Raw genomic sequence first — 144,179 nt, 5'->3', positions numbered from 1 at the left:
GCATGAGACATGACAGCTGTCATCCAACATATCGGAGGGTTCTCTCTGTGTGAAAGGTAATGGCCGGTAAGGAGAAAATTGGACAGGTTTGCTTTTAGAGTGCATTTGACCTGCCCGAGCTGACGCAACTGACACCGGGGGCCGCTGCTGAGTGACTGCAGCTTAGTGAGAGATGACATGACAAGCACATAGTGCTTTCTGCTGCACATCCCTGGTGTCATAAGTGACCCACTTTCCTCTTCTCTAATTGCAATTCCCTCTTTAAAACTGTATTACTATGCACAAAGGAGGATTCAATATGCACCTACAATCTGCAGCGGCTGCTCACACACGGTGCGAGAGGAATTTGTCTTTGTTGTCAACGGCGTACAGTTTGTTTACTATGTGCAATAGAAAAACCTATATATTTACAGTGCTGTCCTCATATATAAGCAAGTATGTTGCTGTGTACATATATTATGATCACATCCTGGGAGTAAAGTGGCCCACATGGGGGCACAGTCGCAGTAACAGTCACTGTCAGACCTGCTCCTTCTCCACAAATGAGACCACCTGACTCCAGAGAACAAAACTCGTGGTGCATTCAGGCGCCGTCTTTTCTGTGCTATCATTAAAAGTCAACAAATTCCATGTTTACCCATTCAGAGCTGTGACATTTAACCGCAATATAATGACAAATCCATCAATGCATGATCCATTTTATTGTTCCATTCTGTGAATAAATACACATAGATGTCTGTGAGCCAAACAGCCTGGGTTTCCATTATTTAAAACCTCTCTTTTTCATTGGTCTAGTTCAGGTGACAGATGAACACATGCATCCAGATTCCTGGTACATACAATGCGTTTTTATGATGGATCTCCTCCACAATGCTCCATTAAACAACTTATCAATGCACAATGGACTGCGCTGATGCTGGGGACTATACAGTATGTCATATAATTGTAGGAAAGCGAAGGCTGCGTTGCTTTGAAGTCAGACTTTGACTTATTAGTGGGTCCAGACCCTAAATTGGGCCACAATGTGTTTTTCTTTCACACTCTGCTGAAACTGACTCGGATGAAGAAGAAAAAAACAACAAAAGAGTGTGAACACAGGAAAAATGTTATTATTAACAGGTATGAAAGGGAATGCTTTTAATATGAAAAGGCCTTTCAGTCATGCTGTAATTTATGAGTGAATGCTGCATGCTTTCTCCTGGGTCCTAACTGCAGAACCGGGTGCATCAACCAATTGCTAAGTGGCTGGTAGAGAGAAAACCTCCCACACTTCCTGTTTTCCTGCTGGGCCTCACTCACAGGGGGATTCTCCACGAATGAATAATACATCTTCTCCATTTAATTTGGAAAGCAGCAGTAATGAAGCACTTTTGCACAGTATTTCCCCACTCTGGGCTCTCACATGCCATGAGCGCTGTGTGGTTGAATCTGGAGCCGTTAATGGACTGTGGTAAACTGGTGTAAGGAGGGAAAAAAAGCTAGAGACACACATGATATTCATATTTTAAAAGGGGGTGCAAATTGACTGATTTATTTAAGCAAATTAGCTCTGAGTGGCAGCAGCCCGAAGATCAGAGAAGTGATCTTGTGACTTAAAGATCGCAGGCTTGAATCCAATCAGTGGGGGGAAAAGAGACTCAGCCCAAATTTGTAGTTACTGAAAAGCTTTTTGATTTGCGGTGCTGTGGGGACAACTCCGCTGGCACCCACAAATTTGTGTTGATTTCCAGCCCGAAGTGAGATATCAGTCTTATTCTGAAGTTTCTATTGATAGCATTTTTTTTTTTTTTTTTAATTTCATTCTGTAATATTATCACTGAATGAAAATGACTGTGTGAAATGGAAGATGAGAAAGTCGGAGAGTTTTATCTGCAGCTCTGCAGCTCTGTGCAGATGTTGAGTCTGTTTTAGCTCATTGCATTGGTTTAATAGGACATTTACTGGATGATTTAGTCATTAACAGTCTCTTCAGCTAATTTCAGCTGTAATAAAGTGGCTGTACGTCACCTTGACCGCAGACACATTTAGTTCCAGACCACGGATGTCTTATAACACTAATAATACATCCATGTTCCAGACATGTGAGTCACCCCCTCCAGTAATTTGAATGGACGGTGTTTATGATGGAGACAGCCAGCTGAACTCAGTTCAAGAGGCTTATTCACAACACGAGTGAGCGAGAAGTCCAGGACTTGTGTAGTTTTAGCTGAGGAGTGGAGCAGAAGGTGGTGGAGGCTTGAGGCTTGACTGGGGCGGACGGAGAGAAAAGCAGGCAAAGCAGGTTGGCAGCAGCTGAATAGGAGACGGTCAACAGAGATCGGAGTCAGAAGTGAAGGTGAATTAGCAGGTAAGTACATCACTCTAGAAAGAACTTGACCCCACTGGGTTAAAAACAAACTGGCGACGCCGGCTGGAGAGAAGAGCCGGTCTATATACAGCTGGAGGTAATTGCTGATGAACCACAGGTGTGTAAAGTTGAATGCTGCAACATGCCTCACCTGTTCACACACAGCCGTAGTCCAAACAGTTAGAAAACCAAATGATCTGCCAAAGCTTTTAACAAAAGTATAGTTACTAATGATAAATTGCAATCAACTAGGATGGATGTGATCAACATGACTGTACAGGTCGATTTTAAAGGGATAGTTCAACATTTTGGCAAATGGGCCCATTGCCATCATCCCTATGGTCATAGCAGTAGGTTTGTTACCTTTAATTGTCGGTGCAAGCTATTTTTAGAACGGCGGAGCAGAGCCGTGAGCTGCTCAGAGCTACGCTATGGAGGCTCATGGGATTTCTTGGTTTCCCTCATCAAACTCATCAAATACACAATCCAACAACTCCAAAACGCTCTGGTGGACAAGTTGTGACCTGCACATTCACCACGCTATGAGATAATAACAGAACGTTACCAGACAGAGTTGTTCTAGAGGGAAATTCATGCAAAACCGCTGATGCGTGTTCCCGTCGGGGACAGTTTTTCAACAAGCAGTCTCTGCATTTGCCTCGAAACCAACTCCGCCTCGTAACGTTCTGTTATTATCTCATAGCGTGGTGAATGTGCAGGTCACAACTTTTCCACCAGAGCATTTTGGAGTTGTATATTTGATGAGTTTGATGAAATCCCATGAGCCTCCGTAACGTAGCTCTGAGCAGCTCACGTCTCTGCTCCGCCGTTCTAAAAATAGCTTGCACCGACAATTAAAGGTAACGAACCTACTGCTAAAACTATAGGGATTAGATGGGCCAATTTGCCAAAATGTTGAACTATCCCTTTAAGTTGTTTTGTGTAAATCAAAGTCTGTTCCTCCAACAATATTTTATTGGTTTGTTTTTAACATTGTATTACAAGTGTATGTGTCCTTTATCTTATTTGTAGCTACACTCCTCAGCTTTAAGGGATGGGCTCTCATAAATGTGCATAAAATGTCCATGTTTATTTATTCACTCATCATTTTAAATATGCGTGAGCAAATAAATAAACTAAACCAGCAAAGCCACCGTGATAAACTTTGAGTTATGTTTTATATGAGACTACCTTCACCCTCTACATTCTGATTTATTGATACACTTGAACATATAACAAATAGCTCGATTAAACCAGTTTGTGTAAATCTGCCGGTGCCAGCCTCCTGCACGGTTATCAATGATGCAAATAGCGCGAGGAGCCGGGAGATGTAGTGTGGGAGTGTTGGTGTAATAAAGGGGTATGACCCATTAAACCCTCCAGGCTTGAGTAAAACAGAGTGACACACAGTCCCTCTGTAATTTTACCATAAAAGAGTCAGCCGTTCTCAGATGTAAATTTACTGAGGAGGTCGTAACGTTTTACAGCTGCTATACTCTGTAAAAGATGTGATCACATTTTGCTCAGAGCTGCAGTGATTATGATACTTTTTTACCACAGGCAAGTCTTAATCTCACCATGATCATTTTTAATCACTCTTAAAATTACAATTATTGACCTTGTGCAGGTTATAAAGAAGCAGAGGGTTTCCTGCTGTAACACTTCTTGTTGCTGATCAGTTTGCTTCTGGAGTTGCAGCTCTCAGGGCCACCATAGTTGTTTCTGAGAGGAGGAGGAAGAGTATGGAAGTATCTGTCGTTCTGTCCTCGATTTAAATAATGGTGAAGAATAATAAGACTGCCGTCTGTGCAGAGGCAGATGGCATCCTGTTTGCTATGTAATCCCCCCCCACAAGTCGCTCACAGAGCATCAGGAGCATGTGGCCTTTCTCAGTCTAGACTACTTTATCACTTAGCTTATTTACAGATCGAGGAATCAATCTGTTGGTGGAAAAAAAACGAAAAAACAACCAAAGCGAAAACAGAAAATCGAAGATATGAAAGTCCTTGTTTTCATCTCTCTCTGTGTTATTTAGTGGGATGTTTCCTCCGCAGACAGCGCTGCTGCCTTCTCTTTGGAAATGAGCAGTCACACTATAGAAGGAGCTTAATTAGGGAATGACTGTCTTATATTTACTATTAATTGACAAGCCATACCTATAGAGAGCATGCAGGCAGGCACCTCATACAAAACCGGTTGAGATGTGGGGAAAAGACTTCTTTTTTTCGGAGGCTGTGGAGGAAAAAACATGAAATAAATGGCTTGAAATTGGAAATCTAACGCGATTTGAGATGCTAAGAGAGAACATCTCTCTTCTGATGCTTGATAGACTGGATGAGCCGGGGAGGGGAAAATGCATTTCTCTCCCTGTATGCTCATATATGTGTGTGTGTATGCATGTGTGTGTGTGTTTGAGAGAATCACAGCAGGTGTGATTTTCAGAATTAAAGGAAAGAACCAACATGCAGAAATTATGATTGTTACACTTGAGCTCGCCTACATTCTGCGCTTCAAACATGTAATCTTCCTCCTACACCGCCAGTGAAGAACAGCAGAAATTCACAGATCACTCAGATCTGTTGTGACACCTAATATGAGTGGCGTTTAGCTGTTATCACTGAGCATTCCTCAACCTCCGCTCTAATAGAAACTCCACTTAGCTTTCGCCTGTGAGAGGAATATTTGAGATTCTAGGGATGTATGCATGAAAGGGAATAGAAATGATGTCTAATGTATATGAATGGGAGCCATGGCGTTCAGGTATTTCACGCTGAATGCCCTGACAGAGGCTCAAGTGAATAAGTTGTCATCTTGCATTGAAATTCATATTGTATCCCTGGCTGGAGCTGAGCCCATTTTCTCCACTGTGCTCTCGCCATGAGCCGTACAATAGTTAGGGAGACGTCTAATGAGGCAGGAGAGAAAAAATATTAAGAGAAAAATCCTTAAAACTCAAGAGTTGGCATATTGAATGGCCAATGTGGATGAGAAAAAGCCCTCTGTCGGATGGAGCGTTTGGAGCCGGTGGGTGGGCGAGAACAAAACGCAGGGAGAAGAAAAGATTGAGTGAGTGACTGAGATGGGCTGTGACAGTGTCAGCTTTGGTCTGGTCAGGCTGCACGGAGGATGAGTGGATAGGAGGGCAAGCTAGGAGAAGAAAGGCAGCAGGAGGAGGGAGAGGAGGAGGAGGAGGAGGGGTGGTTGAAGGACGCCGTCAGAACGGGAGGATGGAGACGATGGTTTACGGCTGGTTCACATCTTGATCCGGAAAATCTGTGCAGGACAACCCGACCGCTCGCCACCGCCACCGCCACGTGCTCTGCAGGACCTTCCCTCTTGTACAAAGCAGCTCCCCAGATTTTAGCCTTTGATCCACTGACACCACAGTTTGACCTTTGGGTCCCCGCGAGGAGATCCCCCCCCACACCTCCCCATCTGGTAGTTTTTTTTTACATTCAGCTGCTGAAAACCAATTTGCAAAGTTGGTGAATGGTACAAGATTGTTTTTTTTGTGTGTGTGTCCTATGAGAATTTTATGTACTTCAGTTAATGGCCTTCAATTTATTCCCTCTGTAAGTGCTATTGAAGCCCGAGCGTATTCAGGTTTTCATTTCAGCTTCACATTAAAGCTTCTGATTCCAGCGGCGGCTGCTGCCTCCTGCTAATCAGGGAGTAATCACCTGCAGGTTTTTGTTGGAATGAAAATAAATAAATAAATAAATAATAAACTTAGCAGATTCTTGGGGATTCACCAGCATTTAGCCAAGAACCGCCACTCAACCTTAAAGGGATAGTTCAACATTTTGGCAAATTGGCCCATTGCCATAATCCCTAAAGTTTTAGCAGTATAGGTTTGTTACCTTTAATTGTCGGTGCAAGCTATTTTTAGAACGGTGGAGCAGAGCCGCGAGCTGCTCAGAGCTACGCTACGGAGGCTCATGATTTCTTGGTTTCCCTCATCAAACTCATCAAATACACAATCCAACAACTCCACAACACTCTGGTGGACAAGTTGTGACCTGCACATTCACCACGCTATGAGATAATAACAGAACGTTACCAGACAGAGTTGTTTTAGAGGTAAATTCATGCAAAACTGCTTATGCGCGTTGCCTTCAGGGAGAATTTTTCAGCAAGCAGTCTCTGTATTTACCTCGAAAACAACTCTGTCTCGTAACGTTGTGTTATTATCTCATAGCGTGGTGAATGTGCAGGTCACAACTTGTCCACCAGAGCGTTTTGGAGTTGTTGGATTGTGTATTTGATGAGTTTGATGAGGGAAACCAAGAAATCCCATTAGCCTCCATAGTGTAGCTCTGAGCAGCTCGCTGCTCCGCTCGGCTGTTCTAAAAATAGCTTGCACCGACAATTAAAGGTAACAAACCTACTGCTAAAACTATAGGGATTATGGCAATGGGCCAATTTGCCAAAATGTTGAACTATCCCTTTAATGCATTTATCTTCTAACTTTAACCCCAGACTGGCCTCCTCCTCCTCCTCCTCCTCCTGAAGACAGCTAAATACGCTCATTTTGTAGCATGGCTGCGTTCGCCAGCCCTCTGATTTCCTTGTTCAATTATCCCGGGCAACTTCCTCAGCCCTCTGATTTCCCCTCTTTCTAATCCACTCATGTTTATTTGTACCCTGTGATGTGAAACATGTCTTTATTGATAATCCTGCCTACAAACCAAGCTGTGCTAATGAAATGTAGATACACCATACAAGCACAGGGGATGAAAGCGAAACGTACACACACACACACACACACACACACACACACACACACACACACACACACACACACACACACACACACACACACACACACACACACACACACACACACACATGCACACCAAATCTGCAGATACTGTAATTTTAATCTCCACTTGACATTAACTCCTGCATTTTATCAAACAGCTGTTTGCAGGCAAAGATCAACTTCCTGTGCATCACTAATTAAATGGAATTACAAACTATTCCCCCACACACATGAAATATAATCTCAACGCTGTTTTGTTTGAAGTCTACCAGCTCATTTTAAATTGTTTCAAAGCAGCAGCAGCAGCAGCAGCAGCAGCAGCAGCAGCAGCAGCAGTGTTCGTGGTGTTGTAGCCGGGTGGATTTCTGCTCTGGTGTCACTATTTTTTTGTGTGTGTTATCATCAGCAACACACACTCAGGCTGTCATCAGCTCTGACTGCACACTGCCCCCTAGTGGAGAAACACTGGACTGTCAGGCCTGACTCTGCAGTTTGTTGTCAAAGTTTAATCGAGAGGTCGTAATGAGGACGAGTTGAGCTGAAGGAAATGAAATGTTGTGTTTCAACGTCATAAATCCACTCTACAGGTGTTTTCTGAAGATATTCATACAAACTATTGGAAGTCTTAGGAGATGAGATGCAAAAATGGTTAAATTATTATCTACCTTAGTGCAGCAGTAACAATAGACAAACAACGGACTGGACAAACAAGTGCAGGAGAACAGAACACAAAACAGATAAACATCCAGACACCAGCGAAAAACCAGCAGCTAACTACACAAATATAAAGTTAATCAAACAAACACAGCCACTGTAGAGCATATTGTTTGTTAGAGTTGGTTTTACACTGGACAAACTCAGGAGGTTTGCAAATGTAAATGTTTGTGAATTATAACATGCTTAGGAAGGTGTGTATATAAGCGATCAGGAGGAGTGGGAGTGAAGGCAAACACTCAACATATAAGACAAAAATACTCAACAAAGTGTTGTGTTAAAAAAGAAAAACTTATTTGCACTTTCTCCCTCAAAGTAGAAACAAAACCAGGATCAAACCTGTGTGCACATCACGCTGGACCACATGGCCACTTAACGACCTGTGATGGTGAAAACAGTCAGAGTGAAGCTCAAACATCCAACTGAAGCAAACAATAAGCCAAATATATACAGAGCTGAAGGCTACAGACTGATGAGCTGCTGATTTTCACTCTGACTGGATATATTTAAAGTTTAACGACACCTACACCCAAACAAAACCACTCTCAACTCTAAAAGGGACAAATTATAATCAAGAAGTCTATGTTTTTTTTTTTTTTTTAATAATAAGGTTTGATCTCTTCTTTCAATTGATATTCACTGATCTGAGTATATACTTTAAAGGGATAGTTCAACATTTTGTCAAATTGGCCCATTGCCATCCCTATAGTCATAGCAGGTTCGTTAATTGTCAGTGCAAGCTGTTTTTAGAACGGCGGAGCAGAGCCGCGAGCTGCTCAGAGCTACGCTGCGGAGGCTCATGGGATTTCTTGGTTTCCCTCATCAAACTCATCAAATACACAATCCAACAACTCCAAAACGCTCTGGTGGACAAGTTGTGACCTGCACATTCACCACGCTATGAGATAATAACACAACGTTACCAGACGGAGTTGTTTTAGAGGTAAATTCATGCAAAACTGCTGATGTGTGTTGCCTTCAGGGACAGTTTTTCATGAAGCAGTCTTTGCATTTCTCTCTAAAACAACTCTGTCTGGTAACGTTCTGTTATTATCTCGACTCATAGCGTGGTGAATGTGCAGGTCACAACTTGTCCACCAGAACGTTGTGGAGTTGTTGGATTGTGTATTTGATGAGTTTGATGAGGGAAACCAGGAAATCCCACTAGCCTCTGTAGCGTAGCTCTGAGCAGCTCACGGCTCTGCTCCACCGTTTTAAAAACAGCTTGCACCGACAATTAAAGGTAACGAACCTACTGCTATGACTATAGGCATTATAGCAATGGGCCAATTTGACAAAATGTTGAGCTATCCCTTTAACATCTCAGTCTTATATATAGGTGTTAACCTGCTGTGATATTATAATAATAATACCTCCCGCCCTGAGGTGAAGCTGGACTCAGACCTACAGGTGGATGCTGCATGGGACAGGCTTTTTTTTTTTTTTTTTAAAGATACTGTGGAAGCAGCAGGAAGTGAGAGCTTAACTTTCAGGTGAGAGTTGTAGCAGCAGCTTCAGGAGTGTGAGCAGAGTGCTGACAGCTTAAGTACTCCGCCCTAATGAAATGGGTGCACTGGATGTATCTTGCAGAGAGAGAGGGAGAGAGAGAGAAAGTGTGCCATGTGTGTGAGCGGACCCGAGATGACTGCCTGCACCAGCTCGCAGGCTTTGTTTTATTCATAAGGTCGGTCACTGATGTTGGCTGATAAGGTCTGGCTCACAGTCGGTGTCCCAGTTCATCCCAGGGGTGTTGGAAAGGGGGGTGGGGGGGTGAGGTCGGGGCTTTGTGCCACCCGGGCCGAGTTATTCCAGGCCAAAAAAGTGGGAAAATATTTTGTTATCTATCTTTAAGGAGCTGGTTTTGGAGCAGGAAAGAGCCAAACTGTTGCCACACAGTTGGATGCACACTGAAGGAATGACTGCGAAGCTGCTGCTCCACCTTCATTAAACCATTATCTTATATCCTGGTCTCACCCATCATTAGCTTCTCTCTGGCAGAAGGTTCATTAGGTTTTGTAAAAAAGAAGAAAAAGTGCTCCCACTAAAAGTCGTCACATTGTCTTTACCTCACCTTCAGGAAAATATTATTTCTGCACTAAGATGTAGTGTTATCAGTTCTGCTGGCACCAAGGTTACTGAGAAGGAATTAAAACCAGATGTATCTTCAACAGATGATTGCATTGACTTTATATTATTATTTATTGATCAGAGGGATGAAAAAATGAACAGAACAAGTGTTAAAAAGTAACCAGTTGGATTTTATAATGTTGTTTCAGATGGATTCCCTGTTAAATTTTTTCATTTAGCCTTTCTATTATGCACTTTAATTTTTATAGTCGTGCCTTTAATTTATTTAGGATAGGTATTTAAAGTAATATGATTTTGACTTTTTTTGCCCTGTTTTGGACCAGGTTATTAAAAAAAGACATGGAAATGGAATCACTACACGCATTATGTATGTAACAATTATCTGTGTTATGTGCTAATAAAAAGTAGAATTTTTTTTTTTTAAAGTCACATTTCCTTTACTTTTTAAAACTTTTAGCAAAACATTTTCACACAAACTTCCTCTTATCAGGTCGATTTCCTCCCCAGCACACTGACACTCAGAGACCACAGCGCCCTCTGCTGCTCCCACCGTGGAGCCGCTCACCTGAGTCACCACTGTGTTTTTCAGCTGGCAGGTGTTTTCATCCAGCTGGTGCTGAGTTTGTGTGTTGTTTCCCATGAGAGCTTCACAACCCTCCACATCATTCTTCACTTTAAATCCCCCTGTGCCTTGTTTTTTTTTTTTTTTTGGGAAACGTGTTATGTCCTTGATTGCAGAACACATGAGTTTCAAAGAATACGCCTTAGGTAATACTAGAAATTAGTTTTATTTTTTAATACAGGAAAAAAAGAGAGAGAAGATCAAAGCAATCGATGCTGGCAACAAGGCTGAGTTTTTATGTTTTTTTATTTTCCAAAAAAGAAAGAAAGAAAAAAACAACAACACCGCTTTAATTTTTTGATTTGGTTGCCAACACAAAAAACAGAGGTTTAAGAGGCTTTTATGAGGCCAGGAGGAGGAGGAGGAGGGAAGTCTGGTTTCACAGGGAGACGCAGTCAGAGGTACAACAGATGTTCACGAGATACGGGGAAAACATCGGTGATTTGTTGTGTCTGGATGTTTCCATTTTTGTTCTTATCATCATTTCCTGTTTTCTGCACGCCAACATCTCCGCATACATCCGGGGCGGTTTTATAATACTCGGTGTCGTCTCCTGCCTTTTCCGTTGTCCTCACTGTCTCCGAAAAAATCTGACATTTTTGGTTCAATGTGAGATTAAACTGCTTCGACTTTGATTTTTCTTTGCTCCATTTTTTGCTTGTTTTGTTTCTATGAGATGAATCATACCTTGAAGTGCAAAGAAGAAGAAGAAAAAAAAAAAATCCTCGTTCTGGGTTCCTCCTACTCCTCGGGAACAAAAGCTCAGTTAGAGGTCATGATCAGGCAGTAAATGCACTTTGAGAGTCATTTACACTGTGAACGTGTCAAAACAACAGGTCGAGTCTGGCTGCTCAAGGTCACGCTGTGACATTTCAAGTGGTGTGATTTAGATAAATCGCAGCCTTTGATGCAGATGAGTAGGTTTTAACTGTCCTCTTCAGCTGCACTCTTTAATCTGCCACATTTTCCTTTCCACTCTTCAATTTGACAAACAGGATTTGAACTGAAGCCTCCCACACACAGTAAACAGTCAACAGTGAGCTGCAAGTGGCTGAGGGAGATATTTACCACTCTATGTGTTCGCCACCTCACGCAATTTGAAACAGCAGCTGCCAGTAACGGGCTCCTCTGCCGCCGCCATCGAAGGTAAACAAGGGTCTGTTTGTCCTGCCTGTTGGAGAGCGAGCAGATGCAGCTATAGCAGCGGTCCAGCTCAGACCGTGGGCGTGGGCGTGGGCGTGACCTCACTTGGCCATGTAGGCGGCCACCTCCTTCTCCAGGCTCTGGGCGAAGCGGTGGTTGAGGAAGAGGAGCTGGCCGTGAGGAAGCAGGCGGCTGAGCACGGCGTCGATGCGGCTGCTCCTCAGCAGGACCTGGAGGGAGGGGGAGGAGGGAGGAGGAGGAGAGGTGTGGTTAGAGACCACCCCCATGCAGACTCGTTAATGATCCAAGTTAGTTACAGGTCCTAATAAAATCTATACAGCTGCCATCTTCTTTCATTACTGTTGCCCTGTGGGTTTATTGTGGTTTCCATAACATGTAATGAGCTGCTACTGTTGAGATTTGACTTAAAGGAGACATATTATATGCTCCCTTTTCCACAAATTGAAATAGTTCCCTGCTGTCTGTGACATGCTTCAGTCAAAATACCCCAAGGATCAAACATCACAGCTCTTTTCATCTGCTCAAAACAGCCCTGTTCAGAACGGCTGCTTTCAGTGCCTGTCCCTTTAAATGCAAATGAGCAACTGCTCATCCCACCCCTTCTACCGGTACTATTACTCACAGGTATAGTTGGTATTATGCAAATTCGAAAAACTAATGACATCATTGGATGACAACTGAAAGAACAGCTCATAAAACTACATGGATTTTTTGGGGGGCCAGAAGGCAAGACACACACCCAAATATACAAAAAAAGAAGTAATATTTCCATAATATGTCCCCTTTAATATAACTGACATCAGTCTAATTAGGCCTTTGAACATGTGCAGACACTGGTCTACAAACACTGTGGGTTCCTTTGAATACTGTGTCATTATACACTGACCAGCCAGAACATTAAAGAGGAACTATGCAGGATTTTTACCTCAACTGTGCTACATGTATTTGCCTTAATTAAACAGCTTCAGAGTAATTGTGATGGTTAGACAAATGACTTGTAACTTGTTCCAGGGAGAATGGAGGCTCTCTGCCTTCCACCTAGCGTCTCTTGGCTGAAAACCAACCTTGTAAGATCAGAGCCTCCGACCCGGTGTCCCAGCTCTCGTCTCTGCGGCACCGTGACACAAACGTATCACGCCCCGTAACCCGTAATCTCTTGTTTAACAGATGAGACTACAGAAATACACACATTGTAACACGTATATGATAAATAACGATATCCACCACTCCATGGATTGATTTCTCGCCGGCTTTGTTGGAAACAAATGCACATGGCCAGGAGGAGGGTTAGAGACACAGAGGAGAAGAGACCGGACTTGCATAGTTCCCCTTTAAGACAAGTGAGAAGTGACTGTTTTAAGAGTTGAGAGTCATTTAATTGAAGCTTATTTTGAAGTTTCAGGGTTTTCTTCCACAGTGTCTTAAGCCGGTTTGATGTTACAGCTGATGACCTGTTGGAATCAGTTGATGAAATGTCACCACAACTGAGGAACATGTTCCCACCCTAGTTAACAGAGGATTTATTGGGGACTATTTTCTGCAGCGGATTAGAACAAATCCATTGTTCTATAGCGAGTATTTAGAGCAGCAGGACCCAGGCTGATTCATCACTATAACTCCAACTCCGAATAAAGTTGGAGCCTGGACCCACAGGACCCAAAACTTCAACTTTTCAATGGATCTTTTCAAATGCAAACTCATTAAGAGTCATGATGTTAATATTTCATGTTTGATTTTGTAAACCTGAAACAACTGTTTGTTGTTTTACCAAGGTCAGAAATAATCTTTCCTGCTGTTTTCAGATGTTTTCCTCTACATTGTGCTCATACTAATACATATTCCTGACCTGGTTTAGGCTGTGGGGCCTTGGAACAAGTTAATCCAACCATGAAAACATGACAACATGTTTGAGATTTAATCATAATAAACTCCAGCGCATTGATGGTAACGGTTTCACCCACTGCAGCTCACTGATGTGTTTTTAATGCTCACACTGAGTGAGACGTATCAGGCACCGAGTCAGTGTTAGCTCTGATCTTTTCACAGGATTTGTTGAATATCAGCACATTAATCCTTTAAAACCAAAATAAAAAAACAGTTTCCCAAACACAGTAAACTCCCCGATTAGAAATCTTTTCCCTCTAATCCCCGCCTCACAGAGCGGCCGGCAGTAAATCGACACAATCGCCAGCTTGTTAAATTCAACTACAAACACTGGCTGCGAAAGAGAGGAGTGACAGTGGACTGACCTTATTCTTCAGCCAATATAGTGAAACCAGGGAGAATTCATTTGGAGCCTTTATTTCTCATGTGTCAGCTAATCAACAGCCTGAAGGTCTCCAAAGGTCTCAAACTTCTACACTTTAGGTTTTAAAACCGCAGCTCTCCTGCTCCACCCGGAAACAATCACCGTCACTTCCTCATTAGTTCTTATCGAGCCTCGACGGCCAGCGGTGAGAGAGAGACACATGAATAATGAATCAGCAGCTGCTGAAGACGACCACAGCTGTCTCGTCTTGTCACGTTGTTCCTCAATTGTGTTTTTTTTTTGTTTTTTGCAACTGATCAGCTGCAGAGAAAACAATTGGGTTCCTGTTTACTCCGCTCAGTGTACACGATCGCTCAGGTGTGTGTGAGCGTTCAGGTTTAATAGTCTGAATGGAGATCGTTTCAGATACAGAGGTGGAATGATGGAGCTGGATGGAGATGGTTTTAAATTGAAAAGGGCATTTTAAAATGAAAACATAGGATGGCAGACGACTGAGTCTGGTTCTGCTTGTGGTTTCTGCCTCTGCGACTTTATTTATTATACTAGGAAGTCAATCCTGCTGCTGTTTACCTACATGTTTACACACCAGTGCTGCTATTTACCTGTATGTCAAAGGCGCTGTTTACATATCAGCACTGTCTAACACACACATGGCTCTAGCTTTCATTTCACTTTTAGCTTCAGCTTGTTTTCATTTATTTGAATACACTGCTCTTCTCTATTTATTCTATTCTATTGTTTTTATTTTGAGAAAAGCCTAACCAATTTCCATTGTACAGTGGGCATTAGGACAATAAAGAGCTTCTTCTTAGTGGGATCTGTTGGGTCTCTGTGAACACCGTTACAAAAATAACGTCTACATTTTCTCTTTTTGTAAATTGCCTTGAGATAACTTTATTGTTACTGGCACTGAATAGGATAGAATAGAACTGAATAAAATACAATAGAATATCTTGCACGACAAAATTAAAATGCCAAACCAATCATTAAAATCATATAAAACTACAAAGGAGCATAAAAAACAGCTAAAATAAATAGTGTTCAAATACATTTTTAAAGACACTTTACATCAGGCGCTGGTACTTGGACTGCCTTTTAGTTTTATGTTTTGTTTTTGTGTTGCTCCTCCCTGCACAGTAATTGTGTGTCTGTATTGTCTCAGTGTCATTTTATGTCTCAGGTTTTTCCTTTGTATTTTAGATTATGGTCTGTGTCTGTTGTGAATGATATGTCGGGACTATAGATGGAAATGAGCAGTTATAGCTCAATCTGGTGCAACTATCTCCTCATTTCTTGTAAATGATTCATGTTATTGCACACTGTCCCTTATAAATTAAAGGAGCATTATCGCAAATCCAAATTCTTAATTCGGCCACTAGATGGAGCCAGGCGGAGCTTATCAGATATAAACAAGTGGGCAGCTGTCAGAGAGAGAGAGAGCAGCCTCGTTTAGTCCCCCCCCCCCCGCCCCCCCCCCCCGCCCCCCCTCCTCCTCCTCCTCCTCCTCCTCCCTCCTCCCCCCTCCTCCTCCCTCACCAGGCTGAATGAACGTGCAATCGCGGGAAAAAGAAAACTCGCTAGTGGAAGCGGCAGCTCTACGTCGCGCACAACCACAACAACGACAACAACAACAGCAACTGCAACTTCCTCCTCCTTAATAACGCTGAGAGGACAGCTGAAGAAAGACACGGGACGTGGAGACAAAGTGTTCTACCGAGCGATTCAGTGACTGTAAGCAGCCTGACACTGCTACATTACTATTTACTGTTGCATTTTTCCGGTTCGGAGGTCGGATTTGCGAGTTCCGAGTGCAATTGAACGCAGCAAGCGCCGGGCCGGCTTGGATCATAACAAAGACAAATTCTGCATTTGCCCCACGGACACTATACTGTTGGCGATTTTTTTTGTAAATTTAGTTATGGCTCCCCCCGACCCATCTTTTGCATATTTCAGCTTATTTTATGCTATTACTGCTGTATTTGCGATAATGCTCCTTTAAATAAACAATACAAAAATAATAAGAAAAAACCTTGATTTGACACTAACTAGACCATTTTTTGTAAGTCTCAGTCCAGTTGTGACATCAAAACCACCACAAGACTGAAAATGTCTTCACATTTCAAAGTTAAGCGTAAAGGTAGTATGCGGGCCATAAATAACCTCTCTATCTCTTATAAGAGCTTGTTTTCAAATCTAACACTGCCCCACCCCTCATCTCTGTTTGGGCTGTGGTTTGCTCACCTGGTCCATGCAGTGTCGGGCCAGGTTGCGGAGCGTCCCCTCGGCCAGCAGCAGGTTCTCGTGGGGCTCACACACCAGCGTGAAGCCCAGGTGCTGGACGCCCAGCCACAGAGCGCTCAGCTCCGTGGAGAAGGGCTCGCCGGCCCGGAGACGCACCACTCCGCTGGACGCCTCCTGCAGAGCCAGGGCCTCCTCGCCCGGCAACGTCTCCACCAGCACCCGGCCCGAAGCCTCCCGGGACAGGGAGACGGCGCTCCTCACCTGCCTGGGTCACAGGGGGGAGGGGGGACAGTACATGTCATCAGTGGAGGGTTAAAGATTTCAGATTATTAATGTTTCCTGTTGTGTTATTATGCAGCATTAGGATTGGTATTTGTTTATAGGCCTACATGAAGTGTCAAACAGCAGAACAGAATTGTCTTCCTCCGATGGTGATAATCAGCAGTTGCAGAAAGCTACACAAACACCCTGTGAGAGATTCTCTTCAGTTTCTGAAAACAAACGAGACGGATGCAGAGATGATTGACAGCCTCTGTCGGCCTCTCTGATGCACTTTTACATTGTGTGTGTGTGTAGCCTACTGTCGGAGAATTAGCAGAGAGAAGACTGGATGCATCATATTAGAGCAGAAAACTAGAGGATGCTGCTCAAACAGAGCTCATTTACTCAGTCTGGAGACAAAATAAAAAATCCAAATTAAAACATGTTTGTTATCCTGTCAACAGCCAGACATGGACTAGGTAACATTATGTAGGAAGACACTGCTTCTCCATCCCACTTTATTTATCAGTGATGTTGATCTTATGGTCACAGCATCTTTTAATTGAGCTTTATCTGACATTTTAAGCCCATATGTGTGGGCTCTTTATAATCCCCATGGTCTGTGTTAATATGATTTATGCAGGTTATTTATAATATCATGTATCAGGATAAAGCAACACTGCAATATAAAGAAGTGTTTCCATCATTTAGCTGCAGGAAGAAAACACTACACATAATGATGGTGTCTATCTTTCCTGTCTTTCACAGCATGTGGAGGATGTTCATGCATCTGTGTGATCTCTGCAGTGACCAGATTTAATAGAAATCCTCATTAAAACACAAAGGAACCTAAAACTTGAATCTCAAACCATGTTTGTAGCCTAGTGCAGGGGTCATTTCTGCAAACAGCTTTCTTTGCACACACGTCATTAACCTGACACCTACAGACATAAACAAACAACTGACTGTCTGTCACCTCGCCACCACCGACAGCTTCTCCTTCTGCAGCAGCCTCCTCTCCTCCGGGCTCAGCTCCCCGTGCTGCTCGGTCAGGACCGCCGCTTCATCCGGACCGAAGACCCGGGAGTAGAGGAGCCGGCTCTCCCCGGGGGACAGGCCGCTGACCGGACACACGGTGTGGATCAGGAAGCACCGAACCATGTTGGACGACACTGATCTGTCACTAACACCCAACAACACTCAACATGTTCATGTATTTTCACTGTTTTCTCACTTACTTCCGCGTTGATCAGGTGATCTGTCTCGGCCACCGTTGCTTTGCGTTTTATCAACCAGCAGATGGCGCTCCTTCTATATTATTCATAGACTGTAAGATATTATTACCGGTATATTAGTCACATAGGCCTATGTAAAGTATCTATATTACGTCCAAGTAATAGGGAAATGTTGATGATTATGATTATCCAAAAATACTGCTGATCATTTTCTTGATTGACTAATCTATCACATAATATGTAAACAATGTCATAAAGTAATGAAACAAGTTCAAATCATTAAAAAAAAAAAAAATCAGATGAATGATGAAATAAAAACACATTAGAGCCCAAATTGGCAAATTAAAATGTCTTGTCTTATTTGAGTAACAATCAGTAAACTGAATATAACCTACTGCATATATTTGCATTGACACTTTTTTTTTAATCTTTAAGTTTCAGCAACACACTTCCCACTATTCTTTTGTTTGTTTTGTGAATCATTTTACCAAACTTCATTCTGATGTCTTTGTGGACATGGACTATGCATTGGGCTCCAAAATAAATGTACAGGTTTAAAAATAGTCACAATGCCCCCTTCTCAAAAGCTGCGGTTTAATTGCTTATCTATTACAATACATTCATTTTGGATTGAGTTTGGTTGATTTATTAAGTATACAACTATTTTGCATATTCAAGTGAGTCAGATTGACCTCAAGTGAACTGGATGGAGCTGAAACACCAAGTGCAGTAAAAGTTTGAGAGAGTTCAGAGCAGCGGTGGATGAAAACTGGGCAGAGAGACAGAAGGCGGCTGCAGAGAAGCTGACATCAGAGATCAGGGTGTTTCTGGGTCTCAGCAGACAAACAGAGGCAGCTGTTAATCCAACAGCTGCTGCTGGTCACGCTTCTTTACTCTGAGAGGCCCTGCTCTCTCTATGTGTGTGTGTGTGTGTGTGTGTGTGTGTGTGTGTGTAGAAGCTGCAGTGACGGAGGGAAAATAAAGAAAGAAACATTCACCCCGCTTTGTTAACATTCACTCTGCTGTCCCCTTAACCTCTGCGCCCCCTGCCCCTCTCAGACCCACTGAGACTGAGAGACAGTGTAACAAGAGCCCAGGATGAGGCGGCTGCAGCCGTTTGAGGGGATTTCATCTTTATTTCTGGATGAAAACTTCCTTTCTTGTCGTCTTGTTGACATTCTGTCCGTTGCGGCCTTACAGCTGTAACAGCTGGATGAAAGCAGCAGCTCATGTGGCTTGGAAATGTTGGTCTGGTCGGTCCACCATGGCTGGTCCTGAATGAAAGATCTCAAAGACTTCTTTACAAACTGCATCCAAATGACTTATTCCTCCTGCACCGCCGTGAGATGCACATTTCTGAATCTGGGTGAAAATTCTTGCCAGTTATTGGACACTTTGATACATGCATTTTAACAAAAAGTGAATTTTAAGATTAAATTTCATTCAATATTTTGTCTTATGACCAAATCCTTTCAAAACCATCTTCTTGATTTGAGATTAATGTTGCAAAATAAATCCAACAAAAGTCAGTTTAGTAGTTGTTCTGGAGCCCAGTATGTAGTCACACAGTATGTTTGAACTGTAGTTGTTAAACTGTAGATGTCTCTGTTGACCTCTGGTGATGCGATCAAAAGCTCCACAACAGCTGCCGACAGTCACTAACCTTAACCTATATATTCACTAGATGACTGATGTATTTTTCAGACTCTCAGACTCTATTTAATAAAACACAGCTCATTCAGTATTCAGCCAGACCCCTGCAGTGAGGAGTGGACTTGTTGAAACAGCACAATTCACAGAACAGACACTGAGGGGAACTGAACTGATACTGCAATCTTGTTGCTGCAGAAATTGAAGGACAAACCTTTTCATCTTGGGAACATAAACACACAAATGACCAAGAAATGAACAAGAGATGAGCTTTAAAAGACTTTTCTAGCACCACAGCTCCTAGATGGAACCTGCAGTTCTGACGTTTCATTTTGTCTGGTCCAAAGACGACCAAACAAAGCTTGTTGTGTGACTTATGTTGCACAGTTTACCAAAAGAAGGCCAGAACCTCTTTATATCTAGATCAATATCGTCACTATTTTTTTATTCCTCCTGTTTTGGTTCCAGGTCACTGCAGACTGATATGAGCGGCTGAAATGACTCCAACTTCAGTCAAGTGGAGTAAATACAGATTTAAAATGAGGTTGGCTGCAGTTTCGGATCTAATCCTGGTTTGATTTATGTAGGAAACCTCTGCAGGTATTTGGCCTAGTTGCATGGAGCTTTTCATCACATCAGGTGTGGAGGAGAGGTATTTCTAACACCCACACTGTGTGTAATTATTAGCCCAGTCATTACTCTTCAGTAATAAAGGAGTGGAGCTCTGCAGGTAATAATTAGCCCAGAACCGTTTGGGGATTCAATGTGAAAATGAAGCCAGATTTTAGTCATTTTCTCCGCAGCGGCTACGTCACGAGGATCTGATGTTCAGCTTCGAGGTTTCAACTTTCGAAGCAACAAGAGCCGAGCAAATAACATGCAGCTGTTTGTGTCATATTCACCACAAGAAAAGTCTGAGCAGGTTTCAGTATTACTGAGCTGTGAGTCACAGCTCCCAGTGTTAAGAAACCAGCTGAATAAGAACAACAACAGGATGTGGGTGAAGGGCGATCAGCCGGTCCGGACCAATGGTGTCGAGGCCCGCGATGTTTGAAATAAAGGAAGCCGAAGACGACGACCTGTGACACCGGCCCAAAAATATCTTTAGAGTCTGCTCTGTATTGTCTGCAGAGGGAAATGAAAACATCCTCCATGCACACGACATGTCTGCAGAGAGGACGAGCACGAAGCTGAAACATCAGCAAGAGAAGAGAAGAAAAACCTTCAGTTTTTTCATTCAAGAGGGAAGTTCACCTCACTGAGCCACCACCACCTCCACCCTTCCTTTGAAACAAGTGTCTCCACACCCTCGGCAAGTAGCTGTGGGACCTTGTTTTACAGGCGGGGTTGTCAGTTTACTGTCAGTGTCAACAAGTCGCAACACACAGAGGTTTAAAGGTGACACCCAGGCTGCAGCTTTGATCGCAGTGAACCGGCAGCCCTGTGTGTGTGTGTGTGTGTGTGTGTGTGTGTGTAGGAGCCCGGGGTCAGGGTGTTAAACAGGACAAGGCTGCAGTGAAGAGGAGGTGGATTCACAAAGGGGAGATGGTGATATGCAAAGGGGTGGGGTAGTTTTTAGAGCCACTCTGCAGGGTGCTGGGCTGGCACAGACCTGTCTGTGATCACCAACACACTGACACCACAGAGTGTAAGGCAGCTCTGCTTTATATGATATGACAGGAGGATTTGAATCAGAGCAATGATGATGCAACTGAGGTCAATAGATTCTCTTGAGGACATGTCATCGGTAACACTTTATTAATAAGTTCACACTATTAAGCATTAGTTAAACATTAAATACTGAATTCATCATTTATAACACATGAATACTCATTAGTATTCACCAGACATGGTGAAGCAGCATTTAGTTGTTATGCTGCACACAACTGGAACAAACACCAGCAGAACTGAAATCAGCCCCAACTTTAAGCACTTTTAAATCCAGGTTATAAACATTTCTCTTTTCATGTGCTTATAGCTGGCCTCTTTTTAAGAACTTTAAACTTAATCTATTTTCTTTTATTCTTTATAATAAAGCACATTGAGTTGCCTTGTTATTAAATGTGCTGTATAAATAAAGATGCCTTGCCAGTATGTAGTATATAAACACAGTTAAACATGTTCTCGTCATTGCACTGACTGTATTTATAATGTACATATGCATTATAAATGAAGAATTCAGTATTTATTAATGCTTAATAGTGTGTACTGATTATAAAGTGTTACCCATGTCATCTTTACATACTTTGTATCCCTATATTTAATACTTAGAACTAGTAAACACACAATTACAGTAACAGACTACAAGGTAGATAAAAAGCATTTGTCAACAGTTACAACTTCTTCTATGACAACATGATTTATACTGTAACATTATATATCTGTTGACAAATGCATTATTAAATGCTAATATCTGCCTAAACTACTACTAAGAAATACATGTGACTGATCTGACCTGGAAAATTGAAAGTAAGGCAGCTCTATAACTACTTCAAAAACCTAAAGTAATTTGACTTTTTTGTGTAGAAAATACATCAGACATTAGTTATTATTCAAAGCAGAGTGTTTTTACTTTAGTTTTACCAACTTTAAATCAGAGGTTTAAGCAAAACTAACTAAACAAGCAAATAACTCATTAAGACTATTTATTTCCTGGAAAGCTGTCACTGTAACATTTCAAGAGTCTCTCAGTTAATTTTGTTGGAACTCTTTTACCTCCAGTTTCTAATTGGATGGATCCAGTTGTGAAAGAAAACAAGAGCTGGCCTGGTTTCCTTTTCTTTCTGGGGGCCTGCCAGGGACTCATCTACATTTTAAAACCAACTGTTGAAGTGGAAAAAAGGAAGGTGGTATTGAAAAGCTGTTGCAAGTGTTGCATTAGGTATGCCTCATCTGAAAGTGTGAGGAGGCCCCTTAAAAACCTCGGCCACTGCTTCATTAACCGTCTTGTTCAAAGGTCTGCAGCTCAGTCATGAATAGTGGAGAACCATTGACAAGTACATGTAAAGATCACTGGGACAAAAATCTGGTTTCCTGACGTTTCCTTTTTCTCTTTTTCTTTCCTAAACTATGTTCACACTCTTTACTTTTCTGCCAACACGGATCCTTTTCCTTTTCCAGGGTTTAGGGGAAAGAATTAAAGCATCTTCGGTTGAGTTGCTCAAGACGACCAACAGACAGACGCTCGCCTCAGCTCAGCTCAGCTTGAAACTGTTGGCGATAAATTCAGTTTTCAGACCCTCAGTCAGAGGAATGCAAACAAAGGCTCACGCTCTCTCTTCCCACAGCCACATGGCCGCTGGGAAACTGCCCCGTTTCAAACTTTGGTGAAGTGCCAGGAGGGAGGGAGGGAGGGAGGGGGCAGAGCTTCTATAACTTCCACTCCGTCACGTGTTTACAGCACATGGAGGCTCGGATTTTTTTTTTTCTCCCTCCTGCAACAGAACTGTTAACCTCCTGTCAGGACATGTCAGGCTGCCAGGCGCCGCCTCCACTCCACACACATGCAGGAATGTGTGAGTGTGTGAGTGTGTGTGTGTGTGGGCACGTGCTGCAGCAGGGAGGCCACTCCCAAAGACCGCTGCAGAGGGAAAATTTGAAAAAACAGGAACTGCTGCATGTGTGCGGGAAAAACGTGCCGAGACCAAACAAACCTTGCAGATACTACAGATGTGTTGTTCTGACAGTTCAAGTCCAGTTTGTTTTGACTGAACTCAGCACATCAGGAAACCCGTCGCCAAGGTTCCCACACGGTAATCTGGAATCATTTACAAAAAACCTGGAAGCGCCACAAGACTGAAAATGTGAACTAATCGATTCAAATGGCTCAATTGTGTTGCCCCAAAACAGAGAAGTGGTCACAGGTTCTTGCCAGATTAAGTTTTGCATAGGAAATAAAACTGTCAAACATTGTTTCAGCTCAATTAAACAGAGATTTGAAGTATTTACAAATCACTGAAAATTAGCCTGAGGACTGTAGTCAACCCACGTCAAAACAAAACATGTTTCGAGTCTGACTCATCCGATACAGACACAGAACGTGACAGTGTAATCGTCGCGCGCTAAAGAGACTGGTTTTACTGGATTTAGAAACGTGACGAGGAACTCACACAGAACCTAGAAACCTACTTCGTGCCTCTGATGTGGAGATCAAACCCAACTTTAGAGCCTGATGTCAAACCTCAACACTTTGTACCAACTATCTGAGTTTCCAAGGTTTCAGATAAGACTTTGCCAGGTTTTACTTTACTATTTATAAACTTGTTGCTGCTGATAGAAACAGGGCTGAGCTTCTAATCTGAATAATTCTCTTTAATTCAAAACGTAAAATTCAATTTGTTAGTTATTTGACCAGACAAGCTTCACCTTTAAAAAGTTATTTAGCCAATATTGAATTAGTATTTTATTTAGGCAAAGTGCTCACACACGTTTGTGTTGACAGTTGAGAAGCTTTACTTCTTTTTGTAAAAACTACAAAGTTATACCATCAACAAAAACCTTGGGTGTATCTGAACAGACTCAGTCCTGCACAAGAAAACATTCACAGCACAACAGTTACATTCTCACAATCAAAAAACTTCAATACTGTACATTTGAACGCACTTGCATCTTTATTTCAGCAGCTCCCCCATGAGCCTGCACCAAAATATTCAACCCGCCCCAGTCGTTATAAACTGACATCGTGTAGCTCTGCAGAGTGGAAGACATTTTTATCTCTGAACATTAAGGGACTGAAAGCAAAACAAACGTTGTTTTTCCTCAAGATTAAAAATCCTCACACACTTGCTGACCTGCAGCATCAGAAAAAATCTCACTGCAAAGTTAACAGGTAGCTTGTTTGCTTTGGTTTCTTCTAAAAATAAAAAATAAAAGAACAGCCCAAATATTGCAACTGATCAAGAAATAAAAAATGTCTCTGCATTCATTTTACACCTTTACAAGTTGTCATTAAAACATCCAATTTACATTTCGGGGGGATGCCTAGAAAAAGGCATGCTTTCAACAAATCACTGTCTGAACGGGGACCAACAAAAATTCATTAAAACGAAATATAAAAAGCCGTATCAAAAACAAAAAGCACCTCACCAATTCAGGTTTTTAAATTAAGTGCTTAAATAAGATGGAACAACAAACAAATGAAAAATAACAATAAAAAAATTAAAAAAGAAAACAAAAAAAATCCAGTGAGGAGACTGAAAGACAAACTTCAGACTTGGCGGCGTGGTTCGGTGGCTGTTTGGAAATCTGGCAGTGATTTGTGCTCGCTCACGCCAGCGCAATGACAAAAAGGTAAAAGGGGCAGTAGGTCCGAGTGGTTTTTAAAACGATCACAGAAACAAATCTGTTGACTGCGCCTCAGCGACGTGTTCGTCATTTCTGGTCTTTCCCTCTTTAGATTTGCATAAATAACTAACTTTGCTATAAGTTTAAATGAAACTTTCGGGGACTTCAGGAAATCCCTTTTTCTGTTGGCGTAATCCCAATAACTTAGTTCCTCATCGGGTCGGGGTCGAGGCCTCAGTCTGTCCGAGGGGGAGGAGGAGGAGGAGGGGGAGGAGGCAGTGTGTTTCAGAGGCAGTTTTAGTTATGGAGGACGAGGTGGAGGAGGCGCTCAGAGCTTCTTCAGCAGGCTGTACATGTGCCTCTTGCTGCGCTCCCCAGCCCAGGTGCGACTCTTGAGGCGAAACTTCCTGAGGTCCTCCTTGAAGTCCTCGTCGAGCATGCGCCGGTAGGCCTGAGGTTCACATTGTGACTGCACAGGAAGAAGACACACGTTTAGAGCACTGAGGAGCTGAAGAGGGCTTTGTTCAATGACACTTAGCAGCTTTTCTGATTTTTAAAAGACCCAGATGACTTTAAAGCTCGGAGAGGATAATTTTTTTTGTTTTATTTTTTTAAATTAATCTCACTCTAGTTTAAAGCTTCAAATGTACGTTCAAGCTTAAGTCTCTAGGGATAGTTCAACATTTTGGCAAATTGGCCCATTAGTCATAGCAGTAGGTTTGTTACCTTTAATTGTCGGTGCAAGCTGTTTTAGAACGGCGGAGTAGAGCCGTGAGCTGCTCAGAGCTACGCTACGGAGGCTCATTATGGGATTTCTTGGTTTCCCTCATCAAACTCATCAAATACACAATCCAACAACTCCAAAACGCTCTGGTGGACAAGTTGTGACCTGCACATTCACCACGCTATGAGATAATAACACAACGTTACCAGACAGAGTTGTTTTAGAGGGAAATACAGAGACTGCTTGCTGAAAAACTGTCCCTGAAGGCAGCGCGCATCAGCGGTTTTGCATGAATTTACCTCTAAAACAACTTCTAAAACATTCACAACAGTGTGGTGAATGTGCAGGTTACAACTTGTCCACCAGAGCGTTTTGGAGTTGTTGGATTGTGTATTTGATGAGTTTGAAGAGGGAAACCAAGAAATCCCATGAGCCTCCGTAGCGTAGCTCTGAGCCCTAACCCTAACCCTTATCAATGTTTGCTCCAACAATTACTTCACCATAGACTGTATGTTTCCTGAGCAGCTACTGAGTGAACCTTGTGATTTGTCGACAACTAACCTGAAAGTGAGGGAAGAACTCTTTGTATCCGTCCTTGAGGATGTAGAGCTCGGGGTAGTGGAGCTTGGGGTATTCGTTGAGGGCGCGGTCTCGCTCCCGGACGAAGCGGCACATGCGGGGGCCGCGCTCCGACGAGAACTCGCAGTGGAAGATGATGATGACTCGTTTGTCCGGGCAGGACGGGACGATGGGGGTCTTGAGGAGGAAGTCCTCCACCTGCTCCTCCTGGTGCAGGTTCAGAGCTCCCTGAGACCACAACCAATCACACCAAACAGGTTAGCCCATCGCTAAATATTTGATGCATCACTTCAGTAGTTTTGAGCTTTTATTTTCTGTTTATTCAACTATTCTATAAATCTTGATAAAATTCTTCAAGTGTTAGTTGCGGCTCTGATTCTTTTATGTTTGCAGACGTCAACTCACCTTGATGTGTCCTCCCTCAAACTCGTAGGGGTAGCGGCAGTCGATGACAATGACTCGTTCAACTAGATGGTTGAACTGGTCGGTCAGAGCTGCCACCATCTGAAGAGCACAGACGAAAAAACACACTTTAAAATGATGTACGACTTCAGCAGTAAACGAAAAAACTGAGAATTTGTTGTCAGAGAAAAAGAAAAAAGAGCAGCCGAGCGTCTCTACTCACCACTTCTGGGTTAATGTACTTGAGGTCTTGATGTTTACCCTCCACTGTCGGCAACACAAACGGCTGGAAGACAAAAAAAAGAAAAGAAAAAAAGGTTAGATTAGATTAAATGGGTCATTGCACAGTATTTATCCAGCAGAGATAAAAGAGACACGGCTGTGAGTTCCTGCAGTCCTCCTCACCTTGGTGAAATCTCCTATCAGCTCGTTGGATGCGTCCTCACTGTCCAGCAGCTTCTCGATGTCGGTCTGACAGAAGGACTTGGACCTCTGCAGCACGGAGGAGCTCTGGGGAGGACGAGGAGGAGGAAGGGAGAGACTTCAGGAGGCAGTCGAGGAGAAAATGAGGTAATTCGATATCGTCTACGAGGAGCCGGGGACAATGGCCCCGGGGCTCGGGGGTTGTTTCAGGAGCGATTTCTCTGTTCTCACTCGGGAGTTAGCAGATGGTCGGTGGAGGCTGGTTTTTAAAGCTGCTGATTTGTTTTAACATCTACATTTAGTTTCAAGAGTTTTCTGTCTCTAGCAGTTCATCCTCTGTTAGAAGAGTGTTTCGAGCCAATAGTTAGGATAAGAGCTCCAGTTAACTGTACTGATGTTTACAGGCAGGATTAACTTTCCTCTGAACAAACTTCAGCTCGGTTTCATTCAATAAAATCAGGCAGAGTAGTGAAGACTCACCATCCGTGGAGACTCTGGGTTTTGCTCGAGGGTGGTGGGCTGCGTTCCTGCCAGGCTGCGCCGTCTCTTCACCCTGACCGGCGTGTTTTCATCTCTGGGGCAGTCGGGGCGCTTCGCACAGGGACGGGACACCGGGCTGGGCATGGAAGGGGAGCGGAAGAGGCTCCGAGGCCGACAGCGAATCACAGGCTGGAGGAGGAGGAGGCGGCATGTGTCAGTATAGAGTTGAATACAATCAAATATCGGCAGTGTCCATTATCGGCTCCTACGATTCAGCTTTTGTTGTTTGTAGGTGAACTTACCGAGTCTTCTCCTGTGGTGTCGGACACCAGCGGGGCGGTGAGCAGGCTGGCCATCCCCATCGGCATCCCACAGTTGTTCTGGAGAAGACAGAGAGGTGTTGTTGCATGAATATTTAGAAACAGTGCTGACATTTGCTCTTTAATAAAAAAAGAAGTGTGGAGGAGGAACTCAGAGTTTGTAACGAGAGACCTTACCTCCATGTTGTCGTCCAGGATCTCCAGGAAGCCGTCGTCGTCGTCTTCGTTAGAGGTGAGGGAGGAACGCCTCAGGAACATGGGGCTGGAGTCGTGGAAGTCCAGATGCTGGATAGGAGGAGGTGAGGAAAACTGGAGGAAAAAAACAAAAAAAACACAAGAGTTTGAATCATCTAGAGCCAGGACTTAACGTTCACACACACACACACACACCACGACAGGCTTGATTCAGAGGGTGACGTACCATGAGGGCTGGGGCCGAGCTGGGGCGACGGGCAAACGCGTCTTTTGATTGTCCACAGTTGAAAGAGCGTACGCGACACTTCGCCACCGGCATGGCTGGTTTCTTGAATTCAAAGCCCTCCTTAGAAATGAAAAAAGGCAACATTTTTTATATTAATTAATGTTCAACATGTTTCAGAAAGCATTACCAACACTTAGCTGTCTTGACTGGCTACTCAAACACAATATTTCTGCAGACATTTGTGTTCCGTTAGTGACAAAATTCTATAAATTAAAGGCCCCATGCTGTGCACTTTTCTCTGGGTTTATTTACCTGCTGATATCCCTAACAAGATGTATCATTGGTTTTGAGTACCTGTGATCTGCTTAACATCGTCTATATTGCCCCTTTCTGTTGCCTCTTTCTGGAGTTCTAACAGGCACAGGTCATTTGGCCAATCAGAAGAGAGAATGAGAACCTCTCCTCTGATTGGCTGACTGTTTTAGAGTGGCATGTGGTCGGGCCAATCACAGGCAAGTAACTGAAACCTAAGCTGCATTCATAGAAATTGAAAAATAACAACTGGTCACGGTGGGCGGAGTTACCTTGTGTGTGACATCACAGAAAGGAGGAAGTGCTATCTGCTCGTCTCAAATAGAATGTTCCTACAAATGGGCGGTGTGTGTTTCTCCGTTTATGACCAGTTTGATGCATGGGACAGTATATATGTGGCCCAGAGACCTCCCCAAGCACGAAAAAATAACCAAAATCACATTTTTCATGCCATGGGGCCTTTAAGCAAATATTTTAAAAGTCAAATGATGCTTTATTATTAACGTGTATTGAAGCTTCTGTATCCAACCAGGAAAAAAGCCAATTAAACATTCTGTGTTCTACCAAAGAAAGCGCAGCGCTCACCTCTGGCATGTTCTCTTTGTTGTCCTGTTGAGAGGAGGAGGAGGCGGCGTTCATCTGGGAGGGTTGTTGGCCGAATATTCCGTAGCGGTGGGAGTCGTCCTGTCCCTTGAGAGACGGACTGAAACCCAGGAGCTGGGGCTGAGGGGGGAGAGGAGAGGGAGACAGTCAGCAGAGGTTCAGCAACTAGAAACAGGCACTTCTGTGATGATTCATACTGTTAAATTAAAGACTTTGGGGTCTTTTCTTCCAGATCAGGCAGAAGTTTTAATGTTTTTACATGAAATTTTTAGTTTTTTCCCCTTTTTGCAAAGTCTTTCTTTTTTATAATTCAAACTGAATTAGAACAGAAACAGCAGGCCCAATCTTGCAGCATCTGACAGCACTGAACATTAGCCAGAGACTAAACCAATTTAAAAAAAAGCACAGAGCTGTAAACACAAAAAAGAAAATCTGCTTACTGGCAATGAGTTGATTCTTCGAATTGGCATCCTGCTGTAATTGATAGAAAGGAGATGGAGCGATCAATACAAATCAGATCAACTGTTACGTTTGTGTAGTATAATCCTCCCTAGAGAGCAATAAGATCAAATAGGTAGAGAGGCAATAACGGCCAAACACCGGTTAATGATTTTAGAGTATTGACGGTGAAGCAACTTACTCTCGGCTCGACTGGTGAATGTCCTTTCCAAAACTGTAACTGGAAGATGAGAAAAAGTTCAGAATTGGTTGGAAATTTGTGTGAATATGCAACAGATTTTTAAAAAGATAGCGCTGTTATTCAAAAGAAAAAGGGAAAGTATCATGTCTTTGTAATGAAAAAACCCACGGCAGCGCGGAGCTGAAAGGCTTTAATTGCCAGTGGAGACGTTGTGCCGCCTTGAAACTACAAAAAAACCTGCGGCTCTATTGAGAAACCAGGAGGAACGGTTGGACGGGAGGAAGTCGGCTGAATGCATGGACGTAAGAGGTGGACTCTGCACTGGAGTTATGCCCACCTGTATGCTAAGTAAGTCGAGTGGAGGGCTCAGTGTGCAGCACAAGGACAGGAGAGGAGGGGGGGGGGGGGGGGGGCAGGGGAAGGGATGCAGAGATCAGCTAATCTACCATATGCCTGCTAGAGCCGGCGCTGCCAACCCCTTTTTCTTGCAAGGGCCCTTTGTTTGCCGAGGGGGGGGAGCGTGTCCCATTCAATGCAGACGAGAAGAGGGTGGGGGTGTGGGGGTGGGGGGCAGTTCTCTGGGGGTGCCCTCATTTCAATAGACGTGATGCTGAAAAAAAAAAAAAAAAAAAAACCTCCTGCCCCCTTTTTTCCTATTGAAATAACAGTGTATAGGAAGAGTGTGCCAAAACCCAGAGGGGGTGGGCTATCATTAAAACACCAAGCGTGGGTCACGTCCTCCCCCAACCTGCCTGCTAGGACAACTCCTAGCAACCAAACAGCTGTAAAAAGGAGGTGAATGGTGAATGAGATCTTGGAGTACCAAATGCTGCTGTAAAGGAACTCGCACAGAAGGCCGCAGCAGATGTCTGCAGGGACTCACCCAACGGAGAGCTAAGAGAAGAGAAGGGCCACCCAAGATTAGGCAGCTGAGGATGTGCTGACAAAACTGATAAAGATAAATACTGAGCACAACTGGTGTGGCCAGTTTGTATTTTGTCTCGCCTGTAGGAGCTGATACAACTTAGTTTAACAAAACTAACCAATACAAATAGTCAAAAAACTGCTAAATTCCAGACGTGTTCTTTTCACTTTACTTCAAAAAACACAAAGAAAGTTAAGCCGGCGTGTCTTGATGGCTAATCTTCTTAGCAAAAAAAACTGAGTGAAGCTGCAATCTTAAAGCCAACGGTAAAACAATAATCCTATAGATGAGAAATGGGTGCTGGGCTCAGCTGAAGCCAAGCACAGGGCGGCGGTGGAGGTGGGGGTGCATGAGGAGGGGGCAGCAGAGGTGGGGGGTGGGGTGGGGGGTAGAGGGGGTACAGCTCACAGGCTGATTGATTAGAGAAGACATGAAGAGGACAGTGCAACTTACGCATCATCCAAATCAGCATCCATGGGACTCGGGAGATCCATGCCAAGGCCTGAGGGAAGATAATTGTGTCATAGGTCAATGCATGCACCAAGTGGTTCAGCACAGGACGGGACACACGCATCATCACAAACCAGCTGATTACCAGTGGAGAATAAATGTAGCTGGTGAATTTTGTAGATTAAAACAGTTGAATTTTAATTTAAAGTGCATGAAAATAAATAAGGCTGCAAAGGAATAGTATCTTCCTTTGTCCAAGCAACAGCCCAAAAGACAAAGATATTCTATTAACTAATAATTAGGTTATAAAAACAGCACCTAAAATAGATTTTCATTTAAAAAACGATCTAACAAAGCAACCATTGACAATTCTCGTCATCTCATGACCACATTTCACGTTAAGGTGCATTACTGAGATCAGATCATCAGGCCCTCAGGCAGCGGTTGTAATGGCATCAATTAACACAGACAATGGGTTTGCAGGGAAACTCACCAGCATCAGATGAGACGTCAGAGGCAAAGGAGGGAACCTTCTCGAGGGGGGCATGCTTTCTCCTTTTCGGGGTATCACATTGACTGTGTGGGAAAAAAAGACATAGAAGAGGAAAAACTGTTTGTATATGAACATTAAAAACACAAAACTCTGCATGTTTTGTTTAGGTTAAGGGCTGCGATAAATGCAAAGTGTGGTACCAATAGGGTTGCACACGGCAGCAGCAGGTAGAAGAAACAACACGCAAAACTGTGATAAATTATAATAATAAAGATGATGATAATACCTGCCGAGTCCACCCCAATTGTTCAAGTCCAGGGCCAAATTGGTGACGGGAGACAGGACACCCGCGGGTCCGGAGGAGAACAGGTCCCGGCAGTGCGGGGTCTTGGAGCTCAGCTCGGGCAGGGTGAAGGAGGAAAGCCCGGGGATCCCGTCGGGCCTCCTCTTTGCAGCGGCATTACCGGGACTGGCGCTGCCGAAAACATGAACGGGCTCCATCTTTTTGTTGTCCAATGTGCGTAAAATCCCGCGGTGGTTATTGCTTTTTGTTTAAATTTCGGGTCGGGCAGTGCCAATTGGTTAGCAAGACGGTCCAAACTTCGAGCTAACAAGGGAGCTAACCAGTTAGCGAGGAACAATTTCTTTTTTTAAGAAGACATTTCCGAACCGTGCGACGTGAAACTCCGTCTGGGAAGTGACTCGGTGGCTCCGTGGGGAGTTAAACTTTAGCTCAGTCCTGCTAAGTTAGTAAAACCACATAGTTGTTGTTTGTGGCAGAGAGCAGCGGCGCAGCGTACTCCCTCTGTGACAGCCCCTGGTTTCTGAGAAAAAGACACTGGAGCTGCTTGTATTTATGTTCAAAATACTTTTGCTGCAGCGCCAAACTGGCAGCCAATCAGCGTCCGCCTCGATTCCCTCGACCAATCAGAGGGCGCGCTGCTGCCCTCCCCTGCTGCTCGCTGCTGTGTCGTCGCCGGATGAGGGAGAAGAAGAAGCAGGATGTGACACAATCCTTTAAAATTTTTCATCTTTCCCCTTCTCACATATCTTTTGTTCTCACCCCCTCCACTGTGGGCTGAAAGGCTGAAACCCTCGCCAGCGAATGCACGAAATATGAACCTCTTTTTCAGCCATTTTGGTTTGGTTTCAAATTCGCAGAATAACAATTAAAGGCTTCTGATGCAGAACATTTGGAAAATGCTTCTTTTTTTTCTAATTAAAACACTCCTCACATGCAACATGTCTGGTCTGTGCTTGCAAGCCTGTGTTCAAGTCTAGCTACAAACAAAGACACAATGTATCTAAGCTGAGGTCCCACTCATCACTCAATTGTTACATCTTCTTACTTTTGATCTCTGCTTTTCAACATGTAGTTTTAGTTTAGACATGTTTGCCCAATATTTGTAAGTTTAGTTTGTAGCCTATATAGGATGTGTTTAAATGTGGACATGAACTGCATATTTACCATGTTTATTTGTAAATTTATCTCAAATTGCTTCTAGAGAGAGATTAATAAAATAATAATTACAGTGAATATAGAAATATTCAGATACAAATGGGTGGATAAAGTTGTCAGCACATTTGCTCAAGTAACTGTTTATGTTGTAGAAACAGAAGCCCTGCACTGAAAATCAAAAGTAAAAGTGTCTAAAGCAGAAAAAAAAAGTATTGTGTGTCATGACTGTAGCATTAGATCATCATAGTGGGGCCAGCGCAAATAGTGTTTTCTTAATTTCATCAATTGATAATTTAGTTTGTAAAAACCCAGGAAATAATGAGAGAATACTTTTCACAAAGACCTAACATGAAACTTCAGTTGAAGCTGAAGAAAGGGATTTCATATCTGCTTACTGGGTTATGTAACCTCTACCAAAGTATCATAGTCGACTTTTCATATAAGTAGCCTATAGTAGGCTATAGTGTTTGGAGTTGTAAGTAAGAAGCACATAGCTACTTCAAATTTGTGCTCAAGTTACAGTAGTGCAGTGTAGCCTACTTACCATTTGAGGTAGGCCTAGTGCTCTAATTTAAAAAGTATAGCTTACTAAAGTGTAAAATACTCCATTAAGAGTCCTTACTGAAGCATAAGTACAGTAGTAGTAAATCTAATAGATTTAAAGTGTCTTTGTGTCATTGCAACATCTTGGTAAAGCACATTGTGACCTGACCGTGTGCATGCAAACCTGTAATGGCTGCCAGCCTCATACGCCTCCCACACACCAAGTGACTCAGACAAAAGACACGATTTTTCCTGATGTAATGAATACTTCCCCTTTGCTGTTTCTCTCCCTTTCCCACCAGCGCGCACACTTTCGTTGTGTGTCTGGTTGTGCAACATGCTCCCATTTGGGTATAATAAAGATTATCTTACCTTCTCCCCTACCTACCTTCTTAAATCATGTCAAACGTAAAATCTTTACAAGCTGTAAAAAGCAATATAAACTCAGGAAGAAAATAGTTAAACATCATAAACCGAGAGGATGGTTGTTTCAGAGAGTGTCTAGATTAGTAGGTGAGTGATTTGCATTTGTGAGTGTGTGTATAGTTGGTGAGGGAGATCGTGTCTTTTAAAGTGGTTTCAGTAATGTCTCCCCTCATTAAACATGACTTCCTGCCTCATCGATGAGTAAAACTGAAACTTGCCGATAAGTTTCAGTAACCATTTCAAAGTCAATTAAAACAATCTTGTGTCCATTTTTAAAATGTGTAAATAGAAACCAGATTACATCTCTGAGCTATGGTTCATTGAGGAAGTGTAACCCACAGGGGTTTGCAATTGTTTAGTTTATGTTTTTAGTTTTTACTTGGGCCTGTCATTGCTGGTTTGGACACTGCCCATCTCTCTTACAGCTTGGTTCAGATCCTGAAACCTGTAAAATCTTGAATTGTAGTGTCAGAAGTGTTTTCTTTGGTCAAGTCAAACAAAAAAACACACACACCTGTCTTCAACTAGTTCAACCAGACCGCTGAGGCAGTCCAGCCCACAAAACCAGGCAGATGTAAACAGTAAAAACACCTCAGGATTATGCCTGGAGGTTTCCTGGACATTTTATGTTAGTTTGTGGCTCTGCGACTTCTCAACTCAGGACCTCTTCTCCCATCAGAGGTCCTAGTTTCTCATGCACACTCCTCCTAAGGTGTGCATGCGTGTGCAGCTCAGATAAGGTATCAGGCAGCGCCCGCTCTGGCACAACAGCTCTGTTTGCTCTCATGCATCTTTCAGTATTGTTTTTAGCAAACCTGAGCGGGCCGTGAGCGGGGAGGTGCACTGACCTTTGGCTTGTGGAATAACCACCGTTCAGTTCTGTCTTTGTTCAGGTAAAGTATCTGCATGATTGGCATCACAGATGTAAATAAGGTTTAATGAACTTCCTTGGAGAGGTAAGAGCACGGGCCGGTGACTCCGGGCTCCACACCCCACATCTGAAAAGAAGAGACAAAAGGTGGGGAGAGGGAGAGGGAGAGAGGGGAGCAAATCCCTCTGAATAAAACCTCCTCCAACCTCCCGACACCTTCTGTTCCCACCAAACCTGCACTGACTCCCCGCTGACAACTGCTTTTCGTTTTTTTTTTTCTACACAGGCTCACACCGAGAGACGCATTAACGACAAGGGAGCGGGATTTACAGTCTGCTCCGGAGAAGACTCCACATCACAACAGCTCCGTCCTCGCTGCAGTTCAACATGCTCCCATGATCATTAGTGTTAGTTACTGTCCTATAAATGTAGGGGGAACAACGTCCTTCCAGTCATTTGACCCTCATGGCTTCACATGATAATTCAATTAGTTAACCATGCAAGCAAACCATGCTGATGTTTTGTTTTGACACATATGAGGTTTTGAATAGTAGAGTGAAATCAACCTTTTACACTTTCTTAAGTGCTGCTGTAAAAAAGTTATCTGTGGATAAATTGAATTACTACAGTGAATCTTATCTGTATTTATCTCTCACTGTGACTTGCTTAAACAAACACTGTGTAGTTATCTGAGGGAAGTTGTGGAAACCTGTAATTAGGGCACTCATATAAATGATTCTTCCTCACTGATGGTTTCAACGAATGGTTTATAGGCTATTATATTGTGTTTTTGCCTTTTTATTGTTATGTGGTGCTGGGACAAACACATTTCCCTCCTCGGGGGATCAAAAAAAGTTAATTCAATTCAATTCAATTCAAACACTCAACAGTCTGTGCTGTTTTCAAACCATACATTTACAGTTGTTGTATAGGGTGTAACTGCAAGGATGGGGGATGTTTGTTTACACACACACACACACACACACACACACACACACACACACACACACACACACACACACACACACACACACACACACACACACACACACACACACACACACACACACACACACACACACACACACAGTTGCTCAGCAGTAAAGTCTTGTAGCTCCGTTCTCAGGGTGACCTTTGTGAAAGATGGAATTTGTCAACAGGAGCTGCAGCTGTTTGTAAAAAAATGGCCTCTGAATGTGACAAATCAGGCACCAAGAGATGATTCAGTGTCTCACTCCAGTTTTATTCTTGGTGTCAGTGTAGAAAATATCTGAAGATGAATGTAGGCAATCATCTGACTCTGACTCTCCATGCACTGAGACCAAAACAAATTAAATTCTCCTCAGATAAATCAATGTGTAATCGCTGTACAAAGATCCTCAACTACAAGTCGAGTCCTGGGTTGAAAATAGCGCAGAAACACAAATTAAAAGCACAAAAAACAAGCAGTGGTATTGAATTATCAGAAGTAAGCTCTAATTATTCTGCTGTACATTGTGTTTTTTAATTATTACTGATGCAATATGAATTTAAATATTGTAGCTGGTTGAGAAGAAGGAGCTATAACCAGGGCTGTTGCTAGGAATTCTGGGGCCCCTGAAAGAAGACTAAAGTGGGCCCGGGACTTTTCCACTTTTTTTCTTAGACTACGCATGTATTATCATTTTTTATTTAGCCTACTTTGTTTTGATGCTAATGCAGCATTACTATGAGTATAGTCAGGGTCTTATGCAGAATAATTCAGTCATACAAGGATTAGACTGTTTTTTTGTGGGCCCCACTGGGCGCTGTGCCCCTAGAATTATCATCACCTTTCTTCCCTATACAACAGCCCTGAATATAACTTCTTAATAGTCTGCTGAGCAGCTTCATATAAAATAATAATAATAATAATAATAATCATATTTTAGATGTTGGACATAAAATCATAATCAAACAAGTTTTATACTTCTCAGACACTCAAACTCTACCTGAAATGTATCACGGGATAATATGTAAACAGGCATGCAATAGAAATACGTAGGAGTTTGAGTGAATGTGCGTCCCAGTGCTGGGTTAGGGAGGGATCTTCTTACCACAACACTGGACAATTGACAGCCCTACAACTTCAGTGCAGGGTACTAACGGTTGATGACCAGCTAGATTGGACACTTAACTCAAGAATTTGCATTTGTCTCATCTGCATTAACATTAACACTAGTTCAAACAGGTCATTAGCACAGCAGCAGCAGCAGCAGTAGCAGCTACATTACAGAGCTCCCAGACTGTCACATGCACACAGGAGACACCACAAACGGATGACACCACCATCACGCTCTGCCTCATTAACATCTCACACTGTTGCTCGCAAGAAAAATGACTTCATTCTGCAGCAGTGTGTGATGATAGGCTGTGTTTTCCCCGTGGCGTGATCACAGAGGTTTATGTCTCAGTCCGTGTGAGATAAACCACTTCATCAGCGGCCTGTTGGAGTTTCTCATGTCAGATTTGTTACGGTTTGTGCAGGATGTTTATCTTGAATTTCTCATGTAGTCTCTCTCCTGTTGAGCTCAGCATAAACAAATCCTCAACTTTGATCGCTTTGCCACACAACAATCAAAGTTAGGCCCAATAAAAGTAGCATTGATTCAAGCCCTTTAACCCCTCGTAGCTTAACGTGATTCTTAGGTAAAGATTAAATAGATATTGGCCTATAAAGCACCTTCAATCACAGATAAGTGTTGAATGATCCCAACGATACAAAACTAACAAGTTTCTCATTACTTTACAGTGATGGTGCAAATCGGCCTTTGGTTTGATACACACACATACACACATGAAACATTTCATGTGTGTGAAATTGAAATTTCATTTCAATTCAAAGCTCCGTCTGATTGGAACAATCTCCCATGCCAGCTTAGGTCTATTACTTCTCTTCATGGTTTCAAAGCATCACTTCTAATCCATTTGCAAACTCCCTGTTCTTGTTTCTGATTTTATTTTTCATTTATTTATTCAGATTTTTTTTATTCTTTAATTTATTTTGTTGTTCTAGTCTTATTCTTATTTCTCATTCATTTCCCTGTTCATATCTCTGTTGCTTCTTAGATTTTTATCGTATAAACTGTAATTTTTGTGACTTTTCCCATTTGTAAGCACGGATATCACTAAATTGACTACTAAATTGATATCTGGCCGTTTGTGGATTAGCTGGGGTTAGGAGAGCCTCTGTGTGTCTGTGTGTTTAAGTCCTGTAATGTGTTTCACTGTATTTCTTTTTTCTTTACTTGACTTTGTATTATTGTATCATTTTGCGGAAGGAAGGACCCCCTCAAAAATGAGATGATTCATCTGGGCTATCCTGAATGAATACATTCAAAAATTCAAATTCAAACACAACAGATCTGCATCAGCTGAGCTTGCAAATGCTTATCTGAAAACACCAAACCAAAACAAAAAAACACTCTTATCTGAAAAGTCTTCTGGCAGGAAACCACAAACCCCGAGATAGCATTAGCTTTCTCCCTCTCTTTGCTGAGCACCTTTTCTCCTGTATGCTAAGCTAACAGCTGCTAGCTGTGCCTTCATATTTACTGTACAAACATGGGTGTGTTATCAGTTTTCTCATCTGCCCATTGGCAAGAAGCTAGATAACTGCTTTCCTCCCTCTAAATGTCAAACAGCTCTTTTCAGCTCACGCAGAACTTTGCTCTGTTATTAGCTGGAATTCCTTCTCTCAGCGTTTCTGGTTTCCCTCCCTCAACTCAGATAACAGGGTTTTCCAGATAAGCATTTGTAAGTTGATCCAATGCAGATTTTGTTGTCAAAACATTTTGTTTCTTGTCTACATAATGAACTAAAAGAGGATTTGGGGCCACGACTTTAAAGCGATGACACTTCTAATGAAGGGATTATCTTTTTTAAAAAGTCTTCTGACATTGCTTTGTTTTAATCAAGAACATGAGTTTCATTCCTTCAGCTGAAAACACAGATGACACCAGCTGATGTGTCACGGATGTTCTGCTCTCTACTCCACCGAGGAATGACGGGTATGTGTTTGCATGGAGACGGTCAGTCAGCCGCTGACCCCCCCTCCACCTCCCGGGTCTTCATCCATTACCATTGTTCCCTCTTTTTTGTCTCCACTAGTGTCAATGCAGACTCTCCCTTGGTAAGGGTCATCCCTCCACTGGTCAGCAGCAACCAGCACCACCACCACCCCCACACACCTCCAGGCTCAGGTCAGGTCGGGCTGAACATCTGCTCATGGAGGAGGCCCGGCAGCCGGCAGATGGACGACTACGCAGCGGCGGCGGAGCTAGGGCTCGAGCCTCCAGCCAGGAATTCTGGAGGGAAAGAGAGACAAAAGATGAGGAGGGGACGAAGACGGGAGGCTGAAGAGGGAGTGTGAGGGGGTTAAAGAAAGGAAGAAGGAGGAGGAGGAGGAGGTTTATAGAGTGAAGTGACACATCCTGACAGGGATCTGAGTGTATCTTAAAAGAAGAAAGGAACCACAGATCAATATTCAGAAACATCATTTTAGGCTTTTTCCAAAAACTCGCTTTATAAAAGATGATGATGATGAAAGGGAAAGCAAATGATAACTGCTGATCTTTAATGGAAAGTATTACATTTTTATTTATAACACGCTTTTACAAGTGCTCAAAGACGCTTACATTATGTTTTAAGCTGAATAAAATTGTTCTATTTACATTTCCTTTATCACATTTAAATTGTGGACTATCTTCATTTTGATTTTGTGATGTATTATTTGTTCACCCCCCAACACCCACTGGCCTGTTGGCCCCATTGCTTCTGATAAGGGAGTTAATCATACAAGTAAAGTTTATCATTATTTTATGAACAATACAAACTCAAATAAAGAAATCACAGAAAAACACAATAGAAACAATATAGATATAAAAAAACGTAATAGGAAATTCATTATATTTACAAATTAAATGTGTGATATGAAATAGAAATATCTGTGTCTTTTGAGCCAAATCTGTAATTTTTCACAACAAAACAATAAAACTTTCCTGATTTTACGCTTGTTTTCAATTTAAAATGTCAGAAAATTGATTGTTTAATTCATTGATGATCAGATATTTCACTTTATATTGACACCACAGCAACAGATTGTTTCAGTTGTTAGTGAGAAAACATCAGTGTTTCAAAGACGTGACCATCTCCTCTCAAATGTACATGTGTGGTCAGACCTCCGCCCGTCACTGTGTGCTGTGAATTTACAAATGTGAGGCAGAGAGGGGCTTGGTGCATTTGTGTAGAGCAGCCTGTTAAGTGTCTGTCTGATGATTCCCGCTCCAACTGAAAAACAGCCTCACTGGGAGAATTTGTGTTTGAATACACTCAGCAGCAGTTTAAAGCCTTTAATTAGCTGATCTTAATCTATGCAGCCTGTGTGTGTGCAGCTCACACTCTGATCACCACCATCAGCTATAGATACAGTTTTATGAGCAGGAGCTCCTCATAGTGCTCAAGTCAACGATCTTTGACTTCTCCTTTAATAACTAATGAGTTTGAGTATATTTGATAGAAAATAAGGGTGATACACACATAAAATAAGTCACAACTCCCCCATTTGTGTGCATTAAAAAAGCAGCTTATAAACTGTCTTTTTCTTGTCTTTTCTTTGATTGTGGTAAAAGCACAACAGCAGAAGTTTAGCAAGGAACCAATGGAACAAGAAAAGCAGAACAAACCAATCACAGACATCAGATATGCAAATATATGCAAAAAAAAAAAAAAAGATAAGGCCCAAGAAGAAAAGAAGAAACTCTGCTGGGCTTTGTGGAAGAATTTACCTAACAAATATATTATGGTAACCACAACCCAGCATTAAAACTCCTTTACTCTGTTATTCTGACTGTAACACACTGTAATTTAATTATAAGCAGCTATGAGGACGTTTTTATGTTTAATTACTTACTGATCATAACTCCTCTTGGTAACTGCTGCCTAGTTAATGAATGATTTATATTACACTATATCATAACTGAAAGCACATTAGAAAAATGAACAAGCAGCAAGATGGTGTGTGTCATAAACCGCTTGAATACAATGCAGTCAGAGATGGGTTTATGCTCCTGACGTCTCACTCTGTTATACCTGCCTGCTTTTCTTATGCAAATGATTTTTCGTGTCTCCATCTTGTTAATGAACTCATAGAAAAGAGCGACATCCTGCCTGTAAATAAGCCCCCGTGGTAGTGAGAGAGCCCTTTTGTTTGACTGCTAATGTGAGTGATGGGCACGCGTGTGTGCATGTGTCTGTGTGTGTGTGCGTGTGTGTGTATGCATGTTGCGTACATCTTGAATATTGTATGGAAAGCAGTTGGCAGCAGTTGGGCTGGTCCATCTGTCAGCGGCAGAGCTGGGGCCTCATTTCTAAAGGATCAGACAGAGAGTTATTAATCATGGATGAGGTCAGGGATTAAAAGTTAATAAGTTCAACAAGTATCAAAGGTATAACGTTATTAAATGTTCATAAACTCAACAATTAGCTGCCCTTCATTATAATGTCCCAAATGATTGATGCTTTATTAATAGTGGATTGACAGGTTTTCTTTTTAAAAATGCCATTCATCTCTGCAGGGGTTAAACTTCCTGTTCAGGTATAATTTCATTGTTTAAGAGCTGCCACCAATTTGTTGGTGTGCAGCAGTGGAGCGTTTGAGGTCAGAGAACAGCTCCTCTGGGTGTTTTGACTGCACACATTTCCTGAGTTATAGTTACCATGAAAATGTGACCTCATTATTTAATATTTCACAGCAAAGATCACGGCACGCACCCTGCTTCAAATACTGTACAAACCCCACATCCTCTGAGGTAGCACAGCACAGCGTTGAGTAAAAACCCTCTGACAAGTCAAAATGTTTGCCGTCTTTTCAACTCAAAGTGGAAACTCAAAAGTATGCAGTCATTAAACATGAATGTATTGTGTTGAATGTGTTGTGGTATGCATGTGTTTCCTGCTAAATAAATGAAGTCAAAATCAAAACCAGATTTTCCTACTTGCCCTGGAGGAACAGCGTTGACAAAAGTAACATATTCTCTCCACAGAGGGATCTTTCTTCACTCTGTTGTTTATACCTGTGAGGCTCAGGTTGGGAAAACGTTCGCACACTCATCAGTCCTGTTAATTAAAGTAATAATTTAAAGGTGAAATTAGAAATTTCCTCATGATAAATTCACACAACAAACACATCCACAAGGCAGCATGTGACAGCTGCATCACAGCCTTGTCTGATCAATCACTTATAGTACGACGCCACCTGTTGGTTATTTGTGGGACTGTAGGTTTGGAGCAACCAAACATGGGACTACAAAAATACTGGACTACAAACATGGTGGCTGCTCTGCCATTTTTTCCCTCCTTTAGACACAAGAGCTCCAGTCCAGAGAAGTCGTAGAGAGACATGCAGCTTAATTTTAATTTATACAAACAATGTTACCACTGGACTCACCCACATTGTGTGTGTGTATGATCATCAATGACACATTTGTAACAACATAAATGTTATAAAATACGTTGTAGTTGCCCAACATATCTGGTTATGATCCAGTAGTTATCAGCCATTTACTTCCATGTCTATTTGTTGATTATACAGGATCAATAAATAGAAAACGCACAACTACAATAATGTAAGACTCATAGAAATAACTGTGCTGTTTGCTGAAACACACTTTACGTATGAAATGCTGTTAGTTTACACCAGTTTGGACTCACAGGACTTAACCTTTTGAGATTAGATGTTTTATTATTATTATTATAAAAAGCTAAGCCACAGGTCTCTATAGTTGTGAAGTGTGAAGGAGTTGCATCAGTTTATAAAGCAGCTCTAAAGTCAGATCAGTGTCTGCTCCACGTGCAGCTCCTGTATGTATGTCAGCCTGACGACACACTGACCCACATACCGTCTACAGTAATGGAGTGACTCATGACAACGTGACTCATAATGTGTGGTTTGTTTATCACCACAGTAACACCTCAGTGATCTGTTGTTATAAAGTGTGAAGTCCTAAACCTAAACCTAAACCTAAACCTGAACCTGAACCTGACAGACGAGGTTAAGTTTATTAAAGTCACATTTGAATCAGAACTTGTGGCAAATTAATAAAATTAAGTCGATGGCTTCTTGTGAATTTAGACCTCTATGTGAATTATTGATTATGAGATTATGAGTTTGTTTTAAAGCTGCAGTAAAAGTCTGTCTGTGTGAAATAGTGTCTCCTGCTTGTTATTGGTTTGTTCTCTGGCGCCATCGTGTGGAGGGATCAGGAATGACACTGTGATGAGGTTACAACTGCTTTTAAAGTAACATTGCGGAGTTTTTCGGCCTTAAAATTATGTTTCCGGACTCATTGCAATGGTAGAAAAATGGTTAATAGGATGAATGGTGCTGCCGCTGCAGCCTGAGCGGGGTCGCGGCGGCTGAAACTGCACTATGTAACTTCCCTGCACGGGTACGAATCACCTCCCCCCCTCCCCTCTGCGTCGAGGGAGAGACGTGGTGGGTAAAAGCGAAACTTACGGTTCCCCTCCGGTCGTCGTCGCTGTCGTCAACCGTTTCATAATTTTTATTTTCTCTCAGTTTAGTTGGAGAAACATTTTGGGGGTTCTGCATTTTATTTCAGACAGATTTGATTTTGACCTCACCATGAACCATTCAAGGGGTTTAAAGGTCATCTAAAAAAACTGAACCAGTTTTGTTTTTGTTCTCTACAAAAAACTTATGCAATCACATGAATTACACTTTTGAGTTCACACTTTAAAAAGACACAATGTTCTCATGTTAAAGCAGAACTATGCAGGATTTCGGCTGTAATTATTGTGGCTCAGAGTCACTGTGATGGTTGAGTGACCTGTTATGAGGTGAATGGGGTCTGACCAATGCGCTCACCCCCCCCACTGGCTGAAAACCGCACTTGCAAGATCAGTCCTCCGTCTCGGTGTCCCAAATCTCATCAATGGATAGAACTATCGCGAGAAACTGCCTTACGGCAGTACGAGATAAGAACGCAGATGACGTCATGCATGTCATGAATCGTGATTGGTTTGAGTTCGGAAAGTCGGAGGAAACCATGGAAACATGAAATGTTTAGAAGTTCGGCTTGTGGCTAACACGGAGCTAATGCTAACACAGACACACACACACACCATGGATCTTTTATAAGATAATGTAATACATCATGACACACACACACACCTTCGCGTTTTGGAACCTTTATTCATGTGTGTGTATGTCTGTGTCTTTGTGTCTTTGTCTGTGTGTGGCCGTATTAGCGTTAGCTCCGTATTAGCGTTAGCGCCGTGTTAGCGTTAGCTCCGTGTTAGCATTAGCTCCGTGTTAGCAGGGCTTAGCAAACCGCTCTCTACCTTCAGCAGTAAACACAAGCACGTGTAGGGAGGGGGTGGAGGAGGTGGTGGCGGCGAGTTTTTTTTTTTTACGACAGTGACATGTGCCTCCTAGAACTGTGGGGGAGCCCCGGAGAGGGAAAAAAAGAGAAACCAACGAAGGAGCGAGCTATTTCCGGCCGAGTTGCATAGTTCTGCTTTAAAGCAATACTTACCTTTCTGGAACTTTTGCACATTTCTTTGTCTAAGTTAAAATGCTATTAATAATCTGATGATACATTAAAATGTAAGAGAAACCCAACAGGGTTAAAAACTCATCATTTTTTAATTATCATATAATTCTGAGAAAAGTCTGACCAATAATATTATTCGGTCCGATTAATAAGATTTGAAGAGCGACCGAACCTACTTAATATGTAATCACTTTGCGCACCCCTCTCCTCCTCTCCCCCCTCCCGACCAGGAAGCAGTGTTGCCAACTTGGCGACTTTGTCGCTAAATCTGGCGACTTTCCAACCCCTCTTGGTGACTTTTTTTGTCAAAAGCGACTAGCGACAAATCTAGCGACTTTTTCCCGTGATATTACAAACGTTTCTGGACCTGAAATCACGTTATCACAGCTGTTTTCAACGAGCAGCGGCGCTGCCGCGGGCACTCACAGGTATTCAGCCTACACACAGTAGTGTCACGGAGCTGCCTCCGCTGCATTCAGAGACGCACTGCTCCACGCCACAGACATGAAGAGCGCCGCTGGCCGCTGGCCGCCGGCGCACCCCCCCCCCCCCCCCCCCCCGCTGAGATAATGACGTCATTTAGCGACTTTTAGCGACTTTTACGACAGCCAATAGCGACTTTGCTTACTGAGGAGTTGGCAACACTGCCAGGAAGAACGCTTATTGACAGAGCAGAGTAGCAGGACACAGAGAGCAGAGGAGACTAGAGTCACAACACACTAGAAAGAAGGTTTTTGGAAATAAATAGTTTTTTAAAAGACCAATAACTGCAGCCGCAGCTGGTCGCAGAGTTTCATGTCTGATATTGTAACGTTGATAGTGAGCAGCCCCGAGTGATACGTAAACACAGGAAGTCACATGTCTATAAAGCATCCAGTGCTAACGGCTAGGGGGCTAGGCTACTGTTAGCTCTGTGCTAACGGCTAGGCTACTGTTAGCTCCCTTAGCTCTGTGAGTTCTCAGCGGTCCGGACCCGGTTGAACTCCGGACCGGCGCGGCTCGACTCTGCTCGGTCTGGATTTATTTTCGGCCTGAACCAGCGCATCAGGTGGCGCTGGTCCGGCCGCCAGCCCGGCTCGTTGAGAACTGTAATCTGTAACAATCACTTCCCCTGCGTCTCCAGTAGCAGTAGGCTAACAACAGTTTATTATAAAACTCATCAGTCATCATCACTGAGTCCGTTTATACGGGTTAAAACTCCGGTGTTGTGTTTGTTTGTGTTGTTCCCGTTTCACTCGCGTTCCTGTTCTGTTTACCGTTGCCATGCCAACGCATGCAGCAGGGAGGGAGGGGGCTCGTGGAGATGCAGCAGGAGCGAGAGGTGGGTGGGACTTGTGAGGGAGGTGGAGCTGTTGATTTTCAAATGTTTGTGCTGTGCTGAGTGAAATGCCAGATCGGTAAGTATTGCTTTAAAGCAGTACTAAAGAACTTTCAGTTTTGGTTGAGTTTGGCGGCGCCAGTGGCCCAAAGCGGTAGTGTTTTTCCTGAAGGAAGACTCCATTTCCCATGAGCACTAGCGCGTAGCGCCGTTAACATCCTGATCTCCCAGTGCATGGAAATTAACAGAAGACGTCCAAACTAAGTTTCTGTTACCAGCGGATCATTTCTCAGTAAAGTGCCGCATTGCCTGCTCCCTCCTCGTCGTGACTCGCAAAAGTGAAAGTGAAACTTAAGTGAGAGCCGGTTTCCCACCATGCTCCTCAAAGCTGCTTAGTGCCAGTGAAGGAGATACAGACCCCCTCAGGCCATGACAGAGGTGTCATTCGATGTCGATGTACCATCACAAAAGTTATGAAAATATTATATGAAGGTTGAAAAGTTCGGGTGATTCTTACCCATGCAGGGAAGTTACATAGTGCAGTTTCAGCCGACGCGACCCCGCTCAGGCTGCAGCGGCAGCACCATTCATCCTATTAACCATTTTTCTACCATTGCAATGAGTCTGGAAACATTATTTTAAGGCCGAAAAACTCCGCAATGTTACTTTAAATTGGTTTGACTGATGAGTTTTTGACAACCAATCGCCAGCTTTTGTTTTCTTCCCTATCCCATCTTTAACAGTTTGCTGTACATTTGATTTGCCACAACAGGAAATGCAGGGGTGCAATTAGGTCCAGGTTTGCTTTTGTTTTTAAATACATATTTTCACTTTCACAGTTACTGATATATTTTTCTAGTTCCTTCTTTGTTTAAAAAAAAAAAATCCCTAGAGTTATTGTTTTAGTCATCTCTGGATTAAGAAGTGGTTACAACCTGTATAAAAAAAAGAGTAAGTGGTGCATGTTCAGGTTTCTCACTCTCTTTAATCTGTCTCTACCTCGTTCGTCCACCAGATGTCACCACACGTCCAGCAGACAGAGGTGCAGCCTACCTGAGCATCTCTCTGAGTGTGTGTGGTCCTGTTTGAAGTGCTCAGTCTGCTCTTGTAAAAACACTAAATTAGCCACTGTGGCCCCCCTCACTCTTTGCATAAGTTAAAAGAAGGGAAGTGAGGTGTAATGTGCCTTGAGGTGGGCTGTCTGCACTAATTATTGCTCCCAGCTCTCAAGAGTCCATCGCAGCCACAAAGTCAGAATATCTGTCTTTGTTTGGGCTTTTCTCCAAGGAGACGGCTGCTTTGATCTGCTGCTTCAGCCTCTGGTTGTCTTCTGCACAGTTCAAAGTGACACGGACGCCAACAATAGATACGACGACCAAGGTGGGACGACTGTAAAGCTCGTCACTGCTGAGAGGAGTGCAGCACGCTAACACACTGTTCATCTATGGAAAAAATAAATAAATAAAATAAATAAACTGTTCATCTGGAAAAAAATAATCACAATGAAAGAGGAGGAAAATTCATCAATGTCACCACACAGCTGATAAGGTTGATAAACACTTTCCTCCTGGTTGAGTAATGTTTCCGAAAACCTGTCGTGACCAACGTGTAATTAAATATTTAAAAAAGGTTTGTTTTTAAAGAAAATAAATACTAAATTGATCCCAGAGATTTCAAATAACAAAGACATAAACTATTCAGTTTCAATTTGTGTTAAACACATATATAATATACATAGTATGTATATCTACATCTATTCACATGCAGGCTGGGACAATTCATATCTACCGTAACACCACAAAAAGCATAGCATTTCATTTTATATCCAACGGACCAGTACATCTACACTACTTTGTGTGAACTCAAAAGTGTCCTGGCTATTAGCCCACGGTCCTACATGTCCACTTTCAGGGTTCTTATAGATTATATAGCAAATCCAAATAGTCGTCGAACCAGTTATCCATGTTCAAGCAATTTGGTTTTCTTACTTTCCAATTGTTTAGTAGCATCCTTTTCACCGTGAGGCATGCCAATCTGAACAGGCGCTGTATCACACCAGAGTCCACTCAATTTACCCTATACGTCCCAATATGCACAGTATGGGGCACATTGGTAGATCTATACACAAAATAGACTTCAAGAAATGTACGACATTACACCGTAAGCTCTTTACATCTGGGCCACAGCAGGTGCACTAATGTGCCAGTCCCACAGCCATGCCAACACACATCAGACTGATCACAATTCATTTTCTTACTGTCATTTGGAGTTACATAGGCTCTAAACAACTGTAGCCTATAACTTTTCTCACACTATTTGATAGATAGTTAGAACACTGTAAAATTCTGTAGCGCGCTATAGTCCTACATCTTTCTCCCACTGTAACTAAGTAGTTGATCAAATGTCTTCATTACTGTCGGACAAATGTCTTTACCTTTGATTGCCTCCCTCAGTTCCTTGTCAACAGCATCTTTATATATATATATATATATATTTTTTTTTTTTTTAAGTTAATGAGCCTTGAGCCTTTTCTGCAAATGAAAACACATATCTCACTGGTCTGACCTTTCGGTAACACACTATACAGCGCAAACAGTACACACTATTAAGCATTATTTAAGCATTAAATACTGAATTCATAATTTATAACACATGAATACTCACTAGTATGTAGTTTATAAACAGTAAAAAATGTTTTACTCATCATTGATAAGCACTAACTGTGTTTATAAACTACATACTAATGAGTATCCATGTGTTATAAATGAAGAATTCAGTATTTATTAATGGTTAACTAATGCCTAATAGTGTGTACTTATTACAAAGTGTTAGCGACCTTTCTAAATCAGCTGTCTATTTTCAAGACAAATACACACTGTTTTTGTTTTGTTGTTGTTTGTTGATGGTCATTATACATTATACACTGCATGTTGCCCATAAAGTTGGCATAAAATATATATTTTTAACTCTTCCCCTGAATGATTGTGACAGTGTGATTTATTCTTGATAGAGTGTATATCTTCTTAAAATTGTATCGATCAATCTCTTCCAAACATATCACTGTGAAAATTAAACCACAATTAACCATTATAATAGGAATAATATAAAGAGGGTGTGTCTGAAAACAAAATGATTCAGACTTTACGGGCAACTGTGTTTATTTATATGCTTATACTGTGCTATTAAATATTAATTGAAGTTTCACACAAAACACACTGCAGACAGGTTCACAGCTGGAAACCAAAACAGCTCTAAGTCAGAAAAATGTTACTAAAGCCACAATTTCCATTCTGCAAAAGTCACTCACTGTGTCCATCTCTATTTAATCTCACCTAAAAGACAAGATTTTTTTCTTTCTCTTTTCTAAAATTACACTGTTGATGCTTCAAATATCTCTCACCACCTGCCCCTCGACAGCTCGGCAGGTGTCACCATGGCAGCAAAGCAACTGATCATTTCAGCAATTCCTTTTTTTTTTTTTGCATTTTAAACATCACAATTCTTTAAAATGTGGAAATAAATCACATCTTGTCAGTTGAAACTACTAATAAGTCGTAGTTTTCATTATTGCAATTGATCTGCTGCAGCAATATTTAGAGTTTTAAAGCGTTGTGCCTCTAAAATAAAAACTGAATCATGCTGCAGGACATAAAGACAGAAACTACTAATGACAAATACAAACGCCAATACTTCTCTTTAGCTGCACATCCCACCCAGCTCTTTCACAAACGACACAAAAAAGACCGGAAGTTAAAGGGATAGTTCACCCAAAATTCAAATTTCACTCATTATCTACTCACCCTCATGTCAACTAAGAGCTGTGAGCATTTTCAGAGTCCTCCGTGCCTTCTCTGAGTTACGGGGGGGGGGGGGGGGGGGCAGTATTTGTCCATATAATGGTTGTGAATGGATACCAACTTTCTTCTTCCAAAAAGACACACCACTTTCTCATGTCGAGGCTTCAATACAAGAGGGACATTACAGGCGAGCAGTATGGAGGTATTTGGATGTTTTTTGGTGTGTCTTTTTGGACAAAGAAAGTTGGAGGACTCTGAAAATTCTCACAGCTCTTAGTCGACATGAGGGTGAGTAGATAATGAGTGAAATTTGAATTTTGGGTGAACTATCCCTTTAAAGTCACAACTTTCTTCACTTCATGTCTGACCGACAACATCCATGAAACCAAACCAGAGTGAGGCTGAGAGCAGCAGTCATATAGGCTGAATATGCAGGTTTGTCATCATTTTCCTATAAAAAGGCCTGAGGGGGCGAGTGTGGGGGGTCGAGGAAGTGTGGCAGTAATATAAGCAAACAGAGAATGTGAAGAGAGGAAATGGCCTGTCCTAATAATCACAGCCCAGGAGCAGCAGAGCATTCAGCTCACTAGCTCTCTCTCTCTCTCTCTCCTTTCAATGCAGCAGAGCCCCGCAAGCAGCAGCGCTTTATGGACAAGCCCTGACACCCACAGGAAGTGTAAACAGAGGTCAAGTGTTAAAGTCCAACCCGCCAATTCTCACCTCCATTAAAGCCGGGGGAGCCTCCACAGAGAAGTCAAAGCACCTGGGAAGTGTCTCCTTTAAAACGCTGCAGTGATTGGTTTCATAAAGCAGCTTTATGTGAAATGTCTACATGACGGCTGCGTTTAATGCATCAATAAAAAAACAATCTACTGCTGCAATACCTGGACCACAGGGGTGTAAAGAAATAGATATCTACTTCTACAGAGAATTAAAGATGAAACTGTCCAGAGCTGAGTTTGACTTTTTCTGACAGTTTATCAGCAGCTGAGTTTGACAGCGACCATGATCAACTCATGCATTACTAAGCTTCTGAACCAGCACATCTAAAGCTTGTTAATACTTTACGCCTTGTCTGTGCAAAAGGGAAAGTGGTGGTTCAGTTTTCTGCTCCATATTTCCAGACGGAGGGGAGTGAAATCGCAGCCTGAACTGTATTTCTTAAACTCTATAACTGTTCTTTTAACAGGTGACGTTTTGACCCAGGAGGCAAAAAGGGTTGAACGTTTCCTCATCAGTTTGAGAGCAACCGTCCACTGTTCTCTTCATATTTGTTTCCAGCATCTGACTTATAGACTGGATTTGATGAATGATTCTCTGTCTTCGGAGAGACACCATCCCTCTGGATCAAAACAAACTGGAATAGACATATTTGGCTCATGTCTGTCCATAGTAGCAGCTCTGTGATGTGTAATACAGCACCTCTATCATTTCATTTCATTCCCTTCTCCATCTAAAGCCACAACTCCTATTGGTGCACATGACTGAAAATAATATCTGATAGTAAAAGTTTGCAGTGCAGTTCTTCAACAGTTTTGATTTAGTAATAGTGGAGTCAGAGTGAGTATATTAAGAGATAACGAGCCAAAGTCACACAGACACAAACACAGTGGAGATGTAGAGGACATATTAGACCTGTAGTCTGATCTGCTGTGTAGAAAACACCAGAGTCACGGCCACAAGTCTGAACCAAGTCTGTGCTGCAGTGACATGAGGATCCTAAAATATCTGCACTGACAAAACCGAGAGACTTAGAGCTTATAAACAGTGAATCATATGTTAAAATTCTCAAAAACACCTCAAAACGCAAAGTGTCCCACAGGACGGTGCAAATCAAAAGATTAAAATGCAGTCACTGTTCAGTGTGTTCTGCCCAGTGGTGGACAGTAATGGAGTAAATTTACTTGAGTACTGTACTTAAGTATACATATCCAGAGGATTTGTACTTTACTTGAGTATTAGATTTCTTTGGTACTTATTACTCTTACTTGAATACATTTCCAAGACAAATATTTTTACTTTTACTCGAGTTAATTTCTAGAAAGACTGAAAAGTACTCGTTACTTTCAGGTCTGCTCTTTTTTTTTTCTAAAATACTATGAACACAAGCTGTGTTTGTCAAAGAAGGAAACCCTAACTCTAACCCCTAAAAGCAGCACATCAGTGCAGGTGGTTTCAAAGAGTTAATTCTCAGAAACAAGAGTTAAAAGCTCCTTAAATTCATTTAGAAAAAAATATAGTAATTCACTGATGTGAAAAATAAGAAATTTACTCTTACTCTTACTTTTACTTAAAGTAAATTTAAAAGCATGTACTTTTGGATACTTAAGTACCTTTAAAAGCAAGTACTTTTTTACTCTTACTTCTGCCTGCACTGCACTGATGCTTCTCTTTATTATATCACTAATAGAGTCAGCCTGATATGTACTCAATTTCAAAATCCATCGATTAATAGTTTGACCAATAAAACATCACTAAATAACAACGGCTATTTTTTGACTAAACCTCTGGAGGCTGGAATCGACTGTTTCACTTTTCTTTCTTGAAAAACAACAGTAATTGTGAAAATCAGAGATTATGATTCTGGCCTTTCCAGCAGGTCGGGCTCTCTGCAGCCCGGTGCTGCGTAGTGTCAGACAGGTCGAATACACACACACACACTCTGTTCCCAGGGCAGGACGGTCATGTCAGTCCACAGATACCGTTCAGGAGGAAAGTTAATCCCTCATTAAGTTGTTAATGACATGGACGCTCATTTCTGTGAATGGATGGATGGAGGACTCTCTCTCTCCCTCTCTGGGCCTTAAGTGGCCACTCGGAGCAGCTCGTACAGTAGCTCTTCACAGCACTGGGTGTCGATGCTAATGGCTGCAACACATGTAAATGAAAAACACACACAATCTGCATAGTGACTTGCAAAAAAGATGCAGTTTTCAGTTTGCTGGAATTAGTCGGGTTATTTCACAGTTTAACCTCGGAGCTGGTCGTGTCGATCGATGGAATTTCCTGACTAATGGGGTTTTTGTTCTCGGGACAGTGACAGAAGAGAAAACTGAAAGTCTCACTTCTGTCTCCACTGACAGTTACAAGTTTATAGAACAAAAATTAAAGACACAATGAAAGTAGATAAGAGGAGTCTACACAGCTTCTCTCACAGCTTAATTTGTTATTACTTGGCCTCAATTATGTAAAAACACCACTAAGGCTTCAACTGCAGAGGGTTCAAATGCCTAATTATTATAATGAGGAGCATTAAAAGACTTGAATGACATGCACCTGGACCATAAAGACATGTCCCGTCCACATATGGACTTGTTTGGACAAGATCTGAGAGCTGCGTTTGACAGTCATCACTACATCACTGTGATGTTTTCTTTGAAAATGACACAATTATGTAAAACTGATCTGAAACCTAAAATTCTGCTTATAAAGAACATTATTATAAACAATGTCTATAGCTCAGCACGTATGCTTGCTTTCTTTTTGATAATTTACTAGAGTCCTGGAAAATGAAACAATGAAAATGTGATTGATATAGTGCAGGTGCTACAATCAAATATCTGAATTTCCCTTATACGACATTACATTTCGTTTCATGTTTCACATTTTGTTTCCCTGTGTATTATGTGTCAAAACATTGTTATGGACACAAAAATGGATGTTGGGTGCATGAATTAAAAATCATGCAACGATGTTTGTCACTTTCACGCCAAAACAAGTTAGAGAAACTAATTTTCTGATGGTACCTCCAGAGGTTCTTATAAATTATTCATTATCAAACTCCTATATGAATTTTTTTTAATGAGATTTGGCTCAATCATGTGACTTTCTGTCAGGTTGTCACTGATTGTACAGATGTACAGATGTATAGATAGATAGATGTATAGATAGATAGATGTATAGATAGATAGATAGATAGATAGATAGATAGATAGATAGATAGATAGATAGATAGATAGATAGATAGATAGATAGATAGATAGATAGATAGATAGATAGATAGATAGATAGATAGATAGATAGATAGATAGATAGATAGATAGATAGATAGATAGATACACCTGAATAAATCAATACAACTGACCGTGTGCTCCAGTGTCCTCCCTCTGTTTTCAATAGATAGATACAGTATACTTTGTTGATCCCAAGCTGGGAAATTACAGTAAAACATCTCAAGATAAACCTTTTCTACTAACAGCAGAGTTTTAAAACTATACTGGTGATACATTTCAGTGATTTTCCTATTTCTACTTTTTTTTTTTTTATTAATAAAGTGACTGAGCCAGACAAAGAAAAGTAATGGAAGTCTTGGGAGGTAAATGTGCATTTCCATTGTAATATTTAATCGGCAAGAAATGCATCTAAAAGCTGAATATATTTTGCACATTGTTTGCACATTTGTTCTTTGGAGCAACTAAACTTCAGCTCAATCTGACTCTGATGCTGCTGACTGAAGACACAGCTACACATGTATCTCTCCACAGCAGAGCCTGGATGTGTATTGGAGCCAGACGGAGCGTACCTGCCCCGTTGCTGGACTCCCATTCATAGTCAAGGTGAGGGCCAAGGCCCAACCAGGTCCCGGTAAATGACCCTCAGTCCCAGCAGCGAGGTGACAGAGGGCAGGCCGCTCTGGATCGTTCTGTAAATGGCTTCATAAACTCATTAGCGATGGATGTGGCGTGGACAGGAAAGGCCCAGATTACAGTGCCTGTTAAATGTGTCGGGCAGGTGAGAAAACGATCCCCTTTCACCTCAATAATAATAATGATGACGGTGTTTCTCCATGCTTTTGTCTCATTCAATCATGTGTGAACTGAGCTACAAGGTGAGACAGCACAGAGCACAAGAGTTTCTCTCCCTATTTCTGTAGCTCTCATTCCACTGTTACTGGTCACATCTCCTCATATTTATAGCAGTTACAGTTCAGAGGTCAGAATTTTAATCTCTCCTCATGAAAAATGACCTTTTATAGAAGTATTAAGGCCCATGAATGTTGACTCTGCCATATATCAGAGAACAGGCTTTTATTTGTAAGTTCGAGGTTTTATAAATTATGAAAACTGATTTAGTGACACTACATCCAGGATGAACTGTTGATATTTCACTTTCCTCACTGATACTCTATCTCATTTTTTCAGAGGCTGAACGGTAAATAGGTCAAAGAAAAACTGCCTTTTTTTGTTTGTTTTAACCTTGTGGAATACAATTAAACTTGGCCACTGGATATTCAGATATATTTGAAAAAAAGTGCACAGATAAACTTTTGTAAAAGAAGAAAAAAAAAACACAAGTACAGTTTTACTTTGAGATTTCTCCTCTGTGATACAGTCATTATTAAAACCCCTGTCACATGTTCTGAAGATGATGCTCCATCATTGGCTGAGTAATTTATCACAGGGCATTAAATTACTTCTGTTTAGTGTGTGGAAAGTGGAAAGTGGAAAGTGGAAAGGTGGATGTTTTATGTGATAAATACTGAATAGTTTGGTCCTATTTTGGTTGATTTTCAAACTGCAGTGCAGAAAGTTGCTTTGATAAAAAATGGAAAATGGACACCTGCATGTATCAGTGCACATGAAGCCAACTGATGGCACTTCTACCAGTAATGAAATAAACACTATAGCCTCCTGAACATGTTGCAATGCAGACCTGCAGATACTGACTGAATGAATGAGTCCTGATGATGAGGAGTTTCAAGCTTTTGGAGCGAGAGGCTCATTTGGGAAGGATGGCCCATACAGAGCTATTAGAGAGAGCTGGCCCTCAGCTCTCTTTCTCCTCTCAGGCCATGACTATGAAAAGAGGACTCTCTGGGACAATGGTCCGTGTATTCCTTGTCTGGCTCCAATACACAAGCAGGACATGCTGCCTTCTCATTAGAGGACACAGAGGTGCAGCTTCTGCAGGTTTCACTCATCAGATGTGCAGAAGGAACAGTGAACAACAAAAACAAGAAGAAGATTTAACTCCACTCTCTATAAAATGTCCAAATGACAATGTCCAACACCAGCAAATATATGCATAAGACAAACTGGAGCAGTGTTTATTTCATCCAACACTATATTGGAGCATCATGTTCAGTTATAAACTATATAAACTTTAATTATTCGACCTAAAAACGAATCTTTGACTTGATTATTCACTGTTTAATAGAGACTTCAAGAGTGAATGTGAATGAAACGAGCTTTTCTGCAGGGCACGACAGTAAACACCGGTCCTGGGGTGGGTGGTCCGGTCGTGGAGGCATCAGAAGACGCATCCGTATTGTTCAGAGCGAGTCGAGAAAGTCTGTGTTTGCCCTCTTCATTAGACATTCAAGTGTCAGCGAAGGAGAATAAATAAAACGCACCGAGGTCAAAGGGAGCGAGCGGTTCTCCCTCGGTGTTTAAATGTGTTTTAACAGTTACTTAAGGCTCTGGAGTCGCTCTCTGCCACTTCCAAATGATGGAAATGAGCCTGGAAAGTTTGCAGAGCTGGCAATAATCCAAGTTGAAAGAGAGACTGTCTTTGTCCTCGGGTTGTGTAAGAAAGTAAATCACTTCCTTCAAAGAGGCCGCGCTGCTCTTCATCTCCAAAACCTCCGAGAGAACAAGTGGTTTAATTCTCGGAGGATATTTGTTCCCTGTGCAACTTCTATCTCACAATAAAGGTCTCTTTTCAAAGTGAATGTCCTAATGAGACTGTGTGGCTTTTTTTGTATTTAAACACAATAAATAAATCCAGGCTCTGGATTTAAGGCTTTAGAGCAACTTGGATTGTTTTAGGGATTCAACCTTTTCCCAGTCAGAGAAGTCACTTTCAAAAGAGAGACGGGGACGGGATCAACCTGTGGATTAACACACTGAGTGAGTGAGATTAGTGCAGTTGCAGTTTGGTATAAAAACCTCAGCAGCAGCACCCTCTCTGTCGCAGCACCTGAGCCGCTGAATTTGACGCCTCCATTACGCGGCGCAGTTATTCCAATTTGAAGAGCGACACCGCTGCTGTTAAAAGACACACTCTGAGAAAAGAGCTCATTGATTCTGTACAGGAAAAAGATGATGGACTGTTTACACACAGGGAGGTGTTTCTGAGACAGATAGAAAAAACAGCCTGGAGGAGAAGGCTGAGAAAAAAAAAATCAAAATCGAGAGTAGATCAAATTAATTAAAGCAGCACAGTAGATTCTCTGTAAATCTACAACTTTAAGTCGGCGTCCAATTGTGAAGCGACTTGTTCCGCTGCTTAAAGCATCTGTCGGGGCAGCCGGGACTTAAAAGGCTCCAAAATAAGATGATTTGGTAACATCAAGGCTTTCCCAGCGGTAATGATTACATTTGGACTTAAGATCCATGCAAGAATTTGTAGCCCAGTAAATCTCCCCACTTCCCTGCCCCCACCGCTCTTCAAAAGCCTTGTCATTCAAAGGGTGAGGATGTTTGACAATCCCAGCTTGTACTACTCCACCAATTAATTGGATACGTTGTCGGGATGTTCGTTTCTCTCATCTGCTACTTAGAAAGACAAAGGATCGATGGGGGGCTGTTGACACCTCTGCGTCCGGGCGGGGTATAAATGAGGAGCCGGAGCGGTGTAGCTCATACACTCTCTGGCTGCACTTGGAGCAACAACTCGTTTTCTACAAAGACCCTCGAGATCTTATATTTTTTTCTTCTACTTTTCTTTAAGAACAACATCTGGCAGAATGCAGGTGCCGAACAGACCCGTCGGAGCTTATGGATACTCTGTGCGTAATTACGCACCAGCGTCGCTGTTCCCGCACTACCAAGGGAGCCAGTGCGCGTCTTCGACCAAACCTCCCAGTGGGAAATCTTTCACCATCGACGCTTTGCTCGCCAAACCGGAGGACGCGACCGGCGGCCGGACCAGTCCCTCTCATTGCGGAGTGAAATATCAGCCAGCGGCCGCGGTTCTGCCTCTCAGCGGACACGTGGGTTTACCCATGGCACCGGCACCTTACGTCTACTCACCAAACATGTTGCACTCGGCTGTTCACTCCCAGCCCGGCTACTCCATCTACTGCTGCCCGCCTTTCACCTATCAGTCTACGTGTCGTGGAGCTTTTTACGCACAAGGTAAATTGAGTTTTTCTTCAGATTTAATTGAACCAACAAAGCGAAACTGTCAAAGAATGAAAAACCTTTACGTGACAGTGTGATTGACAGTTTTCTTTCTCTCTCTCTCTCTGTTCCACAGCTTCAATGTCCAAAGTCAACGCAGGTCTGCACTCGTTCAAGAGCAAAGGTGGGAAGTCCAAGCGGATGCGCACCAGCTTCACCAGCGAGCAGCTGTCCCGGCTGGAGAAGGAGTTTGCCCGGCAGCAGTACATGGTCGGCTCGGAGAGGTTCCTCCTGGCCTCCGCCCTGCAGCTCACAGAGGCTCAGGTGTGTATTTCATAGACTGCAAATCTACTTTTGGACATTTAAAGTGTATCCTCAGACGCACAGATGTAGACACGTGTGCAATGTTTCTAATGTGCATCTTATTTCCTGTCTCCAGGTCAAAGTCTGGTTCCAGAACCGACGCATCAAGTGGCGCAAACAGAGTCTGGAGCAGCAGCAGGCCAAACTGGCCAAACTGGGTCTGGCTGCTCCGCCGAAAAGTCCCGGATCTCAGGGACACGGAGATGAAGGCGACGAGGATGAGGAGTTCTCCGACTCAGACGTGGACATCGACGTGTCCGATGACTCCACCGACCACTGCTAACCCTCCAACACTGGACTTTTATAAAACAAAACAAAAAACAAACAGAGACTCTTTGTGTAAATAACAGCTGAGAAAGGAGGCGTCTGTCTCCAACTATGAATATTTAATAGATGTATAGTTATATATTTAATTTTCTACATTTATTGCTCTTTGTGCAGAGGCCACTTCACGTGTTCATTGTTTGTATATTTGAATGAAATATTCAGAAATATATTTTATGACACTACCTGCAACCTTGTCCTGCTTGTTCCTTTGTATTCAGACACTGGGAGTCAGAGTTTAATAGAGTTTGAGAGATAAAATATGACATCTTCTGTAGAAAAGTCTAATAATTTTTCAGTCATTTTAAGAACTGAACGCACAACACAGGTTCAGGCTGTTTCTGTATTGTGGTGATCTGTGTGCATGGGTTTAGATGCTACACCTGTTGTTCTGCTATTGTCAATCAAATCTGATCAGGAAACACACACACACAGTCCTGGAGCAGACAGAGCAGCTCAGTTTCTGGGTGAAACTCCCATAAAAGTGCTGGGCTTAAAGTGCTTATTATTATTATTTTACTTTGAGAAGATATGTTGATGTTTGAGTGATTTAAACAGATAAAACTCAAAGCATGGATACAGATCCATGTTAAATCCTATCAGTATATCTTTATGAGAAGACCGGTCTCCAGACAATGAGATCCATGTTCACTTTTGCAGCCTCGATTTAACTTTCTCTGTCTTAATATTTCCCTGAGTGTGAGTTAATCTCCACATTAGTTCCAGAAAGTGACTTGGCTCAAAGAGAAAGCTGCCTCCTCCTCCTCCTCCTCTCTAATGTATCTGGGTACAATCATCACTGTGGCCCTGTGACCTCTGCTTATTGCTGCTCCATCTGTGGCCGCTTTAGAGACGCTGCAGACATTTCCTCCCAGGTTTGATCTAACCTTAAGTCTGGGACTGACTCGGGTTCCCCTCTGGTTTAAGCTAAGCAAATAAATAACCCGCTCGGAGGGGATTAGCTGGGATATCTGTAACCCGGGGTGGTAGGGGTCAGTCTGTCTCTGGGCCATGAGAGCATGAGTCTCACTGTTTAATCTGTTTAAACGGTCAATACGCCCGTTCTCAATGGACAGGTCTCCCACATGCCCACCCACCGCCGGCAGGTGTCCTGTCTCTGCTCTATTCAAACTCCTCGTCCTCCCTCTCCAGGCGGAAAGGGACTCACGCTGTCCGCTGAAGCCTGCCTGGCAGACATGAGGGATGAAACGGAGGAGAAGACGGAGTGGAGAGAGGATTGGGATGGAGCAAATGAGTCCATCAGAGCATCTAATTGGGGTGGTGAAGCTGAAAGTCCTGTCGCTCGTATTAAACAATGAGGGCTGATGGGAACATGGACTGTGGGATTCTGTGTCTTTAACTATCAAACACTCAAGACGTGAATTTTGTGTTTGTAAATGTATCTCATCATACTTTATGAGAGCAAGATTTAAGAGGAGAGATTATACTCAAGAGGGTAAGAAAGATTTCTTATATCTAAGATGTTTCTTGTCCATTTTCCTATTAAATCCACTGTAAATGAACCAAAAGGTATTTGGACTCAACCAATTACAGCACAATTTACCCCCTAAAAACACAAGAAACAAGTTGGAGTTACAACTAAATTAAGTTAAGTTTCACCAAAAGGATGAAACTTTACTTAAAACAATTTAGCCTGGGCCTAATTAAATGTGTTTTTCCCTCTTGGGTTGTTTGTTTGAAGATATTTTGGCTTTAAAAATAACATCAAATTGATACTTTGACATGAGTGAAGGTTTTCTTCTATCTGATTATTTATCGACTCGATAATATCGACTATTATCGACACTTTCCAGCTTCAATTATCAACTATTTTCAGTTTTAATCAACTGATTTTTTTCCACAAAAGCATGAAATTCTTATGTTTTTAGAAGAGAACAGCTTAATTTACACTAAATATACAGCAGCTATGTAGTTATTATATAAAGATATATTTCAGAATAAGAGTCTCTGTCTATGAACATCCCTCAGCTCAGTCAGTTCACATCATCAAAGAAGTTAAACAGCAGAAAGACTAAAGTTGGTCACATTGATGCCTAATGGAACATTTACAGGTTTGTTCTTCTTTTGCATTAAAGTGCAGCAGCTCATCAAACACATGAACCCACTGCTGTAACGTCTCTGCTGCCAGACTCAGCTCTGCAGCAAACGGACGAGGAGCCTCAGAGCTTCACAGCAGAGGACGGCGGCTGGTGACAGTATCAAAGGGAAGAAGTTTAATAAACAGTAACAGAGCTGATCTCCTCCTCTGTCTCTTGTCCGCCGCCCCCCTCCCTCCCTCCCTCCCTCCCTCACTGCTCGCCTGATTAGGGCTGAAGCGTCACTGAGGGAGCAGAATTTGTGTAAAAACCCCAGAGAGCCGTTTCTGATGTGATCAGCTGGGAATCTGAGCTCCCTCCTCCTCCTCCTCTCCCTCCTCTCCTCTCTCCACAGTCCAACGTAATCCCATTGAGGGACAGAAAGAAGCAGCCAGAGGCCTGATGGGAAAACCTGCAGAGTCCTGGGGGTGCGGGGGGGAGGCGGGGGTCAGCGGGCTCATCGTCCCAATTAGCACAGGGCACCTTAGCGGCTGGACGCAGGCCAGAGCCGGTTCAGGTTCTTAAGACGCTCCCCAGGCTCCGGACCGAAGCCTCTTATGAACAGACAACTGTTACATCTTCATTTGTCTGCTGGACTGTTGGATCTTAATCAACTCGTCCTGGTAACAGAGACAATAGAGTTTTTATTCCAGTTAGACAATGTTGTGTCTCTACCGGCTCATTAAAAAAAAGATAAAACAACGTCTGAGTTGAAGTTTTCAGATGTTTTATGAGAGAGATCTGAGATTAGAAGTGTTGGTCTGACACAACAACACTCAGAGACGTCACAGCAGTTTTCTAACACTACATAAATATTACTGGTGATGGAAATCTTGTTCAGTCTCTCTTTGATCTCAGATAGATAGATAGTCTGGTCTGAGCAGGCCGTCCTGCTGAAAGGTCAGCTTGGATACAATTTCAGAAATGATGTAGAAACTGAAACTCACCAGCTGTTGATGTGCAGTTAGGTCATACTGGGCATACGCTCTCTTTCTAGTGTGGAAATGACCAAAATCTGTACAATGTCAAACTCAAAACAACCTAAATATGGAGGATTAGTATGTATTTGGTCAGAAATTTCAAACTCAAGAAGGAAGAAATTGAAAAAAGGAGACCCAAACCCATTTCTATTTTTCAATATTAATTGTGCTCAAGCTGCAAGTTTCATTATCAGTGCTTCATTTTTTGATTTTCTTATGGGAATAAATAGCAGAAATCAGTGAAACACACCAGCTTGGACATATAACTTGAAACGCTTGTTTTGTCTGACCAACATTTTACAACTATAGATATTACTTTTTACAAATCCAAACACAAAGTCACTGGGTGTTTAGTTTTTTCTTGAAAAACAGTTCACGCTGTCCTCGACGGGAATTACAGCTCTTTAAATGTTAAACTTCATCTCTCTGCTGATGAATCCATCAGTTGTTGCTGATGCTCAACACTTGATTTACTGTTAGTTATATTTACTATTACTGTTACAGGAGGATTCCTCAGTGTCTCTGCATCGTTCAGTGTCCTCTCCCTAAATGTAAATGTTCCTGTGGTCATATGACTGAGCTCAGCTCTCAGCCCCTCAGATTGTAATGCAGCTCCGAGGAGAAGGTGTGAAAGTTCTCATGGAGAGCAATAACCTGCAGCTCCAAAGGGGGAAACACTGCACTTCATTTGACCATCGCGTGTTTTAGGGTCGGCGATTGTAAAATAAAAATAATAAAAAACCTTCCTTTGCATTTTATTTGCAGAGTCGAGGGCCATTCTACTCCATCTAATAGTCATTAGCTTTCATTACAAGCGTTTGAAGTGGGAGCGGGCCTTTGTCTCGTCGTGAAAAGGCCGCATTTGAGACGCACAATGACTTCTGACACGGGCACTGACGAGACCAGAGCAGCCGCAGCAGTGACGCGGCTCGTCCTGAGGGGTTTGGAGAAGACGCTCGTTTTCTCTCAGGAAGTAGCAGTTCCTGTTCACATTCAGGGACAGAGACGGAACAACACGAGGGATTTAGAGAGAGAGAGAAAAAAAAGCCCAAATATGAAGCAGCGCGGGAAGACCAGACTCCAGGAATCCGCTGCTTCTCCGATTACGCACATCCAGTTGCGCGTCTTTTACGCACGATGATTGTGTCTTACAATACATCCCTGCAAAATCAATTAAGCTACTTTTACGTATCTAAAGTACGTTTTTGTCTTGTCAATGATAACTAGGTTTACCACAAATATGGGAAATTGCAGTATTTGGAATCTGTATTTCTACCATCGTATAAAAAATGTAAGAAACTGACTCTGATAAACCAGTTGATACGGTTCAACTATATCTTTTCTGAGTGGGAGCTCCTGTACTTTTCTCCAGGCCTTGTTAAATGCGGGGTGTTTGTTTATGCTGAGCAGGGCAGGCCGGTGGTACAGGTGGCTAAACGACCCCACTTCTCATGCAGGTGGCACAAACGCAGCGACGTGCTACTTTTCCCATCTCGTTATAATGGGGTGAAATTTTCCAAGTATTTAAGTGGAATAGATTAGCTGAACACACAAAGCTAATGCGAAACAAAATGGCCAATTAGTTTATTAATGAACGCGCGGGAGGTGCGGGAGGAACTCACGAGCTCCTCAAGCAGCTGGAGGTGGTCGGACGGTTTTAATCAACATCATGGAGACGGATCAGCTGGGAGAAGACTGGAGAGATGATAATGACAGAAATGAAGCCTGACACCAGAAATTAACACAGAGTATAGCCCATAATAATCCCATTTAAATATTTTAAGTATTTTATTCTAGGATAATTGGTGGCGAGTTATTACTGACTAATATGCTGTTATATTTCGGGATAAAATGGAATTGAGGTGCATTTAGGCTTTTGATTATGTATTTTAGTGAATGGAAATGTATATAGATGGTCTCCTTTGACAATGGTGTTTATTTATAAGCATGAAAATATAAAGAGAATCAAACAGTAATTTATGTGGAGCTTAATCTGAATATTTACATCTGTTAGAGTCGTAACGATTTATAATTGACACAATAATGAGATTGAATATGGGATTTATCACCTACTAAGTGAAGTGAATATTGTGTCCTCTTTAGACAAGATTTGTAGGAAAATTGAAATAGTTGCATAACATTACATTACACATTGGTTGGGTTGGGTTAATTGAGGTTGATTATTCTCCTCTGGCTTCCTTTGACCTCTGCAGGAGACAAAGCTGCTCTGCCTCATGTGAACCACTGGGTGGCAGCATTGGCCTAAAAACATTAACCGCAACTGAATCATCAGGTTGGGTGGAAAAGTGGATGTTTTGACTTTTACAGGTGAAATGACACATGAAGAATCACACTGCAGTGGGTTTTCAGGGGCCTCTACTGCTGCATACAAAGTTCATTACAGAACAAGATCACAAAAGTGAGTGTAAAACCAAAGATTTAGCACAGCTGCTACTTTATGAGGTCACTGAGAACATTTTTGGGACATATCGAGGAAAAAAAAAATTAAAAATGAAGAAACTATTTAACCTTTATGAATAAATATTTGCTAACACAACAACTCCAGATGTGTTTTTATATAATCTACTGGAGATTAAATGTGTCTCGCAGGATGTAAAATCACTGTAAACTCACGACCAGAGCCCATGTGTAAATATTTTAGTCCTGTATAAACTTTCTCCATTAACATTGACCAATGAGCAGAGAGAGTCTAGTCCAGCAGAGGGCAGCACTCATCCTACACTGTGTCTCTTCTGAACCAGTTCAATCTGACCCCAAAAGAAACATTATGGACATTTTTAAACTGAACATTAACAAATAGAAGAGTGAATGTGAGTGTGTGTTCATATTATTGTGCTAAAAATATTTCATACAAAGCTGTGTGTGAACAGTTTCAATTTTGTTTGGAGATTTGTCCATTTAAGGTTTTACATGAGCACAGGTCAGTCATTTAGCTATAACACTTTATATCCATATTCCCCCCCCCCCCTGTATTATTGGACAAAAGTAAGAAAAAATGTAACGTTTCGGCAGATTGTCAAACTTAACTAAAACCCTGTGTCTTTTAATTGTTTTATTCACTTATTTGCCCTGCGATGACTAATTAATTTTAACATAACATGTTGTCTGTTTATGCAAAACTGTGCTGTGGAAAAACATAATAGCCTCTTCTCCATGTCACTCATCACCAGAGATCAACACTAAACTTTATGAATCAGTGATCTAAGCCCGTTTCAAACTAACTTTTTTTTGTTATCGTAATTGTTCACTGCATGATTTTAATGTAGTTGTTAGGATCTTTTCCCCTCTGACTTAACATGAATAACTTCAACAACCTGGGAAATATTTAAACCAAGTTAATTCAAAGTTTTTAGTGTCTCTATGATTAAACGCTAAATAACTAAATAAAGATGAAGTGTTTCCTGAACTCACCGTCCTTCATCATGTTTTGTTAACTATTCTCTCTCTTGTTTACTTTATTGGACAATGTGTAACCAGAGTTACAACTGAACCCGCAGCAAAACAAAACCATTATTAATATATAATCTGATCACATCTATCTATCCATCTATGACATCCATGTGAATGAACACAATATAAAACATAATCACTCCATTTCTGTTCAATTGGTGCGTTCAAGGGCATTAAACCACATGTAGACTATATCTACACATCAAGGTCACTACTCAGGAAATCTCACTAATATCAAACTATTAAATAAAGTAGAATTAAACATTTGACCAGAGACATGTTGTCCACTGAGGACAGACTCCTCCGCAGCCTCGGGGGGAAACCACCTCCACCTCCAGCAGCTGCAGCAGGTTGTCTACGGAACAACGGTGGACTGCTCCGCTTTGTTTTTGTTAATGCACAGCGGTTTGATCATCTATTAACCAGCGGCGATCAGGGTCAGTGCGTAAAGGCGCACAGAGCTGCTCCACCGTTAAACCCGCTCAGCCCTCCACTTCCACTTCCAGTTCCTCCTGCTGCGGCGCTCTCAGGTTAAAGAGGAGGTTTAAATAGAAAATCCTGCCACAAAGACTTTATTTCCACACAAACATTGTCCAATAGTTTAGAATTGTTTTTCATTATTGTGCTCTTTCTAATCTAAATCACTTCTATACAATTTATGGTCACTATGGGATTTATAGAGTAGTTTTAATATAATAGTTTGGAAAAGAAAATTCAGTTTAAATGAAAAGATGTGTATCCTGAAGCACAATAACTTCACTGTGCTTTATTTTTTTGGGGGGGAGAATCCTTTTAATTCTGTTGTAATAACCGACGTAAAGACGCGTTTTAATGGAGCCGAGGTGATTTATTGGCCTGTGGCTCCTGTGAGTCACGCAGCAGAGGAAGTGTGTGTTTCCAGAGAAGCTGCTTTATGGACTCAGTCAGAGCTCGGAGCCTCCCAGAGAACAAATGTAGATGTTTATCAGTCCACACGGTCCTTCACTGATGACCGAGCTCAAACCAAACCAAAACACACACTCAGACACACACATACATACACTGTGTCAGCAGCAGCAGCGCGCTCTGGACTCGGAGACATTTCACAGAGGAACCAAGCAGGCGCCGTCTTTAGGAGCCTTTAGCTCTAAACGCCTAATCAACCACTTGTTTTACCTCATAATTTCCATCGGTAATGATTTTCTAATGCAACCTCCGAGCAAAACGAGCGTTTTAGGAGGTGAATGATCAACCTGGTTAGTGGTTAGTGGTGCAGCATGGTCATGGAGGCAGAGCGCCGGGGGACGAGCCGCCTCTGCAGGACCACAAACACTCAGTCTGTCGCCTACCTGCTGCTAAACTTGTTCATAATCCGATTCTACTAAAACTCTGTCAAATGATTCTCTTCATACCAGTGAAACGATGCGTCCTTACTTCTGTTTTTCCAACATGTTGCGCTTTAAATCCTGAAATTATAGAAAAGTATCTAAAAAAAGAAGAAGAGTGAAATGGTCTCAGGTTTTAGCTCCAGTGATGAGGAGAGTAAAAACTAATAGAGCTTATATGACTAAATGAATATGCACATATATGCACTTAGAAGATATTTTGATGACTGGATCTCTGGTGACATTCATTTACACTTGGTTACAAACGGCGTTTAATATAATGTTCAATGTTAAACAACAAAAGCTCAACGAACGACCACATTATACATATTATTATCATTATAATAATAATAATAATTATTATTATTAGCTTGCTTATCACAAAAAAGACGAATAAAAATTCCAATGCTGTCCACATTCCTTCTTTTCTAGTCAAATAGCGACAGAGACATTATGTCCGACAAACCTATACATAATAAGAATTTCTAACTACGGTGCTGAGGAGACATCGTAAATATTATTAATAAAAAAGAAAATCTGACCTGACGCAGCTTTAGCTTGATATAAATTAAATGCTAAAATGTGTCGAACAACACTAATAAATAAAACATGAAAAAAACGATTCATTTATAGACTGAAATAACAGGAATTAAAGAGAAAAAGAGAGAAAAATAAATAAAAAGATCTTCGCTCTGCTCGTGTTTCAGTCCATTCACTCAGGCCTACAGCTCCACATACTGCTTCCAGTTTTTAAAAAAAAAAAGGAAAAGAAAGAAAAAAAACGTGTTATGGTTGTATAATGATGATGAAAAGGCTCTAAACTGTTGTTAAAGCTCTTGGGAAAACATCAGGTTTAGTTGAGGGTGAAAAACTCCACTTGTCTCCACTTGAGTCATGGCTTTAATTTCTTGTCACACAGACTTTTTGAGATCCTGACACTGCAGGAGGAAAAGCAGCGAGTCTGCTCTGAAACAAGAGGAACTTTCTCACCCCCACCGGCAGATTGTTTCCCCCTTTAGAAACAGCAGATATTAAGGCTGAATGGGACACACAATGACCCATTAATTGGAGCACACATGTTTTCCCAGCGTGTCTCTGTAACTAAGCTGGCCCCGGTCTTGTGTGATCTATGAAGCAAAAGGTACTTGAGGAGAGACCTATTGGCAGGTGCTCTGGTCCAATCAGCGCGCTCCGTGCGCAGCGTCAGGCTGCATGGAAGCTCGGAGGCGCGTTTACTCGGTGCGCACTTGTGCACAGAAACCCTCTGCGTGCGCACGGAAAGGACTCCATGGATCGGGCCAATTTGCAGCACTGTTGAGTTTGTGTGCACGAAAAAAAAAAAAAAAAAAAAATCCTCCACACGCCCTCCATCTTTGATCACCATGCATCTCTGAGAGGGGGCTAGATCTTTCTCCAGCAAGAGGAAGGAAAGGAAAAACCACCGATTACTTTTCTTTTTTTTTCTTTCCCTTTCGCCGGTTTCTTTCTTTCTTTCTTTCCCGAGATGATGTTTTCCTCTGCGGGGAAGCGCTGCTTCACCATAGAGTCTCTGGTGGCCAAGGAGAACCCTCTGACAGCCGAGGAGCCCATCCGCCCCACGGCTTTAAGTTACTCCAACCCGACGACAGATGTCTTAATGAACGGTTACCAGTCCGCGCCGGCTCGGTCCCTGTACCAGAGCCCGGACCTGGTCTTCCCGGAGACCGTCAACCACCCCTCCCTCACCGTGGCTCCGCACCAGCTCGGAGGCTCACACCTACAGCATCCGCACTTCTTCGGGACGCAACACCGAGACCCGCTCAACTTCTACCCCTGGGTGCTACGGAACCGGTTTTTCGGACACAGATTTCAAGGTATGTGATGTGGAGATATGAGGAAAAAACACAGAGGACATATTCATTCCTGGATGAATGAATGAATGAATGAATGCATAAATATGAAACATAAATGTAGAGCTTTACTGTTTGGTGCAATCCAGATTTCACTTGTGGTGAAGTTGCTTCAAGTTATTGACAAGTAGATGATTATTGGACATGATATTCTCACCAGGATATGATTGTCCATATTGTGAATAATCCTCCAGTTAAACAGTAACTCGCAGCCACAGTCAGTGTAAACCACAGGGCCGTGGAGCGTGGAGCTGCTCTCATGTTTCCACTCTCATTCGCCCTGCAGCTCCTCTCACAGAGCCACAGTCAGGAGGAGATAAGCTCTGAGCACAGATTTTTTTTTTTTTTACTACCCCATACATAAGAAAACTGGCCCTGGGTTAGAATAAAATCGTGCACAAAAACATCCAGACTATAGAGGCAAAACAGATAACAGCCACGATAATAACTTCACTGTAGACAAATACAAATCTGAAGAAGATCCAGCAGCCTGCAGTGATTTATCTCCTGCCTCATGAATGTTATATGACCTGTTATAAACTGCACTTTTAATTTTTAATTGTGTATTATTGCATTTCTAAAGTCATGCACAGAAAATATATTTTTAAATAATAAAGACAGGTTGATGCATGCAAATTAAAATATAAGATAATTAATTAATATCCAATAATAAGACCTGGTAGATTATTAGGGTGCACAAATGAAATAAAGGTGATTTTAAACAATAAGATAGAGCTAATAAAATATATGCAAATTAAAAATAACCATTGTTACTATAGTTTCCAAATCACAGTCAGTCGCCTCCTGCTTTGTGCAGAAGCAGCGACGTCCTCCTGGAATATTTTACCCTGAAATAAACCTCCGTTTTCAGCTTCACCTGCTGCGAAAAACACCGTGAAACAGATCAGAGTGAAAATTAATTCTCTGTCAGTTCATTATTAGGCGCCATGAAAAATTCTCGCTCAGTCAGAAACACTTCATCATCTGGATGTATCCTATTGCTAAAGTGCAGGGTTGTAATATAGCAGCTGTAAAGAATTATAGAAGAATTTAGATAAATAAATATGTCATATTTATATCTAATTTATGTTTGGTTGTTAGGTATTTGGACACTTTTAGGATTAATAGTAATCACAAAGGTTATAGTCACAGAAAATAAAATGTTGATAATTTTTCAGTTTTTATTAAATTCGCCCTTTTTAAAATATGTTTTTATTTTTTTATTCCAGATAAATGATAGTCTTACATTTTGTCTGTCTGCGCAGCGCCATGTTCAAATGGGCCCAAACCAGTGAGCGTAATGACAGACAACTAAAATCACGAGTTTGTATTATAATAAATACAAATCAACAGAAAATGAATATTTGATGGAAACACGTTGGTCGCTTTGTTATTATTGAGTTTAGCCATTAAAATAAAATAAAATAAAATAGGAATTAGACAGAAAATGTTTCTATTGGCAAATATTCACCAGCAACATACCTGTTTAGTTTATGTTTTATTGTTATACAAAATAAAATACTTTATAGGCGAATAATAAATAAATGATTAAAAAAAAATATGGACGATTTTAATTTCTTTTGACCTCAGCTTTACATTAACAGCCACAGCCTGATGTGGTCATTCTCATAGACTGAGAGCGGCTCCATTAACACTGTTCACACTGTTTCTGATTAGTCACCCTGTTCTCACACACTGACACGCAGCGTGTGTGTAGTCTACTACTCTATATAATAACCTGCACTGTCCAGACCTCGGCCGGTGTGTTAACATGGTTACCTGACTGACTGACTCCTCCCTGCTCCTCTGAATCCGGCCTCAGGTAACGACGTGTCCCAGGACAGTCTGCTGCTCCACGGCCCCTTCGCCAGGAAACCCAAGCGCATCCGGACGGCCTTCTCCCCGTCGCAGCTGCTGCGCCTGGAGAGAGCCTTCGAGAAGAACCACTACGTGGTGGGAGCCGAGAGGAAGCAGCTGGCCAACAGCCTCAGTCTGTCTGAAACACAGGCGAGTCACCACCTTAGTCTCATTTTAACTTTAACTGAATGAGCCTTACAACACTAATAATGTCTCATAATTAACATTTAATAAGGGAAACCAAGCGTCTGAATATTATATTTATTTATTTATTTCAAAGCCACAGTATTGAGGTTAGAAATGTTAAGAGCAAAAATAAAAGGATAACAACAATAATAATTACAATAAAAACAATTAATATCATAATAATATATATAATCAATTAGAAAAAGTAAAAAAAAAAAAAAAAGGAAGCTTAATTTACAGTATAGCAATTAAGTATAATTATTAATTTAATAGGTAGCTATAGTAGTTTAAGAAAAGCTTATTACGGGTCACGTATAAGTCCTTTGAAATACAGTTTAATTGATATTTACAATAAGGAATGATCTTAATATCATATATAATGGTCTACTACTATAATAGTAAAATGAAAATGTTTTATTTAAATTGGGTATATGAAAATAGTGAAGTATTTTATAATAACATGCAGTGTAGCCAGTTTGCAGACTCTTCCTTTCTCCATCCACAGGAGACATCCAGTGACTTAAAGAGCCTCTTAAATGTGTTTTTTTATGCTATAGGATAAAGAAGAGTAAATATTATTGATGCTGAACTTTAATGAGTCCACACTATCTGAGTCTCAATTAGGCCTAATAGGCAATAAATACAGAGAGGCAGAGTCAGCAGTATGTGGATGAACGCTGCCTGCAACTTTGAGTTTTGTGTCAGTCAATAGGAGGCTTGCAATTAAGCAGCAATTATGCATTATGCTAATTATAACAACAGTGAACTGAATGTTAATTAACTCACATTAAGTTTATTTGGTCTTGTGCTGCACTAACAAGAAGGCAAAAGCATTGAGCAGCACAGATGATGGATATAGTTATAGTTAAATCCACAGAGAGCTGACTGTTATTAATGAAAATAGAGTGAGCACTTAAAATATCTCCATCAACAGTGAGAGATCACAAGTGACCAGGGCTGTGAAGCGGTCACTATCAGAGCAGAATGTCACTTTAAACAGGTGGGAAATGCAAAAACATGGATCAATAAAATGTTGCATATTAGTTGAGAAACTACCTTCACATGGGAATGAAATACTGCTGCAGCCTGTGTGTGATGTTCTACTAGAACATAAAGATAAAGTGTATATAGGAGGAAGCTCAGAGCTCCTGCTGCTATTTAAAAAAAACATGGATCCATGACCACACACACACACACACACAGCTGAGCTCCAAGGTCACAGCAGCAGCAACAGAAACCAAAGAGGAAACTGGAAATCTGTCTGGACTGGACTCCAAAAAGAAGTGGCCATTTAAGATTTCAATATAGTTTAATATAACAATTGAATTAATTTTACACAAAAGACAGAGTAAAGGGTAAGAGAGGAAATAGATCCATTAAAGCTGACAGTGGTTTTAAAGTGGGTGTATATACAAATAATTTGAGACTAAATAAGAACTATAATATAGTGTAGCAGTGGTTTTTAATCGGACTCTGAGTCTGTCATACCAACACACACGTTAGTTAGGTTGTTATGGAGGGAAACTCACAGGTCTGACTCAAACAAATAGGTGGTTATTTGGGGAGTTTTTGTTAATTTAATGCTTTTAAATATGAATATTTATTGCTTTTATCTGTTTTAAATCGTTGTTTTGATTATTATTGATCTGAAACATTTGAACTCAGATTATCATTTTTTCATTTTATAAGCCAAACAATTCATCATGTAATGTAATAACCAACACATGGGGTCCTTATAGAACCAAAATTGAATATATCACTCACTGAGCGTCTCCTCCACTGTGTCGCCATCATTAAAGCCGTGTGTTCCTCCCTCCGTGCAGGTGAAGGTGTGGTTCCAGAACCGGAGGACCAAGTACAAGCGGCAGAAGCTGGAGGAGGAGGGTCCGGACAGCCCGCAGAAGAAGAAGGGGAACCACCACATCAACAGATGGCGCATCGCCACCAAGCAGTCCAGCTCCGAGGACATTGACGTCACCTCCGAGGACTAAAAGAAAAAAAGAAAAAAAAGAAAAATGATAAACACAACCTCTGTCCGACTCCCTGACAGCGCTGCGTCCGCTGCTTCTGACGCACCAGAGGACCAACAACACTATTTATTATGTAATATTATTAAGTATAATTAGACGCACTAGAGGCACGCACACACACACATACACACACATGGACGAAATATGTGATCACCACACATCTCTTCATCGAGGTGCTACACTCAGTGACACTGGGAGAAGGAGAAAAACACAGCATCTTATTTAATGGCATCCATCCTGAGTGACTGAGGAGGAGGAGGAGGAGGAAGGATGCCTCCATCTTTATTGATCTTTGGTGTGTGACAACCAAAGATGAAGAGAAACAACATCAACCTCAACCATAGTGTTTGGTTTTTTCTTATTATGATTTTTTTTTTTTTTTTAATTGTACATAGGCCTGGTGTAAAAGGTTGTTTCTGAAAGAGGTTATTTGTTCCATTAAAGCTGTTTTTACCACCTGCTCAGGTCATTAACACCTCATTGCTCAATCCACCCCCCACTCCCCCACTCCCCCACCCCACTTTCCCACTCCGCCACCTGTGCACCGTGTTCACTTCTACACGTCTTCTTCCTCAACGACGACAAGGAGGAGGAGGAGGAGGAGGAAGAGGAGGAGGAGGAGGTGTTGTGGAGAAGGAGCTGGAACAAAGCAGGACATGAAATCTATCAGCGTCATTTGATTTTCCAAACTTTTGTGACTCATGGTGATGAAGATGCTCAGAGCAGCAGAGGCGATCGATTCACGGGCAGCTGTGCGTGACCGTGGGACAGTCAGAGAGAGAGAGAGAGAGAGAGAGAGAGAGATTGAGACCTCTGGTGTCAGGGGCGAGTTGTGCCCAAAAGAAGCCGCGAATCAGGATCACATCTCCATTTGTGTACAAAAAAAAAAAGTCTGCAAACGTATAGCTATAGCTACAGCCTACTGAAACATACTTTTCAAGCAGAACGTGTAAAAGATGTTTTAGAAATAAAAACAAAAACTATTTCTCTGATGGGAAATGTATAATGTTTCTATATGATTCAGCTGCTCTTTTCTTTTTCTTCCTCCAAGCATCTCCATCCATTCATTGTGCAGCTGCAGGCATCACTCATGAATCCTCGGGTGAAGGTTGCATGAGCAGACCGGGGTGAAACCTGCACATACTCAGGCCTCATGCTGCATGTGAGGCGGTCAACAGTTCATGCAAAGAGGATTTTTAAAAAAAAATTCCCGCAGGTTGTTTCATGATGTAAACTAGAGTCCTTTAAAGAAAAAAAAAAGAAGAATAGTAGCTATCTGCAAAAACTCAAAATCTTTCCAAGAATATTTGTCTTATTTCTTGTCAAAATGTCTCATTTCTAGTCAAAACTAATCTCTTTTCACTTAAAATAAGCCTCATCAACTAAAAATTAACTTGTTTTTAGATAATTTTCATTTGTTTCAAACAAATTTTCACTTGAAATAAGTAGAAAAATCTGCCAGTGAAAGCAGGTTTTTTATGCTTGTAATAAGAAAGAAAAACTTGCTCCACTATCAGATTTTTCTACTTATTTCAAGTAAAACTATGCTTGAAATAAGTAAAAAGTGTCTAAAAACAAGCTACTTTTTTAATGTGACGAGTCTTATTTTAAGTATAATGAGACTTGTTTTCACTAGAAATTACATTTTTGACTAGAAATAAGACAAATATTCTTGGTAAGATTTTGAGTTTTTGCAGGGAAATGAAACATCTGGAGGGGAAGTTTAGGAAGAGTCAGGAATGTCGCAGGACAGCTGCACAGGTGTGTGTGTGTGTGTGTTACGTATCAGCCGGTGAGTCCCATCCACAGGCTCCGAGCTCTAGAGGAGAAAAAAGAAGAAAAAAAAGAGGGAAAGTATAGTCAACACTGTGCGGCCCCCTCCTCCACCAATCATCTGTCAGGAGAAACGGAAGGAATCTCCTCGTGAGCCCTGACGTCTGTGACCCCTGATGTTTTTGTGAGTCAAGAGGCGGAGAGAGAGTCAAACACGCTGCAGTGGTCTCACCTTCTTTTCTTTTTTTTCCAAACAAAGGGAGCACAATGTATAGGTACGTCAGACATCTGCATCTGAGGGGCCACGGGCCTTGTTTTGAGTTCCCAGGACATCCTATACTCAGCGCAGGTGCAAATATATATAGGCTCTAACAGAGATTCAGCATTCCTTATTGTCCAAATAAACACCATCAAAGGTTGGATAGACTCTCATCAGTAGCTACAGCAGCTCCACAGGCAGGTGTGGCCCCCAGTCACAGAGCTGCGACTCTCAGCTGTCTGCTAGGAAAACTATTAATTGGGGAAAGAAGGAAAAAAAAAAAAATCAAGCTCGTCTCCCTAAACACCGCGTCTCCTGTCGCCTGAGTCAGCAGAGAGAGGAGGGATGAGGATGATGATGAGGATGAGCAGGAATCCAAAGTGAAAAACAAAGCGTCTCAGCGGAGGAGCAGAGCCGAGAGGAGGAGGAGGAGGAGGAGGAGGAGGAGCAGACAGGATCCCGCTGCTGCAGCAGAGGTGTCGGAAAACTCAAGTGAAGCACGACGACCCGCTTTTCTCAGCATTGTTCCACTGCGTGTTTTTTTTCTTCTTTCTGTGGGACGTCTGACTGCAAAAAAGAAAGAAAGAAAGAAAAACTCCTACTATATAAATCTGCAGTAACACGACACGATCACATGTGTTTTATTGTTGTCTTATGTCAGGTGATAAATCATGCAGCGCAGTCACAGTTGTCACGTTGGATCAGTTTCAGTCGCGCAGCAGCAGCATAACACACATGAAGTACATAATAGATACAAGACTAATTACTGAAAGACTCTTTTTAAATTATTTTGGAAATGACTGACAAAACAGTTGCATCCTGCTCATTAGTGGAATTAACTAAGTGGAGATATCTGCCTACAATTCACACTCTATGTGATACACAGAGATTTAATTTCCCAAAATGTAAAAGTTGAACCTTCTTATTATCCCATTATGTCCATAGTTAAACTGTTGAAATGTGGTTTTTACACTTAAAGGGATAGTAGCATTTTTTTTTAAAAGTGGGGTTGTATGATCTACAAATAGCCCCCAAGTACTTTAATTGCAGTAGAAGACTCTCTGCACTCCTCCCGTTAGCAACGCCAGCCCATAGCCCTGCCCAGAGATTTACAACATATAGTGTTGTGAACAGACCCAAAGAAACAGCCTACTTTCGCGGCCTAAAAGAGGTTTTACCTGAAAAAAATGACACAGTTCCATTGTTCGCTATAATATAATTTTTTCCAGTCCTTCGAAGTCCTGCAGGAAATTATATTAGGCCGCTGTTCACAACACTGTATGTTGTAAATCTCTGGGCAGGGCTATGGGCTGGCGTTGCTAACGGGAGGAGTGCAGAGAGTCTTCTACTGCAATGAAAGTACTTAGGGGCTATTTGTAGATCATACAACCCCACTTAAAAAAAAAAATGCTACTATCCCTTTAAAATGTCCAAAAAGACTGTCAGTTGATGCTGATGAGAAGCAAGTTAAATCAGATTTAGGTCACGGTTTTGCAGTGGTGTATTTGTTTGTGTTGGTCTCACCTGATTTATGTGCCACAACTTACACCCTGCAACCCCCCCCCCCCCCCCCCCCCCTCCTCTGATCTGCATGTGGCTTCTTGTCGAATTAGGCCTCATCGCTGCAGCCTACCGTGCTGCGTTCCCCCAGCAACCGTGCACAAACACACTAATCACACAGATCATGACAGGAGATAATAGTCTGAAGACAGAGAGTTTATATAAATCAAGTGCAGATACAAAGACAAAGAAAAAGAAAAAAAAAAGAGCAGCAGTTTTTCAAATAGGAAACATTTCAGGAGCAAAAAAAAAAAGGTATATAAGACTTCTGTGTAGCCAAATTACACATTTCAAAGAGTTAAATTCACTTTTGCTGAGTTGGAGGTGAATCTGCAGGAGCCTCCAGATCCTAGTGAGACCAAGCCAAAGCAAATAACTGGGGATTTTGAATAATGGTCTTTTCAATACCAGCTTTTGTGGTAGCAAAAAAAAAAAAAAAAACCCAAACAAACTGACTGTCACATTTTAATTGGATGAATTCACCGCAGATACGGATCTGTTTTGAAAATTAATACAGTCCCTCAGTTCAGAGTTTACTCTGCTATCTGTCTCCTGATTCCCAAAGTTTGCATAGTGATACTTTTTGCAGAGTTATCTGCCGTTACCTGATACCTGGCTGGAAATGTTTTACTACAACAACTTGGCTTCGGTTTCTGCAGCGATTAAACCTGAGTTTCCGCCCAACGTAGAGTCAGAGTATTTTCTGACTTTCTTCAAACTTTAAACTTCTTTCTCGTGTAGTTCTGTAAGTTTTATCTTCTAAAAACATGTGCGTTAAAGAGAAAAAGTCACATTTTGATTGAACAAGTCACAGTTACATTAAGAACAGAGTGGCCTGTGCCACAGAGCTGCAGAGACAGTCAAGTGCTTCATATTAAAAGATTTGCTTCACAGTATTTGCAGACACAGTATCGACCAATATGTTTTCTTCAGGGCCGATACCGATACTGATTATTAGTACTGATATAGAACCGATATAGAACCGATATAAAAATTAAGGAGAGCATATATGGGATTAGATTCTTTTTTTGTACACTGTGAAAATCTGTGATGAAAAGACTTTCAGCTTTTAATTTATCCAATTTGTGATCCAGTATGGCATTCATGTCAGAACCGATTATCATGAATTGATAGTCAGAGAGTTCAGCCAATATAAATAAAAACATTATCATATGAATTAGGTGCATATAGGTTGATAAATGCAGGTTTTTGTAGAATAACACAAACCGTGCTTCAGTGGGACATTGTTACACACCCAAGAGTGGTGACTTCAGGCAGAGAGGCGTCTGCATCAGAGCTAAAGGAGCACGTTTTAAAATACATTTTAGCGTTTATCATTGAAAAAAGCAGCCGATCTATTTCTAATTCGCAGTCTAACCCCATTGTGATCCACCTGTTTAGTGTTTACCATTACTGTGAAGGAGGAGAAGAGGAACCTAAGCTTACTTAGCCTCTCCAATATGAGCGATAACGTAGCAGACTCCGTGTTAAAAGGTGAATCTGACGTTCACTTTCCCATATCACAATATGTCATCGTGTTATTTCTTAATTAACAACCACTGCCTTGGTGTAAACAACATGTATTCCCAACATGAACCTCCCCGTCCTCTGTAAACATATGCTAAATCCTCTGAGGCCGGTGCAGCCAATTTTTTTTTTCTTTTTCTCTTTTACCATAATTCATTGTGTGGCAGCTTGAACGTCGCCGAGGAGCAGCAGCAGGTCGCATCTTCACGTCCTATAGGGGGACGGGGGGGGATCACTCAGTCACAGGCCTTTATTGTATGTCAGAGTCTTGCAATCTGTTGCCATGGCGATCTCCGGCTCTAACCGATCCACGCTGATCTGTGGGAATCAAAGCAAGAACAGGAAGGTCAGCGGTGCACGTGTGGATATTTGGCGCGAGCCGTCAGATGTATAACAAGTTTACATCCTGTACGTGAGCGTGCTGCGTTGCACCGCCTTTAATCGTCCACACGAGCCGCTACTTAAAGATCCGAAGTGCGTTTCATTTGTAACTAAATAATTCTTAAAGGCTTTAAATGTTCTGTATTTACTGCTAATGTGCAAAAAGCCAATTTGGCAGATTAAAGTCTAATTTGAGGTTTGCATCTCCTAATATTTGAACCAGAGACAGATGGCTGTTGGAGTTGGAGGCTGAATCCTAATCAGACATCTTGGTAGGTGTGAAATGGGGAAGTGGGACAAATTGAGTAGGCGGGGGGTCCAGGGGAGCGGGGCATTCATGTTGCTTTTTGGGGAGTTTTTTTTCTCTTTTTTTTCATCTGCTATGCTTGCGAAAGTGCAAAAAAAAGGGACTTGTGAGAGAAAAACAGGCCTCGGTGTGGAGCGGGAGGCAGCTTTTCACAGGACTGTTGGCGGCACATATGTCTGAAGTTTGTTGCCATATGGCTGTGTGAGCTATTTCCAGTGGTAATTAAATCCTAAACATTTTAAAGCCAGAGCCGGTTGGCTTGTGTCAGCGGAGTCATTTGGCAGAGAGAAGAAGGAGACAAAGAGAGAGAGAGATGGAGTGGAAAAACAACAACATCATGGCCACCACAGCCATTTAAAGGGATAGTTCACCCAAAATTCAAATTTCACCCATCATCTACTCACCCTCATGTCGACTAAGGGCTGGGAGAATTTTCAGAGTCCTCCGTGCCTTCTCGGAGTTACGGGGGGGTCCGCGCAGCAGTATTTGTCCATATAATGGTTGTGAATGGGACTCACTTTTCTTTGTCCAAAAAGACACACCAAAAAACATCCAAATACCTCCATAGTGCTCGTCTGTAATGTCCCTCTTGTATTGAAGCCCCGACATGAGAAATTGTTCTGCCGGTCAGTGCAAATCACGCGAGATTTGCACTGACACAGGAAGAGCAGTGAACTGAGACACTGGGAGCTTCCGCTACAAACAAGCTTAAAACATAGACTTATTTAATTTTTTTCAGAACAATTTCTCATGTTGGGGCTTCAAAAGAGGGACATAACGAGCACTATGGAGGTATTTGGATGTTTGTTGGTGTGTCTTTTTGGACGAAGAAAAGTGAGCTCCGTTCACAACCATTATAGGGACAAATACTGCTGCGCGGACCCCTCCGTAACTCAGAGAAGGCACGGAGGACTCTGAAATTTGAATTTTGGGTGAACTATCCCTTTAATGAAGTAGAAGAACCATGCATGAGCGAGCCAATGAGGCTAAAGTTAGATCACGGCCTGCTGCAGCCTGGATGGCTTCAGCGACTGGAGGCGAGAGAGAGAAGGCAGATCATAACAGAGCAGGTTCTGTCTCAGAGGGCTACGCCTCATTAGCAGAGAGCCTCCGTGAAGTCAATGGGAAACGTAGAGGGAGGTCAGGAGACCCCGGTCATCAACATCAGTCACTGACACAGAGTCGCAGCAGATCTGAGCCGAGCTGTCTGCATGCAGAGACAAAAAGGAAAAAGAAAAGAAGGAGCTCCTGGGATCGGCACAGAGGACAAGAGTGACATGATTGCATGGTCTTTGTGGCGCACAACTGATTGTTGGGAGATCTTTGTCATCGCGCCAAAAATGAAAGAACCTGGTGTGCTTCATCTCGGAAGTCAGATTGTTAACACCGGTGATCAGGAGCTGCCAGTGATTGTAAAAAAAAAATTATCAGTCAAGTCATGTGTGGAGAATTTAATCTTGTCTAGCTCCAAGGAAGACGCTGTGTCTCACGTCTCAGCCATGAGATCGGTAGATGGAGGAAGTGGTTTCCTTCAAAATAAAAGTTTCCAAAACAGGGAGAGGTAGATTTCATTTCTCATGAACTGTGATGTATGAATTCTGCAAGAGCAGCATCCTATTTTACTGTCTGCTTTGCTTACTTAATTACATTTCTAATTTGTCTCTGTATTATGCAAAGTAGCCTAATGATCTTGTCTCTACACCATGATTGGTTGTAAATGTAACAGTTGCAAGGGGGTAGGTTCCTCACAAGCCTTGGCTTCTTACCTATCCTTTTCATATGCATGTCTGTCATTCATACGAAATAAAACAATCAATCAATCTATGTTTGCTTGAATATTTTTTTAACCAGGGTTCATTTTGAAATATGGTTTCCAGTACAACCTCCAGTCTCTGTCATGTCAAGGAAGCATGAGCAGACACAGTGATACACAAACTGAACATCGATAATAGAAACCCCAGAGTGCAGCTGGTTGTTGCAGTGCAGAAGCCTCAGAACAGAAACTAGAGAATGACGTCCTGTTGCGTCTGTGAGGAGGACAGATGTGTTCTGTACCTGTGACATCTGGGGGAAGAGGCTGATGGCCAGAGGCAGAGCCAGGCCGAAGGCAGCCAGACACACCAGGCTGTGGACGGGCAGGACGAGCCTCCGCCGGCTCTGAAGGAGAGGCAGCCTGGTGGAGGAGGAGACACAAAAAAAAGGTGTGTTCAAGTCAAAAAAACAAAAACGTTCACCCAAAACTCACTCATCACATTTCAGAGATGGAGGAGTTAAAGAATTCAATGCACTTCCCTAGACCAATCATCACGGCAAACTACTGTCTCCTGGACTCTGAAGCCTTCAGGAGATAAAAGCTCATTTTGTTAAATGATAAAATTTGAAACAATACCAAAGACAAGTTCAACATATTTGTCAAAAACAATTTTAAATGTTGCCAAATAAGGTCACAGTCGCTGGTGGAAATGATCTTTCTGATAATTGAGGCAGAGTATTCAGACTATTTAAGGATAAAATGTAGAAACATCAAAGCTCCTCGACAGGAAAACGACATTAACAGAGAAATAAAATAAAAAGTCAGGTAGGGTTACAGTAGGGTCTCTGCCTGGAGATGATTTTACAGAAATAAAAATAACTGCACACACACTAACATTCAGGGCGGAGCAGGTTTTGTCTTTAGCGCCGTGTCTTCACAGCCCACTTACTCTCTGAAATGAGGTGGATTAGTGTTTAATTATGTCGTGGGACTGACACATTCCTGGGAAGTGGAGAGATCAAAGTTTTTTTTTTATTACAAATGTGAGAATATTAGAAAACACATATTAACCCTATTGCATGACACATATTATTGGATTTTAGGTGGTTGTAGTTCTCTATGGGTTCTTTAAAGGATAAACATGTGCAAGTGAATGTCACATTAACACAATGAAGCCTGTTCAGAGTTCAATATCTTTCTTTGCTGCACTCATCATAAACATAAAAGGAGGTTTGCATCCATTATCAGTCATAGTCATAGTCTAGTTTATTGTTATTTGGTTTTATCCTTCCACCTATTGCAGTAGCTGTGTAGTCTCTGTTTGATTAGGCAGATTTATTTTTTAAAGGGCTTTTTACATGGCTCCTCCATCTCCAGAAATACATTTCTCCTCCCTCCTCGCTGCCCTTCGTAGGATAATCCCCTCTTCAGTGTGTGGGACAGCGAACTCAGCAGGAGCTTGAGAAAGAGCCGCTCCATCGCTCCTCCACCAGCGACGCCTCTCCCCCTAACGAGGAGAGCTACTGCCTAATGAGGGAGCTCATTAACACATATGGCTGCCATGGTTTAATTAGGCTACACACACACACAAATGTGCAGATACACATTTTTAGGGAACTGGATTACAAAGAGAAAAGTAGAGTTGTGAGGTATGTGAGATGCAGAAGGAAGATTTGGGCTCATGTGGAAGTCTGAAAACCTTCAGATCAGGTGGAAAACTTCATTTTATCTCAAATTAATGATAGTTTCCATGCAACAACACTGCTGTGCTGCATTCACTGACTCTTGGATAACCTGACTGGTGGTCGTGCTCTGGCTGTGTCTGTCACTGTGAATAAACCAGTTCACAGTGAAAAAACACCATCATCATCCAGTAAAAGTAGCTTCAATTCTACTGAAATATACACTCCTACACTAACAGACAGGTGTGTGAAGGGGGTAGGGGGGGGGGGGGTTCAACATGAAAACAGAACAGAACAGGATTTAATTGTGTATTTTTTTAGCAGCTTTAGCTTTTCTTTGCATTATGGACACACTGATGTAGGGCTGCAACTAACGATTATTTTCATTATCGATTAACCTGTCGATTATTTAAATGATTAATCGATCAGTTGTGTGGTCAATAAAATGTTAAAAAATGTCAATCAGTGTTTCCTAAACCACAAGACGACGTCCTCAAATGTCTTGTTTTGTCCACAAACCAAAGAGAGACTCAGTTTATTGTCATAAAGGAACAAAGAAACCAGAAATATTCACATTTAAGAAGCTGAAATCAGAGAATTTTGACTTTTCTTCTTAAAAAAACTACCTAAACCGATTATTGGATTATTGAAATAGTTGACGATTGATTTAATTATTGTTCGACTAATCGATTAATTGTTGCAGCTCTACAGTGATGTGCAGCAGGTTTAATCCAAAACAGATTTCCCTAATAAAGTATCCTACATTTATTCTAAGTCAAAAGGCTAAAATAAAGGCTAGTGCATTAGCAGCAGAGAAAAGCTGTTGTTTTAATACTGTAGCTGATCTAGAGAAGATGACCTCTTCTTCAGTTGTTAATAGATGTTGCAACAGGACGTTGAAGAGATACTTAAGTGAACAGGAGGAAACCGTTACTGTCACAAACACAGTAACTATGACACAAGATGATAAACATGTCTCCTCCTGCCACTTATATAGATCAATATGACGGACGACCTCTAACTAACTTACAACTCTAAAATCCTTCTTCCATTTTCTGCACGATTGCAGTGTTAAGAATTTATTTTGTGTCTCATTTTCATCATGGACTCGCAGCTAATTGTGTTTTTTGTCAGTTAGAAAACGTTAACGTGCTGAGTCCATCTGACAAGTTCGGTGTAGTTGACGAGTGAAACGTTGAGACTGTCTGACTCTGCACAATAAACAATGTTTCACCTCATGTGTGTAAAGTTTTTTCAGCTGCGCCGCTTTATGAGTCTTTATGCAAAGCTACGCTAACGTCCACTGACCTCATGTTAATATAAATACGTACTGTATGGTCGATGTATATGCAAATAACAAAAAAAGAGGTTACACTGTTAATCTCATCTACGCAAATTTCTCAACAAAACAAAACAAAACAACCCCGAATCGTTGTTTTCAGTCCAATTGTGAGGTGAGAAGCCGCTGTCACTGCACTAAAGCAGCTCTCAGCGGTGTCATCCATCATTGGGGGGCCGCCCAGGGACCCATCTCTGTCCCCTTGTTCTCGCTCCATTGAGAGCCAGTGAAGGCGAGCTGACATGGAGGATAGCTGAGCTGCTTACTCGCCTGCATCTCCAGCCAACCCGACCTCCTCCTCCTCCTCCTCCTCTACCTCGCTCTCCCTCGCTTCCCCATGCAGCGTTCACTCATCCAGCTGCCAGGAATCCCAAACACACCTGGGCAGCTGTGGCTTGGCTGCCTGAGCCCGCCCGCCCGCCCGCTCGGAGCAGTCAGGACAAGTGCTGTTAATATGGAGCCGCATTCCTGGGCGCACCGCAGGCACAGTCAGGCCATCGATCACGGGACGTCCGCATAAACACGTTGCATCATTAAGGCGTCATTACAGTCATATCACACAGTGGTGGAGCTGGTTCAGTGACTGTGTGGGCTTATCAAACTATAGCAGCTCTCAGCACAAAGCAGACTGAGACGATGTTGAGATATTTATAATTTTGACTCAAATTTAGGACCAACTTTATTATTTATTTCTTAATTGTCATTTAATTAGGAGTCATTTGCATTTGTGAATTAATCTGACTTTTATAATAGCTGAACACCAAAAAGGTTTAGTGCCTTTATTGCTGCAATTAAAGCCATAATTAGCTTTTTAAAATGGAAAAAACAAAACAAACTACTTTATAGCAGTGATAATGACAGCAGTAAGGCTGAAATCATTTATTGTTGCTGTTGCAAACAATGCAGGCCGGGTCTCTTTCTCCTCCGGGGGAACATCATGTGTTGGATCGTATGCAGTTAAAGCAAAATCAGAATTTGAAAGAGACAAATGTTTGAATGCGCAATGGATAATGGAGCTACCTATAGAAACATCAACTCCATCAATAGGTTCAAGTTAAACATTTTGGCAAATTCACCTATTGCCATATTCCCTATAGAAGTAGGTTCACCTTTAATTGTCGGTGCAAGCTGTTTTTAGATCGGCGGGGCAGAGACGTGAGCTGCTCAACTAACGCAACAGAGCTGCACGGTACTTTCGCCTTTCCCTCATCAACCTCATCAAATACACAATCCAACAACTCCACAACGCTCTGGTGGACAAGTTGTGACCTGCACATTCACCACGCTATGAAATAATCATGTACCATTATGAGACAGAGTTGTTTTCGAGGCAAATGTGTAGCCGGAACTACATTACAGACACGGCTGCTGGGCGGAGTGATTTCAAAAACGCAAGTAAGTGTTTGCTTCATGTGTCGTCATGTTACATTCGTTATTATTTCATAGCGTGGTGAATGTGCAGGTCACAACTTCTTCACCAGAGCGTTTTGGAGTTGTTGGATTGTATATTTGATGAGTTTTGAGGGAAAGTACCGTTTCGTGAGCAGCTCACGTCTCTGCCCCGCCGATCTAGAAACAGCTTGCCCCGACAATTAAAGGGATAGTTCACCCTAGAATGATATTTCGCTCATTATCTACTCACCCTCATGTTGACTAAGGGCTGGAAGAATTATCAGAGTCCACCGTCCCTTCTCTGAGTTACAGGGGGTCTCGGCGTAGCAGTGAATTTCAATGCAACGGTTGCAAAGGGACACCGGAGCTCTTCGTAAAAAAACACACACAAAAAAACATCCAAATACCTCCATGATGCTCGTATGTAATGTCCGTCTTGTGCTGAAGCCCCAAATTGCGTAATTGTCCCGAAAAAAAATTAAATAAGTCTATATTTTAAGCTTGTTTGTAGCGGAAGCTTCTCGTCTTCTTCTTCTTCTCCTCTTCCTGGTCCGTCCAAATATCGCGTGATTTGCGCCGGCGTCAGTGCGGTTACTGCGAATCACGCGAGATTTGGACGGACCAGGAAGAGGAGAAGAAGAAGAAGACGAGAAGCTTCCGCTACAAACAAGCTTAAAATATAGACTTATTTAATTTTTTTCGGGACAATTACGCAATTTGGGGCTTCAGCACAAGACGGACATTACATACGAGCATCATGGAGGTATTTGGATGTTTTTTTGTGTGTGTTTTTTTACGAAGAGCTCCGGTGTCCCTTTGCAACCGTTGCATTGAAATTCACTGCTACGCCGAGACCCCCTGTAACTAAGAGAAGGGACGGTGGACTCTGATAATTCTTCCAGCCCTTAGTCAACATGAGGGTGAGTAGATAATGAGCGAAATATCATTCTAGGGTGAACTATCCCTTTAAAGGTAACAAACCTACTCCTAAAACCAAAATGTTGAACTATCCCTTACCTCAGGAGCCTGAGAGCCAACTGTCTGCACGACAAACACATGATATTTTAAATTAAAGAAAGTTGGTTTTGACTTTACTAATCTGGATTTTCTTCTGTCTAATATCGTTTGATTTACAGTTTGAATCCTGATGTTGTTTCTCTCTAAAGTCTGTGTGATGAGGAGTTTCTTACTTTTCCAGTGCAGCCATGACCATGGGCGGGAGCAGCAGGATGGGCATGGGCAGCACCACTCTGGTCAGGGCCGTGTCCAGAAGAGCCTGTGATAGACAAAAATCACAAAATGACTGAATGTTAAAGACAGCACATGATATATTTACAGCACGGTGAAACCAACATACATGCTTGGCAGCTACTCTGGACGTTCCCACCACGTTGCCGTTGTCATCAAGCACATTGATGCCCTGCGACAGCTCCGAGTGTCTCATGAGCACCACGTTACAGACGTTGGCGCTCGCTGTGGAGAGAGAGGTATTGACATATTTTATTATTTCACAAATGAGCATATTGTCTCTTCACCCTCTGGCTCGGGTGCCAAGGAAGGTGTCGGGGCTCTTTGCAGCGAGAGCACGAGGAGAGGAGGTTTAAATGAAGGTTTTAAACTGTAGCATCATGAGTGAGTGCACTGGTAATTTATGGAAGAACAGACGACGCTGAGCTAATTAGAATAATATCAGAACTTCATCAAGTTTCCTGTGATAATGAAATAACTATTCAAAGATCATGACGAAATGTTCTGGCAAAACTGATTAAACAGAACAAACTGTTTTCTCAGGATCATGAAATAATTATTCTGAGAATTAAAACATTTTTAGCGGCGTTGGTGTCGTTGAGACTGAAATATCTACTGGATTCTTTCCTGTCAAGTTTTTCTATCTATCTATCTATCTATCTATCTATCTATCTATCTATCTATCTATCTATCTATCTATCTATCTATCTATCTATCTATCTATCTATCTATCTATCTATCTATCTATCTATCTATCGGTCCAATTTGATGGCTAATTAGAAAGTAGAAACCCATTAAAAACATTTTTTCTTACAGTTCCTCTATTTTAGCTTTCCATTTTGTACCTTCTCTTTATCTTTGCTCTCTGGTCTTCAGTGCTTCTTCAGTGCAAATTTATGAGATTCATGATGGAGATTCCTCACTTCCTGTTATTATTGTCATATTTCTGCTATTTAAAAATATATATTCCTGATTGTTCTGTGTTTAGGGTTGATTAGGTACCGTTATTTTCAATGCTTTTATTCTGAAAATCCCTTTGGTTGCATTGATGGTAGGAAAAGCCCTGTGGATGGATGGATGCACTGACATGTACTATGTGGGTCAAAGGAGATGTTGATGATACCCAAGAAAACGTCTCATCTCATTATAAAAATACGTCTTTTAAGTTAAAATTCATAAAAACTAACCTTACTAATAATACAGAAGAATTTATAACCACTGAAAGACCATCACTGTAACCTAGACAACCAATGAGATGATGCTGTAATGGTTTGTGTGACTTTGACTCGAGTCAACAGTCACAACGCAACAAAAAGGTGAGTGACGGGTCAACAAACAGCCGTGTTGTTGTGATTTATTCACGAGAGCCAAAATGAACACAAATGTATGTTAATGCAGATGATCCTTTCTCCTTGACTCTAATAGGAATAAGAAAAACTCATTTTAGAGAGTTTAGTGGTGGCGCCGCGAGCCTTTTTAATTTAAGACAACAGCGTTCAGAGTTATCTGTGCTAAGGGCTGCAGGGCTGCCGGGTCGCTTTGTGAGGGGAATTCAATTGACTGAGCAAATAGCTCTTTTTACCTACAAGGGATTTTTTTTTTTATTCTGCAGACCAATTAATAAAAGGCACAGATAGTAGGATTTTTGGAAAGGAATAACAAACATACAACAAACAGATCTAAATTTCTTTTAAAAAAAGACCCAACAAACCTATTTGTAATTAAAATAAATTAATAAAAGGCGTCAAAGTAATTAGAAATTTTAATTGAATAATGAAAAGCCAGTGCAGCTAAATGCTGACTATGTGGCTGTAATTTGTAATTATGTGAAATAATTACATTTATGTACATTCTAATTGTCATCTAATAACTGGTGGTACACTGATGGAAATACATCCAAGAACTTTTCGCATAATTACTTCCTAAATATCACAAATAATGACAAATATTTTCAGAAGACGACAAATTAATTGTGCCCATAAATTTCTGCCGGCGACGGTTTTTCCCTCCAGTGAAGGTCTTCATAATCTAATTGAGTGACAGGCCGCTGCTTGATTAGGTTATTACAAATAAATCTAGCCTTAAGTAAGCAAACAAAATCAAGCGGGTGAAAATTCAAACAGCACTTTGCTTTCGCTCGCTTCAATTAGCCATTTTAATTACCTTTTATATAAGGCTACCAAAACAACAACAGCAACAACAATGAACAAACAGAAATCAGGTAAATGAGGCCTTGACATAGACGCCACTTTAGGGGTAATTATCCAATTTGTTTGCGGCAGCAGAGTTATAACGAGCAGCCAATTACCAGGCAAAGGCTGCGCTGTAGAAACCTGTTGATTTAATTAGAAGAACCGCCATGGTAAGGAAGGGGAGGGGTGGAGGGGTGGAGGGGTGGGAGGGGGGCAGGCAAACAATTTAATTATGAGCCAGCAGCCTGGGGCATTCTGGGACACGGGTCTATACCCCTGGGTGTGACTGTGTGTTTGTGAGAGAGTGGCATGAAAATCATCAGCCTTGTGGCTCCACACACAGAGCGGCTGACAGAGCAGAGCGGCTGCAGGACGCCACGGAGACCAGCACCGAGACAAACGGCTCAGGTGAACTGGGCTGCAGGTCTGATCATCACAGAGCAGCTCTGAAGGAAAAACACCACGTTAGGAAGATGAAGAATTACCTAACACCTCTTCGTTGTATTTACAGAGTTATTATAAGAGGGAAAAACAAGGGGGAAACAACATTAAATTCTGATTTATCTATTTTGAACTGACAATCTAGTGGTCAAAGCTCCAGTTTCTTTGTTCATACTTAAAATAAATAATTAAATCCCAAAGTCTTGTCAGCTTCATGTAGTTTTAGCTCATTCTAATCATAGCATGCTAAACATTAGCATGTTCCTCCTCTAAGGAGGTAACTGTTAGTATGATATCAGCTGTAGCCTGTTAGCTGTTTCATTCCAGACCTTGGTATCAAACTACTAAACTAAACTAAAGGGCCACTTACTGGTGTTTTCTGCAGCTTTCATTCAGATTATCTGTCATCATCATAAAATTGTGCAATGCAACTGAATGCAAAGCAAATCAATGAACCTCAGGTTAGAAGAAGAAGAATATATCAAATGTTAGTGTGGTAACAGTAGTGTTTTAATGTCATGACATGATAAATGCCATCATGCTAAATCTGAATGCACAAGGTTACCACGTTTAATCTATTCATATGTTAACATCCCATAGTTTCCATGTCAGCTACAAGCATATTAACATGTTAATAATTTCCCTTAGCATGCTAAAATGGTTTGTGTATCAGTGAAATGATCTGAAAGTAATTAAATTGTGCTTTACTACTTACTTACTATTATTGTGCATATTATTTTTTATACTCGGAGCACTTGAAAGTTTGAACTTTACATTTCGTTGTACTAAGTGTTGTACAATGACAATAAAGCTATTCTGAAATCAAACTTATATTAAAAATAAAATAGTGTATTGACAGACACAGAATCATCCTACTGATTAAACACTGGACCAGATCTACAATGTGAACTCATTTACAGATCAAAGGGCCACGTGAGTCTCAGGTTGATGAGGAGGTTTCTTTTTTTTTAACTCACCCACTGCTGGGAAGGGGACGAACCTCTGCACCAAAAGCCTGGTTGTTGGGCTGAAGCGGTTTGCTCTCTGGATTAACACATTCAACCCCACCTGCAAACCAGACACACATGAGCCCGACTCCAATTTTACAATGGGGGAGAAAAAAAACAAAAAGACAGAAAGATGTGCCTGGAGTGAGTAACGTGTGGGATAAGTATGTGAATAAACTTGATGGTTCAGAGACAAATGAAACCAAAGTGTCAGAAACGGGAGAAAGGTGACATCTCTGTCTTTGTGCATAAAGGATGAAACAAGCAGCTTCTCTGTGTTTCTCCTCTGACGGAGGAGCCATGTGCTCTTTGATAACACACCACCACCACCACCGAGCCGCTGCAGCCGCCGGCTCTCCCCGCCACAGTGGGGGGGCGTCACCAGAGCGGACGTTTAATTGGAGAGCTCCTGGCCCCCTCCCGGCCTGTCGTTCCACCCTCCACACACCCCGAGAGTGTGGTGTGTGTATGTGTGTGTGTGTGTGTGTTTTGTCTTTCTTCTTCTGCTTCTCCTGTGCTTGTTGCCGTTGTCAGAGCAGCAGCAGCCGGATGAGCGCCCAGCGGGATCAGTAATTGGCTCGGTTTGAGCCCCATGTCCACACTAAGGCTTGTGTCAGGCAGGTGTGTGAACATGCATTATACTCTTTTGACATTTGAGTCCTTTGATGATATAAAAAGGTAAGAAACACTCAGCTGATGAGGGTGTTTTGAAAAGTTGTATTTAAAAGTTTATACCGTCAAAATCATTCAAAATATTTGGTTTTTAATTTAAAAATATACATATCTATATGTGGAACAACCTTCAGACCATTAAACTCTGAAGGCAGACTAATATCTATATCTATAAAGTGACTCATGGGTATAAAGGATTAATGAGTGAACTCACAGCGATGGAGACGGCGCTCGTCACTGCTCCGACGTATCCCTGCACGAATTTGGAAACTGGAGCTGGCTGAAGTGAAAGTGAAAATGAGAAAGAAGCGAGAAAACAAAAAGACGACAGTTCAAGCAGCTCAGCAACACACAGACACAGTGTTTGTTGTCATCAGTCGCTTCAGTGCAGATGGTGTTGGTTACCTTGGAGGCGTTACGGTTACTGTAGTTAACGCAGGCGTTGTGACTCTGGTTTAACCACTGGTCAAAGAGACAGAGGAGAGGAAGATGAGTTAGAGCATGTTACTGTCAGTGATTTATTATTGTGTATGATTACAGGTGCTGTTATTTACATTTTCAGTATGTCCTTGTTTATTATAAGGTTTTAGATCAGGGGTGTCAACCAAACTGGCCCGCCAGATGGTCCAATCTGGCCCATGGGATGAATTTGTGTGTGAAAAGACAGAAGAGGCATAATATTGTTGAACTTATTTTTTTAACTGTAAACATCTTAATAATGAACTTGTACTTCTTTGCACTAAAGCAAAGGGACATTTTTTTCTTTATTAATAGGTTATAATGATACTATTTAGACTGGTCCGCCCACTTCACATCAAATTGCGCTGTATGTAACCCCTGAACTAAAATGAGTTTGACACCCCTGTTCTAGATGTTGTATATCTTAGGGAAACATATCTATGATTAAATGAACTTGATATCAGTGACTGAAACCTTAAAATGTTCTAGAAAAAGCAGAAAATTAAGCTCTGAGTTTAGTTGAGATCAATATTTTTATGATAAATGGAAGTATTTTCCCAATTAAAAATCCAAATTGAGTAAATGTATGAAATAAATACACATTTTTCATGGGCGCAACCCAGATACTTAGCTCTGCTGCTCACCCCACAAATGCATGTTCCTTACAAGTGTGGCACCATTTAAAAGGGTAATAAACAGGCTTTCCAACGCTATAAGATTTATTTCCAAGATGCATTGTTACAACAAAGAAATAATCTACCAAACACAAATTTCTTTTTGTGCAAAGTTTATATACATTTTTTACTCATTGTCGAGTGGTTGAAATGTCGATGTTTATGAACTGTTTTGTCTTGTGACACCACTTAGAGATTTCTAATTCTGTTGTTATCGTTGTCACTTTGGCGTCTTCCTGTCGTATTATTGTATTTCTCCACCTGTCACGTCACCTGTTTTCGAGCATCTTGCCAGGATTACTGTTGTAAACTTTGGATTGAAGGCTGGGAAATCTACAGAGATGTTGATTATTGTCTGTCGTCTTTATAAATAAATGAATGAATAAAACAAAAGGAGACGTGTCTTGATGGTATCGTCTCAGTCAGGACGTGGGATGCATTTACCTGCCAGAAGATGGTCGACAGAAGTGTTTGGTTTGGGAGGAGCAGGCCGACAACCTGCACAAAGACAAAAAAAAAACACTTTACACACTCACTACAAAACATAAAAACAAACAAAAACATATGAAAGATCAAAAAGAGAAATGGACAGAACATATTTATGTCAGTGTACGATATGTAAACATTAAATGTGATCTTACCACCGGTGTGCCAAACGGGATAAACCCTGTGTAAAGACAGAGTCAGTGTCATCACTTCCACTGTTTGATTTGAGGTTAATCTGTTGTCAGGTTTCTAAGATCTCATGTTTCTAATCTCTAAATCCTTCTACTTTTATTCTTCAGTGTAGATTTCTATGCTCACATTAGTCTGACATCTACTCTGTATTGGTCCTAACATGTTCATCCCTCTGTTTCTCCTCCCACATTCATCCCCTTTATCCCTTCCTCAGACGCGTCGTAGTCGTCTGCTGAGGAAGGTGAGACTTTGAGGAGGCAAACACAAGTATTTTGGTCCCGACTCAGAGGCCGCGAGAACTTCTCCGTCACCGTGGGAGAGAGATTTTAATCAGCACCCAGCTGAGAGTGACCTTTTCCAGGCCTGAGACAACCTGAAGAGCCCTGGAGAGCTGTGACAGTTCCCAGGGTGAAGGACGCCTCCAATGTTGGACCACATAACATAACAAGACCCCGGATCTCCCACTCCCACTCCCACAGACAAGGGCGTCCAAACCGAGCTATACTGTACCTGACATCCGAAAGGGCATGAGGATCTTCTCCCCCGTGTCAGGGTGGATGATGGCCTGTAATGAGAGCGCAAATGATCTGAATCAAGACGATGATGAGCTCACAATCATTTGGGTTCGTTAAGTTCAAGGGAGTTTTGCTGTGGAGCTAAAAACTGGAAAGGAAACTTTTACATGTTACTGGAAACTAATTATATCATCTATGTGAGGTGAAACTACTGAAGACAAAGTGTCAAATAGACATGGAAAAACAGGTAGTGGCTCCAAGTCCCACTTACGCACATTTGAGAGCTGACACTTGTGCAAAATAATTGATTACTGCGCTTTCTTCTGTTGTAAAATATTATATGATTTGAATTTGAATAGTTTTCTTTTCATTTATGATGCTTCTAATAATTATTTTATGAAGCACTGTCTCTTGAATAACAGTATAGACACTCACTTCACATCAATTCTGTTCATTGGGAATCAATACATCCAATAGTAATTAAGTGACTGATCATATGGTATACGATGCTCCCTCTGCAGATTTTCCTTTGGACATTTTAAAGGGATAGTTCAACATTTTGGCAAATTGGCCCATTGCCATAATCCCTATAGTCATAGCGGTAGGTTCGTTACCTTTAATTGTCGGTGCAAGCTATTTTTAGAACGGCAGAGCAGAGCCGCGAGCTGCTCAGAGCTACGCTACGGAGGCTCATGGGATTTCTTGGTTTCCCTCATCAAACTCATCAAATACACAATCCAACAACTCCAAAACGCTCTGGTGGACAAGTTGTGACCTGCACATTCACCACACTATGAGATAATAACAGAATGTTACCAGACAGAGTTGTTTTAGAGGTAAATTCATGCAAAAACGCTGATGCACGTTGCCTTCAGGGACAGTTTTTCAGCAAGCAGTCTCTGCATTTTCCCTCGAAAACTCTCAGTCTCATAACGGAACGAGTTGTTTAGCTTGCACCACCAAATAAAGGTAACAAACCTACTGCTATGACTATAGTCCCTATGGACCTCTGATTGTGTCCTTAATAAAGTCTTATTATTATTATTATTATTATTATAGGGATTATGGCAATGGGCCAATTTGCCAAAAATGTTGAACTATCCCTTTAACTTTCCTTCTATTAGCGGTGAACGAGGCCCATTGTTCTTCCAGGAAATCCTGACATGTTATTGAGTGATGCTTTTATTTTGACGTCCTGTTGACATGTTAATGTGTTTACCATGTTCACCAACTCATGCTCATGTTTGCTCCAGTCCAGCTGAGGCTCCATCAGCAGTGAGCAGTTTTACAGGTATTAAATCAAACTAATTGAAGCTATTTGATTTTGATCAGTTTATGATGTCAACAAAAGGCAAAGACTCAATATTTATAAAACCTGAGGGGAACATGAATGTTTTAAACCATATAACACGACAGTCCAAACACTGTTGGAATATTTCTTAAAGCAGAAGTAAGCGATCCGGTCGTTTTGGCTAATGCTGCGTTCCAGGCAGGCTTTTGAAACCGTAAATTACAGCTTCAAGTCACAACTTACGATTTTGTAGCGTTCCAGGCAACCCACTCGTGTTTTTCCGACCTGTTTTACCTGTGAAAGTCACTATAACGGCCACTCGTAACTTCTGACCCGTGAACTCGTACCAGATCGAACTGGTACGACTTCACAGGTCGGAAAAACACGAGTTACGAGTTTCCTTGAACGCACCATAACAGTCCTCGTCCCTACGTCGCCACATTCACGGCGTCCCTTGGCTGCACACACAGCCCTGCATGCCGTTCTCTCTCCTCATTGGATAAAAACTGTAGGATACGATAAATGTTTTCTCCTCGGCTCAGAGCAGAGCAGAGGGACTGAGAGACCCGTGTTTCAGTCCAAACACTCTATGTAAGTGATTGCTGTCGGAAGATATAACTATTTAAGACTTATATTAACACAAATATATCACTTACTTCTGCTTTAATACTTAAATTAAACTCACATAATGTCAACCTTATGGTGACGTTTGAGGGAAAGTCAGGAGATCACAGACGACAGAAGGATTTCATCTGCTGGGGATCATCATGTCAACCCATCCAATAATAGTTGAGATAATTCAGTCTGCAAAATCATATTTTATCCATCCATCCATCTAAAGTCCAAGTTTAAACCTCTAGTATTATGATGATTTATTCAGCTTAATTCTCCTGTCACACTGGCGGCATTGTATCTAAACATTAAACATGTATTTCAGATATCTATCTATCTGTTTGCACCTGAATCAGCTGCATAAGCACCGATCAAAGTCTCAGGGCCTGAAGCCTTCAACACGGATGCATTAGAGCTGTCTGAGCTTTTCATCTTTACTCTTCAGGCTTTTTTTTTTTTTTATCCTTAACATGTTTTCTTTTTTTTCTGTGTCGATAAGCGTTTTTCAAAGTCGCATCATACGTGTGCACCAGAGACAAACGACAGAGCGCCGTACTCTCCTTTCCTCTCCTCTGCTACCAGATGAGATAAGATAATGACGGATAGAAATCTCTGGCGAGGAACAGAAGGCGTCCGGCTTCTTCCTGATGCTTCTATGCAGAGTCGTAAACTAAAGCATCATGTATGAGGGCACTATCATGTCTCAGTGAGGAAACATGGCCCCACACAGCAGATACACACATCCATAACACTGAGGATCTACTAACATGACATTAACCGCTTTAAAAACGCCATTCAGATTCCTGCTGGATTAACATCTATGTGTCCTGCTCTTGTTGGATTTGATTTGATTGACTAAACCCAACGACTTCTTCCCATCTGTGTCACAAATATAAATCTGTTGTCATGGTTCTTTCTATATTATTGAACATCATTCTCTGACAGGCTCGTGCCTTCAGTTCAGTGATGATCTCTCCGAGCTGTCTGCTAATTGGCACATGAGTTAAAACCACTCGCCTGCTTCGGTTGTACTTGTTACTTCCCCATTAAAGCCGTTTTTTCTTTTCTTTTTTTAAATGCTGCGTCTCCATGTTTCTGTTGACTTTGTTGTAAACTTGTCGTATAAACAGGTGAATCCTGAGATGAGGCACAAAGACTGGTGTCAGATCTGTTTGCTAATTCTGAATCAGTGTGAGAAAAACTTTATTGATCCCTGCAGGGAAACGGCTTCATTGCAAATGCTTAATGCTCACTTGTGTTACATTGTGTTGCTTCCCAGGAGCCAGGGTTGTAACACTTTGCAAAGAGAAAAGAAAAGCTACTCTACATCAGTGATAATGATAAAAAACACTGTAATTAGATTAAAGGTGCAAAAGGCACATGTGCAAAAAGTAAAATCTAATGTGCAATGTAGAATAAGAGCATGGACTTAAGTGCAAATATTGCAAACAAAGTAGGTAAATAGTCAATTAAGGCGAGACTCTACAGGCAAAAACAATTTTGAGATTTTGGGCTATTTTTCTTCCTTATTCCTTCAGAAAAGTCAAAAGAAATGGTAGAAAATCCACATTAAGGTGGTTATTTTTCTTCATTTTGTCTCTTTCGTCAGCAGATTTTTCCTAAATTCACCAAAAGTTAACAGCTACTGTGACATACTGAGCTGGTTATCTGACCCATGTCGTGTCAGGTATCATTGTAAAGCTCTCTCTCTCCTGAACAGTTATGTAGGCTCCAAACATTGTCATTTCCACCGTAGCCGCAACCAATCATAAAAGTACGATTTACATTAACAATCTATGGAATTTTACAGTACTTTAAAGGCCGTTTTCTCAAAATCAGCTTTCCTCAGACTCTGAGCTAGAAATCTCCACTTCAGCAGCACTTACAGACACGAAACCTTCCAGTTTAATTCCTGTCTATATTCTGAAGGTTTTTTTTTAGAGGGGATTGTTGATGCATCATTCACAGCCTGGTTTATACAACATTTTATTCCTAAAAACAGGGCAAAATTTGATTTCCCTTAGGGCTGGTCACAGTATTTTCTTATTTACAGAGTGATAAAAAGAGATATCCAAAATCCCCTCTGGAAAAACTTCTGACTCTAATGTGTCAACAAAATAAAACAAGAATTTTGAAAGGGGCTTTATCCATTGTTCAGATTTCAGTTCTGGAAATGTATGCACATCAGCACATATTTCATCAGATATCGCCTCATTTACATATTTAAAGCAGAAGTAAGCGATCCGGTCGTTTTGGCTAATGCTGCATTCCAGGCAGGCTTTTGAAACCGTAAGTTACAGCTTCAAGTCACGACTTACGACTTTGTAGCGTTCCAGGCAACCCGTAACTCGTGTTTTTCCTTCCTGTTGCACCTGTTTTACCTGTGAAAGTCACTATAACGGCCACTCATAACTTCCGACCCGTGAACTCGTACCAGATCGAACTGGTACGACTTCACAGGTCGGAAAAACACGAGTTACGTGCTGCCTTGAACGCACCATAAGTTCTTGTCAGCCGATGGAGTTAGCAGCTCCCGCCCTCGTCATGGATCTATTGGTCCTCGTCCCTACGTCACCACATTCACGCGCATCCCTTGGCTGCACACACAGCCCTTCATGCCGTTCTCTCTCCTCATTGGATAAAAACTGTAGGATACGAGGAAAGTTTTCTCCCCGGCTCAGAGCAGAGCAGAGTGACTGAGAGACCCGTGTTTCGGTCCAAACACTCTATGTAAGTGATTGCTGTCGGAAGATAGAACTATTTAAGACTTATATTAACACAAAAATATCGCTTACTTCTGCTTTAAACATAAGATTTGACAAAACTTGTAATACAAAAAATATTTGTCTTAATGTAAGTGATAAACTTGGGACGTTTCATGGTGATATCTGTTAGTTAACATTTTTACCCTATTCACCTGTAGTGTCTCCCCTTAACAGTAATATGCAATGGTAAAGTGAGGTGTAAAGGGGGTCATCAGTAAATATACTGAAGTTTTTACAGTGTAAATGACTGTAAGTTTGTGGCTGAATGTCCAGCTCCACCTCCAGGACTGAGCCAGACTGACTGACATCACCATAACAACCAGGTGTGTGTGAAGCATCTTACCTGCTTTATTTTCTGAGCCTGCCAAAGCTGTAAAGGGAAAAACGTATTAGTAACAGTCATCGTTAATTATACTTCATAAATAAATAATTGAACACTCGAGCCTTTAATTTGGTCATTTAAAAAAAAAAAAAAAGGGACAGTGAACATCTCTGAGTGTTCAACCTGAGCGTCGGTCACTCCTGGAGGCAGAGTCCCTCGTCTGAAACGCTCCAGCAGCTCCTCGCTCTCCTGGAGTCGCCTCTGAACCGAGAGAGAGAGAGAGAGAGAAAAATATATTAAAAAGTTAAATTCAGGACAGTCGTTCTTTTCTCTCTTCCACTGTTGAACCCACTCGAGTCAATGTGCAGTAATTGTGTGTCTCCAAATCTTTCCTGCTGATTTTCAGTTTGACAAATGAGTTTGCTAAAAGGTAATGAGCCGCTTTCTGTGGTGTGATGGTTGTCTTAATGCTGAGCAAAATACAAGGTCATGTCGCCCAATTTGTTCTAATGAGCTCGCCATCTGTGTGTGTGTGTCACTGTGTGTGTAGGTTCTCCTTTCTCTGCATTTGTGTGCATGTGTGTGTGTGTGTTCATACGCAAAAATCACATCCAACCCTGTTCAACTCTCGTCATTAGGGGCAAGTTGAGGCTACGCCTGGCCCAGTAGGGTGCAGGGTGTGTGTGTGTGTGTGTGTGTGTGTGTGTGTGTGTGTGTAGACTCTCTCCCCTCCCTCCACAGCTGCCCCACTTGTCCACACCTCATCACATCCCAGGAGCTACTGCCGCTATTACTGTCACCAAAGAGCCTGCTAACAGCTTCATTACCCAGAGCAGCAGAGCTCTGATGACTGCAGGAGCAAAAACTACCACAACACCGCCCAGACCCGGGGAAACGCTAGGACGAGTGCAGCGCTGCAGCGTTTAGACACGACCGCCTGGAAACCAGAAAGGACAGAGACTCCCCCAAGTTTGTAAAAAAAAAAAAATCTGTCGTATTAAAGCATTTTTTTAAACAAATTCTGAACCTTTTGTCTTCATCTTCTGTCTGCCTCTATGATGTTACATGTTATATATTGTGATTATTGTTTCCAGGTTTATTGAAAGTGGCCAATCTAATAGATCTTCAGACCTTAAAAATATGTATAAAGCAAAGAACAGATCGTTACCAGAACATTTACAGAACTTGTTCAAGCTGGAGGAAGAGGATTGAAGCTTGATTTTAAACATACCGGTATATTTGCAAGGCTAAGCTTAAAACAAATGTGTATTTCTGTTGCAGGTGTAAAACTATGGCATTCACAAAGCAAGGAACTGAAAAGTTGTACAAGTATATCTCTTTAAGAAAATGTTCCACATGTGTCCACTGCTATTTTGCTCATTTGTTTAACTTTTTGAAATAGAGTATAATATTGGTGTTGATAGTAAGCCAATGCAATTATAACTATAGAAAAGGACAAGTACTATAAGTTTTTCTTCATCCTGCTCCTTTTCATTTATGGTGACTATGTGTACATCATGTAAATATGTGCAACCATGTGTAGAATGTAAATCATTAATGGAATAAATCAAAAAATGAAACGAAATGTTACTATGCAGCCATTTTGGCTCCAGACTGAACACCTGTCAGGTGTCATCTCAACAGCCCCAAAAGTGACTAGACAGCAGAGAAACACTAAAGTGGTTCACTCTGTTCGGGAAACACTAATTACATACCAGCCTGTCCTCAGAGTGATCTCAGGATTTATTTTTTTGTTATCTAAATCAAAAACCAGCAGTCTAGACATGGGGCGTCCTCCTCAGACATCTAACAATCTGTTAATTGTTTAATGTCCAGAATGAATCCTTCATTTAAAGTGTATTTAATCTGTTTGTCAGACAAATTAACACTTATGACAGCAGCTGCTATAAGAAACTAAAATGTTGGTGATTGTAATAAAGTTTATACTTGATGATGAGCAAAATGATCAAAGTCTTATTGGAAAAGGAAATGTTGAAGGCTGCTAACATATATAGTATATACAGTAACAATAGATCATCAAAACCCGTCCATACCTAAACATATATATAGATATATATATATATAAAGTGATCCACACAACATATTGTTGAGAGAGGCTTCATCTTTAGTTATGTCTGTGTGACTTGAATGTGGTTTTCAAGTTGCATTCTATTACAGTGATGCCTCCATTGATTCCAATGAGTGGATTTATTGATCATCTCTTGATAAATATAACATACAAGATGGATAAAAGATGTATCCTAATGTACCAAAGTCCTCAGACCGGAGGAGAGAGCCACTCAGGCTGCATCAATGAATGAGTTGCTCTCATCTCTAATTACTCCACAGTCAGCTGAATAAAAACTGTCATAATAATAATGACATCTGTGTGTGTGTGTGTGTGTGTGTGTGTGTGTGTGTGTGTGTGTGTGTGTGTGTGTGTGTGTGTGTGTGTGTGTGTGTGTGTGTGTGTGTCTGTGTGTGTGTACCTCTGTCACAAAGAGCGTGCTGGGGTCGATCACATCCAGGAAGTGTCTGAACCGACCAAAGAACGTTCCCTAAGAGAAGACGAAAACATGATTAAAAACAACATCCATCATCATTTAGTCGTTTTATTTAGATGATTACTTTACATTACACGCTCTTTAAAAGTTTTGTATCACTGCAGCGCCTGAGTTGAGGTGAAAAAGTTCAGAAAAATCTAACTTTCTTTCACTGTGCAGGTAAAATCATTCTCCTGTCTGTTGAAACAGCAGCTCAGCAGCAGCAGCAGCGTCAGACTCGAGTGGGACAGATTCCAGCTGTCGCCCGGTAAACAGCCACATCACAGCGTGCCAGCTGTTTTGACACACCAGGTGGAGCCTCCTCATTAATACCTCAGACAAACTGTTTCTTATCTGGGACCCAAACCCACTCTCACACACATACACCGCCTGTGCGATCGGTTTTCTATAATGACACCTCTCGATCATTCACTCATTACCGAGCATAAGGAATAATTTAGATGGAAATCTGGTTTCTAACTCGCTGCTGCGCCTCGTGGTGTCCTGAACATATGGACGGTTGGTAAAAACATGAAAGGAGGTGGGGGGAGGGGGGAGGCTCTATAACTCTGTTAAATTATATTTGATTATATGATTGTATATGGTGAGCAATGGGAACCATGGAGCTGCGTCCCAACCCTCTACATCCACGTTATATTGATCATAATTGTTATATTTGTGCTTTAAATGTTGAAATTATCACATTACCACTTGTTTTGGACCGGCTTTCACTCGTATCATTTTTTGGTCTGTTATTAATCCTCTCATTATTGATCAATCCCTCCTCAATATGTCATTTGTTTTGAACATGTGTTGCCTGGTTTCCATGTCAACACCATGAGTACATCTAAGCGCTTCTACATGATTAAGTTGATAATTATAATTATTGGCCAAATGCCACGTTTCTAATAGTAAATCATAAAATAAGTTTTTAGGTTTTTTTTTAAGGAAGCTAAGGCAAAATGTGCAAACAACTGTTTCTTTAAAGGAAGCTATTAAACATTTCTTTTGTGTCATTTACTCACTGTTGCCTTGTTATGTTTGCTATTAGTTATTTTATTAAGGAGTTCTCCAGTGATTTATTGTTGTGCCTTCATAAAGCTGGAAGATACAAGAGAAGTCGTCAATATCAAAATCAAAGCAGCAGATGTTTCACTGAGCTGCGTTCAAGGTTCCCATTCACCTCTGACCTTTTATAGGCTACTAGATTCAATCTGACCAGGATGTTTCAGCGCTGATAGAGAACTAGTTTACAAGACTACTATGAATTCAGAGCTCTGGTTTAAAATCATTCTGAGAAAGATTGGGATTTCATTTCATGTTGCATTCAAGGTTCAAAATAGTTTATAAACTTTCCCATCATGCAGATGCAGAGAACAAAATGATTAACATTGCCACCAGTGGAAGCTGGGTAATAGGGATCCATAAGCACACTGGTTTTTGACTGGAATCCGCGTTGCGTTCAAGGTTCCACAAAGTGTGTAAAGTTTGGTATCATGCACAAACTGAACAACAAGCTTAAAAATGACACTTGAAAATATAGGGAGTTGTAATTGAGCCAAATACACAAATGACAGTTGATTTAATGATTTAAAAGCGAGATGCCTGTTTGGATTTCATCTCGCGCTGCGTTCACGGTCTCCAGTGTCAGTGTGATTGAACATTTCACCTGTTCACCTCATAACAGGCCTACCCTACACCATGTCCAAGCTGAACAAGAAGCTTAAACACCGTAGAAATCCTAAGTATCAGTGCAGTTCATTCAGTTTTATAAGTAATAACTAAGCAATATCCTATATAAGTCATATTAGTTTAACACCGAGGAACTGACACTGATGATAAATCAATATAAAGGGAGATTATTGTTTGGATATAATCTCGCGTTGCGTTCAAGGTCCACAGTGTTTGAACATACAACCTGTTTACTAATATTGACACGCTGAATGGAGGCTGTTTACGAGATAAAGCAGAGGCCTGGAAGTCTATTTAATAACCTCCAGTAAAAGGTTACAGTTTGAAGTTTGAAGGCCTGTTTCTGTGCAGATTCAAAACAAAACGCTGAGTTCCTGTTGCAGATTTAAAAAAAAAAAACTAAAGTTACCTGGTCGAAGCGAGGCTGGCCCAGCTGGAAGGTCGGATACTCGGACATGTTGCTGTTGTTGCTGCTGCTGCACACACACTTCGGTCTCTGTGTGTGTCTGTCTTCTCCTTATCGGTGTTTTATCATAAACTTTTCACCAACTCTTCATGAAGCAGCAGCTGCAGGTCTGGCGGTCAAAATACAGCTGTTCACGCGCCGCGGTGCATTAAGGGTAATGTAGTTTTTCTAGGCCACCTCATAGAGGGCAGCGTAGGGGATCACGGACTACACTTCCCAGAAGAACCTGCTTTGTTGTCATTGTTTTAAAGGGGATGTGAACTGCTAAAGTGCAACTACATCGAATAAAAGTCAAGCAGTAAAAAAGAAAAAAGAAAAGAAAAAAGTTAGTTAGTGTGTTGGTGGTTGGAGGAGGTTGTTTAAAGAGGAAAACACGGCCCCCTAGTGGCGCCTCTCACTTCAGGTCTGCAACAGTAAAGTTGTGCAGAAAGAATAAACTCAGCAGCACAAGTTACAACTGCAAAACTGACATGAAAAACATCAATAATCTGACTGTACTTCAGTGATTCTACATCTTAGTACATGTGATTTTCAGTCATTTGTGGGGGAAAAAAATGGCAGTAGTGAATGGATGTTATTTTTGTCCAGTAATGTGAGCTGGGTGCAAACTTACACCATAATGCTGGTCAATATTATCATTATTTCTTTTGAATATAAGATATATCATAATAATTTAAAAAGGTGATGTTGTGTTGTTCTAGTTGTAAAATTTTAATTGGCTGCATCATCCAATGAAACACATTTTCTCCAGTCACAACATGGATTTAACTTGGTTCTCCTCACTAAGCAGGTGTCATTGCAGCATTTGTCAAATAGCTTTGACTGATTGTTGGGTATTTAGGAATATGTATATCAGTAAGACACAGATAGAATAGACCTGAAGCTTTCAGTGCATTGGGTTTTACATTTTGTTATATATTTTCAACTCCTACAAAAATCTCTGTGAAGATGTGGATGTAACAAAATGTGTAAATAACTTTATAGAAAATCCAAAGAATGGATGAAAATGTAAGTTAAACTAAGGATTTACTTAGACGTCAAGCTAAATGTTCTGTACAATCCTAAATGCAAACATGAAAACTTGTTGTAAACGAAGATTTGACATATGTAGGATGCAGGAAAAACACAAAACAAACACGTCCCAAAGAAGGATTTACCACCAAACATACAGTGAGCAAGAAACACAAAATATTCTTTATTAAATATACAAAATTTGTGAAACAGAATTGCATCACGAATTGTAAACTTTCCAATCTTACATACTACCTTAAGCACACTCCACCGGCTACACAATCAAGGACAAAAAAAAAAATACAATCGAAGTTCAACTTAAATAAAAACTTTTTTTTAAATGGAAGACATGGAAGGAAGGACGTTTATTCTTGCGCTTCATAAGTGCTGAGTCACATTTATTATGTCTCTACAGTCATCTATGCACTTGATATTGCAATCGCACAGCAGAACTGAGATGACAAGACGTTTTTTTTTTTGTTCGGATGGTTTCTGTATGCTTCAAGCTCAGGGGCTAGTCGGAGTTGTGATGGTGGGTGGTGGTGGTGGTGATGGTGTCGAAGTAGGCCAAGTGCTTAAATCACAGAGCGATTAAGAAAGTGCAGTACGGTGTAAAGTAGATCTAACTATACCGATATCAGACGAACAGGTACAGTAGAGTTATGTTCTGATGATTAAGTAGTGCAAGAACATCCACAAATGCTGTTAAAAGTGGCATCATATCAGAATACGTTATGGTGTATCAATCTGCTCCATAGATTAAGTTTCAAGGCTTTTTTTTCTTCTTTTTTTTTGGCATTTCACAGGAAATCACTGTTAACTGCTCATTTTCTACTGGTATGCATACAATTTATTTATTTCTGTGCAGTGATCTAAAAAAAAAAAAAAAAAAAATCATAACAAAGCATCAGAGGAAAGTAAATAAAAACTCTCAGTGAACAGATGGCTTTTCCTTTTTCAAAACCTGCCCCGGGCCCACGACAAGTAAAATGAAGTGCTAGATTTTTTTTTTTTCTTTTGATTTTTTTAAATGAACGTCAAAAACAAAAACAAAAAAATAAGGCAGCATTTGGCATTTCAGTACGGCATATATGCTGTAAAAATGCAGTAAATATCCCTTTATAACACCTGAAAGCAGTAGCGCTATGCGTGCTTGAGCAGATGTGACACACACACACACACACACAGACACACACACACGCAGACAGTGAGGGAGTGCGAGTCAAGTACCAGCATGTCGCAGGCATTCTTCTTCTCCACGCGGTGGAAGTCGTGTCGATAACGCACACATGGGAAAGGCAAGAAGCATGAGATCAGAGAAGCTGTGATGGCTCATCTTGATACTGTTCGGTTACTGAGTGATACTGTCTTCACCTGATAACACCGTGACCCCATACAACACAATCAGTTAGCTTATGTGGCTGAGCATTATGGGTAATTTCAAGACATGCCCATTATAGAAACACAAAGAAGGAAATAGAAGTGTGTAGGGGGAGAGAGGGTGGGGTAGAAAATAAAAAAGGAGAGGACACACTGCAAAAACTCAAAATCTTACCAAGAATATTTGTCTTATTTCTAGTCAAAATGTCATTTCTAGTCAAAACTAATCAAATTATACTCAAAATAAGACTCGACACATGAAAATTAGCTTGTTTTTAGACACTTTTTCCTTCTTTCAAGCATATTTTCAATTGAAATAAGTAGAAAAATCTGATAGTGGAGCAAGTTTTTCTTCCTTATTACAAGCACAAAAAAAACTTGCTTTCACTGGCAGATTTTTCTACTTATTTCAAGTGAAAATTTGTTTGAAACAAGTGAAAATGATCTAAAAACAAGTAATTTTTTAGGTGATGAGTCTTATTTTAAGTGGAAAGAGATTAGTTTTGACAAGAAATTAGACATTTTGACAAGAAATACGACAAATATTCTTGGAAAGATTTTGAGTTTTTGCCGAACAAGCACTTGTCGTGCATTTTGAAAAAAGAACAATTAATTAAACCATTCACTCGCTGGCTAAGAACACTTTTGAACATTCATGAGCTACAATCAGTCCCCAGTAATGTGCACGTGACGCGGCTGAGCTCTCACACTGCTCGTTTGGTTTGTGGTTGGTTTTTTTTCTCTTCACAAAACTAGAAACTAGCCAGAGCGCTCGATATCAACCAGGGAACATGTGTCGAGTGTCAATCCAGAACAACGTAGACGCCAATCAATCAATTATTAATCAATCAAAGAGGGGGAAATCCTACAGAAATACATCATGTTACAGTTTATTTACTTTGGATCTGACATGATTGGCCGATTGATTGATCATTGGAGAATTATTACAATGACAAACTCTGAGTTTTTTTTTTACTTTTAGACTAAATGATGAAGCGTTCGATGGATATCAGCTCTGATTTCCTTCCCTCTCTGCAGCCGTTGGTTTGAGTTCACCTCAGATAAGCATGAGAAAAAAAAAAAAATCATCTGCAGAAACATGAAACTTGCTGCACTGCAAAATATTGTTGCCTTAATATTGTCAATGGTGTGTTACGGCGGTTGAAACTGAATCCTGGACTGCTGCAAAATCCTAAATCCCCCAAAAAGTGCAGCCAGATTTACAAATTAGTCAAATAACGGATTTATCACCTATTGTTTCACCAGTTTTCATGCAAAAGCAGCAAATGTTTTGGTGGTTTAAGGATCTGAAATGTGAGGATTTACTGTTTTTTTGCTTCACATTCTTGGAAACATTTGTCACTACTTTACTTTAGAGCAAATGATTAATCAATCGCTGCAATAAAATACTAAAACAACAGCCGGTTCAGACAGGTCCTGCTCTTTACTGCAGTGTTAAAACAAAACCAACAACGCTGACAAATGATAGATTTAAGTCTTCAAGGCTCTGCAACTGGATTTTCATGCTACGCTGGAATAAACTGAAAACAATGGTTGCCCTGAACGAGGGAAAATAAATCTAGTCTGTCCTGGTAACAGTTTCTAGATAATATATATCTACATTGTTCTGGATTGAAAGCCGACACTTTCTCTCTTCTCTGTTAAATCGTGTGATCTAGAGGTGACAAGTGAGGTGAAAAGGAGGAATCAGTGTTTCTACAATCAGGATCCCAGAATGGAAGAACCTAGGCTGTAAACCCTGTGTGAGCTTCAAACCAACTGGCTGTGTGAACCTGAAAACAACCTGAGGACCCTCTACATTCAGAACCAGAACCAGAACCTTCTGACGCGAACGTGTTTTCCGTACAGTTTTAAGCATGCCGACTGGAAAAAAACGCCGCCTCGACATCCTCTCAGTGCCTAAATATTGGTATCAAAAAGGACAGCATAGCAGTGAAAAGACTAAAGGAGCTGTTGTGGAGGTTAGAGTGAACAGATGAGGACCGGACTGCAAAAAACCCCCGCCCACCCCGCTGCCCCACCCCATCCCGCCGCCACGCCACGTCGCCTTCGTCACTTGAGCTTGGAGCGAACTTGCAGCAGCGTGGGCTTCTGCTCCATGATGCGCACCAGCAGCGTGTCAATGTAGTCCTCCAGATCTTTGACCTGCGGCTTCAGCCTCCTCAGCTCCACCTCGCGCTTGGCCAGCAGCACTCTCTGGCGCTCGAACTCCGCCCGCTGCCGCTCCAGCTCGGCCTCCCGCTGCACCAGCAGGCCCACCAGCTCGCTGTGGTTCAGGTGGTAGTAGGAGCCCGCGCCCTCCGTCAGACACTGGAGGTGGAGAGAGAGAGAGAGAGAGAAAACTTCAGTTTCTTGTTGATGGAGTTTGTTATAATCATACCAGAGCGATCAACATCATCAAAGACCACACACACTCTACTTGTAACCTGTTTGACCTTTGACCTCATGCTGTCAGGGAGGCCGTACAGGTCACAAACCTGTTTTTTTTTTTTTTTACGAAATACGGGCTCAACCTATTTTTATTCTGTGTTCTTAAAGGGATACTTCACCCAAAACACTGAGCGATGTAAAAAGATAGAGAGAGAAGAGCTTTAAAGTGACACTTGTAAATGTTATAAATATAAAGTATGTGCATGTGCTTTATAGAATCAGGAAGAAACATTGTGATTGAGATCTAATTTACAAGTGAGACTTGAGTGCAGAAAATAAAGATAAATTGCAAAAAGAAATGTAAGTGTCCTGAAGCCGCCACATGAAAAAGTTGTTCGGAAACAATTAATGTGATCTCTGTTTTTATCCTTGTTGTAGTAGTAGCTCCCAGTGGCTTCCGAGGATTTGCTTTTCCATGTGGCGGCTTCAGGACACTAGGGTCAGTACAGACGAGCAGTATGGAGGTATTTGGATGTTTCATAGTGTGTGTTTTGGACCATTCAAAAGTGAGCTCTATCCGCCGCCCCCTGGAAGTCCAAAAGTGTTTTGATGACTCCGAAAGTTCTCCAAACCCTTTCTTGGCATGACGGTGAGTAGAAAATTGGTGAATTAGTGATTGGCATTTGTATGTGTATGGGTGTGTTTTTGACAATGACAATAAAGTGTATCTATGTATGTATGTAATGTATGTATGTATCTATCTATACACTACTCTGTCCACTTGTTCATTTTAATGCATATTTGCATTGCATGCACTGTTTACATTAATTCATACACACCTGAATCTATATTTAAATCCTTCATGTTGCTGCTACCAACATTTATTTTTGCAATTTATCTTTATTTCCTGCACTCATGTCTCACTTGTAAATTAGATCTCAATCACAATGTTTCTTCCTGATTCTATAAGGCACATGCATGTACTTTATATTTATATCATTTGCAAGTGAATCCTAAACACAGTGTCACTTTAGAGCTCTTCTCTCTCTATCTTTTTACATCTCTCTGTGTTTGTGTAAAGTGTAACATATACTGTACATAAGACGATATATGTCCACATAAATATGCATTATTCTTTTCTTTATTCTTCTCATTCAATATGAACAAACCAGAGATTAAAACAGTTGAGGATTTATACCAGTACAGGCTTCCAACTACAGAAAAAAAAGAATATCTTTTATGAAATGGATTAATGCGTAATCAATATTTCAATGTCGTTAAATTGGATTTAATTAAATTAATTCAATCAAAGTATTTTCTATAATCACAGAGAAAATATTAGTGTTTAAATGAATGCCCATCAGAGACTAAATTCTAATGTCCACGTTAAAATATAAATTGGATGGATTTTTGCAACATAAACAATCGTGTATTTCATTTATCTTTTGTTCCTTATGGCAATAACAGCCGTGGCTATGATTAAACTTTAATTATACATCAAAGCACAATTATTAAAGTGTAAGTTATGAGAGCGAGAGCGTTTTAATAAAGATAGAGCTGATTTTTTCCCCCACGTTAATGATTCATATTAATAATTGCCTATAACGATCCATAGACTTTCTTTTCTTCTTTATTGACCGCTCCTATCATTTGGTTTAGATTCCTCTGTTTCAATGAAGGTGCAAACAACTGAGACATAATTTTACTAAAATATTATTATTACCTTTTTTATACTTATACTGTATCAGCTGAACAGAATTCATATAAACTCATATAAATCTAACCTGAAATGCAACTGAATACAATAGCTACATGTTTAAAAAAAAAAAAAATGTTATATTGTGATATTATTGTGATATTATGGGATAGTGCACCTTCTTCCTGTCGGTCTCCTGCTGAGTCTCGCTGAGCTGGCTGCTCCTCCCCGGGTGGATGGTGGACTTGAGCTTCTCCAGGCCGGTGGCCAGCACTGACCGGCCCTCAGTCCGCTTCTCCTCAGCCTGTATGGCAGTGGTCAGGGGCTTCACTGGGTGGGGGCTGCAAACGGACAACCGCAAGAAGACACACAGTACACACAGTCAGTTCCTCCACTTTATAATACAGTATAAACACGTCTGTGGCTTGTTAGAGATTCACACGGACGACGACGTTCAGGTGAGGGTTAACGGAGCCGGTCTGGTCGCCACACTGGAGGTCGAGTCGACAGCTCTGGGGTTTTTAAAAATGTTTCATGTGTGTGACATGATGAAAAAGAACTGAATTTAGAAAATAAAGTCTTATATCTTCTGGTATGTGATTTTCAGAGTAAAAGCTCTTAGTGGTGACTATTTCTGCTGCAGAAGACGGACTCTATAAATCCCAGACTAAAAGGATATAGAACGAAGAAGATACACTGCAAAATCTTACCAGGAATATTTGTCTTATTTCCAGTCAAAACAAATCTCATTATACTTAAAATAAGACTCATCACATTAAAAAGCAGCTTGTTTTTAGACACTATTTACTTCTTTCAAGCATATTTTCACTTAAAATAATCTGATAGTGGGGCAAGTTGTTCTTTCTTATTACAAGCACAACAAAAACTTGCTTTCACTGGCAGATTTTTCTACTTATTTCAAGTGAAAATTTGTTTGAAACAAGTGAAAATTATCTAAAAACAAGTTAATTTTTAGGTGATGAGTCTTATTTTAGGTGGAAAGAGTTTAGTTTTGACTAGAAATGAGACATTTTGAGTTTTTGCAGTGTATAGTTCCACAACACAGAATTACATAAACTTTTCTGCCTTTTTCTAATATCTATCACTTCTTCACACCTTAAAACCTTGGAAATGACTTAAAGTGTTCATATACTACCGCCATAACTTGTGGTGGTTCACAAGCTAAAAAGGTAACAACTGAGCTTTTATTCTGAAAATCTGTACTGAAAAAGACAAAGTTGGTACACCTTACATGGACTTAAAAGATGTCACTGCCTTGTAGTTTAATTAAATTAATTTAATAAAATTTGCCCTCTGGTCATTAAACTGTCAAACAACCAGAAACTGTTTCAAAAGAAATTCTCAAAACAAAAGGCAACAACACAATAACACAGGAAAGACCGTTTCCTGTGTCAGTGACCTCCTTTTACAAGGAAATCTATCATATCAACACTCTCACTTATTTACTGACTGTGGTGACCGCACACACACACGCACACACACGCATCAGCACAATTTTTTCATTTTTTCACCACATACGTCTTTCTTCAGCCTCGAAGTTACAGCTTTACCCTTTATTCTAGCGCCCCAGACTCTCACGTGGACCTCCAGGGTGACGACTCGGCTCGGATGCTCAAGATCAACCGTTAAAAAAAAAAAAAAAAAAATCAGTTGTTTTAGTGATTGAGAGTAAAAAAAAAAAAAGCAGATTGGACAGGTGTAAGAATCCTCATTAAAGGAAATACTGGTGAAAATTGAAATCAAATGAGCTCCAAACTGAAAGACTTAATTGCATGCGTCGGTGCAATCAAACATGTAGAATTGTGTTAAATGTGTTATTACCCTGAGGTGAAGAGGAAATGCTATCAGTGACACAACAACACCTTGAAGCCTGGTTTCTTTGGTTGAGATTTTGGCAAATGAGTGTGTGCTGTGTGAGAACGCCGGCTTGGCCCTGTGGGGACGGGGGATGGTGTGTGTGTGTGTGTCAGTGTGTGTCAGTGTGTGTGTGTTGGGAGAGGAGGGAGGGGTTGTGTGGTAAGAATCAGGGAAAAATAATAACTGCTAATTGGCCTGAGGCTCTGTTTCCCCTCCTGTTACCAGAGCCAGGACACACACAAGACACCTGCAGAGGAGTCCTGTTAACACCAGAGTGTGTGTGCATGTATGTGTGTGTGTGTTGTAACAGAGTGACGAAAAAAGGAGAAGGTCACACCACAAATGGAGAAAGAGAAACCCCTTGAGAGTTGGCGGCTCAGAAGAGAAGCGGGCGGAAGCGGAGCAGCAGAGGGAGATCGATCGAAGGATAGAACATTTTTCTGAAAAGTTGGAAAGAAAGTGCTTCTTCCCCCTTTCACCTTGTCGCCGAGCAACTGAGCATGTGCAACCTCACCTGTTCTGCTGATTGGCTGCCTGCTGCTGCTGCTGCTGCTGGTACTGCATCTTCTCTGGCTTTGGCGTGCTGGGTGGTGACCCCGCAGAAGCATTGGCGAAAGGAGGAGTAGGGGAAGAGGAGCCTACGGGAGAGCTGCTACTTTGAGGAGTTAGAGGAGGAAGAGGAGCGAAGGAGGTGAGATAGGAAAGATCGAGGCCGGGCGGAGCGAAAGAGGAGGAGTCCCGTATGGCGCCGGGATCGCTCCCGAAGGAGGGCAGGAGGAGTTCGTGGAAGGCAGACGTCAGCGCGCCCACAGAGTGCGAGCGCTGTAGCGTGGCGGACTTGGCCTCAGGGCACATTGAGAACTCGTCAACACCTCCCGCGCCGAGCGGCTCTGGAGTACGGCTCCTGTGAGGGTCTTGTGGCGCCGCAGCGAGCACTTGAACACCAAAGTCTTCCCCTATCGTGAAACCAGTCTGGAGAGTTGACGCCTTGTCATCGACTCCAGAGAAGGATTCCTCAGATCTGTCCGTTTGCTTGGTTTCTTCTAGGCCCAAAGCATCGGCATCGGCATCTGCAGCCATCTTGATCTCGCTCAGCTCGCCGCACAGCGTGGAGTTGGCCGAGTGCAGCGTCTCGTTGGGCTCGGAGACGCTGGAGCACTTGGAGGACGGGTGAGAGCCGCAGCAGGTTTGGTAATCCTGCGAGTCGGTGCTGACGTAGAGGCTCTGGAGGAGGAAGCTGCTGGAGCTCTGCTGGTCCGACGGCTGAGGAGCCGGGTGCAGCAGGGAGCCGCCGCCGTCGCCGTCACAGTCCGGTTCGGGTTCAGGGCTGCTGGTGCTGAGGAAATCTACAAAAGCCCCAAACTGCACCGGAGAACACGACGTCCTACTAGCATCCTGTTGCTCTAAACTAGTGTCACTCTGCTGCTTCACGTCGGGGGAGGAGGTGATGATGTGCAACGAGGGGAGCGTGGAGCAGAGTTCATCATCTGGAGTCGTAGGAACCTTCACATCTGTTCTGTCGTTCTCAGAGAGAACAAGCAGCTCCTCTACAGAGCTGCTGGACTCCTCTACACCGTTCTCTCTACTTTCATTACCGGGCTGCGATGAGACGTTGGACGATTGCAGCTGCAGCTCAGATCGTTTTGGGATCAGCTCAGGGTGAACCCCGTTAGAAATGTGTAGTGTTTGATCATCATCTTCAGTTTCCATCTGTGCTGTAGTGATCATGAGCTGCTGATTGGTCGGTGGCGCCGATGCCTCCTCCTCTGCATCTTCAGAACCGAGCCTTTCATCGCCATCCTGCTGCTGAATGACAGTCTCCTGGGCGACGTCCAGCAAAGACCCATCGTTTGACCCCTCAAACTCTGAGGGCTTTGACTTGTTGTTATCCTCAGCTGGCTCCGGGATGCTGCTCTCAAAGTTCTGCGCCTCAGCTTCCTCGGAGGAGGAGGAGGCGGAAAATTTATCCGAAGAGGAAGAAAGACAGGAGAGGAAATCCTCCTCGGCTGAACTGCCGAGACCCGACGAACCGGGATCTGGGGAGTAGCTGCTGCTGCTGCTGGGCTGCGTGGGGAGAGTCTGAGAGGGGGCCGGGTGCATTTTAGAGAAATCGAGTGTTAAATCGTTTGTGTTAGTTGTTCTGTTAGTTTGATTAGTTTCAGCAGACGTGGCGTCGGTCTCAAAGCTCCTGTGCTCTGGGATGGTTTCGAGGAAATGTGCAAATGTGTCAAGATGATGTGTGTTAGTGTTGGACACCTGACTGGAGACATTATGAGCCTCAGATGTGAGTTTTCTGCAAGCTAGATGATGTAGTGCTTCATTCATGTTTGTGTCTGTGATGGGGAGTAGCGTGGCTTCGTCGCTGCAGTTTTCCAGCGGATGGTCTCCGGATAGTGTGTTCTGCTGTGTTTTGCAGTCTGTGGTCGGATCCTCGGGAGACTGCAGCCTGCCTGCCGCAAAGGCTTCAAAGGAATCGTCCCACTCCGGGTCCAGGTCCGGCCCCCCAGAGGACGAGAACGGGTTGGCCGACTTCTTACTCCAAGGATTCTCCTGCTCCGTGGGAAGAGGAGGAAGAGGTCGCTTCTCCAATCTGACCGCCGGCTCGCTCTTTGCGCCCGAGTCCCCGACGTCGTGGTTCGGAAAGAGCTGAGCTATGGGGGGGCGGGAGCTGGAGAGAAAGGGCAGAGGAGGAGGCGGCAGAGGTTGTTTCGGGGGCTGAGCGACGGTGGTGGTGAGCACGTCGTCGTAGAAGGGGTTGTGCTGGATGCGGGAGAAGAAAGGGTTGCAGTGGGAGATGTGAGGGGGCGTGAAGGGGTTAGTGTGATGCAGTGGAGAAACCAGAGAGGAAGGGGGCACGGGGGGGCCCGGGGGGTGGTGGCTAGAAGGGAGGGGGGGAAGTGGTGGTAGTAGTGGTAGGTGGGGGTCAGTGCTGGGCTCTAGTTTAGGTGACACCACCAGGCTGTGAAAGAAAGGAAGGGCACACGGTCCTCGTGGTTAGATCGAACTGTGATCACCGTTTTAAACCTTTAACTCCCCGTTTTGATAAACCAGTGGCAGCCTCTTATTAAAACACCTTTAAACCTCCATTCATTCATTTTTTCACCACTTGGGGGCAGCACACAAAAAAACTACAAGCAGATAGGCGACAACACACATTTATATCCTCATCATCCACTTAATTTGGTGAACATGATGCCAGGGAATCTCCAGTTTCCACCTCCACCAGACACAGAGCAATAATATCATTAATCATTATGTTTCCTGCAGCCTGATACAGTCCAACAGTTTCTTTTTTATTTTACTTTCCATTAACTTCTAAAGCAAATAACTGTCTCTTCAGCTGCTTAACGCTCCTTTATGTTCCCCAGCTGGTCACTAACTGTCTGCCTGTTTTGCTGGTGGGAACACGTTGATTTATCAGCAGGTGCTTCTCCATACAGAAATAAAACTAAGCTGCAGAATAGTTTGTAAAACCAAAACAATGAGCTGATAGACGCTTTAAAACTCTGTATAGCTGATTTGTGCTGAAGCCTAAGGGATTTTTTTTACTGTAGTTTTGCCATAACAGGTGGTCATGTAATTGATTACTTATCTAAAAATGTTAATTTGTGCAACATTAAAGCTGCTACGTATACAATTTGAAATTTTAGATAAACACCCTCTAGTGGCAGCTTCTAAAAAGACACCATGATAAATAGTAACACGTGATAAAACACTGGTCGAAATCAACATATAAACCATTTGTATTTTGTATTTTCTTCTACAAACTAAAACCTACCGACCCTGAAAAAATGTCATATCGTAAGCAGAGCGGCTTTAACTGTTTCTGCAACTATGCACAGACACATGGATGATTCAAAACTGTATTTATCAATCACACATGTTTACGTATCATCCTAAACTGAAAACACTGTGCATCTAAAACGTCCATTTTTGTGCCTCCTCACCTGTGTTTTCATTGGCCCATGATGTAGTATTTTCTAAGGAGGGTTGGTGCAGCTGGGTGTAGTGATTACTTAGGGCTACCTGTGCCAACTTGGCACTTCTCCCCCACCCAAGGATCTAAAAGCATGTGGGTGTGTAGGCTATGAGGACGCATAGTTACAGAGCTGGCAGAAAGGTACTGAGTGTACTATGGTTCAGAGTAGCTGACCTGGCTTCAATCAGCAGCCGCTTATCAGTCTGATAGTTTTGTTTACGCTCAGTGTACAAAATTGACAGCGTGATTGCTTTTTTTGTTGTTGTTAGTTGTTGTTTTTTTTGGTGTTGCTTAAATGAACTGATAAATAAAAATGAAAAAACAACTTTTTAAGTGTGTTCAGAGACCTGAAATAATGATGAGACTCCGGTACAAAGTGCAGCAGCGATGCACTGACAACAGGGAGCAGAACAAGAGAAAGTACAGAACAGCAGGTGACAACTCCCAAATAAATTACCCACTTAAGAGTGTGCTTGTGTTGGAAGTGGAAATAAAAAATGAGATGAGAGATGGGCTTTTCTTCCCTCCCGTGTCCCTGCCCACACACATACACATATATATACACACACACACACACACAAAACCTGTGAAAGAAGGAGAATTGGTCCGGCACACATAGGAACAGACACTATTACCCAACCATGTTGAAACGTGCTCAAAGCTTCAGCTTGATGGAGCTAAATTGAGGAGAGCGGCTCCCCCTCCTCCATCTGCATTGCAGATACCTGCTGTAACCAGAGCCTGAGACCAGGAGGGATGTGATGTGTACTGAGCTGGAAGCAGCGTCGAGCAGCAGCCATCCATGCTGGCTGCCACACAGGAAGTGGAAGGTAAACAACTACTCTCTCTCCCTCCCTCCGAACCATTCAACACAATGCTGCTCCTCTGAATAGACATTTTTAAAGGTACATTGTGCGGTTGTATATCACAAGCAACTCAATCGTATTTTTCATGCTGCATTCACGTGATATTGGGCAGACGGACGACAGCCGCTACACGTAATGGCATAACCAAGCCTCTATGTAAACAAGTGGTCCGTCAGCACCAGGCAAAACAATACACGTGACAATATGTTGTCATGGCGATGTGGTATTGTTTACCCGACCCACGTTTTACCGGCTTCCTCTCGACTTCTGTGACTAAAATGACATCTGGTTTGTTAGCGACGGCCGTCTGCCCGACTGCAGGTGAATGCAGCATCAGTGTAACGCTCCATTCCTCCTCGCTGCGTTACCGCGGTGACTTCTCACAGACGCCACCTCCACCTGAGCCGACAACTCCGGTGTCTCCGCTGAGTTTCGTAAAAACATGGCGACACCACATGGCAGCCAGCACCGAGCTTACCCGCTCCATGTAGATATGAATGATATGAACGGCTCTTTCAGAGCTGAAAGGAACACTTCAGTTTGTTGATGGGGGGGATTACTGATGAATGAAAAACTGACTTTTGAACCAAATAATCGATTTTCTTGAATAGATAACAGGAGAAGTTACACAATGTCCCTTTAAAAATGAACCCTCAGGTAACTGGGTACATTTTTAATATTTAGCATGTATCACAAAAACAGTAACACACTTCCTGAGACCGAGGTGAGATCAAACTCTCTTGAGTGCGTTGGATTCGATCCATATTCATACTGACATGATAATTAATCACCTGTTCGATGATGCAACAAATGAACCTGTCGGTGTGTGACTGGTCTCCCCTGTGTGTGTCTCAATGTGTGTGTCTCACCTGGGTTTGCTGTGCGAGTCCTTTGATCCGAACCAGCCCCTGTGTTTCTCCTCGGTGGCAGCGTGGGCGTCCTCAGACCCGTCCTTGGCCTGACTGACTCTCCCGTGGGAGAACAAGTTCCTCCTCTGCTTCTTCCCGTGGTTTTCCAACTCGGCCGTGGAGGCGGCTTTGGGCAGAACAACCAGTCCCAAGCGCTGCTCCCCTTTCTTCTTCTCCTCCTCCTCCTCCTCGCTCTGCATGGGGGCGCTGTGCTCCAAAGCCGCCGCGATGGCCGCCTTCTCCTCCTTTCCGGGTTTGTCAAAAGACCAGCGGCGCCCGTCTCCCACGGGGCCTCTGGGGAGGTCGGGGGACGCCCGCGGGCTGAGGTTCTGTAGAGACATGGACAGAGGCAAAGACTTCTGCAGCGGTCCCAGGCCTAAAGAATCCGCAGGTTTTCCTGAGCCTGGGTCCAGGGGCTGGACGTTGTAAGCATAAGCATAAGCATGGCTTCCGTTAACGCACACCGTGGGCTGAGGCACTACGATGGTGATCTCACCGGCCTCATCACCAAACTCACATTTGAGAGAGGACGACCTGGGCGACGTGTTGGCCGTGTGCTCTGCAACAAGAAGGAGGAGGAGGAGGAGGAGAAGAAGAAGAAGAAACAGAGAGACAGAGGGAACATGATGCAGGTATTCAATTTGCAGCAGCAGCTTTAATCGGGTGATAGAAGCTGGTCATGGCTTCCACAGCAGGACGGTCACTATCTCCAGCAGAGTGATTGGAAATGGATTCATTTACCGCTGTGATTAATGAATCAGTTCTGGTAAAATGGGAACTTCATGGTACAACCCCCCCCCCACCCACACGCCACCACACCCCCACCCTCCCTGCTCTCCATTCAGGTGATTCAACACCTCACACCTCCATCACCAAACATGGCTGCTCATCATGTGGGATTTTCACTTGCATTTCATTTATTCTTTGCAGAACAAATATTAACTGTCTCCTGAATTTATATTTAAAGCTTCAGTCTGTTCACTGGTTGTAGCGACATTGTGACTGTCTTACAGCTTGACCACATGGACAATCATGGCCTTTCCCTATAGTCATAATACTTTATATTTACTCATGTATTCAACGTTAGAAGGTGAAAAGTTTAAGGAAGTCACAATTAATACATTTACTTAAACATGAGCTCTTTTTTTATTTTATTTATCTATTTATATAAATTTAATTTATTGTGTATTAGGCATTATATGTTTACCTGTATGGATGTGTATGTGTGGGTATGTATATTGTATTTAATTTCCCTGTGTATAAGTTTGTATTCATGCAAACTAATAATATTTATTATTTATTTAATGTATATCTATTAAAATTATGATGTATTTTATTTATTTTTATACTTTGTAGTCCGAGAATGTTGATTGCGAAGGGGAGGGAAAGTTGTGTTACTGAGATTGTTTGTTGTCTATTCAAATCATCAAAAATCAATAAACAAAGTAAAATATTGCTAGAATTAACGTTGGACTGAGAAATAGTATGAGTATATTTTACAATGTCCTGACAATTTACAGCCCAAACTTTTAAGATCTCACTTTACACAATACTTCAATAAGATAATGTAAGTAATTTATAGGTGAAGCCCTTTTTAACCCATTTGTAGCAATATAGTGTTTAGTATTTTGTCGCCCTCTCACCTTCCACCTGAAACTCACTCCAAAACACTTTAAAAATTAATTTGTTTGTAACTCGTGGTGGCAATTTTAAATTCATAATCTCAAATCTTTTCACTTCTGTTTGTCCTGGCTTTAATTTAATTGATTTTGTTGTTCTGTTGCTTATGAACTGTATTTATTTGTTTGTTCTGATTGATTGTTCTAGTTTTATCTTGTGCTGTTATTGTTTTTTTATCAGCTCAATGTTTTTCTGAGGGATTTTCGACTTTAAATAAAGTTAAATAATCAAAGTTGTTTTACCCTCCGCAGGTGGGCGATGTTCACAGTTCTTTAAAATTGTCGTCCACGTGTTTGTTGCCATAAAAAACAAGGAATTCATCTTGCGCTTGCAGTCCTGTGTTACTTCTTTGATACATCTGATGAAAATGATAAATGACTGGATGTCTGTGAAACTAAAATCTACCACTGGACTAAATGTGCAGTAAGTTTAATAATTACACTGCAAAAACAAAAAATCTTACCAAGAATATTTGTCTTATTTCTAGTCAAAACAAATCAAATAATACTCAAAATAAGACTCGTCACATAAAAAGTAGCTTGTTTTTAGACACTTTTTACTTCTTTCAAGCATATTTTCACTTGAAATAAGTCGAAAAATCTGATAGTGGAGCAAGTTTTTCTTATTACAAGCACAAAATTCTTCCTTTCACTGGCAGATTTTTCTACTTATTTCAAGTGAAGGTTTGTTTGAAACAAGTGAAAATTATCTAAAAACAAGATCATTTTTAGGTGATGAGTCTTATTTTAAGTGGAAAGAGATTAGTTTTGACTAGAAATGAAACATTTTGACAAGAAATAAGACAAATATTCTCATAAGATTTAGATTTTTTGCAGTGTAAATCTTCCTCAGGAAGCTGGGAGGCAGCCTGTCCTCCTCACCTGGGCTGTTGTCCACCGTCAGGTTGCTGCTGTTGCTAGGCGAGTTGGAGAGGTCCGACACCACCACGCTGATGCCGGCCGTGGGGCTGAGGCTGCCGCCCCGCGACGACGACTCGCTGCTCTCCGAGCCCAGCGACGTGCTGGAGCGAGTGTCCGACGACTTCCTCAGCTTCCCTCTCAGGAAGAAGGTCCTCATCTTGCTCCGCCGGGCCTCGCCCCCCTCGTCGTCCTCGTAGTCCTCCTCGCCGCCCCCGTCGCTCGGCAACCGCTGCCGCACCCGGGTCAAGGAGCCGTACCCGCTGGGCTCGACGGCCGACTGGGAGTCCTCGTCGCTGGCTCTCTTCTTCCCCCTCATGCGCTCCTTCAGCTTGGTGAAGGTTGAGGCGCCCTTGTCCTTCATGACCAGGTCGAACATGCTGGCCGTCAGGTTGTCCCGCGTGAACTGGATGGTGACCTGGATGTCTCCTCGCTCCTTCTCCTTCTTGCCTGTTTTGGAGTTGAGTCTGTACCACCTGGAACAGAGAAAAAGACACATCCACATGATGGTTAAACAGCAATGATTCTGATTATTGGACTATCTCACAGTTGGAGCCATTTATGGAGCAGAAATGTAGATAATTTCTACTTCCAGCTTCCCTAATAAGAGGATTTTCTGCTTTTAAGTAAAAGTTTTGCCTAAATTTGAACTAAATTATACATTAAAGGCCTAAAATTCATCTATTGAACCTCTAACAGCTGCAGAAAACTAAAAGAACTAAAAAAAAAAACGGCCTAGTGCCATGTATAAACATTCTTTGTTATAGTACATTCACTACTAACTAAGCTATTCAAATAATACACATGTTCATAAATCAAACATGTACAGGTACAGTGAGTAGGGCGGCCGTGCCACTGTCATTTATAAACACACAAGACAGAGTTGTTTTAGAGGTAAATGCAGAGACTGCTTGCTGAAAAACTGTCCCTGAAGGCAACACGCATCAGCGGTTTTGCATGAATTTACCTCTAAAACAACTCTGTCTGGTAACGTTGTGTTATTATCTCATAGCGTGGTGAATGTGCAGGTCACAACTTGTCCACCAGAGCCTTTAGGAGTTGTTGGATTGTGTATTTGATGAGTTTGATGAGAGACAGGGGACCTGTACCGTTCACCTCCATTCACTCTTAAGAAATGAAATGTTGGTTTTACTTAACTGAGTTATGTCAACCGGTCCCACGAAACTGTGTTGTTTAAATAGGAAAAGCAATACACTATTAATGTGAATAATAGTTGTTGGATTGTGTATTTGATGAGTTTGATGAGGGACACCAAGAAATCCCATTAGCCTCCGTAGCGTAGCTCTGAGCAGCTCACTGCTCTGCTCCGCCGTTCTAAAAATAGCTTGCACTGACAAATAAAGGTAACTGCTATGATTATGGCAATGGGCCAATTTGCCAAAATATTGAATTATCCCCTTAAACATGTCCCATTGATTTCTAAAAAACAAAGCCCAAACAATTCAAAAGGCTGATTTAGGATTATTCTGTTATCAGGGAGAGTTCAGTGTTTCTCAGTGAAGAAACAGCAGCACAGTGACAAATTGAAGAGACACATTTAGAGCAGTTGAGCTTAAATAATGAGCCAACAGGGACGAAAAGTGTGATTTTGAAAACATGTCTGCTGCTCTGCTGAGTTTTTGTATTAAATTGCAAATTTACACATTTTTTCTTGTGATTTTTTTATATTCACAAAAACCTAAAAACCTAGTGTAAGACTGGTTTCATGAGAGCTTCACTTATTACTTCAGTTTGGAGTGGGGTCATGAAGTAATGTGAAAGACTGCATTGTCATCATGAATGGGGTTAAACTCTATGTGTGTGTGTGTGTGTGTGTGTGTGTGTGTGTGTGTGTGTGTGTGTGTGTGTGTGTGTGTGTGTGTGTGTGTGTGTGTGTGTGTGTCCTACTAATAACACAAAGCTGTGTGTGGCCGCCGGACATCCCACAATACCTTGAGGAGGCCTTTTGTTTTTGGGACCTTAAGCAGCAGCAACAACAGTGCAGTAAAACAATGGCTCATGTCTGATTTCATAGTGTGTGTCCTACATTAATGTGACAGTTTGACTGAGAGCCGGTCGGTCACACAGCGGCTCAACAGCAAAGACCTTTTTTTTTTTTTTTTTTTTACAGGACGGGTATCGAGCAGCAGCAGTTCTTCTTAGAAATGCTGTTTACCCCGTGGGTGGGTCGGCGCCAACAGCCTCACCTCACCCTGACTCATGGGAAAGTCTCATCTGCTCTGTTGTGACTGCAAGAAACACACACACACACACACCATATGAGTGAGAAAAATCCCCCAGTTAACATGTGTTTCTGACACTTGGTGCTGCCAACGGGAAGTTCTCCGCGCAGGGAGGATGACAGACAAATAGGCCCCGAAACCAAGACCTGCTTTTATTTTCTGGCTTCCTGTGCTGCTGAGCTATTTTCACCTCGCACCTCCACCACACTGCCTCTTTGTTGTTCGTGTATAATAGAATCAACTGTGAGGCTGAGAGACGTAAGTTTATCAATAGTTTTTTTGATTTTGTGCAGTTTTATATATAGTTTCACATGACACCCAGGCTCCAAATTGACTTTGAATGAAGCAGATTCACCAAAATATGACATAATATGCTGTTAAAAGTGAAAAACAATCACTATAAATGATCTAAAATACATAGAAATTACAAAAAAGCCAGAGGTCATGACTAAACTGAGTAATATACACATCATAAATGTCGCTGGTATCAGTGACAAGTTGAGGCACAATTACATGCAAATGTTTTAATCGCAGCTGGTGGTTGTGAAACTCGGATAAGACTACAGATATGTAAATGTAGAAGATGCAGAAATTATTGCACAAATATAGAACAGGATGTCAGAGAGTTTGAAAAGGTAAAAAGGTCTTGTTCAGTAGCGTCAAGTGTCACGTCGCCGAACGTCAAAAGTGAAAAATTACAAGAAACGGAGGTTTAAACAGAAAAGACGGGACATGAAAGCTTCGACATGAAAGAACAGACTGAGAAGAGGAAACCTATTGAGGTGCGAAAGGAACCTCACACAGTAACTGCTGCTATCTTAGACAACAGAGCTTTTCTTTCCCACCCTCCCCGCCGCAAGATCCCCTTCTTCTTGTAGTGTAAACCCACAGTATGACTGAGCAGAAACACAAGTCGCAGCCCAAAAAACTCGGTTCAATAAAAGCTGCAGCTGCTTTCTCTGCTCTGTGCTCGTTCCGTTTATCCCACACAGCGTTTGGACAGGAAACAAGAAACACTAGAAAGTACCTAAAACTGAAAAATAAACTCCTCTTAGCTTGGTTTGCAAAAAAAAGAAAAATCAGAAACTTCAATAACAGCTTGTTCACAGGCAGCAGCCATTACATTTTGAGTTTTAGCGACTGAGCATGCGACTGTTGGGGTGTTATCACACTCAAAGCCGTATATTATTTTTATATTCACACTCACATTCATACAAATAAAAAATAAAAAAGAGGACCTGTGCATGTGACCCAGCTACAGCTAAATTTGAACATAACATCTAATAGCACACTACAATAAGATGCTAATGTAATGATGCTAATGGCTTGCTGCACCACATTCACATTAACCTCATACTTTTAATGAAGCTGATAAAAAATGTACTTTTGGATAATTTTGTAATATATATTGGACAGAGATAAAGTTTTGTATATATATTTTAGTTATCTGAGTTGTTTTATATGGATTCAGGATTCTTGAGAGCTTCAGCTGTAAGTTGAGAAAATAATCAGTCAGACTTTTGGCTGCTTGTGTTGGAAAAAGGATGAAAAAGAGCTCAAGAATGGAAAAAAAAGCAAAACTTTGGATTCAGATGTTTGTCTGTTTGGAAACGTGGGAATAGAGACGAGTGGCTAAAATAGTGGTGTAATTGTGGGCTGCAGAGAAGAAAAAACACAAGTCATATAATTCACCGCACAGGCTGTTATGTAATAACTATCATCACCATCATCATCCTCCTCCTCCCACTGACCTCAAGTCCGGCCCCGACAAACATGAGGAGAATTCCAGAGAAAACAATCAAGTCAACAAACCAACTCCTTCAATTACAACTGTCTGAGAGACTCAGAAACAAGAAGCAGGTGGAGCTGCAGCTTTTTATAGCCGCATGAAAAACAAAAAACACATCAACATCTCACAAAAGGACAGTGGGAATGTGCCACACGAGCTCACGCGGGGAGTGTTAAGTAGCTTTCATTAATAAAATCCAGATACCATTCACACAATAGGAGGAGGAGGAGGAGGAGGAGCAACACACAAGTGCAACCTGTGGGAAATAATCCAGGTAATCCGGGTGAGTTCATCAAATCAAATCCTGTTAGCAGATTAGAAGTGAAGCAGTGTGTAGAGTAGACACACCTTTAAAGGGATAGTTCAACATTTTGGCAAATTGCCACCCATTGCCATAATCCCTATAGTCATAGCAGTAGGTTCGTTACCTTTATTTGTCGGTGCAAGCTATTTTTAGAACGGCGGAGAAGAGCCGCGAGCTGCTCAGAGCTACGCTACGGAGGCTCATGGGATTTCTTGGTTTCCCTCATCAAACTCATCAAATACACAATCCAACAACTCCACAACGCTCTGGTGGACAAGTTGTGACCTGCACATTCACCACACTATGAGATAATAATGTAACTCTGTAACTTTCTCAGACTGCTTGCTGAGAAACTTCATGTATTTCCCTCTAAAACAACTCTGTCTGGTAACGTTCTGTTATTATCTCATAGCGTGGTGAATGTGCAGGTCACAACTTGTCCACCAGAGCGTTGTGGAGTTGTTGGATTGTGTATTTGATGAGTTTGATGAGAGAAACCAAGAAATCCCATTAGCCTCCGTAGCGTAGCTCTGAGCAGCTCACGGCTCTGCTCCGCCATTCTAAAAATAGCTTGCACCGACAAATAAAGGTAACGAACCTACCGCTATGACTACAGCGATTACGGCAATGGGCCAATTTGCCAAAATGTCAAACTATCCCTTTAAACCTGCCTGTTTTCATTTTGTAAAGAGCAGCACAGATTCTTTTTTGTTTTTTTTCTGTCTCTAGGTTCCTCCTCTGACTAAAACTGGACACCGGCGCTGCTGTAGGCGTGGACTCGAGTTTCACATCGATGCTCCAACAATAGTAGCTGCCCGTCCTCCTCCCGACACGGCGGCCAACACCCTGCGGCCAAGGTGGAGCTCACATTCCAAACACAGCAGCGGGATGGGGGGGGGGTTATGGCTCTGTGAGGGTTTTCCTCTGCAGACGTCAACGCTGCTACTACTGCCACCGTCATCATTGATTTCAGGATGCTCTGCTCACCTGCCAGCAAGAAAAACCTGCATTGGTCTATCAGATTTTTGTGTTTTTTTAGTTGTTGTTTTTTTGTCGACTGAATTCTATCAGAGCAGCTGCTATAAAACAATAGAGGGGGGGGAAGAACAACAACTTCTGCTGAGCGAAAACATTTCAAGAGTTATTTCCGTGATACGCTTGGCCGACCGTCTTGTGTTTTTGAAGACGATGCAAAAACAAGTTATATAGAGGGTTCATCTACGCACGTGTGCAGCCCGGGCTTGTGGGGGTCGTGTAACGCATGAATAAGTCTGACAACAACAAAAAAAAGTGAACGTAACACACACGAGGGCTAAATACAGAAACTGCAACAGCGAAGAAATCAGCAGCAGCAGCAGAAGGCAGCAGCAGCAGCAGCCTACATTTTAAAACCCACGTAGTGAGGCAGAGAGAGCACAGTCTGTAACAGAGGAGGACCCAGTTTCCCCAAAGCATCGTCCCACACAGACGCCTGGGCCGCTGTCATGACTGTACTGCACTTTGAGTTATAAACATCCACCGGTGACAGACAGTGAACAAAAAATCGTCAAAACCAAAATGTTCTGGCTGCTCTTTTGGAATTTGCAGGAGTCTGTACATATTTTCTTTTCTCTTTTTTTTAATCATTTTCATAAACAATCCCATTCCTGAGCTGCAGAGCATAGCAGCGTATCTGCTTCCTCATCTCGCGAAAACAGGAAATCACAACACTCCACCCCGTCCCAGTGTGACACCATCTCCTCATCTCAGGCCTGCTCCCTGATCCACGGAGGATTAGGCACTAGGCAGACACTGTAGGAAGGTTTTCTCCTCCGTGGGCCTCAGCTTACAGAGTACAATATACAGTATACATCTACTGGAAACCAGCGGTAACGGCAGGACCGGGGCTGCAATTACAAGACAAGTAGGCTATCAACCTATTTTATCCTGCAATGTTCTGAGTCTCTGAGGGGATTTGTGAGTCTGAGCCAGAGACACAAGAGACTCGAGTAAAACTGGAGCCGAGGGCAAAGGATCTGTGTCAGTTCTGTGGAACTTAACACTTTACTCAACAAATATATTGGTATTTAAGGTTACACTGGTCTGAGAGCCACTTTCCCTTCAGCAGAGAGGTCAGAGGTCACAGTCTTCACCACTGGACATGCAGCAGCTGTGAGGCACTCGTTTAACAGGTATCATGGTCACTATCTTACAGTAGTTTTGCATGTTAGCATGACGACTTAGCCCTAAACACAAACAAAAGCTGAGGCAGATGGGGATTGTTTTGCAGGTGATGAGCTGTGATGCTCCCAGTGCAGTGATCTAAAACAAATTCAACTTGGATCAAAACATGCACAGAGCCACAATCTAGATTCTTTACCAGTCAGGCATAGAAAAATAAAAACACAGACTGTCTCAGTGATAATCTGATTGAATCTGATCACAATCTGTCTGCAGATTTTAGGAGCAGTTAAGAAAATATCAAAGTAATAATATGTTGATTTAAAACACTGATCCACACACGTCATTTCATATGAATGTAGCTAGCTATGCAGGAAGACGACGTCCTCATACTGCAAACAGCGTGGCCACAAGAATCCAAAGATAGGTTTGACCCACAAACACAAACATTAGTATTTAATAAACTGAAATGTGTTTTTAGTCGGGCTGAGCAGACACTCCATGACGGCTCCTGCTGCCAATTTAACATGCCAAGTGTGCAGAATCCACGTTACTCGTAACTTAAAGGGACAACAAGGAGTTTGTGTCATAAAAAAGTCTCACATTTATGTGGATAAATCTACGTTACCCATTTACTCAATAAATATATCGTTTTGTCTCTATCGTTATTTTGTTATTTTAATTAATGGCGGAAACGCTGGGCAAGCCGACCAGCGTTTCCTTACGGACGCTGTCCGGCGGGTCATGAGAATAACGCCGCCAAATTGCCGTTTATGGTCGGAACTACGACAGTATCTGATCGTCTTCGAACCTCTGACTTTACTTCTTGATGAATGAAAACATTCTTGGCAAGATGTCCGTCTTGCGCCGATCCAAGAATTTCACCGTGCACGCGGAGGCTCATGGTAAATGTAGTATGAAAACACTTTGCTTTCCAAAACTCCTCGTTGTCCCTTTAAAGGTGAACTATGCAAGTCTGCTCGCTTTTCTGCTGTGTTGCTAACCCTCCTCTGGGCCATGTGCATTTGTTTACAACAAAGCCGATAAGAAAGCAACCCATGGAGCGGTGGATAACATGTATATTTGTGTAGTCTTATCTGTCATAAACAAGAGATTATGGGTTACGGGGCACGTTTGTGTGGCGGGTCGGAGGCTCTGATCTTACAAGGTTGGTTTTCAGCCAAGAGACGCGAGGTGGAAGGCAGAGAGCCTCCATTCTCCCTGGAACTAGTTACAAGTCAGTTATTTAACCAGCACTAGGACTCTGGAGCTGGTTAATGAAGGTAAAAATGTAGCATAGTTATGGTAAAAATCCTGCATCGTTCCTCTTTAAGTCGCCACGACAGGGAAAGATGCTCAACAACAACAACAGCGATTCAACAGGAAAACGGCGCCGTTTCATCTGAGCTACCAAACCAAGAAAGTGGACACTTCCTGTCACATCATCGCTCTCTGTGAATTAGGCCAACAGCTCCTCCAGGAGCATTGTGGGTAAAGGCTGGTGCCGTGGCCTGGATTCCTGCCTCCTCAGCAGAACCAGCAGACGGGGCTGCTGCGAGTCCCAGACCACATTCCACATCTGGATGCGATGAGCTCTATAACCTCACCGTCATGCTTTCACACAACCCTGCACTGTGTCTAAAGAACAAACCACACATCATCATCAGGGAGAGAGGGGGTGGGGGGGGTGGGGGGCAGTTTACTGGAGCAGAACTCACCAAGTCCATACGTTGATTGAGGTCTGCAACACAGTTAATTACAGTTTCTACCTGAAGCCTATGGGCCTGTTTTGTTGGGATATAACAAATATCATGATGAATGGATGATGAGAAAAGTTTATGATCTCACAATGTGATCACAGGGAAAATATCCTGTCAGCGTAACAACTCGTCTATTTTTCATGAGCACGGCAAAATATGTGACGAGTTGTTACGCTGACAGGATATTTTCCCTGTGATCACATTGTGAGATCATAAACTTTTCTCATGAAGCTTCCATGACGAGATTATAAAGCAATTTTCAGACACCGAAAATACCTGATAATAAATATTACGTACTCATTACTGTCATGTTGTTGCAGGGCTGAACGTTTAGATTGGTTAGGTGGGTCATGGTTGTTGTTTACCCAACAGTGAAATGAGTCAGCGAGCAAAAGTAGATCAGCAGCATCCTGAGGAACAAGGCGGCAACAAACAATCAACTTTCTATTGGATGTTACTTCTTATTCTCCAGCTCCAAGGCCATGCAGCTAGCTCCTGCAGATCCCTGTGAACACCGTGTCCAAATGCTTCTGTCAGCAAAAAGCAGCAAAACCAGGCCAACGACAGACTGTGAATGCACCGTAGGTCTCTGTCTGAGCAGCAGATAAACCTCCTAAATGACGAGTCAATCTAAAGTTAAATCAGACTAGAAGTATTGAATATAGACTCAACACATCAATAATACATAATACATATGTGATGTGCCCTGAGATGTTAGTTGCATTACAATTTGTTGAAAATAAACAGATACAAACAAGGTAAGCATTAAAGGGATAGTTCAACATTTTTGGCAAATTCACCCATTGCCATAATCCCTATCGTCATAGCAGTAGGTTCATTACCTTTAATTATCGGTGCATGTTGTTTTGAGATCTGCAGGGCAGAGACGTGAGCTGCTCAGTGAACACAATGGAGGTGAATGGTACAGGTCCCCTGTCCCTCATCAAACTCATCAAATACACAATCCAACAACTCCAAAACGCTCTGGTGGACAAGTTGTGACCTGCACATTCACCACGCTATGAGATAATCATGTGTAGTTATGTAACATTACAACACATGAAGCAAATACTCTGAACTACTTGCTTTTGAAATCTCTCCGCCCAGCAGCTGTGTCTGGAATGTAGTTCTGGCTGCATTTGTCTCTTAAACAACTCTGTCTCGTAATGTTACATAATTATATCATAGCGTGGTGAATGTGCAGGTCACAACTTGTCCACCAGAGCGTTTTGGAGTTGTTGGATTGTGTATTTGATGAGTTTGATGAGGGACAGGGGACTACTGTATGTACCGTTACCTGAGCAGCTTGCGCCTCTGCCCCGCCGATCTCAAAACAACATGCACCGACAATTAAAGATAATTAACCTACCTCTATGACTATAGGGATTATGGCAATGGGTGAATTTGCCAAAATGTTGAACTATCCCTTAAACAGATGAAGAGGTGGTCCAGGTGTTGCTAGTATCCTCTTATGAGTCACTTGATATGCTCACTTACTAAACCAATCATTTCTGCTAAGTGGCTACTGTATCATCCCATGGTGTTTGCCTTGCTTCAGTTAGCATCTAGGCTAGCCGCTTGGAGCTAAGAGAAACACAGAGTGCCCACAGGAGCAGACCGAGACAAAGGCAGTTCAGGCTGCTGTGTCACAGTGACCTAGATTTGGAAACGAGTGTGTGTGTGTGCCTCTTCGGGCCGTTGTGGTTTGCTAATAGCGCTGGTGGAAAGGTATTTACCTTAAGTCCTCACCTCAGTGTACCTTTCAGATGTGTGATGCAACAACACACACCTCTACATGACTCAGTATATATAGCAAAACGGTGTAAACGCTGACTGAAGTTAACCTGATAGATAGATTCCCCCACACAGGATGACTGGTCAGGTTGTGCCGTTATGTAACAGTATTATAAAATGTCCATTAGACTACACTCTCTCTCTCTCTCTGTCTCTCTTGGCTGCAGCCACTGAAAGTCTGTTGGCTGATAGCAGAGGATTTTTCTAGATGTACATCACACACACACACACACACACACACACACACACACACACACACACACACACACACACACCCTCGCAGTCCTTCTGCTTCACTCAGCAGATGGAGGTTCAGCTCTGAGTCCTGCCTCAGTATCGCTCAGGCCTTACACAACAACATCACAGCTTCGGTTTCTATGGGCAGACAACATGACAGGAGATACAAAAAGACAACAAGACAAAAAATAGAAAAGAACAGGCTGTGAGATTTTTTTTACATCTAACCTCATGATATGAAAAATCCAGTGCAGCAGAAAAGAGCTACGTACATTTTTTAATTAATCCTCACGGGAAGCAACTTGATTATGAAGGAAACTGTAGGAAAAGGTTAACACTCAGCTAAAAAAGCATTGGGAAATTAATTAATATTTTGCTCGTATCATGATGGGATGGTTGCTATGCATGCTAATCTCACTGTGCTTTTTGTACTGTAGCTTCCTCCTGACAGAGAGAGACCCTTCAGGGGGAATTCACCATAACGCCCACCTTACCAGGAATCTGCTCTACTCTAGTTCAACATGCAAATTCATCACGGTCACTGCTTCCTCTCCCAGAACACGACAGCTGTCTTTTTGACTTCATCTGATGCAGCAATTGATGATCATCAAGAAGATCATCAGACATGTTGGGACATGTTTCAAATCAAGCATCCATGTGTTTGTTTTGCTGTTGCTGCTCATTTGTTTGGCTAAACTGTGCCAGAAAAGACTTGTATGTCGTCATTCACAAAGGTACAACAAGTCATGATAATATTCAATAAACTGTTAGGTTTGGAAAATGTCACAAAGTAGGAAAAACTGCCTTCACATTTGTGCAGCCATCTGTAGATAGTCACTCCAAATTGCTCAAAGAACAATCAACAAAGAAAAATGTCATTGTTGTTACATCATAAAAAAATCCAGAAAAGCAGCAACTCCCCACAGCGTGAAATGGCCAATGTTTGGATTTTTAGGAACAGGAATGATTTACCAATTATCTCAAATGTTTTTTTCTTTTTTTGTCAAATCATTTCTGCAAGGAGAAAGTCACTGTTTTAAGTTTAAACAGGCCTCAAGTCTGAGCTAGCTCCGCAGAAATGCTATAATTTGTATTTGAAGACCAACTGTTGGTTTTAATAGTGGTAATAATAGTAGGAATAGCGAAGAACCTAACACAGTGTTTTTCAACCTTGGGGTCGGGACCCTACGTGGGGTCGCCTGGAATTCAAATGGGGTCACCTGAAATGTCTAGTAATTAAAAAATTACTGATAAAAATAATCTTTTAACTAATTATTACTCTTTTTAATTATGATTAAAAACACCACACACAATCTTAAACAAGTGTTTTCTATTCTTTCACTTTTTCATATATAAATCGAGTTCAAATAAAATGCAGCATATAAAAATATCTGAGCTCACACATGATTGACGGCCACGATCACGACTGCATGTGATCAGGGGTCGCCAGAAATCTGTGATGTCAAATTGGGGTCACGAGCCAAAAAAGGTTGGGAACCACTGACCTAACATAGCCTACAGGTCACACCTGGAGGCAGTTAGCCAGTTAGCCAACATTTTTATGTTTTTGGTTTGGGAGAGGCTGATGACAGTTGGTCCAACTCAAAAGCCTCAAGTCCAGGTGAAGTTATCAGTCTATTAAGTGATTAGGTGACTGGCAAATTGGTCTTCACTGTATTTTATACAATCAAAGGATCGTTTTAGTCATTTTCCAACCAAAACAACTTACAAACATAAATTGAATAGCATCACTTTGTAGCCGACACACCACAACTTAAGACTGAACTAGTAGTTGATCAATCCATGTTAAATCCATCTGTACCACATAATAAGCCAATCCCAGCTGACATACAGTAAGGCAGGGGGAGGACAGACCTAAATCAAGCCGCCAGTCCTGCAGATTCATTGAAAATTGAAATACTCATAACTTTCAGCTGTAGGCTACATCGTATTAAAGTTAAAGTCAAACTGCAAGGTTTTCATTTTTCTTTTTCTTTTTAAGTCTAAATTTGTCACCTGGGACTTTTTTTTAACTATCTCGGCCTGTTACAACCTCCTCCTACGACGTAACCACAGCCACATTTTAAACCTGCTCTTTCATTTCCAGCGACTGTGACGGGAACATGCTGATTCAGAAGTACGCTGTATGGAAACTTGATGAATCCTGGAGAGAATAAAAATCAGTCAGAGGTTCAGAAGAAAAGGACCTGCCATGTCTCCGTTGTAGCTGAAATCTACGACCTGCGAGCACTACATCACCGTGAAGCCTCCACCTCCCCTAAAGGCCTTTAGAAATATTAGAAATTGTAAACTCAAAGAGTCTTGGCAGAGCTCTGGCCCCTCACACGCCTCGGCCCTCGACCTCTGCAGTAATATACGTGACACTGCTGTCACAGAAAACCCCAGTGACTGCAGTTTATTGTGCGTTTTTTTAAATGAAAGATCATCTGTGTGTGAAGTGACTTTGTTTCTCCTCGTTTTCTTCCCTCAGTCTCACCTCAGCTGCTTTATTGATCGCACTTATTCTTTTCTGCGTTTTTTCCTATTATCAGATTTTACTGCCTCCATCCATCACTCCTCCTCCTCCTCCTCCTCTTCTTCCTTTATCACCATGCAAATAAAGCCTGTCTTAAACAAAATGAGAACCTTCAACAACTCATTATTACTCAGCCACAAGATAACACAAATCACGAAGCTTCACTTAGGAGAGAGTGCTGCTGCTGCTGCTGCTGCTGCTGTGAAAAGCCCAAAAACCACCAATCATCCTAAAGTGAAAATGCACCACAACATTACAACTGTGTGGTCATGTGCTGTTTTGTCTCCATCCGGTTCACAGCCTGTAAATAAGGAAGAAGAACGATCTCATTGTCTCAGGCTCCTTATCTTGGATGTTTTACTTAGAAATGTTAAAATCACATTTCAGTCTAATTCGGTGTCTGCGGCACATTCTGTGCTGCTGTCTCGTGTTGTTTGTCACTTGTAGTTATTTCTGACTTGCTTGAACAGGACGCTTTGGAAAAAGATATTTTTAATCTGAATGAAGATTTATTGCTGAGTCATGACTATGTCTGATTGTACACTGGACTTGAATGCTTTGTTTACATCGCACGTCACTGCATTTCACATGCAAAGTAGTCAAATTGATGACGATGTTAACTCCGTGCAAGCACCACTTATTTGTTTTTTTCTTCTTGGGCTTTCAACCATATCACACACAGACATCATCATACGGTAGGTTAACTTTTTGGAAGCTCAAACTTTCCATGATTCAAAGATCGACTCATCCACATTGGCTTTTCAAAGTGTGATACTGTTGAAAGCTTCACAATAAGTGAATAAGAGGACCTTTAGTTGTCAATGGCAGCTCCCAGTGTCAAGAAATCAACTCAAATCAAACTAGTGTTTGTCCTGTTGGGCATTACATCAGATAAAACTCCTCTTCCTGATTAAAAATGTCATAATATGACTTTGGACAACAGAGTTTTTGTAAATAAATGTGATCATATCATAAAAATATGATTCCACTATGACTAAATGTCACAGTGTTGAACTCCAAACGCTCCCGTTTACTGGAGACTCACTGTCCCGTGGAGCTTTGATCATTTCTCTTTTCTCATTGCACAAGTTTGTTCAGCACTGTGTTGGTCATATCCTGTTGTGCTCATGTGTTTTATTTGGTTCTTCAATTCAAAGAAGACATTTCCATTTTACGCATGATAATAATAATAAAATAGAGTCAGTGCGTTCCTTTAAGTCTTAATTCTCTGGTCTATTACTGTATGTCTTCATTCACTTAATGCCATATTTAATTTAGGTTTTAATCCTTGTTATATTGAAAAACTTTAATGCTTAACTAAAACACTTGAGAAGGTTGATGTTGGCAAGTTCTGTAGAAAACACTTTAAAGTCATGCCAAAAATATTATATTATAATGGTTTGGTTGGTTTGACCAGACCAGCAGGTTAGCTAAAGACGGGCCTATGTTGGGAAACTTTAAAAATAGATATTATTGTATGAGAAACATCACTGTCAGGTCACAAACATCTTCCCACCGACAACAGTTGAATAACAATTCCCTAAATCTAATATAATGTTAGACTTGAGGAGTCTGTTCCTGTAATCTGATTAACAATATTGAATCTGTTTTCCATTTGTTTACAACTCTGAAACATGAAAATCTGCAATGATCTGATGTCACATAAAACCTTGACTTCGCAATCAAAAATCAGAGTTTATTGGGAAATTAAATTGCGAGTGGATATCCTGGAGCTTTTGTTTTGAAATGATCTGACTGGTTATATTCATATACAGCAAGTCAACCACTGTAAATGTACTATTTAATTCTGTTTGAGTGATGTCTGCTAAAAACTATAGAGCTTACCGGCTGGTTCATGTAATTTTATTTTAAATATAAGAACCAGTGGGCTTGTGGCTGAGTGTAGAGAAGTTAATATTAAACTTTTACTATTCCTTTACTATATTATACTTTAGCTTAAGCATCAAGTAGCATGGAAACAGCTGTGCCCGGAGTGTGTGAAGTGTTGCTGACAGTTTTAATGAATACCACGTGGAGACAATGAATGTAACAGGGCGCCGAACTGCTGACACATCACCACCACCACCACCACACGGCCGACTCTAACCTTCAAGTGACCACCAGCTCCAACAAGGGGCCGATTGGAGGAGACTGGTTCCCCTTTCATCTCATATTCATGCAGCGGGTTATAGGCTGCGTGAGTGAGAGCACGGTCAGGTGGACGACCGGTGGTGGTGCTGGTCGACGTCTATCAAACTGCCATAAAAGGCCACAGAAACTTGACTGTGCTCAGTCAACAGGAAAATGAAGGAGGATGTTTGAGATCATGTACAGTACTGACTCTGAGTATCACTGTGGGGATTAGGGATAAATCCACCTGAAAATTAACTTCAAGTTAAAGGGATAGTTCAACATTTTGGCAAATTGGCCCATATATTATGGCCATAATCCCTATAGTTTTAGGAGTAGGTTCATTATCTTTATTTGTCGGTGCAAGCTATTTTTAGAACGGCGGAGCAGAGCCGTGAGCTGCTCAGAGCTACACTATGGAGGGTCATGGGATGTCTTGGTTTCCCTCATCAAACTCATCAAATACACAGTCCAACAACTCCAAAACGCTCTGGTGTTGTGACCTGCACATTCACCATGCTATGAGATAATAACAGAAAGTTACGAGACAGAGTAGTTTCAGAGGCAAATTCATGCAAAACCACTGATGCGCGCGACAGTTTTTCAGCAAGCAGTCTCTGTATTTACCTCTAAAACAACTCTGTCTTGTAACGTAACGTAAAGCTTGCACCGACAAATAAAGGTAACGAACCTACCGCTATGACTATAGCGATTATGGCAATGGGCCAATTTGCCAAAATGTTGAACTATCCCTTTAAGTTTCAGGAGATCAGATCAGATGTAGTTGGAGAAAAAAAAAGTAATTTAGCTTCTGGCACAATTGTCAGAGTGAATATAAACAAAGTGCCATCGCGTGTCATCATGGTCTGATGGCAGGAAATGGTTTTGCTATCTAACTCACCAGCAACAAATGAAAAAGCATCCTTCTGGAGTCACAGTTTTCCACCAATAAACATCCAAAAAAAAGCTGGAAGTCCATTTTTTCTCCTGACAGCAGCCTCGGTTGACCATCATGCATTGCTGCCACCAGAAATGTTTGAGTTATCAGTGCAAATTTGTGCACCACAAGCCAACAGATGAGTGCAACAACTTCACAGTTTACTGGGAGGTGTTGAAAGGAATCTTGGGTAGTTTAAGACACGACCATTAAGATAGTGTATAAACACAAAAAGTTGTGCATGAATACTGTTCATTTCTGTCTTCTTGTGTCACAGGGAGCAACAGTTATCTGATTGCGTGGAAAAGTATATGCTTCTTTACATCCGAGACCCTCATGTGTGCTCCGTCCAGTCGGTGGGCTTATTGTTTCTGTAAAACAACATGTTATTCTAAAAATACCTCGGAGCTTTCGGATCATGAAACTGTTAGATAATCCCTGGAATTGGGACAGGCATTAATCCCCCTTCTGCTGTACGTCATGCGATCGGCTAACTGGGAAATAACATCTTAAGAACCCACAACAATACAACCACAACACCAAAACACCTAATGAGGGGGGAAACCAGAAGAGGAGGAGGAAGGAGGAAGGAGGGGTTGGACATGGTTGGCTTTCTAGAAGGTCTGGCTCTGGGGAAGCCTTCAGCCTTTTAGTGTTGGATGTGTAGTGGCCAGAGTTTAGTTTGGTAGCCCAGTGTGTGTGTGTGGGAGGAGGGAGGGTGTGTCTGCAGGGCCCTGATGCAGCATCACAGAACTGACAGTTGTGTTTATGTCCAAGAACAAACTGTATGGCAACTACACAGGACAGGAACACCTTGATGATGAGTTCACTGAACATGGGAAAACAGACTAAAACAGAGGGGAGTGCAGCTTTAGGTCAGTATAGTAGCTTCATCTGCATGTTGTAGCCTAATCACATACACACATACACACACATGGGGGGGTTTTTTGGACATGCACAAGCAGCTGAACTTACTCGTTTTTCGTGCATCTACTCTCGCTGAACAGCTTCTCCAGCGGGATCACCGCCTGCCCCAGGAACACGTCCGGTCCTATGAGCGCCCGGTGCATCACGGTGAGGACCAGGTCGTTGGCCCCCCCCACCGGGTGTCCTCCTCCTCCTCCTCCTCCGCCGCACCGCCCGTCCCTGTCCCTGTCCCTGTCCAGCGCGCCGGGCTGCAGCTCGAAGGAGCACTCCTCCCTCCAGTCCGGCTCGGTGCTCTTCTCCGCCACGCAGGTCGAGTACTTCTCCTTCCCCAGCTGGATGATGGTGTACGCGTCGCTGGTGCCGTGCTTGCCCTTGCCCCGTAAGCCCCTGCCCCTCAGCACCGTCACCTGGACGTGTGTCGGTTCCCATCTCAGGTCCCCCTCCTCCACTGTTAACGTGGACATGTCCCCCTAAAAACCCACCAACCAGACAGACAGACCGACCGACCTGCCGCTCACGCCGAGACGAGGCGAGGCAAACCGGGGGAGAGGTGTCGCCGCTGTCCGCCGCTTCCTCCCTTAGCTCTGGCTGCGCACAGTCACATCAGCTCCGGGTCGGCGGGCGGTGCCGCATTATGGCTGTCTGTGTCTGTGTCTGTTGTCTGTTGTTGTCTCTGCAAAGTTGCCGTGGTTGCCGGTAGTTTAGTCTCGCAGCAGTCAGTGCGCTGTGCTGTGCTCTGCTCTGCGGCAGCGGCAGCAGCCTGAGCCTGCCTGTCTCTCCTCCTGCTGCCGTACGGGCCTCTCCTCTCCTCTCTGCGGGCAGCGACGTCACGCCTCTATCCTCCTTCTTCTTCTGCAGGACGAGGAAGTTGAACGCCGACACTGCTGCTGCTGCTGCTGCACATGGCTGCGTGCGTGCGTGCCGTGCGCGTGTGCGTGCGTGCGTCTGTGCGTGCGCGGAGACTCTGGCTACAATACAAACACGCGCCTGTGCAGGAATGTGGGGTGTAACTAACATCACATCTGTTATTCGACCAAACCACATCCACATCCACTCCTCCTGAAGAATGTAACATCCGTCTGTATTAGTCTGTGATGACTGACACCGTGATAAGGCCTCAGCACTTACAAGATGTAAAAACACACTTTGATCAACACCACATAAAAAGCAAAAGAGGTTTCTTACATTACAAGTCTTACAACACTTCAGTTGAACATCATAACAGCTGTTACAAGGCTGCATTTCAAAATAAACTTCAACTAAGACTGTTGTTTACTACCAGTCAGAGCAGGTGACTGGCTGCCTCCATTCCCACAGTGCTGCTGCCCCAGATAATTTCAATTAATCCATAATCCTTTGATAATCAATTGATTGTTTGGTGCATTATGTCATTAAATTGTGAAAAATGCCAATAATTCCCACTGAAGCCCATGTTAGCATATCCAAATCTCTTCTGTGTGAAACCTGAGCAGCACAGCACTGAACAAGCAGGTGATTTGTCTTGAAAATGAGAAGAATGGTTTGACAAACTAGAGCCAACTAAAGGTCCACTTACTGACTTTCAACGCCACTACATGATCTTCATCAATGATGTTTGTAGCTTCAAATCGGCTGCATGTATTGATGGAAAAACAAATTTTCCTCACAGTTAGGCGTTGTATTGACACAACGACCACAACCACAATCCAAGGTCCACTTACTAGCTTTTGACTGTATGGCATGGTCTTCATCAGCTGTTTTTGAAACTTTATATTTCATTTAAGTTCAATTTTTATCCTGTTCCACAGATGATCATGACCTTTGACATCCAGGATCCATCACCAGAGAGGTTAATATGCTACACATTTCCAAATTGTTTACTCATTAGTGTTGCATTGAGCACCACAACTCTTTTTCATGCAATGTGTTGCTTCATGTTTATGTAGTTTCACCTGCAGTGCTCACAGGTTAGCCTGCACAATAATCTTTGATGTGAATTAAGAGGCTGGATGTCCAGTGACATACAGCTTCTTATAGCTCTGAGGTCGGGCTGTCTCCGACGGAGGAATTAGTTGCCGTTTCTGGTGTCTTTCTATTTTCTCCGTCTCAGTTCACATTGGTGCTTCTTTATCTAAAAGCTGAAATGGCAAAAGGCAAAACAAACGTGGCGGTAAAACAGAAAGGTTTCTGGTCGCTCTGGTCCTTGAACAAACACCGTCTGTCATCGGGAATTTACCTGCTGACCTAGAATAACTTATATGAAGTCATCTCTCTCACCTCTCATTTCCTTTGCACTCAAACTTCATGCACCTGCAAAACGTCGTTGTTGTGGCACCGGTGCAATTCGAAACTGAACACTGTGGCACTTCTACTCTCGATCAACTTGAACAAGACTCATTTGGACACAGCTTCGGTGAAATGCATCGAATGGATAAATATAAAACTCAAACAAACTGATTTGGTACCGTATCAGTCATCATGACTCCAGTGGTTTTGGTAAATGGGGTTTTCCATGCTATAGGCTACCTTACAGGAGTGGGACTCACCACACACCAGAACAATGTTATCAGAATACTATTTGATATCATGTGTTGAGGTGTCAGAATCTACACCAGGGGCGGCCATGTTGGATCAGTGCATCCCAGACTGTAAGTAAGTACACACCAGATTGGACCTGTAACAGCTACTGTATAAGGTGTAAATTAAAAATCAAAGAGCATTGTGGTGGAATGAATCTGTGACGTCTATAACACCAGGCACCGTTTTATTAGTCAGCGCTGTGGGCAGGATTTTCCAAAGTAAAAGCATCAAAAGGTCGAGACATTCATTCAACCACAGACCCACGAGATAAACTGTGAAACCAGATATTTTTGGCACATCCTGTCAGTTTTTTTCACTCCATCAGACCTTTAACATACATGACATGACTACAGATTATAGCATATTTTAAGATTTAAGAAGAAATAGTTTAAGTCAACTTTGCTGCATTTATGTAAAAGAACAGATGTGACAGTTTCTGTTCAAACTAACTTCTGTGTCAGTGCTGCCTTATGTTTGCTGCTTGTTTTAATTGCTTTTTCAGTGTCCTTGTGTTTCTCTGTGTCATTTGTCAAGCTGTTTGCCATCGTCGACTATAAACTTGTGCCAGCAAAGTCTTTTTTTTTTTTTTGTTGGTGTTTGTTCTTAATGGCTTCTTTTGTTGCATCCTCGTCTCCTTCCTCCTTGTTTTGTTTTTGTCCCCAGTTTGCGTCTCACTAGCTGTCATGGTGGAGAACAACTCGCTCCCAGCTGACTTGACTCCTTCACTCTGTCTGAATTTATTTGACCCGCTGCTGTGAGAGGCCTCCAAGGGCCCGGGGGGGTGGGGTGGGGTGGGGGGTAGGGTGCACTTACATCGTCTGCCCGGGAGTGAGTGATGCGAGGACCGGGGCTCGGCTTAATGTTGCTGCTGGTGTTGGTGATATAACGCTGCACCGTGCCGCACACAGCTTATTACGTATCAATCAATCAATAAATAGTGAGGAATTTGTCACTACTTGACCTGAGGAGTGTGGCCGGTCTCTGCTGTATACCCATACATCACATCCCAGTCTATTTACTGAGACACATCCTAAGAGATTCTTCATTTACTATTGATTTAAAGTATTTTTTTGGTTGGTTTATAAAAAGAAATTGCGCTTATGTCCAATATCCTACCATCTGTACATGATCCTGAAACAGACAACGTGCATGTTCGGAAGCAATGCAGCAGCTTTTAAGCAGTTAAATGGTTGCCACAATTTCTTAAAGACGCTATGCTATTAGGTACCAAATATATTTACTGGTTAACAGGTGGAATACACTGATGCTATGGAGCTTAAAAACAATATATTTTTGCAGACTGTAAAGATTAGACTGTATATATTAGGTTACATAAGGGAAAAAGCAGTCCTAGTCCTAGCTGCTGATATGATACAATACTATACCATATGATACAATAAGATATGACATCCAACACACAACTCAACATGATACAACATAATAAAATATGATACAACATAATGTGATTTCATATGATAAGCTAAGAAATTGAATTGTAAAATGTAACTTTCAGTTCCCATGCTACAGGATCAGACAAAAGACCATATTACTAAATAAATTAATCAACCTGTATTAAAAAAAGAAAATAAAAGTCAAACTGACAAATTGTGCAGATAAAACATATTAAAACTTGGAAAGCAAGACTACCGGTGCTTAGGTTATCTTAGTTTAGCTTGGCATAAAGACTAGAAACATGCTGAACAGCTAAATGAACATAAATTATTAATTAAAATATTAACTATAACAATATGACAGACTTTGAAAAAGCTTCTCATTGGACACAGCTGATTTACTAAAGCAGCTGTAGAAGAAACACGTCGACCACCATCCTCGAGGTCATTAAAGGTCTTCAGAGTATCATTTAGTAGCGGATCTTTAAGCCAGTTGGTTGCCAAGCGTTACTCCAACCTTTGGTTTGCTGCCACCCACATAAGAAATTTTACTTTATGGGCCAATTTGTGTTGACATGGGGAGAAGCTTTTCTTTCTTTCTTGGTGGGTATTTTGACAGAAGCACTTGAGATTTTCCACTCAGGTAAAGACTGAGTAAACAGAAACAGACTGGCTGTGAAGTGGCAACGTGCAGGGCCACTTGACACATATTTCCATCCAGTGGTGCAGCGCTGTTTGTTCAAAGACCAGAGTATACGCCCATGAAGGTTTTAAATAGGGTTGCATATAGGCTCCTTTAGTCAACTATAACTGACCAAACATACAGATGATATGCTGGAGTATTTACTTAGAGAAAGAACATGTTATCTGCGTAGTATCAGTTTTCTTAGTTTAACAATATCAGTTTCTTCAGCTGAGTCAATAATGACTTAAATGAGATCAAACTAAACGAGTACGATAAAAATAAGTAAATAACAAGTAAGATAAAAGCTTCAAATCTTTCATCAGTATTATTTTGGAATTTATTGTAAGAAGGTTGTGGTTGTAGAAGTAGTGTTGATTAACGCTTATGTATTGTAGCTGTTGGTAATGAATCATAAATCAAAACTAAAAACCTTTGGAGAAATAAATAAGTATTGAAAACAATCCATGTAAAACTCCACACTGTACAGTTTTATGTTAATGTTTATGCCAATAAAGATGAATCAAAGAACTATTGGAGGGACTTTTCTGGTAAATTGGGGCCATGCAGACACCAATAAAAAAAGATTTAAGTGGAATTTAGATCACACGCTGACAGGAGTATTTCTGCAATTCCTGCAATCCCTTCACCTCAGCTGTGTCCAGGCTGTAAATAATGAAGAATAAGAAACTCAAGTTTAAGAGGAAGAAGCTCAAGAAACTGTATGTATGTATACATGATATGTATGCATAAGGTCATGTTACACCTTACAAGGTAATAGCAGTAATATTCTATGGTATCTTTGGAAAGCATTTACATAATCCATTCAGATGAGTCACTGAGCTCCACTTTACAGGTAATGGGACATCTATTAGAGCAAAAATTCTTCCTACCATGTTCTTCTTACTGCTGTGCTTTTGTTTTGTGTGTGCACACCGCACTTTACAGGCAGCGGAGAGGCAACTATGGGTAAACTACAGTGGCATTTCCAGCAGTTGCCACATCTGTCATTTGCTTCTGGTAAAACACCCACCGCAGGAAAAACTATAGAAACCTGTAGGTAACAAATTACTATATCAACCTGTACGGGAGGTTATGAACTAATCCTGTAACAATCAACCCTCTTTATTCTGCTTTAATTTCACTATGTGATCCCCAAATACTAATTACATTATAAATTGTCATTATATACACATTTTTCTTGTTTTTTCTTGACAATTTCTTCACATTACTACTAAATTAACGGCCTGTAAATTGGATGACATACTTCATTCAGTCCTCACATTATAGTTTTCATTTCCAAAAGGGGATTTTAAAATGTGCTGCACAAGCACAGAGAGGAAACTGAATCAGACCAGACCAAACTTTTTCCGATAGTAAAATTAACATTTTGACCCCCTCACAGCCAGGCTATCACCACCCCCACACTAAATCAATTTGTTCATTGTGGTCATGTTATTTCAGATACCGGGAATCTGTCCATAACGTTTCATTGGAAGTTAATATTAGTGGAGGCAGTAATGAGGCTGGAGAATAAATTAGTTTCGCAGCAGCTACAGGAATGCAGGTTTCACAGTGGAGGCGGTTTCATTTGAGCTTTTTCACTTGAAAGAAATGAAATGTGGGGAGTAAAAATGTTTTGCTAAATGGTTCAGTCTGAGTTTCATGGAATTTCTTGGAAGATGCTGCAGAAATATTCTTATTCTTTGGCGGTGCCAAGATAAAGTTTTGGCTGTAGAAAGCTGAGAGTTTGGCAGCGAAGAGGTAGGTTTGGTTGGTCGACGTCCAGATATGTGTAACTGCTGCGTCCTCCTGTGCAGCGAAGGCAGCACGCAGGCATCGTGTGGTTGTCCAGACTTGTATCAAACAGCATTAGAAAATAAATCTCAATGTTGTGTTTTAACCTGTGTGTCCTGATGTATTAACTTAAAACAAAAACACACGTGAACAACAAGTAAAAGCACCTGACCTGGGGGCGACCTGGGTGACACCATTAAAATCCTTGCGCTGTACCCATGCAAATCAAAATGCAGTGGATGTGCAGGAACGGCTGACACGCTTTGCATGGACTATGAGGGCCCCCTGAGGTTTTACCCACACAGTTGTGACTTTGATTGTCATTTGGAAATCAGATAAGACCCACAAGAATTTTCTAACTTACTTGTCTTTTACTTTTCTGCCTCTGTTTTAGTCCCACAGTGAAGTTACAGCTGTGTATGCAGCTCATAAAGCATATTATGAGCTTTACAGTAAGAAGCACTGTGTTATATTAAGCCATCCAGCAATATATATGCAATAGTTTATATACATAGTTAAATAATCCAATATAATAAAGCAATTTTCTACTTTATTATGAATTTATTTTTGATTTTTTTTCACATTTTGTTGATCATGTTGACATAATTGTACAAAAGAGACACTTTCAATGCAAAACTATTGCTTTTTTTGTATTGCAACGTTGCTGCTTTTTACCAGAGACGTTCTATATTGCCTAGAAGGACTTTGTTTTTACTCAAATAAAAACTCAGAGGGTTTTTCCAGAGAGCAGCTGAAGCCTGCAGCGCCCTCTGTTGGCCATCACACAGAGAAGCAGCAGTTAGAGGTTTGACACCAGTTGAGCAGAGGTCGTCTCTTCAGGGCTGTTCCAGCATCAAATAATCACTTCTTATAATCGGTTGATTACAGATCAGTATAAATACATGTGTTCTGCTGAAATAGACACTTTACTTTACATCTGTATTCTTTTGTCAACTTTTGTTTCAAAGGTTCCATAGCTCATGTGATTTGATCTAGAAGAGATGGCTCTGTCTTGATTTAACTATCTTTTATTTCCCAATGCAACACAGAGGGATATCAGGTTTTAAGGGCGTCTAATATGACTTGACATCTTCTAATCACACAAGGGACAAAACCTATTTGAGAGCCATAAAGGCATCTAACAGGCTCTTTAAACGAGGGGCTGAAATGTTTAGCAATATTTTCTGACAAACTAATCTGTCTAATTAAGACATTATCCCCGCCAATCAGGAAGACGACAGAGAGATTTGGACAGAAAGCCCGATGGAGGAGATCAACCCGGAGCTTAGGGCCTCATCAGAAAACAGATTCCTCAGATTCTCCTCGTCTATTCTGGTAGCCGAGCTGCCAATCATCCCCTCATCAGCCGCACAGATTCATATCGCATCCCGACACCGACGACAGCTGTTACATAACCACAGCTAATCCACATGTAAGATGGAGCGCTGTGATTGAGCACAAACACACACACATACACACACACACACACTCTGAGCCAACAGCTGCCACACACACAAACACACACACTTTCTATGGAGCCAAGAGAAACACATAGACGAGGCCTGAGATGGATTCAGTTCAAGCACCAGAGTGCAAATGGCCTACTTAGAGTTTAAACTGGGTAATTAGAAACCTAATCAGGACTCACTTTCTCACCCCTGATGAATGTAATGAAATGCTCGTGTCCTCGTAGGTGACTCTCACACCGACCAACACAAAAAAACCCAGCTGTGACTGCCTGTAAATACACCTCACATCACAATATGCTGACGGAAAATAATCCAGCCACAGCTCGTGTGTTAGGAAATGCAGAAAAAAAGTGCATTTCCACATTTTTACAATGGTAATTCATAATTTAAAGATGGTTTAATACAACTTTAATGTGCAAAAAAGTTGTCAGTGGCTCACCTGCACAACAGAAACATTAGTTTATCTAACTGAAGCTCTATGTTGAAGCAGCTGAAGTAGCATAAAGACATGTAAAATACAAAGTCACTGTCAATTCAGATTGCACCTGCAACCAGAGGCTGCTTTGTATAGAGATAAAATGAACTGCAATATTATAATATACAGTTTTAATGATATAAACAATTAATATAATTAAGTTTTCATGGGGCAAGCTGACAAACACTGCTCATTAACAGTATCACAGGTGATTACAATGGCATTACAGTCTGTTATAAAAAACATTTATTGATTTATTATCATTATTTGTAATTATATTTATTGAATGTGAAGCGTTGATTCAGCTACATCCAGTCTGCGGTAGCCTATGTTGCATTAAGCAGACGTGCATCGCTCTCATGGACAAACAAACCAGTATAAAGCCCCAGTAGCCTACGTGTGTCTACATCCTCCTACTGGTGAGCAGCAGCTGTTACTGGCCGGTGAATACTGGTGATACTGGGATTTATGTGGATCCAAATATTTAGACTGTGTGGAGGAGATCAGGTGTCTGCTGGAGATGAGGTTCATAATGAGTTTTTATTCAGCTCCTGGAGAAAAAGCTGCAGTTCAGCAACGATTTCAGGTCAGAAGCAGCTTTTTCTGGTGTTTCCTGCATAGCGACGGTTTCTATCTAATCCTCTGAAGGTTCATGTGCACTGTGTTTTCTGTTAATACAGGTATTTGCTGCACAGTCA

General features: G+C 41.8%; 7 protein-coding genes and 1 long non-coding RNA gene across 8 annotated transcripts; 2 read left to right on the top strand and 6 right to left on the bottom strand.

Moving 5' to 3' along the window:
- Nucleotides 1-10,758: 10,758 nt before the first annotated feature.
- Nucleotides 10,759-17,667, bottom strand: ap5s1 (adaptor related protein complex 5 subunit sigma 1). Its single transcript, XM_083998078.1, has 3 exons — nucleotides 17,445-17,667; nucleotides 16,208-16,472; nucleotides 10,759-11,906 (listed from the first exon to the last, which is right to left on the bottom strand). The coding sequence occupies exons 1-3, from the start codon at nucleotides 17,627-17,629 to the stop codon at nucleotides 11,778-11,780; spliced, it is 579 nt and encodes a 192-aa protein (XP_083854204.1). The 5' UTR covers nucleotides 17,630-17,667; the 3' UTR covers nucleotides 10,759-11,777.
- A 6,286-nt stretch (nucleotides 17,668-23,953) lies between these two features.
- cdc25b (cell division cycle 25B) lies at nucleotides 23,954-32,221 on the bottom strand. Its single transcript, XM_083997723.1, has 15 exons — nucleotides 31,695-32,221; nucleotides 31,409-31,491; nucleotides 30,919-30,967; nucleotides 29,541-29,579; nucleotides 29,341-29,374; nucleotides 28,883-29,020; nucleotides 27,986-28,105; nucleotides 27,742-27,873; nucleotides 27,547-27,624; nucleotides 27,245-27,433; nucleotides 26,747-26,851; nucleotides 26,565-26,627; nucleotides 26,345-26,443; nucleotides 25,922-26,167; nucleotides 23,954-25,105 (listed from the first exon to the last, which is right to left on the bottom strand). Exons 1-15 carry the CDS (start codon nucleotides 31,907-31,909, stop codon nucleotides 24,965-24,967), a joined length of 1,731 nt encoding a protein of 576 aa, XP_083853849.1. The 5' UTR covers nucleotides 31,910-32,221; the 3' UTR covers nucleotides 23,954-24,964.
- Nucleotides 32,222-38,917: 6,696 nt separating this feature from the next.
- On the bottom strand, nucleotides 38,918-69,880 carry LOC311006234. Its single transcript, XR_014596376.1, has 3 exons — nucleotides 69,747-69,880; nucleotides 41,016-41,093; nucleotides 38,918-39,032 (listed from the first exon to the last, which is right to left on the bottom strand). It is a non-coding gene; the product is annotated as an uncharacterized lncRNA (long non-coding RNA).
- noto (notochord homeobox) lies at nucleotides 57,100-58,121 on the top strand (the record flags this gene model as incomplete). The annotated part of the gene is made up of 3 exons (XM_083997906.1): nucleotides 57,100-57,490; nucleotides 57,612-57,799; nucleotides 57,915-58,121. 3 exons carry the CDS (start codon nucleotides 57,100-57,102, stop codon nucleotides 58,119-58,121), a joined length of 786 nt encoding a protein of 261 aa, XP_083854032.1.
- emx1 (empty spiracles homeobox 1) lies at nucleotides 67,578-71,996 on the top strand (the record flags this gene model as incomplete). The annotated part of the gene is made up of 3 exons (XM_083998985.1): nucleotides 67,578-67,926; nucleotides 69,785-69,969; nucleotides 71,829-71,996. 3 exons carry the CDS (start codon nucleotides 67,578-67,580, stop codon nucleotides 71,994-71,996), a joined length of 702 nt encoding a protein of 233 aa, XP_083855111.1.
- A 4,792-nt stretch (nucleotides 71,997-76,788) lies between these two features.
- Nucleotides 76,789-101,709, bottom strand: sfxn5a (sideroflexin 5a). The gene is made up of 14 exons (XM_083998995.1): nucleotides 101,529-101,709; nucleotides 99,374-99,442; nucleotides 97,068-97,145; nucleotides 96,906-96,932; nucleotides 91,890-91,944; nucleotides 91,343-91,368; nucleotides 91,146-91,199; nucleotides 89,974-90,030; nucleotides 89,783-89,848; nucleotides 88,867-88,957; nucleotides 85,366-85,481; nucleotides 85,199-85,284; nucleotides 79,898-80,015; nucleotides 76,789-77,472 (listed from the first exon to the last, which is right to left on the bottom strand). The coding sequence occupies exons 1-14, from the start codon at nucleotides 101,574-101,576 to the stop codon at nucleotides 77,395-77,397; spliced, it is 969 nt and encodes a 322-aa protein (XP_083855121.1). The 5' UTR covers nucleotides 101,577-101,709; the 3' UTR covers nucleotides 76,789-77,394.
- Nucleotides 101,710-104,559: 2,850 nt separating this feature from the next.
- rab11fip5a (RAB11 family interacting protein 5a (class I)) lies at nucleotides 104,560-135,572 on the bottom strand (the record flags this gene model as incomplete). The annotated part of the gene is made up of 5 exons (XM_083998745.1): nucleotides 104,560-106,307; nucleotides 108,242-108,404; nucleotides 115,656-116,253; nucleotides 118,256-118,767; nucleotides 135,157-135,572. 5 exons carry the CDS (start codon nucleotides 135,570-135,572, stop codon nucleotides 106,050-106,052), a joined length of 1,947 nt encoding a protein of 648 aa, XP_083854871.1. The 3' UTR covers nucleotides 104,560-106,049.
- LOC311005871 (uncharacterized protein) lies at nucleotides 110,452-114,724 on the bottom strand (the record flags this gene model as incomplete). Its single annotated transcript, XM_083998479.1, has 2 exons — nucleotides 110,452-112,900; nucleotides 114,690-114,724. The coding sequence occupies 2 exons, from the start codon at nucleotides 114,722-114,724 to the stop codon at nucleotides 110,452-110,454; spliced, it is 2,484 nt and encodes an 827-aa protein (XP_083854605.1).
- Nucleotides 135,573-144,179: the final 8,607 nt, after the last annotated feature.

Source organism: Trachurus trachurus (genome assembly GCF_905171665.1).
Source record: "Trachurus trachurus genome assembly, chromosome: 22".
Lineage (NCBI taxonomy): Eukaryota > Metazoa > Chordata > Actinopteri > Carangiformes > Carangidae > Trachurus > Trachurus trachurus.
The sequence above is the reverse complement of the archived record's forward strand: the minus strand, read 5'-3'. Positions and strand labels throughout refer to the sequence as shown.

What these genes read in the sequence shown, in the direction of transcription:
- ap5s1 (XM_083998078.1), bottom strand. Translation starts at nt 17,629, where the DNA reads ATGGTTCGGTGCTTCCTGATCCACACCGTGTGTCCGGTCAGCGGCCTG. An exon ending in AAGCTGTCGGTGGTGGCGAG is followed by an intron (nt 16,473 to 17,444) that starts GTGACAGACAGT and finishes CCTGTGACCCAG; the next exon opens with GCAGGTGAGGAGCGCCGTCT. An exon ending in CCCGACACTGCATGGACCAG is followed by an intron (nt 11,907 to 16,207) that starts GTGAGCAAACCA and finishes CCCTCCCTCCAG; the next exon opens with GTCCTGCTGAGGAGCAGCCG.
- cdc25b (XM_083997723.1), bottom strand. Translation starts at nt 31,909, where the DNA reads ATGGAGCCCGTTCATGTTTTCGGCAGCGCCAGTCCCGGTAATGCCGCT. An exon ending in GAAGAATCAACTCATTGCCA is followed by an intron (nt 29,021 to 29,340) that starts GTAAGCAGATTT and finishes CTCCCCCCTCAG; the next exon opens with CCCCAGCTCCTGGGTTTCAG. An exon ending in TCCTGGACGACAACATGGAG is followed by an intron (nt 27,625 to 27,741) that starts GTAAGGTCTCTC and finishes TGTCTTCTCCAG; the next exon opens with AACAACTGTGGGATGCCGAT.
- sfxn5a (XM_083998995.1), bottom strand. Translation starts at nt 101,576, where the DNA reads ATGTCCGAGTATCCGACCTTCCAGCTGGGCCAGCCTCGCTTCGACCAG. An exon ending in CGAGCGCCGTCTCCATCGCT is followed by an intron (nt 88,958 to 89,782) that starts GTGAGTTCACTC and finishes TCTGGTTTGCAG; the next exon opens with GTGGGGTTGAATGTGTTAAT. An exon ending in CGTCCCCTTCCCAGCAGTGG is followed by an intron (nt 85,482 to 88,866) that starts GTGAGTTAAAAA and finishes CTCTCTCCACAG; the next exon opens with CGAGCGCCAACGTCTGTAAC.